This window comes from Pituophis catenifer, unplaced genomic scaffold (assembly GCF_029215685.1).
Source record: "Pituophis catenifer annectens isolate HBS135680 unplaced genomic scaffold, rPitCat1.0.hap2 SCAF_1, whole genome shotgun sequence".
Classification (NCBI taxonomy): domain Eukaryota; kingdom Metazoa; phylum Chordata; class Lepidosauria; order Squamata; family Colubridae; genus Pituophis; species Pituophis catenifer.
The window spans coordinates 338,819,192-338,949,223 of NW_027256881.1; the positions used below are offsets into that span (position 1 = coordinate 338,819,192).

At 44.2% G+C, this 130,032-nt stretch overlaps 2 protein-coding genes across 2 annotated transcripts; both read right to left on the reverse strand.

Moving 5' to 3' along the window:
- Positions 1 to 4,810: 4,810 nt before the first annotated feature.
- Positions 4,811 to 18,486, reverse strand: LOC139308333 (serine protease 57-like). The gene is given in 7 exon segments (XM_070931843.1): positions 4,811 to 4,963; positions 6,685 to 6,945; positions 12,049 to 12,072; positions 12,074 to 12,097; positions 12,099 to 12,195; positions 15,875 to 16,046; positions 18,423 to 18,486. Coding segments are annotated over 7 exon segments (795 nt in total).
- A 20,561-nt stretch (positions 18,487 to 39,047) lies between these two features.
- PIP5K1C (phosphatidylinositol-4-phosphate 5-kinase type 1 gamma) lies at positions 39,048 to 117,481 on the reverse strand. Its single transcript, XM_070931850.1, has 18 exons — positions 117,364 to 117,481; positions 90,645 to 90,676; positions 81,740 to 81,832; positions 79,737 to 79,867; positions 79,097 to 79,214; positions 77,994 to 78,146; positions 76,633 to 76,932; positions 74,759 to 74,964; positions 69,312 to 69,395; positions 64,890 to 64,938; positions 62,867 to 62,951; positions 59,292 to 59,453; positions 56,713 to 56,851; positions 55,123 to 55,155; positions 53,082 to 53,186; positions 49,799 to 49,934; positions 41,212 to 41,295; positions 39,048 to 39,458 (listed from the first exon to the last, which is right to left on the reverse strand). The coding sequence occupies exons 1-18, from the start codon at positions 117,479 to 117,481 to the stop codon at positions 39,456 to 39,458; spliced, it is 2,031 nt and encodes a 676-aa protein (XP_070787951.1). The 3' UTR covers positions 39,048 to 39,455.
- Between the last annotated feature and the right edge of the window lie 12,551 nt (positions 117,482 to 130,032).

The following is a 130,032-nucleotide window of genomic DNA, read 5'->3' on the forward strand; positions in this document are numbered from 1 at the left end:
ACTTTTCTGCTTAAGGCGGGACTAGAACTCATGGTCACCTGGTTTCTAGGCCAACACTTAGACAAATTGGTTCCAGTTACCAAAAGCATTCCTTATATATTTATCCATAGATCCATGAAACAATCAAAGGGACAGTTTATATCCTCAATGAGTGTTTCACAACCTTAGCAATTCTAAGATGCATGGACTTCAACACCCAGAGGAGAACTAGGAGGAAGTTGGTCATGCAATTAATACTACGTTTCTCAACCTTGGCAACTTTAATACATGTGGACTTCAACTCCCAGAGAATGACTGTCTGAGCCAGCTTTCATGCCAATGGCATGAAATAGGTCAAGCTATTTTCCAAAGCAACAGAAGGCAAGACTAGAAAGAACGGATGAAAACTAATCAAGGAGAGAAGCAACTTAGAACAAAAGAGAAATTTCCTGACAGTGAGAACAATTAACCAGTGAAACAACTTGCCTCCAGAAGTTGTGGATGCTCCAACACTGGAGGTTTTTAAGAAGAAATTGGACAACCATTTGTCTGAAATGGTATAGGGTTTCCTGTCTGACGAGGGGGTTCAACTAGAAGACCTCCAAAGTCCCTTCCAACTCTGTCATTCTGTTATTTCTCCCAACTCCATCTTTGCAGCATTCTCTTATGCATAAATTTTAGAAATAAATAAATAAACTGATTGAAGCATAAGATGAAACTATTTCTAACTTATGTTCCTGCTTTCAAATACACTCAGAATAACAGAGAGGATAGTAATTTATACTCTCTGGCATATGTTTTAGCCCATTTATTCATAATTAAAATTGCATCTTAACTCCCTGCATGTTTTCATTAATTCTACACCACAAGATTACACTATCTTCAGTGAGACTTATAATATCCTTCGCCCTTTTCTTAGTTCCCCAGACACAGTATTTATCTATTTTTGTTTAGAGGTAACCCTTCACTTATGACCACAATTGGAGTCAGAATTTCCGTTGTTAAGCAAGGCATCTGTAAAGTGAGTCGCATCCAATTTTACAACGTTTTTTTGCCACACTTGTTAAGTGAATCACTGCAGTTGTTAAGCAAAATCTGGCTTCTCCCACTGAGTTTGCTTGCTTTGAAGCCAGTTGGGAAGGTCTCAAATGGTGATCCCATGACCCCAGGATGCTGCAACGGTCCAAATGCATACCAGTTGCCAAGTGCCCAAATTTTGATTATGTGACTGTGAGGATGCTGCAATTGTTGTAAGTGCAAGGACCGGTCTTAAGTCACTTTTTTTAGTGCTATTGTAATTTCAAAGTGTTGTTTAAATGAATTATTTTAAATCAAAGAGTGCCTGTAATTTAATTCCTCATTTTTAGCATTTGTTGCTCCAGTTTTCCAAGTAGCAATCTTCCATCACCACATGGTCCATAGATCCTGACATCCATCCCAGCTTTGGTCAATCCAAGTTTTCACATACAGGTAGTCCTCGACTCAGAACAGTTCATTTTTTTTTTAATTAAATTTATATACCGCCCTACTCCCGAAGGACTCAGGGCGGTGAACAGCCAAGAGATAAAATACACATAGTGCAAACGTTAAAAAACCATTTAAAATACATTAAATAAATTAAATACATTTAGGGACTGTTCAAAGTTACAACGGCACTGAAACAGGAGACTTATGACCGTTTTTCACACTTACAACCGTTGCAGCATCCCCATGGTCACATGATCAAAATTCAGATGCTTGACAACTCATTCGAATTTATGATGGTTGCACTGTCCCAGGGTCATGTGATCAGCTTTTGCGACCTTCTGACAAGCAAAATCAATGGGAAATCCAGATTCACGTAACAATCATGTTACTAACTTGACAAACACAATGATTCACTTAACAACTGTGGCAAGAAAAGTCGTAAAATGGGGCCAACTCACTTGCCTTCTAAAGAGCAGTCAGGATTGATCTCCTCTAGGACTGACCGGTTTGATCGCCTTGCAGTCCAAGAGACTCGCAGGAGTCTTCTCCAGCACCATCCTTCAAAGGCCTCAATTCTTTGGCGCTCAGCCTTTCTTATGGTCCAACTTTCACAACCATACATTGCAACTGGGAAAACCATAGCCTTGACTTTAAAATATCACAATACTAAAAAAAATGGAAACCATCTCTGAATACATATCGATAATATTTTTCCCCCCTAGGAATAATACAAGTAGTCACCGACTTACAACATTTCATTTACATTGAAAAAAAGTGACTGATGACATTTTTCACACTTACGACTATTGTAGCTTCTCCCTGGTTACTTGATCAAAATTCAGAGGCTTGGCAACCGACTCATATTTATAACGGTTGCAGTGGCTCGGGATCATGTGATCACCTTTGCAACCTTCTGGCAAGCAAAGTCAATGGGGAAAGCCAAATTCACTTTACAACCGTGTTAGTAGTAACTTAAAACAATGGCAATGATTCACTTAACGACTGGGGCAAAACAGATTGTACAATGCAACCTTTTAAGTGCGAAACTCACTTAACAAATGTCTCAGTTAGCAACATAAATGTGGGTCTCAATTGTGGCTGTAAGCCGTGGACGCTAGCAAGTTATGGGAGGAGAAAACCTCACTGTCAATTGGCATGGAAGGGCACCAATACCTGCCCAACCATCTATTTTTAAAAGGGAAAAGTTTATGAATAATCAACCTGAACCACAGTGAAGAAGCTACTCGAAATATGAGAATCTCCATACAGCCAAGCCAACTTTTATAGGAATATGAAAGGAAAACAGTACAATGTTGTTATCGCCTGAATGCAGACCCACACTGGATTTTTATTTTTAAGAGGCATTAGGTGCAGATGTTGAGTTTTAAGCAAAGACACGATAGCAATCTTCAAATATCTGAAAGGCTTTCATATGGAAAGCAGATTTGTCCTGTGTTGTTCAGTGGGGCAAGACTCGGGCTGGGTGAAGAAAATTGCGTGCTAAATGCCATTTTTGGTTAAACTTTAGAACTTAATTTCCTAATATGGCATTTGCAAAACCTGAGGGCCCAATCGGCCTCTATGCCCCCAGCCTGTTCCAATTGCCTCTGAATACTGATTTTTTTTTAATACCACAGAAGGAAGTGTTATAAATGCATGAGGAATCATCATACTAAGATGTTTAATATAACTTTTAATGAAATGTACATTTAAATTAAGTCAAAAGTAGCAAAATTCTTGTGTAGGCTAACTTTTTTATTACTGTCACATTGATTATGTAATGAAGACTCCTTAGAAAATCAGGTCATTTAATTTTTTTTTTAGCCTATTTTGTGTTTCTGGGGAATTTTGGTTTTCAGATGAAAAGAAGACATTCCTTGTTAATATGCGCCCACAAAGACATGAAATTGTGCCATGATTTCCCTCCATCCCACAGAGTGAGAATACAAGGACATGAGGGAAAGGCCTGTGAAAAAGGGATGTGGTAATGCAGGAAGAGATGTGAAAGCTGCTGGATGTCGGGATAATCAGATCCAGATCTGCAAGGATTTTTAATTGTTTGGTGATTGCGATAGCAAGATGACTGCTCCCCACCCTCAACTCCAAGGTGGGAGGATTTGGTGGAAAATTCCAAGTTCTACAGCTGGAATGGAGAAAGCATGAGGTCAGCAGGCCAGGAATTAGGCAGGGAAAGACTTGAACTTTACTCAATTGTTCCAAGATTCCTAACTGATTCATTACTGATTGTAAGTGGGTGAGTTGTTTGTAGTACACTCCAGGGAGGAGGAGGAGGAGGAGGAGGAGGAGGAGGAGGAGGAGGAGGAGGAGAAGAAGAAGAAGAAGAAGAAGAAGAAGAAGAAGAAGAAGAAGAAGAAGAAGAAGAAGAAGAAGAAGAAGAAGAAGAAGAAGAAGAAGAAGAAGAAGAAGAAGAAAGCATTCTATAGATGTACAATATATTGTGCCCTTGATAAAATACATTTAATTATTCTATGGAAGCGGTCTTTAAAAAAAATCTATCCAATTGTCAGTGTAGCATCGACCTTCTATTTTTCCAGATGTGTGATGAATCCCGTGTTTCCTCGAAAATAAGCCCTCCCCCCAGTGGTGGGATTCAGCCAGTTCACACCTATTCGGGAGAACCAGTTGTTAACTTTCTAAGCAATTCAGAGAGCCAGTTGTTGGAAGAAATCTCCTTTTGTTTTTTTCCACTTTACAGGGCTAATCCTGTAAGGAAGGCAGGAAGGAAACATTCTGGTGGTGTTTCTAGCCTAATCTTTATTGCCCTCCTTACAGAAACTGCCTCTCAGGTTAACCCTTATTACATTGTAACAGCTAAGGCGAAGCACCCATTGACGTGAGTGATGTTGAGTTGGCCACGCCCACACGGTCACATGACCACCAAGCCATGCCTACCCAGCTGGTCATTAGGGCAGAGAACCGGTTGTTAAATTATTTCAATCCCACCACTGCCTCCCCCCCACAAATAAGCCCTCCCCCGAAAATATTTAAATGCATGCGCAGCTATTTCCTCTGGTTAGGGTTAGGGAGACAGAGCTGGAAATCAGGTAAGATGGCAAGAGGATCCCCGTCTCGCTCCATGCACCCCAAAATAATGAGACTCCGGCAAAAATAAGGCCAAATGCTTATTTCAGGGTTAAAAAAATATATAAGACAGGGTCTTATTTTCGGGGAAAATACGGTACATCATCCAGAAAGTCCCATCAATATGACTGTGTATGGCTTGGAAATTTTGGGAGTTGTAGACCTGGACAAAACTGAGTAAAAACTGTTTCTCCTCTCCCACCAAACAGGTCAGCTTTTTTAGAGAAACACCCCCCCCCCTGCAGCCTTCCATGACCACCAATCAAAAGGTCTGCAGCACAAAACGGATCCAGGGGATGTAGTTGGCAATGCGGGTGAAGACATCCGGAAAAAAACGATCGCCACATCTCTTTCCATTGAAGGAGACGATGCCATGAACCTTTTTCCCGCACACTAAGGGGCCGCCTGAGTCACCCTACAAAAGAGGGAAGAGAGAGGTCAAGTATAGGGTCTCAGTAATGGCCCTTGGGCAGATGGGTTCAAGCAACATCATCATTCCCCCCACCTTGCAATAACATGGCATTAAATATCAAATAATAATATTAATAAGGACAGAAATGTCAAATCCAGTCTACACATCTGGCTGTGTGACCAACCATAATAGTAGATTTGGTAATATCCAAGGACAATAGAATCAAGTGAAAATATTTTTTTAAAAAATAGTAGAGAGGTAATCAATGTGGGTAGATTAGATCTTGTGAAGTTCTTCCTATATTCATCCAGCCAGCCAGCCAGCCAGCTGGCCATCTATTCATCATATTTATACAGGTAGTTCTCGACTTACAACAGTTCATTTAGAGACTGTTCGAAGTTACAATGGCTCGGAAAAAAGTGACATGACCGTTTTTCACACTTACGACCTTTGCAACGTCCCCATGATCACATGATCTAAATTCAGCCGCTCGACAACTGACTCCTATTTATGACGGTTGCAGTGTCCCGGGGTCATGTGATCCCCTTTTGCGACCTTCTGATGAGCAAAGTCAATGGGGAAATCCAGATTCACTGAACAACCGTACTACTAACTTAACTTCTGCAGGGCTTCACTTAACAACTGTGGCAAGCAAAGTCGAAAAGTGGGGCAAAACTCATTTAACAAATGTTTCGCTTAGCAACAGAAATGTTGGGCTCAATTCTGATCGTAAGTTGAGGACTACCTGTATTATTTTTGGTTTGTTTTCATACTTTGTTGTACATTGTGCATAGGGATGGTTAATAAATTGAGTGAATTAATTGTCAGCGTTCCAAGACATTAATCAGTTTAAATCAGGGGTGTTAAACTCGATTTCATTGAGGGCCACATCAGGGTTGTGTTTGACCTCAGGAGGGCCGGGGGGATGTGGCCAGGGTGGGTGTGGCCAGCTCGATGTCACTTGTGTCGGGGACGCCTGTGGTGGCCCGAGCATTCTGCCAGCAAAAATGGTTCCCGAGCTCCATTTCTATCTGCAACGGCCTCCTGCAACCTTCTGCCAGCAAAAACGGAGCTTAGGAGGGCCACATGCAGAGGCACCGTGGGCTGGTCCCCTGTTTCCAGGGTGGCCCCATAGGCCAGATCTAAACATCCTGCAGGCTGGATGTGATCCACAGGCCTTGAGTTTGGCACAGGGGTGAAATCCAGCAGGTTCTAACAGGTTCTGGAGAACCGGTAGCGGAAATTTTGAGTAGTTTGGAGAAGCGGCAAATACCACCTCTGGCTGGCCCCAGAGTGGGGTGGGAATGGAGATTTTGCAATATCCTTCCCCCAGGAGGGGAAGGAATGGAGATTTTGCAGTATTCTTCCCTCGGAGTGGGGTGTAATGGAGATTTTGCAGTATTCTTCCCTCGGAGTGGGGTGTAATGGAGATTTTACAGTATCCTTCCCCTGGAGTGGGGTGGAATGGAGATTTTACAGTATCCTTCCCCTACCATGCCCACCAAAACCAGTTTTTGGATTTCACCCCTGGTTTGACACCCCTGGTTTAAATCCATCAACTTTTGTATAATGGGCTGATGGATGACAGCTTTAGCCTTTTGTCAAGCACTGTCTGATCTTCACAATTTCACCCTTGCAGTGTTCAGTCTCTGACCAAACATGGCATTAAAAAAAACTCCTTAGCATGCTGAGTTTCTATTTTGAAAAAGCCACTCCAGGCTCACCGAGCAGAAACCACGCAGGACGGCACTGGTGCTGGCTGCGCAGACCATACTCTTGGTGACATGTCCTTGCCACGATGCGTTGCAAGCCTTCCTGTCCACGATGGTTATGTTGGCCTCCATGAGTTCGGTGGGGATGGTCGCATAATTTGAGATGTCTCCCCAGCCAATAATACGGCACGTGAGTCCAGGGCAAAGATCGGTGTTGGCATGAGGTAATTTGATCTTCCGGACATTCTTGTTGAAAATGGCGGATCTGTTCAACTGCAGACAGAGAGAAAAGAAGAGATGGGCTGCTAAGGCCAGGATTGCATTTTCAGCAATGATTCATCTGCAAAGCATGAGTCACAAAGAGGAGGTGGGGTCAACCTGTTCTCCAAGGCACCTGAAGGCAGGACAGGAAGCAACGGATGAAAACTAATCAAGGAGAGAAGCAGGGGTGAAATGCTCCTGGTTCAGACCGGATCGCCCGATCTGGTAGCGATGGTGGCAGGTGGTTCGGAGAACCGGTAGCAAAAATCCCTGCACCCCCCCCCCAATGCCCAACTGAGCTGCGTGATCATCAGAGGCTTTTTTTTTATTTTTAAAAGCATTTTTTTCTACAACCTCTTTGGCCGAAAAAATGCTTTTAAAAGTAAAAAAAAAGCCTCTGATGATTGCGCGGCTCAGTTGGGATCATCAGAGGCTTTTAAAAGCATTTTTTCTATAACCTCTTTGGCCGAAGAGGCTGTAGAAAAAAAAAAAAGCCCTTTAAAGCCTCTGGCGATCCCAGCTGAGTTGCCTGATCGTCAGAGGCTTTTAAAAGCATTTTTTTCTGCAATCTCTTAAGGTTGTAGAAAAAATGCTTTAAAAAAAAAAAAGTTGGCCACGCCCACCGAACCGGTAGTAACAAATTTTACATTTCAACCCTGAAGAGAAACAACCTAGAACTAAAAAGTAATTTCCAGACAGTGAGAACAATTAATCAGTGGAATGACTTGCCTCCAGGAATTGGGGATGCTCCAGTGCTGGAAGTTTTCAAGAAGAGATTGGACAACCATTTGTCTAATATGGTACAGAGTTGAAATAATAAAAAAAAAAAAATACTTGTAACTCAGGTTTTAGATTTTGGCAGTGGTTTGCTCTTATTTATAAGCTAAAGAGGAATAGGACAAGAAAATCCTATTGATGATGTTACCTAGTCTGGTAACGAAACATTCAGAAACTAAATTGAAACAATCTTGGAGAGCAAGCTACTACCAAAATGGTATAGACTTTCCTGCTTGAGAAGGGGATCGGGCTAGAAGACCTCCAAGGTCCCTTCTAACTCTGTTATTCTGTTATTCAGCCTTGTGCACAGGAGGCATGTCAAAATATCAAGATGGGGACCACTATTGTGTGAATGAAGCCCAGCCTAGTTTTACCTGTAGGTGCCACCATCTGGACTTTTTTTAATCCCATGTCCAGGTGTTGTCAACCCTGGAAACCATCTTTTACTTTGGATCTTCAGGGCTGCCACATTTAGTGCTGTGGGAAACCGGGAGGGGGGATTGTATGGAGTTGGAGAGATATCTAGCCATAATAACATTCTTTTCTTTGAGAGTCAAGGACATCTTGCCCTGCACCTGGAGTGGTATGACTGAGATGCCTCCCAGTTGGGACGGTGCATTGATTGGACCACGTGATGGGCATGTGGGTGCTGGGGCAGGGACTTGGACTTTCTTTAGGGTGGGGAAAACCTGGAAACTTTCAGATTCGGGTTTTCCCAGATGTGCCAATATGACATTTCTAATAAAATGGAACTTTGAGGAACTTCTGGCCTCGGAATCTTCTTTTGTTGGGGGTGTTACCTGGAATCCTGACAGGTGTGTCCATAGGTATGGTCCAAAGATCCTAAGTCATACAGGTAGTCCTCGACTTACAGCCACAACTGAGCCCAACATTTCTGTTGCTAGGCAAGACCGGTGTTTAAGTGAGTTTTGCTCTATTTTAGAACCTTTCTTGTCACAATTGTTAGGTGAGTCACTCCAGTTGTTAAGTTAGTAACATGGTTATTAAGTGAATCTGGCTTCCCCGTTCAGGAGGTCGCAAAAGGGGATCACGTGATCCTGGGACAATGCAACTGTCAGTTGCCAAGTGCCCCAATTTTGATCATGTGATCATGGGGAGGCTGCACCTGTCATAAGTATGAAAACCTTGTCAAAGTCCCTTTTTTCAGGACTGTTGTAATTTTGAAGGGTCACCAAATGAATGGTTGTAAGTCGAGGACTACCTGTATGGATTCATCTATGTAGTCCCACCGATTCAAACGCCTTCCTCACCAAGTTGCTTTAGTAGACCCTAAACCCATGATGGCAAACCTATGGCATGCATGTCGCAGGTGGCACGCAGCACCGTCTCTGTGGGCATGCAAACCGTCGCCCCAGTTCAGTTTTGTCACGCGTGCGCACATGCCTCCCACCAGCCAGCTGGTCATCGGGTCTCTGCTGAGCATGTGGAGGGGGTGTGGGGTATGTGGGGGGGCACGCACGCATGTGGGACACCCCAGGGGGAGGGCCTTCTCTGTGGGAGCCCCAGCCCTGTGGAACGAACTGCCCCCAGAAATTCGTAAGATCTCCGACCTCCGGGTGTTTCGCTGCGCACTGAAGATCCTGTTGTTCCGCCAGGCCGGACTATCAAGACAATAGTTTTAAATTGGGGTATTTAAATTTTTTGGGGTTTTAAATCTGAGCCATTTTATTTAATTATTTTAAATTTTACATTGTTGTTCTGTCTGTGTTTTTAAATAGGCTGTACACCGCCCTGAGTCCTTCGGGAGAAGGGCGGTATAGAAATAAAATTATTATTATTATTATTATTATTATTATTATTATTATTATTATTATTATTATTATTATGTACATGTATGGGGGCGGGGGCACATGCACAGGGCCCACATGTGCATTGCATTTTGGGGGTTCGGGCGCGCTTGTGCATTCTCGTGCGTGCACGCGCGCTTGGGCACTCGGTCTGGAAAAGGTTAGCCATCACTGCCCTAAACCATCGGAGCACAGTTTTCTGCATTATTCTTTAATTATTCTTTTCCCGCAAAGTTACATAAGTTTTATTTGCAGTATTTTATGGCCAACAGTTTGTTCATGCAAAGTGATCCAAAAGGATTGGGAGGTCCAGAGAGAAATGTTGAGGGGGAGCATTTTCAGAAGCTGTTCAAAACAACCGAATGTCGTGCCACACCATCCAGATGTTGGCCATCTGACTGTCCTGATCTGTGAAGCCATTAGCCATTTCCACCCTGCTGGAACTTAACTATATCACACATTTTGCCTCCAATCATTTCTTCCTTGCGGAAGTCAGGATCGCCACCTAGTGTTTAATATTGAATACACAGAACAATGGAAATCAGACCCCAGGTATTGATTAATTATTTGGGGTCATGATAGTCTGTTAAGAATGGTGTTGTGAGGGTTTGGAAATTGACAGACAGAAAATATATCTTGCATTGATCAACAACTAGAATTTCAGTCCCCGGTTGTCTGAAATCTGAAGAATTTTTCCCAATCAAGCTTAGAAGACAACAGAATGTAGATAGATTAGTTGGCTGATTTGGTTCAAGGTCGCTTCTTTGATGCTTTTTAAAATTTGCCATTTATTCTGATTCCATTAAGTAACTGGAATCTTACTTTATTTTGCAGCAGTGAATAAACAGTTCAGCAAAAGAGAACTTTTTTTTATTAGTGCAAATGGCCTTCAGCGTGAGTCATTGTTTCTCAACCATTTGGTTTAAACCTTTTAAAAGCATCACTTTTGCAGATGAAAAGCAAGATTTGTAACTAATCTGGCTGAATAGGTTGTGCAAAACCCTCCCTAAATTTAAAACAGGAGGCAAGAAAAGGAAAGGAAAGGAAAGGGAGGGGAGGGAAAGGAAAGGAAAGGAAAGGAAAGAAAAGGAAAGGAAAGGGGAGGGGAGGGGAGGGGAGGGGGAGAGGAGGGGAGGGGAGGGGAGGGGAGGGGAGGGGAGGGGAAGGAAAGGAAAGGGAGGGAGGGGAGGGGAGGAAAGGAAAGGAAAGGAAAGGGAGGGGAGGGGAGGGAAAGGAAAGGAAGGGGAGGGGAGGGAAAAGAAAGAAAGGAAAGGAAAGGAAAGGGAGGGGGGGGAAAGGAAAGGAAAGGAAAGGAAGGGGAGGGAAGGGAAGGGAAGGGAAAGGAAAGGAAAAGAAAAGAAAAGAAGGGGAGGGGAGGGGAGGGGAGGGAAAGGAAAGGAAAGGAAAGGGAGGGGAGGGGAGGGGGAGGGAAAGGGAAAGGAAGGGGAGGGGAGGGAAAGGAAAGGAAAGGAAAGGGAGGGGAGGGGAAAGGAAAGGAAAGGAAAGGAAAGGAAAGGAAAGGAAAGGAAAGGAAAGGAAAGGGAGGGGAGGGGAGGGGGAGGGGAGGGGAGGGGAGGGGGAGGGAAAGGAAAGGAAAAGAAAAGAAAAGAAAGGAAGGGGAGGGGAGGGAAAGGAAAGGAAAGGAAGGGGAGGGGAGGGGAGGGGAGGGAAGGGAAGGGAAAGGAAAGGAAAAGAAAAGAAAAGAAAAGAAAGGAAGGGGAGGGGGAGGGAAAGGAAAGGAAAGGAAAGGAAAGGAAAGGAAAGGAAAGGAAAGGAAAGGGAGGGGAGGGGAGGGAAGGGAAGGGAAGGGAAGGGAAAGGAAAGGAAAGGGAGGGGAGGGGAGGGAAAGGAAAGGAAAGGAAGGGAAGGGGAGGGAAGGGAAGGGAAGGGAAGGAAAGGGAGGGGAGGGGAGGGAAAGGAAAGGAAGGGGAGGGAAGGGAAGAGAAGGGAAGGAAGGGAAGGAAAGGAAAGGAAAAGAAGGGAGGGGAGGGACAGGGAAAGGGAAGAGGAAAAGAATGAAAGGAGGGAGGGAGGGAGGGAGGGAGGGAGAGAAGAAAGCAAGCAAGCAAGCAACCAACCAATTGCAATAGCAATAGCAATAGCACATATATACTGTTTTAACAATGCTTTTACAGCCCTCTCTAAGCGGTTTTACAGAGTCAGCTATTGTCCCCCAACAATCTGGTCCTCCTTTTACTGACCTCAGAAGGAGGTGAAAGCTGAGCCAACCTTGAGCCGGGCAGGATGACTGAACAGCTGGCAGCTGGCAGAATTATCTTGCAATACTGCATTCTAACCCCTGCACCACCACAGCTCTTCCTTCCAAGGAAGGAAGGAAGGAAGGGAGGGAGGGAGGGAGGGAGGGAGGGCCGGGCTTTAGGATCTTGCACAAAAGATGAATATCCTTTAACTGAGACCTTTATCAGAAAACATGTTCCTTTGCAACATGAGGTGGCAAAATAATATAATGCTATTCTTCTTCCCCCATTGTATAGACAGAGGGATGCCCGCTTCTCTCCCACACACTTACTTTGAGTAAGCGGATGTCATTTTTACACTGTCACAGCACTGAACAGCGGGGTGAGCAATGGAGTTCTGGATTCCAAAGATTTGCTGAGAGGCCTCCCGAGTCTTGAGCGAATGGGCGCCGAGGATGACACGAAACTGTGCGGACCGCCTGCCAGGATAAATCGGGAAAAGTTAGAAGTGGCAATATTGCATAAGACAATTTCCACTAGAAAAAGAAACATAACCTTTCTTCAGGAGAAACTTAGCTTTCAGGAAATACGGCAACGCAGGTAGTCCTCGAATTATGACAATTGGGCCCAGAATTTCTGTTATTAAGTGAGGCATTTGTTACGTGATTTTTGCCCCATTTTACGACCTTTCTTGCTACAGTTGTCGAGTGAATCACTGCAGTTGATAAGTTAGTAACTTATGTTAAGTCAATCTGGCTTCCCGGCTGGACTATTGTAATGCTCTCTACATGGGGCTCCCCTTGAAGAGCACCCGGAGGCTCCAACTGGTCCAGAATGCGGCCGCGCGGGTGGTTATGGGCGCAACTCGTTGTGCCCGTGTGACACCCCTCCTGCGCGAGCTGCACTGGCTCCCAGTGGTCTTCCGGGTGCGATTCAAGGTGTTGGTTACCACCTTTAAAGCGCTCCATGGCATAGGACCCGGGTACCTTCGAGACCGTCTTCTGCCACCAATAGCCTCCCACCAACCAGTCCGTTCCCACAGAGAGGGTCTCCTCAGGGTGCCATCGGCCAAGTTATGTCAGCTGGCGACACCCAGGGGGAGGGCCTTCTCTGTGGGAGCCCCAGCCCTGTGGAATGAACTGCCCCTGGAAATACGTAAGATCTCCGACCTCCGGGTGTTTCGCTGCGCACTGAAGACCCTGTTGTTCCGCCAGGCCGGACTATCAATATAATAATTTTAAATTGGGGTATTTTAATTTTTGGGGTTTTAAATCGGCCAAATTTATTTAATTATTTTAATTTTTAATCATTGTTGTGTCCTGTGCTTTTAAATTGGCTGTACACCGCCCTGAGTCCTTCGGGAGAAGGGTGGTATAGAAATAAAATTATTATTATTATTATTATTATTATTATTATTATTATTATTATTATTATTATTATTCCCCATTTGACTTTGCTTGTGAGAAGGTCGCAAAAGGGGATGACATGATCTTGGGACACAGCACTGGTCATAAATATGAGACAGTTGCCGAGCGTCTGAATTTTGATCACATGATCTTGAGGATGCTGCAAAGGTCGTAACTGTGAAAAATGGTCATAAGTCACGTTTTTCACTGCCGCTGTAACTTTGAACGGTCACTAAACGAATTGTTGTAAGACGAGGATTACTTGTATATATGCATACACTGGTTTTAATGATTGTTTGATTGTTAATGCTCCTCTACATGTTTACGTTTTTCATATTATAATGAGTTTTGCAAGTTACTAAAGTTAAAGATCATTAAAGGAAGAACTACTGTAGAACTAAGGAAAAACTTCCTGAGAGTGAGAACAACTAATCAGTGAAAACAACTAAGAGCCTGAGTGGCGCAGCAGACTAATGCTACTGTTAAAGGTAGTATTTAGCTTCCAGCTGCCTGCAATTACTGCGAGTTCAAATCTCACCAGGCTCAAGGTTGACTCAGCCTTCCATCCTTTCTAAGGTAGGTAAAATGAGGACCCAGTTTGTGGGGGCAATAAGCTGACTTTGTATAAAATATACAAAAGTATGAAGGCTATTGCTTAACACCTTGTAAGCCGCCCTGAGTCTCCGGAGAAGGGCGGCATATAAATCAAAATTAAAAAAAAAAAAAATCAGAGGAATGGCTTGCCTATAGGATCTCCGTCTTGAACAGAAGGTTAGTCTAGAAGATCTCCAAGGTCCCCACTATTCTATGTTCTAAGTCTATGTATAATAAAAGAGAATCTTTGTCCTTGGCAAGTTTGAACCAGTTCTCTTATCAGGCTATACATAGCTTTCTTTGTTTCTTCAAGAACAAAGAACGAAACTCCTCCTTACTAAAAACATTAATCAAAGAAGCATCCCTTTGCTGCCGCCATCAGTCTGTACCTCAGTCATTGTATTAAGTTATGCAAACATTTAGGCAAACCCATCACATGAGCAACATTGTACAAATGCAGAAAAAGATTTAGAAGTGTTTCTCAACTTTGAACATTTTTAGATGTGTAGATTTCAATCCCCAGAATTCCTCAGCTATTATTCTAGATCAGGGGTGGGTTCTAAATTTTTTTACTACAGGTTCTGTGGGCATGGCTTATTTTGTCGGCGTGGCTTGGCAGCGGGGTAATATGACTGGGGGGCGTGGCCAACTTTTTTTTTTTGTTTTACTTTTAAAAGGATTTTTTTCTACAACTTTAAGAGGTTGCAGGAAAAAATGCTTTTAAAAGCCTCTGACGATCAGGCAACTCAGCTGGGATCGTCAGAGGCTTTTGAAGACATTTTTTTTCCTACAGTCTCTTCGGCCAAAAAAAGTTGTAGAAAAAATGCTTTTAAAAGCCTCTGACGATCCCAGCTGAGCCGCACGATCATCAGAGGCTTTTTTTTTTTTTTACTTTTAAAAACATTTTTTCGGCCGAAGAGGTTGTAGAAAAAATGCTTTTAAAAGTAAAAAAAAAAAAAAAAAAAAAGCCTCTGATGAGGTGGGTGGGGTAAGCGAGCGGCGACTGAGCTGGGGACTGGTTCGTGGGCGTGGCCAGCCAATGTATTACCGGTTCTCCAAACTACTACAAATTTTTACTACTGGTTCTTGTGAACCGGTGCGAACCGGGAGCAACCTACCACTGTTCTAGATGCTCTCAAGCTATCTGGTACAAATTGGAACCCCATATCCAGCTGACTTTGCGTGCAGGCTTCCTGGAGAACAATTTCCTTGAGAGGGAATAATTTGATCTGTTTATCATCTAGTTGCAACACATCACACTGGCTGTTACTTATTTATTTATTTATTTATTATCAAATTTATAGACCACCCTTCTCCCGAAGGACTCAGGGCGGTGCACAGCCAAAGTAAAAAACATAGATACAAACATTAAAAACATTTTTTTTTAATTTGATTTATATGCCGCCCTTCCCCGGAGACTCAGGGCGGCTTACAATGCGTTAAGCAATAGCCTTCATACTTTTGTAAATTTTATACAAAGTCAGCTTATTGCCCCCACAAACTGGGCCCTCAATTTACCTACCTTAGAAAGGATGGAAGGCTGAGTCGACCTTGAGCCTGGGGAGATTCGAACTGGTGTAATTGCAGACAGCTGGATGTTAATTACGGTGCTTTAGTCTGCAGAGCTAAACCAGGCTAAATTTAAAAAGATATATATAAATTTGACCCCAAAGTTAAAAAACAGTAACAAAACATATTAAAAACATTTAAAAAACATTAAGCCAGCCCGGCTTGCTGAAAAAGGAAGGTCTTCAGGGCACGGCAGAAGGCACCGAGGTCTTGAATTCTTCGTATCTCTGGGGGCAGTTGATTCCAGAGAGCAGGTGCCCCCACAGAGAAGGCCCTCCCCCTGGGGGCCACCAGTCTACATTGCTTAGCCGATGGCACCCTGAGGAGGCCTTCTCTGTGGGAGCGCACCGGTCGGTGGGAGGTCGTTGGTGGCAGCAGACGGTCTCGAAGGTATCCAGGTCCTATGCCATGGAGCGCTTTAATGGTGATAACCAACACTTTATCAATAGAAGACAATATTTGTAGCTCTGGGTTGAGTTGTGGGTCCTTGGTGCTCTCTCAGCTTGGTTGTTGGCCTGCAGCTGTTTCATGACCCAACTAGGTAACACCATCAGTGCTAGAGTGGGGAATGGGGTAAGTTCTTACTTACTTGGGAATCTGACAATGAGCTGCTGTCATCACCCATCTTTGTCTTACCAAGAACCCACCGCAGATGTGTCTGTTCTCATGTTGGATGGAGGCCATAAAGGGCCGAGAATGGGGTCTCACTTCCTTGCCTCCAATGACCCCCGTTCTCCGGATCCCAGCAGCAAAACAAATATCTGCACAAAGAAGCACAATGATTGACTAAGGATTAAGCTACTTAGTCCCCAAATAAAGGGATTAAAGAATTGTAAAAAGGAAAAAAAAATTACGTCCTGTCTAGAGCCGTGGTGGCACAGTGGTTAGAATGCAGTATTGTAGGCTAATTCTGCCGACTGTCAGCAGTTCGGCAGTTTGTGTCTCACCAGCTCAAGGTTTCTATCCTTTAGGTCGGTAAAATGAGGACCCAGATTGTTGGGGGCAATATGCTGACTCTGTAAACCGCTTAGAGAGGGCTGTAAAGCACTGTGAAGCGGTATATAAGTCTAAGTGCTATTGCTATTGCCATATGTAGTCTACATTGTTATGACCTGAATGTCCCAAGATTAGAAATACTGCTTCATTATACAAAGATTATTTCTGTGTCCTGTCTGAGTGGCATGGTGGCCTAGAGGTGAAGATGCTCACTTCCCACGAGGAATGTTGAGAGGTCAATCCTAGGCAGCGACAGATGTTTCTCTATCAGGGCCCAAAGAGAAAATATCTGCTGTGAACTTGATGTAGGCGCCAGAAAGGGAATCCGGCCAGTAAATGCTCAGCTCCATTCAACTGATCCAATCCCATCCCGAATAAAGGGATTAAAGGGTTGTAAAAAGGAAAATAAATGTCCTGTCTAGGATTTATGGCTTTTTTCCTCAGTGATCGCACTCTCTCTCTCTCTCTCTCTCTCTCTCTGTGTGTGTGTGTGTGTGTGTGTGTGTGTGTGTGTGTGTGTGTGAAAAGTCACAATGGTAGCCATGACTGCACAGTCAAAGCCTTCCAGTTTTTCAAGAAAAATCTTCTTGATTTTTCACACACATACACCCACCCACACCCACATCCTGAATACCCCTAGCATAAACATTCAAAGCTAGCAGAAATTCAACAACTATCCAGATGCGTCTGCAGAGTACAGCAAAAAAGTCAAGAAGGTGGCTGCATCACCCATAAAAACCAGGCGGAGCTTCCATTGTACCATTATAGGCGCCATCTTGATTTTTTGGGGCCATTTCTTACCAGCAGCCTCCAAGTATCTCTCCCCCTTTGTCAGGAAGACTATGATAACCATATATTAAAAAACAAAACATTGCCCCAAATTTGCTATTTCAATCATCTATTTTTTTTTAAATTTGATTTATATGCCTCCCTTCTCCGGAGACTCAGGGCGGCTTACAATGCATTAAGCAATAGCCTTCATACTTTTGTATATTTATACAAAGTCAGCTTATTGCCCCCACAATCCGGGTCCTCATTTTACCTACCTTAGAAAGGATGGAAGGCTGAGTTAACCTTGAGCCTGGTGAGATTTGAACTTGCAGTAATTGCAGGCAGATGATGTTAATAACAGTGCTTTAGTCTGCTGCGCCACCAGGGCTCTGGTGACAATTGACTTTGAATAAGGATTGTGCTGACTCAAATGTATAGTTGATATAGCAAATCACTGCAGTTGTTAAGTGAATTGTGTGGTCGTTAAGCGAATCTGGCTCCCCCCATTGACTTTGCTTGTCGGGAGCCAACTGGGAAGGTCACAAATGAGGATCACATGACCCCAGGATAGTGCAACTGTCATAGATACATGCCAGTTGCCAAGCACCTGAATTTTGATCCCTTGACCATGGGGATGCTACAACGATTGTATGAGTTAAAACTGGTGACAAGTCACTTTTTTTCAATGCCTTTGTAATTTTAAACAGTCACTAAACGAATTGTTGTAAGTTGAGGACCACCTGTACAAAATCCTCCAGATAAGCCCTCAATATTTTGGCATAGAACAAAATGGATGTCTCCTCACAATCAAAATGTTTACAACCCATCTATTTGGGCAATCTAAGATTAGTTTTTTAAGCAATGGCATCAGGTTGCTTCCTCACAGTCAAATTTGTGATTTGTGGTGAAACTTAAATTGTTTTTTTTAATGTATTACTAAAGCAGAATCTTCTATGCAGTGTGTCTCAACTAGCCCAGTTTAAGATATGTGGATTTCAACTTACAAAATTTCCCAGCCAACCCCATGAAAGAACCTATCAGGTTCTTTGCTAACATTTCATTTTTTAAAAAATGAAATGTTAGCAATAAAACTCAGATAACATAATACAGTTTGGTTAAGGCAAGAAAGCAGGAGACCTTGAGTTCCAAGTCCTGCCTTAGTCATGAAAGCTAGCTGGGTGACTTTGGGCCAAGTCTTCTCTCTCAGCCCAAACCCACCTCACAGGGTTGTTGTGAGGAAAAATAGGAGGAGGAAGGTATATCGGATATGTTCATTGCCTGGAGATATTTGTTATAAGAATAAAGACGGGATACAAATAAAATAAAATAAATGATATTCTGAATCTAATGAAAAGAAATGTTAGCTTTACCTGCCTGGAGGAGGACCCAAAGTACCAGCCAGGTCCTCAGGAGCTGTAAACCTGCTCTCCCCATCTTTTGAGATCTGGAGAAAAAAAAAATCTGCAGACCTCTTCAGCCTTAAAGAAGTGGCCTGTTGCCCAATGAAGAAATGAAATAAAGGAAGCTGCCTTCAATTTTTGGAACACGCTTATAGCAGCAAATCCGTGGAGGGGGGCTTGAGTATGTCATGCGATGGGTGATTGGTAACCTGCCTGGGTCTGTTTCAACTGCCCAATAGAGTTACTCAAACAGTTAGCCGGTGTGGTTTCTTTGGGTAACCCCTTCCCTAAAAGGCTTGGGGTAAAGAGGAAGAAGCAACTACCCCCATGTTGGGTTTACAATTTTGATCAAGGAAGGATCGGGGTAGATAAGCCACCTCTACTTCTGCATCCATGACGCAAGGACTTTGATCTCGATAGCCGTGTGGCAGACGTAGGAATTTAGCCAACTGGTCTTACGATATCGGAAAGACTCTTAGACTTTTTCAAAATCTATAGACTTTTTTCAAAACAAAGAGCCTGTAGTACAGTGGAGTAAAGCACACTGTTATTAACATCTGCTGCTTGCAATTACTGCAAGTTCAAATCTCACCAGGCTCAAGGTTGACTCAGCCTTCCATCCTTTCAAAGGTAGGTGAAATGAGGACCCAGATTGTGGGGGCAATAAGCTGACTTTGTATAAAATATACAAAAGTATGAAGGGTATTGCTTAACACATTGTAAGCCGCCCTGAGTCTCCGGAGAAGGGTGGCATATAAATTAAAGCAAAAAAAAATAATAAAAAAAATAGGATGAGTCATTTCGGCTGCATTGGAAGGACATCTGAGATGCTGTTCAAACTTGCCCAAGCATCCTATTGACCAAGATTTGCCACATGAGAAACTAAGGCAGGTCTAGTTCTCTCAGTATTGGATGAATATTGCATCCAGTTTTGGTTGCCACAATATAAAAAAGATGCAGAGACCCTAGAAAGAGTGCAGAGAAGAACAATAAAGATGACATTTCAAGACAGGAGGCTAAAACATATGAGGAACGGTCGCAGGAATTGGATATGTGTCTACTTTAATGAAAAGAAGGACTAGGAGTTGACATGATAGCTGCGTTCTAATATTTGAGGGACTGTCACAAAAAAAGAAGGGGTCAAGCTATTCTCCAAAGCACCAGAAGGCAGGATAAGAAGCAATGGATGGAAACTAATCAAGGAGAGATCCATTTCTCCAACTAAGGAGAAATTTCCTCACAGTGAGAACAATTATTCAGTGGAACAACTTGCCTCCAGAAGTTGTGAGTGCTCCAACATTGGAAGGATTTTAAGAAAAGATTGGACAACCATTTGTTTGAAATGGTATAGGGTTTCCTGCCTGAGGAGTGGGTTGGATTAGATGACCTCCAAGATCCCTTCCAACTCTGTTAGTCTCTTACTCTGGTGCTGCATTTTCCCTCCTGAATTTCATAGTACTTCAGGCTTCGTTATGGTCGTAAATTGAGGACTGCCTGAATACAGGCCGACCCAAGTATCCTTTTTTGGGGTTTTTTTTGCAGTTTTTCCACTGCAGTATTTGTTGACGATGCCAAGAAAATAAAACATTGAGGGTGTTCTCCTTCCCCCCATACGTCCTCCTTTCCAGTTGCCCATGTCCTCCTTTGCCTGTTCAGATATCTGATAACCTTAGATGAAAAGTGAGCAACCTGTTCCAGGTAACACTGCCATGATTTCCATTTGCTCCTTAAACAGGAGCTAAGAGTCCAGGAAGAATTACCCCTTTTTCTCCCAAGTGTGCTTTTTCAGGAGGCAACTGGACTTTCTTGTTTTTCTTTGACGATGTTTCGCTTCTCATCCAAGAAGCTTCCTCAGCTCTGACTGGATGGTGGGGAATGGAAGGATTTATACTCCTTGCAGACAGCTGGTCATTTGCATTCTTTTAGAGGGTCGTTGAAGCACTTGGAGGTTTCTCTGTGTCCTCAGGATCAGTGGTGGGTTCCTCCTGATTCGGCCCGGTTCTCTCGAGCTGGTAGCGGTGACGATATGACGTCACCGAACCGGTTCTGCAACTGGACTCAGGTGACCCTGAGGACACAGATAAACCTCCAAGGGCTTCACCGACCCTCTAAAAGGATGCAAATGACCAGCTGTCTGCAAGGAACATAAATCCTTCCATTCCCCATAATCCAGTCAGAGCTGAAGAAGTTTCTTGGATGAGAAATGAAACGTCTTCAAAAGAAAAAAACCAGAAAGTCCAGTTGCTTCCTGAAAAAGCACTTTTGGAACAACCATGACCTGGATGACTGAGAATTTCTACAGACGTCCCCTCTTCTCTTTTTTGGGGGAGGAGCAGACCCCCATCAAGAATCGAAGGAGATCCAAGATGGTTGACCCCATGGAATTTTCTTTGGAGCTTTGATCACACTGTGGTGGCTCCAGTAAGGGTTTTGGAACCTTTCCTGTCGAGGTGGGCTGGTGAACGAAAGGCAAGGAAACATTGGCTGCAAGGACTGTCCTTGACATACGATCATTCGTTTAGTGACTGTTCAAAGTTACAACGGCACTGAAAAAGTGATATGGCCATTTTTCACGCTTACTGTTGTGGCTCCGTTACTGGAGCCTGTGTCATCGTCAGGAGAAGACTCCGAGAGTGAAGGGGAGGAGTTGGCAAGGCCTCCCTCTCCAGGACCCTCCTCTCTGGCAATGCCTTCAGTGTCCGCCGAAGGGCAAGAGATAGGGCCAGGGTCAAGCACGTCCACGCAGCCACAGATGGACAATGATGAGGGTAATGAGTCTTGGCTGGACCCACGCCAGCGTCGCAGAGATAAGCGCGCGCAACAGAACAAAGGGCGTGCCCGAGATTAGGCTGAGTCACTGGACCACACCCCACAGGATATAAAAGGGAGCGTGGTGGCCAGTCAAACCTTGTGACGAACAAAGCTGAAAGCTTCCACGCCATTCTGCATTGCCGGACTTTTGCTTTAAGACATTGCTGGAGTATCTCTGGACTTGATTAGTTCCGTAATTATTGAGCTGCTTTCCTTTGATGTATCAGAAGTGGGGAGAAGTTATCTCTCCTCTTTGTAAATAATAAACTCCTGGCAGGCAGCCACTAGGTTGTTGCCAAGTTCCGTTATCATAAAGAAAAGGATTTTGCCGGCTGGTTTGGTCTTTAACTCCTGAACATCTGTTGGTGTGTGTGCGTGGGGTTGGGGACAGAACACTTACCATCCTTGCAGTATCACCATGGGAACATGATCAAAATTTAGTTGTATTGTTGTATTTCATAATTGTCTCTGGGCTGAAAAATATCAAAGGTCACTTTTAGTATACAGCATATGTGGGTTATGTATTTTTTTCTCAGTTTTTTTAACTTTTCCCTTTTATCCCTTATTTATTTATTTATTTATTTATTTATTTATTTATTTATTTATTTATTTATTTATTTATTTATTTATTTATTTATTTATTTATTTATTGGTTCGATTTATAGGCCGCCCTTCTCCGGAGACTCAGGGCGGCTTACAATGCTTTTAAGCAATAGCCTTCATACTTTTGTATATACCTGCTTAGTAGGGCTTTTGGCCCCCTCAAGCGGTGTTCTTTATTATACAAAGTCAGCTTATTGCCCCCACAATCCGGGTCCTCATTTTACCTACCTCGGAAGGATGGAAGGCTGAGTCAACCTTGAGCCTGGTGAGATTTGAACTCGCAGTAATTGCAGGCAGCTGGCAGCTAAGTGCTACTTAACAGCGCTTAGTCCACTGCACCACCAAGACTCCTTTTATCCCTTCCCTTCCCCCCCTTTATATTAACTTGTATTTATTCTTTTTCTGAACACAGACACACACACACCCTTATACATATACCTACATACATACATACATACATACATACATACATACATATGTGTGTGTATGTATATATGCATATACCATTTCCCTGCAAATAAGACACAACCGGAAAATAAGCCCTAGCATGATTTTTCCGGATGCTTGTAACTACCCCACCCCAAAATAAGCCCTACTCCCAAAATAAGCCCCAGTTAAGATTGTCAGCCAGACGGACGCATTTACCTCCCCAAAAATATGACCTAACTGGAAAATAAGCTGTAATGCATTTTTTGGAGCAAAAATTAATATAAGACCTGGCCTTATTTTCAGAGAAACACATATATATATGTCCATATATGTGTGCCCGTGTTATACACACACTTCAGAGGTGGGTTTCAGCAGGTTCTGACCAGTTCTGGAGAACCGGTAGCGGAAATTTTGAGTAGTTCGGAGAAGTGGTAGTAAAAATTCTGACTGGCCCTGCTCCCATTTATTCTCTGCCTCCCAAGTCCCAGCTGATCAGGAGGAAATGAGGATTTTGCAGTAACTTTCCCCTGGATTGGAGAGGGAATGGAGATTTGACAGTATCCTTCCCATGAATTGTGAGCTGCCCTGAGTCTTCGGAAGGGGCGGCATATAAATTGAATTAATTAAATTATTAAATTAAATTAAATGCCACGCCCACCAAGCCACACCCACAGAACCGGTAGTAAAAAAATTTGAAACCCACTCCTGACACACTCATATATATATATATATATATATATATATATATATACACATACAGATATGTCCTGCCACACCTTCTAATCTCTTTGGGCTGAGAAAAGAGGAATGAAATTAAAGTGACATCAAATTTCAATACATTAGTTTTTAGGTTTTTTTTAGTTTAGTTTTATTTGATTTGTATACCGCCCTACTCCCAAAGGACTCAGGGCGGTGAACAGCCACAGGATAAAAAACATAAATACAAAATTTAAAACTGAATAAAATTGAATTAAACAATTTGGCCGAAGACAGATTTAAAACACCCCAATAAATTAAAAACGAATTAAAATTTACATTTTAAAAAGGGAAAAAAGGGAAACAGTTAGGCCAGGCCAGCCTGATGGAATAAAAAGCGCGGTGGAAGGTGCCTGAACTCATTTTAGTTCCCCCTTTGGGTGCCCCAGCCATGTACAACATCTCAGTTTTCAAAAGCTCAAGGACACCCAGCCCCCCAAAAAGGAAAAAAACCTGGCAGAGTGAACTAAAAAAGGAAGATATAAACCAGCAGTTGAAACTGAAGACCTGGTGGGGGAGGGCAGTTTTGCATAAGGACCATCTCCGAGAGTGGATGAGACTAATGGACTAGGTCTGCTTCCTATCTATCTCATGGTTTGATCTCTTCCTTATTCTGCTGTAGCTTGAGGAAATATCTCCTGCCTGGAGATTCGAGACATCTGGAGTGCAGCCCGTTGAGATGAGCAACCGCTATCTTCATTTCATTCTCCGGAGCATTTCCTGCACCGTTGAAAGCCATGTAGGTGGGTTTTTCTTATCATTGTATTCTTTGCACGAAAGGGATGTCGTAACCTCCAACATGTCCAGCAATATGTCCAACACCTGGGATGGAACCAGTTTTGAAGTTGCTTGTGTTTGAACCTCCACGGTGAAGGATCACCCTGGGGCATCTCTCCAGTTTATCTTCACATTAACCTTGAGGAGACTCAGTTTTAATCAGGTGGCTTAAACTCGCTAATACTAACTAATATACTAACCAGATCTTCCCAGGAAAAATTAAACATGCTAAAAGGTAAAGGTAAAGTTTCCCCTCGCACATATGTGCTAGCCGTTCCTGACTCTAGGGGGCGGTGCTCATCTCCGTTTCAAAGCCGAGGAGCCAGCGCTGTCCGAAGACGTCTCCGTGGTCATGTGGCCGGCATGACTCAACACCAAAGGCGTATGGAACGTTGTTACCTTCCCACCAAAGGTGGTCCCTGTTTTTCTACTTGCATTTTTATGTGCTTTCGAACTGCTAGGTTGGCAGAAGCTGGGACAAGTAATGGGAGCTCACCCCATTATGCGGCACTAGGGATTCGAACTGCTGAACCGCCGACCTTTTGATCGACATGCTCAGCGACTTAGCCACTGAGCCACCGCTCAGTTAAACTTAAACATTTAAATTCAATTTAATTTAATAAATTTAATTCAGTTAAAGTTGAACATGGTTAAACATGCTAACCATGGCCAAAACAGTCAACCCTAAAGTAAATAAACCCTGATTGTCCTTTGGAAGGACAGGTGCCTGAAGCTGAACCTCAAATAATTTGGTCACCAAATGAGAAGAGAGGACTCATTGAAAAAGACCCCAATGTTCAGAAAAATTGAAGACAAAAGGAGAAGGGAATGGCAGGGGAGGAGATGGTTAGATAGAATTAACATGAATTTGGGGAAACTCTGAGACAGTGAAAGACTGGGGGCCTGGTGTGCTATAGTCCATGGGGTCGCGAAGAGTCAGACACAATTTAACAACTGAACAACAACAACAACTAACCATGGCTAGTTCCTAGTACCCCAAACAGACCCTGTGCATAATCTGGGAGTTCTCCTGGACTAGTGACTCCTGCTCAAAGAATAGATGGCGGTCGTGGCCAGGAGGGCCTTTGCGCAACTGTGGGTTGTGCACCAGTTAGGCCCTTTCCTGGACCGACAATCCCTACTCATGGTCACTCATGCCCTAGTCACTTCCCATCTTGACTATTGCAACGTGTTCTATAATCATGCAGGCTGCATGATTTTGTGCAGCCCTTTGTGTGCACATGTATCACCTCTCCTGCGGGAGATGCATCGGTTGCTGATTTGCTTCTGGGTGCAATTCAAGGTGCTGGTTGTCACCTTTAAAGCCCTTCATGGCTTGAGACCAGGTTATCTGAGGGACTGTCTCTTGCCGGTCACATCTACCCAACCCACCAGAGCTGGGAGGCAGGGAATGTTGCAGGTCCCATCCCCGATGGAGATACACCTGGTGGGACCCAGAAGAAGGCCTTCTCCGTGGTGGCTCCCTCTCTCTGGAACATCATTCCGCCAGAGATTAGAACAGCCCCCACTCTAACACTCTTCCGGAAGGCGCTGAAGACCTGGTTCTGTCAGCGGGCCTGGGGAACCCAGAGCAGGTTGGAGCCCATTCAATGGCTCGTGTGATGTGTTGTCGCCAGGGCAGGGGGCTGAGGGGTTATTTTATTACATTTATTATGTAATAATAAAATTATTACACTACCCATCTCCTTCCACATATGACTGTATGACTGTAACTTTGTTGCTTGTATCCTTACAGTTTATATTGATATTGTTCCTGATTGCTTATTTGTACCCTATGACTATCATTAAGTGTTGTACCTTATGATTCTTGATGAACATATCTTTTATGTACACTGAGAGCATATGCACCAAGACAAATTCCTTGTGTGTCCAATCACACTTGGCCAATAAAAAATTCTATTCTATTCTATTAATTTATTATATGAGTCTCTCTTTGATTAGTTTTATTGTTTTTTATATGAGGTTTTTATATTCCCGTAAACCGCCTTGCATCGCTGTATGCGAATAGGCAGCAATATAAATTTCCTAAATAAAATAAATCTTTCTTTCAAGATTTCAGGGCAGCATAACTTATTACTCTGTCATTTGATATTTGACACACCAACCTTACAATGTAGGATTGTTTACTAACTATTGCATCCTCCCCACAAAGGTTGGTTTGTTTGCTTATTCATGTCAGAAGCATCACAATTAAAATAAAGCATTCTATATGATATAAAGAAAGAAGGTCATGTTGAATTAAACCAGGGGTGGGCTTCAAAAATTTTAGCAAGGGGTTCTCTGCCCAGTTGCTGGGTGGGCATTGGCCATGGTGGGCGTGGCCTAGCCAGCCTCCTGCACCATGGCGGGGGTAGGGGGCGGGCTTTTTGCCCTCCCTGGGTTCCAGAGGTTTTTCTCGAGCCTCCGGGAGGGTGAAAATGGCCACCCCAGGCTCCAGAAGCCCTCTGGAGGCCGGAAACAGGCCCGTTTCCGGCCTTCCCGAATTTCCGGTAGGCCCGTTTTTTGCCCTCCCTGAGTCTCCGTCCGTGCCCTGCACTTCCCTGCATCTAAAACGGGCTGCGTGAGGACTCAAGGGCAGGGCAGGGCAGGGCAGGGCAGGGCAGGGTGGGCAGGGTCAGCCAGGAGTGGGATTTGGGGGTTCTCCGAACTGCACAGAATCTTAGCTAGAGGTTCTCCCAAGCAAACCCCCAGCAGCCCACCCCTGAATTAAACCTTTTGTGGCCAAAGAAGTTTTGTTTGTAATCTTTGAAAAACAAGAACCTTTCTGACCAGGAATTTAATTTTTAATTCCCAGTTTTGGTGTCTTTTGATGCAAGCCTCATTTCTAAATAGACATGCCTGAGATTAGACCAGTACAATTTAACTAAAAGAAATATAATTTAACCAACACATTTTTTTTTAATTAAAGCAAGACTGCATGCAATAAGAGCCAATTTTAACTGGCAGATTTTATCTATTCTTCCTGAGTTTAAAAAAAAAACAAAACATACTCAATGAAACATTTTTTGAATGAGTATGCAAAGAATTGCATCAGTCCAGTTTCCTGCTTGTTCAGCTCAAAATGTTCTAGTGGCTGATCGCCTAAAAATAAGAGCTTCATTAAAAATACTAACAAAAGACCTAAAAAATAGATTTTATCATCCTCTTTTATTATGTCCCCAAAATAAAAGGAAATGGATGTGAAAAGTAGAATATGTCATATAAGAATACAGGTAGTCTACTTAAGACAATAGGAATTAGAAAATTTGTTGTTAAGTGAATAATAGAATAAAAGAGTTGGAACTTGGAAGGGACCTTGGAGGTCTTCTAGTCCAACCCCGTTAAAGCGATGTTGTTAAGCAACACATCGCATGACCACGACTTGTGACCTTACTTGCCAACTTCCCCACTGACTTTGTTGGAAGCTGGCTTGGTCACAAATGGTGACCACTTGATCGCTGGACACTGTAACCATTATAAAGGCACAATGGTTGCCAAGCACCCAATCGTGATCACATGCAGAGATGTTGCAATGCAGGGGTGAAATCCAGCAGGTTCTGACAGGTTCTGGAGAACCGGTAGTGGAAAGTTTGGAGAATCAGCAAATACCACCTCTGGCTGGCCCCAGAGTGGGGTGGGAATGGAGATTTTGCAGTATCCTTCCCCTGGAGTGGGGAGGGAATGGAGATTTTGCAGTATCCTTCCCCTGCCACGCTCACCAAGCCACACCACTCCCACCAAGCCACGCCCACAGAACCGGTAGTAAAAAAAATTGAATTTCACCACTGTTGCAATAATTATAAGTGTGAGGACCAATCATAAATCCCCTTTTTCAGTGCAAGTTGTAACTTCAAATGTTAATTGGTTGTAAGTTGAGGACTACAGGTAGATCCTCAACTTGTGACCACAACTGAGCGCCAAATTTCTGTTGCTAAGTAGGACAATCGTTAAGTGTGAATTCCACCCCATTTTACGACCTTTCTTGCCACAGTTGCACAATCAGTGCAGCTGTTAAGTTAGTAACGCAGTTGTTTAGCGAATCTGGCTTCCCCATTAACTTTGCTTGTCTGGATGTCACAAAAGGAGATTGCTTGTCTGGATGTTGCAAAAGGAGATCCTGGGACATCGCAACCGTCATAAATACATGCCAGCTGCCCAGCATCTGAATTTTGATCACGTGACCATCAGGATGCTGCAATGGTCTTAAGTGTGAAAACCGGTCCTAAGTCACTTTTTTTCAGTGCTGTTGTAACTTAGTCAACTAAATGAACGGTTGTTGAGGACTATCTGTACCTGTACACTGGGGTTTGCCATCAAAGTCTTTTTCTCTATAATGGAGACAAGGCTAGTTTGTGGAGATCTCTCCCTCTCATGCCAATGGCGAGGCTAAGAATAGCTACAAGGTCTCGTACCTTGAGCAAGGGGCTGGACTAGAAGACCTCCAAGGCCCCTTCCAGCCCTACAATTCTATGTTCTAAGTTCTCAAAGTTGGCTGCTATGGCAGAGGACAGCTCCCTTTTCTAGTTCCAGAATGACAATCCAGAAAATGAAAATGAAATAAAAAGTTGAGATTGGAGACACATTGTGGACTCCATCCAAGTTGTCAAAATTGATGGGGGCGCTGAAAATTATGCCGGCGGGCTGGAATTAAGATATTCTTCCCCTGATGTAGAAAAGGGATGGTAAAATCATGGTCAAATTGAATGTTTGGGGTTTGTTTGTTTTTGTTCTGCCCCAGCTCCGGATTTCCGAGGATATTGACACACACCAACGGTCCTTATCAAATTTATTAAGTAGCAAGAATAAACAAGACCGGCAAAGGTTGGCAACCAGCCCCGAAAGCAAGATACGATAAGACTTTTCCAAAAATGCTCTGATGATAATTACGAGTTGTTTCTAGCAAGAAACTTACTAACAGCGCATGACTTAAATAGGCTAAGGGAGTGGCCAATTATCCTCAAGCCCTACTCTCAAGTAGACCTCCTCCTCCTGAGTAGCCACTCCTGCCTTTTGGCAACCCTGCGTGCCCGAGCATTGAGGAGAGGCTCCTCCACTTCGCTCTCTCCACTGGAAGGAGCCTCTGGAGGTTCTGAAGGCCCTGGCTGAGTCTCTGCCTCTGGCATCACATCCTCTTCGGCCTCCTCGCTGTCCGACGCGAGCGCCGGCTGTGCAGGCTGCTGACGCGACACCACACCAGCCTCCTCGTCGTCGGGATCAGCCACGATCCGCGCAGGTCGCTGGCGGGCCACAACAGTTTTTTCACGGCATCCTGAGTCGAAATTTACTGAGCTCTCCCTGAGGTGAGGTCCTATGATCCGAGGGAGATCTTAACTTGATCCCTGCTAAGGACCGTTTTCTGGGGCACTGAAGGATGCTTCAGCCAAAATCTAATATTTAAAAAGGAAGATACGGAGAAGCACATGGCGTGGCATGGCTGTGAGATGTTTCCCGGGGATGATGAGTGTATCTGTGCTTCGAACGGAGACGGCGTGACTCATAAACCCTGCAAAGTAAATTTATTTTAGTCTCACAGATTAGCTTGATTCAAGCCTTGATCCACTTTTAAGATTAGGGCTGGGGAGGATCTGCGGCCCAGATGGGAGTTATCCTCACCACCAAAAAAAAAAAATCACTAGGAAACAATGTGAGATCATAAATTCCTCTGTTCTGCTCTGGTACATCTTGAATTCTCGTCTAATATCCTGTTAGGCCGGGTCTTTGTTAACGTTGCTTCCTTGCCTGGGCAAAAAACCAAATTCACCTCAGTTGTGAAAGTTGAATCTAGATGTTGAGTGACAAATGACCGGCTGGATAGTACAGAACTCCTTCTGGTCAGGAAGCTTAGCTGTTTCTTCTGTGGTGGACCCATATTTCTTTACCTCATTTATCAGAAACAGGGCGGTTAAGAAATCACCCAGAGACAATTCAGGCAAGAGTTTCAATGGGAATGACTTTGCAAAAAAGGATCACGTGATCTTGGGACACCGCAACCGTCATAAATACATGCCAGTTGCCAAGCATCTGAATTTTGATCACGTGACCATCGGGATGCTGCAATGGTTGTAAGTGTGGAAACCGGTCCTAAGTCACTTTTTTCAGGGCTGTTGTAACTTAGATTGGTCACTAAACGAACGGTTGTTGAAGGCTATCTCTACCCATACACTGGGATTTACCATCAAAGTCTTTTTCTCTATAGTGGAGACAATCTCCTGTCTTTATTATTTTAATATCTCAAGGTGGCAAAAATACCTGATACTCAGGGGTGGGCTTCAAAAATTTTAGCAAGGGGTTCTCTGCCTGGTTGCTGGGTGGGCTTGGCCATGGTGGACGTGGCCTAGTCACCCTCCTGCACCATGGCAGGCCGGGGCGTTTTTGCCCTCCCCGGGCTCTGGAGGCTTCCCTTGAGCCTCTGGGAGGGCAAAAACAGCCTCCTCAGGCTCCAGAGGCCCTCTGGAGGCTGGAAATGGCCGTTTCTGGCCTTCCTGAACTTCAGGTAGGCCTGATTTTCACCCTCCCTGAGCCTCCATGCGAGCCCTGCACTTATCTACATCCAAAATGGGCTGCATGGGGACTCCTTGGAGGGGCGAGTTGGGGTGGGCAGGGCCAGCCAATAGTGGGATTTGGGGGTTCTCCCCACAGAGGTCACCCGACTGGCTTTCATGCCTAAGGCAGGACTAGAACTCATCATCTGCTGGTGATTGCCACTGTCACCCAGCTGGTTTTTGTGCTGAAGGCAAGGCTAGAACTTATGTCTCCTGGTGTCTAGCCTGGTGCGTTAATCACTGGATTAAACTCACCCCATTCCCATTGATACTGGTGGGTAACTGAGGGTATTAGTAGAGAAGACCCTGTATGAATCAATTCATGTGAGTAGAGGACAACGCAGGTTCATCGCTCTCCAATGCTAGGAAGAAATTTCTTGATAGCTAGAACCATAAATCAGTGGAATGACTTGCTTTCTGTTCTGGGTGCTCCATCACTGGAGACTTAGAAGAGGCCTGACAGCCATTTGTCTGAAATAATCTAGGGCAGGGGTCTCCAACCTTGGCAACTTTAAGACTTGTGGACTTCAACTCCCAGCAAAGCTGGCTGAGGAACTCTGGAAGTTGAAGTCCACAAGTCTTAAAGCTGCCAAGGTTGGAGACTCCTGGTCTAGGGTTTCCTGCTTGAGTAAGAGGTTGGACTAGAAGACCTCCAAGGTCCCTTCCAACTCTCTTAGGGACACCCCCGATTACTGCTTCCCTCTCTTAATGGAAGCCTTAATGGTCACAACTTCTGAATACCATTCCAGAAAATCTACCCTATCGTGGGCTCTTGCATCTAAATTCCTTGAACTAAAGCAGATTGTCCTCCATGCTGAGCCTGGCTTCTATAGGGAGTTGGATATACAAGGACCACACACCTTGCCTTTAGTTTGTGTTGGTCGTCATCTAAGGGAGGACATTGTCAACCCTGAAGCCATTTTCTTTTAGCACCTTCAGGGCTGCCACAGCAGAGCTGGGTAGAGCTGTGGGAATGGGAGCTGGGAAGTAGAGATAGCTGGGGATCTGTAGCCAAAACAAATTCTTTTCTCTGGGAACCAAGGACTTTCTCACCAGGTGTTAGAAAGGTGGAGAATGGGACTAATTTACACTTGGACTGTGACCTGTTTGGACCATGTGATGGACTCATGGGTGTGTGTGTGGAAAGAAAAACTTTACTTTTAACATGGGGAAAAACTGTGGGAGTTATAGTCGGGTTTTCGCCAGGTGTGCCAATATGACATGTTTAATAAATCCCATGCTTCGAGTCAGGTGATCATGTAGCCCTTAAAATTAGGGAGGATCATAAGAACAAGACCATTGAGCTGAAGGACTGATAGGAGTAGCTGCTGATCACCTTCCTCTCGTTTGACAGGAAGGTCAGGCCTCAGATATGGCAAAACAGTGCTGGCTGAAAGATATTGAGGATATTGAGAAACTCAAGTCTTTCACAGTCTGGGTGTCCTCCTCTTGCTTTATCAATGGAGGTTGGATTGATAGAAGAGAGTATTTGTAACTCAGGATTGAACTGTGGAATAATTGGTAGTCTCTTGAGTTTTCTTGCATTTTATTACCAAATTAGGTAATGCAAATTCTACTCCCTTCAGCACTGATGCTGTTAGCTATTTTGGTAATGAAATGTCTGTAAGAAAACCACCAAATTCAGAGAGCACCAAGGACCCTGGAGATTGGATCAGAAGGCATCCTTTGGAACAGGGGTGTCAAACTCACGGCCCGGATTGCGCAGGCCACACCCACCTGTTTAGCGAAGGGGGAAAAAAAATCATGATATCTCACGTGACGACGTGAACACCATGAGTTTGGCACCCCTGCTTGGTTAGCTACAAATATTAGCATCAGGTTTTTTTGACTTAGTTTGGGATTTGGATGCCTTGTAATTAAAACTTTAGAGCAATATCCGGTAGACCTCTTGAAATTCAGCGAAGTCAAGGTCTATGGAAATTCTCTCTCATTCAGGTCACGCTTATGCCAAAGCTGCTTTTCCAAAAGGCAACTGGACTTCCTTGGGTTTTCTTTTTTTCTCCTTGAAAACATTTCGCCTCTCATCCAAGAAGCTTCTAACTTCAGTTAAGAACCGGAGAAACTTCTTGGATGAGAAACAAAATGTTTTGAAGGAAAAAAATATATGAGAAAGTCGAGTTGCCTTTTTGAAATGCACCTTTGGGACAAGCAAAGCCAAGGCATTTACAGTGGATCTCAGGAGATAATTTACCACCCATTGGGAAGTGTTGCTGCTGTGGTTTATTTATTCAATTTATATTTATTTATTCAATTTATATGCTTCCCCTCTCCAAAGACCCAGGGCGGCTCACAATACACTCAAAAAATCACTATAAAAACACTTAAAAATTAAAAACATTAAAGACATTAAAACCCATTCACACCATTCATGGCCGGATCTCGTCAGATCGCATAGCGATATCAACGTGAAGCCAGGTCTTCACCGCTTTCCGGAAGGCCAATGGGGTGGGGATGGTCCGGACCTAAGGAGGTAATTGGTTCCAGAGAGCTGGGGCAGCCATAGAGAAGGCCCTCCCCCGCGGGCCCGCCAGCCGACATTGTTTAGCTGACGGGACCCGGAGACCAACTCTGTGGGATTTTACCGGTCGCTGGGAGCTATGCGGTAGAAGGCAGTCTCGAAGATAACCTGGCCCTGAGCCATGTAGGGCTTTAAAGGTAATAACCAACACCTTGAATTGTGACCGGAGACCAATAGGGAGCTAGTGCAGCTCGCAGAGAATTGGTGTAATGTGGGTGTACCTAGGTGCACCCACAGCTCGTGCGGCTGCATTCTGGACCCACTGTAGTCTCCGAACACTTTTCAAGGGTAGTCCCATGTAAAGCGTGTTGCAATAATCTAACTGTGAGGTGACCAGGGCATGAGTGACTGTGAGGAGAGCCTCCTGATCCAAGTAGGGTCGCAATTGGTGCACCAGGCAAACCTGTGCAAAGGCCCCCCTAGCCACAGCTGTCAGATGTTGCTCTAATCTTAGCTGTGAGTCTAGGAGGACACCCAAATTGCGAGCCTCCATTTCCTGATCCCTGGAGGTTTGGGGGTGTCCAAATTCAATGTTGCCATAACGGCACCCACTGGGATACAGGAGAGCGCCAACCTTTGAGTGGGTGGGTATACTTTGGGTCTTACACTTTCCTGATTACAGGTAGTCCTCAACTTACAACTACAATTGAGGCCAACACTTCTGTTGCTAAGTGAAACATTTGTTAAGTGAATTTTACCTCATTTTATGACCTTTCTGGCCAGAGTTGTTAAGTAAATCACTGCAGTTGCTAAGTTAGTAACACAGTTGTTAAGTGAATCTGGCTTCCCCACTGATTTTGCTTGTCAGGTCACAAAAGGTGATCACATGACCCTGGGCCATTGCAACTGTCATAAATAGGGAGTCAGTTGCCAAGCGTCCTAATTTTGAACATGTGACTATGGGGATGCTGCAACAGTTAAGTGTGTAACAACGCAATAGAGCACTGTTACACCAGAACTAGACACAAGGACAGTTCTTTCCCCCGAATGCCATCACTCTGCTAAATAAATAATTCCCTCAACACTGTCAAACTATTCACTAAGTCTGCATTACTATTACTATTAAACTTCTCATAGTTCCTATCACCCATCTCCTCCCACTTATGACTGTAACTTGTTGCTGTATCCTTACGATTATATTGTTTCCTAATATGATTCGATTGCTTATTTGTACCCTAGGACTATCATTAAGTGTTGTATCTTATGATTCTTGACAAATGTATCTTTTCTTTTTATTGTACACTGAGACCATATGCACCAAAGGCAAATTCCTTGTGTGTCTAATTACACTTGGCCAATAAAGAATTCTAATCTAATCTGTAAAATGGTCTTCAGTCACTTTTGTCAGCGCCATTGCAACTTTGGTCACTAAATGAACCGTTGTAAGTCGAGGACTACCTGTAGCGGGGAAAAACCTGCCTCCTGGACAGTCTGGTGGGCCACAGGTTCAGCCTGCTTGCTGGCCTTCCTTCTCATTTTATGGGCCTGAAGGGAGAAGGCCTTAAAGAGGGGAGGGGTGGGGATCTCTACAAAGGCAGCCTGGCCCTTGCTCTCTGGCCAAGGGAGGAATCTCAGCAGAGAAGCCATCTTTATTTATTTATTTATGAACAGAAAATGTCACCCTTGTATAGACCGAGCGCTTTACAAAATAGAAACATCAACAGAAAACATCAAAACAAACCCCCTGATCCGTTATCTCCCTCCCGTCCCCAATTAAAATTACATTAAAACAACTCTAAATGGCTGCCCTGCCACCATCGGAAGAACGAGCAGATGCCTGCATTTTGAGGGTGGAAGAAGCCATCTTAGCACCTTTTAAAAAAAAAAAAATTAAAAAAAAACCCAACTAGGAGCCCCTCTTCCTCCTTGCTCCTCTCCCCCCTGCCCCCCGTACTTCATCCCGACAGAAGATTCTTGAGATGCAACATCTTCTGGTTCCTCCTAGAAAAGTGGGTCAGGGGTGGGATGTGGGGCTGTAGTTGTGACCAGTGAGGTGCCCACAGATCTCTGAGGAACTGGAAGGCTCCTGGCCTTTAAAGGAAACCATTGTGACTTGATGGGAGTGTGAATGGGGTCTGAATGGAGCCACTGGAGTGAGAAAGAGATCAGCTTCAGAATGGCCTAGATCAGGGGTCTCCAACCTTGGCAACTTTAAGGCTTGTGGACTTCAACTCCCAGAGTTCCTCAGCCATCTTTGCTGGCTGAGGAACTCTGGGGGTTGAAGTCCACAAGTCTTAAAGTTGCCAAGGTTGGAGACCCCCGGCCTAGATTCACCATAGGATAATGGCTATTCTCTCTGCCTCTGCCTAATTCTGTATTTGGACAGACACCCCACGAGTCCCACTTCCTGCAAGAGAAAATGAAGGCCGACAAGAGAGAAATCTCAATTTTAAAGGATTCTCCCCTTCTTACAGCCTGGCAAGAGAAATTTTAAAACACTGACATTTCTTTAAATGAAGAATGCGGTTCACTGTATAAACCAGGGGTGTCCCACCTCGGCAACTTTGGCTGGGGAATTCTGGGAGTTGAAGTTCACAAGTCTTAAAATTGCACAGGTTGGACAGGTATAAATAATGGTGAGATTAGTGACAAATACCACTCAATAAACAAGAAAAAAAAAGGAGGCAGTTTTTGACCAGTTTGCTTGCACTTGGGTCACTAAAAGAATAAAGGTAGCCAGGAAAGTTTATCACTGGAGAAAAATGTGGCATGGCCGATTTGGGAGAAACGGGACCCCAAATTTGAGCAAAATACGCATTCTTAAGGAGCTTAGGATCAAGAGATCAAGAGATGGAAAGAAAACATCAGCAAGGGAATATAGTCAGATTTTTTTTTCTTTTAAAAATAGCAATTAAGACACCCACCTGCCCCTTTTAATGTCCTTATGAAAGGAATAGATTGATGGCATCCATCTAGACCAGGGTTTCTCAACTTTGGGCCTTTTTAGGATGTGTGGACTTCAACTCCCAGAATTCCCCAGTCAGCATGGCTGGCTGCGAATTCTGGGAGTTATAGTCCACAACTCATATAGTTGCCAGGTTTGAGAAACAAACCACTTTTGGCCCCTTCCTGATGTATCACTCACTTGAAAAACTATTGATGAGAGCCGGGGAGAGAGGGAAGAGAGATTTCTGCTTTGTGTATGTGCATGAGGGAAATTGTGCCTTGTTTCACATTAAAAAAAAAAAAAAAAAAACACGCCATTTCAGCTGCACCACTTTGTAATATGCAACAATTTACATTTTGAAGGCCAAGATTCTTCCCCCAACAAAGAAGTATTTTGTGACCCAAGGAATACACCTTTCTTTGCAAAAAAAAAAAAAAAGAAAAGAAAAAGAAAACATCACTCAACTGTTCTCTTTCCCACCCACCCCTGAACACAATCCTTAAATCCTATACATTCTGTGTATAAAGCATGTAACATGGAGATGTTCTTTTAAAAAAATACTTTTTCAAAAAAAAAAAAAAAAAAGGAAAAAGAAAAAAAACATATGTAAGTATATATATATATGTATATATATATACATATATAGCATATATGCACACTCAGGAAGTCTAATGTAGACATCGACAAAAGTCATTCAGAATAGTATCTGGTGGTCCGAACGCTGATTTTTCTCTCCATTGAAGAAACCGAGAGGAGGAAGAAGAGGATGGAAGCTGTCAGCCGGCCTTTCTTGCTGGGGTCAGGGCGAGGAAGACGTGGACAAGATGCTTCCCAAGGATGGCGTTTTGGTCACCTTGGCTGAAAACCACAGCTGACACACTTATACGAAGGGAACCTCATCCATGGCCGAGTTCAGCAGAGGGTGGCCATCTCTCTTGCTCTGCCTACCTTTAGGCTACCAGCCAATCACAGAAGACGAAGCCAACTGTTTGATATCCCCAAGTCAAAGGAATCAATGCACGTCAAGGAATCTTGCAAGCATCGTCAATAACTGGCCAATCAACGGGTCAAATGCCATTGCCATCCTTCAACCATAAGAGCAACCAACTCCAAAATGACCGTCCCTGACCAGGATGCTCCAGATTTGATGCCATCTTCGAAACCCACAAGAACGGGCCTCTTGATTGTGCCTTGTGCCAGGTAGGGGAAAGGAAAAGCTGCCGTTTTTCTCTCTGCTTTGCTGACAGATGGATCAGCCCACCTCCTCCAAAGATGGAAGACACTGTGGCTTGGTCTGCAAAGGAGGACTAAAGCTTGGCCCGCAGCTTGCCCTGAGTCCATAGCCTGCACGGGGAGCAAGTTCAAGCAGGGGAGGAATGAGGGCCGTGCCACCTCAGCCTGAAAAGAAAGGTGTCATCCTGACAACTGGCACCTTGAGAGGGGAGAAGATATTACGGTGGTTGGAAATGGAATCCAGGAGAGAAAATAAGAAGGTTGAGGAGGAGGCAAGCCACTTTGGGCACTCGAAGAGAACCAGAACCAGAGGTCCACTGGGCAACGTTGAGAGAGAAACCATTCTACCTGTAGCTGCCTAAAGAAACTTTCTCAAAATCTGCCCTAAAACTATAGTGTCACTTTAAAGAACGTCGTTTCCAGTTGCGTTCTGGAATGTTTAATAAGAGGTCGAGAAGTTCCAGCACGGGGACACCCCCAAAACTTAGACGGAAAGCAAGGATCTCCCCAGTTTCCTCACAGTCATGGAATGAGAACCTAACACACACTGGATAGCACTTAGCCATTATCTTGCTTGCCCAAGACCTTCTTAAACCTGCTCCTTTCTTCTCCCCTTTTATAGGGAGAAAATTTCAACCGATGAGAAGACGGCACTTCAAGGAGGTGCTTGGTTTGGACTTCCAGGAGGTGAAGGGATAACCTGCACATCACAGGAATTTCAGGTTTCTCACCTCGCAGTAGGATTACCAGGAAGATGGAAGCTGCCTTCGGATCTCTCTTCCGTTTTACAAGAGGAGGGCCTTTACAGAGGCACCGACTTAAATTTGAATACTCCCCACCCCCCACAAAAAGCAGCTTTGGGGCCTCTCATCAGCTGGAGCGGACAGAGTGACTTGGCTGGCCTTGAATACTGCACTCATGAGATTATCTTGCATCTCCAAAGGCTGCTATTTAAGAGACGTCCCACCCACCCACAAACCAGAGACCATTTTGTGCCATCCAAAAAAGAAAATACTGTTACAGCTGTGGAAGTCCTCCAGCAGCTGCGGGTCTGGAAGACGCCATTTTTCCCCCCAGCCGCTTCCCCAAAAGGAAACAGCTTATTCCGCATGGAATAGATGTTTCTCTGCTGCCTTTTCTGGGTACAACCGAGTTCATTTTTGTCCTCTCCGTATTGAGAACAGCGACATGCACGACGACAGTGCGATCCTGAGGGGCTGTAAGCAAGTCCTCTGATGCTTTTCTCCTCAGTGAGAGCTGCTTCGTGGCCCTTAGAACAGAGCCCAGTTTCTTAAAAAGCTGCCAAGGCCTCCTAAACGGGCCTTCACCGTGCTTTTTATCCCCTGCCAGCCTTCCCAGGGAGCTTCTCTCCAATCTTGAGGACCTCGCAGCTTGGCGCCTCTTATGGCTTAAATCAACCCAGCTTCTCCATTGGGCGCAGCAGGGAGAGAAGCCAGGAAGAAGCCTCCAATGTGAGGTTTCCAGAAATCCAGTACTCTGCCCAAAGGAGGCTGCCGTAAAATTAACCTGAAGACGCTGCTAAGCATAGCTTCGCATGGAACAGAGCTGGGTTCGGCCACCTTCTCCAACAAAGATGGCAGGCGTGAGGGACGATGCACATTCAACTGGGAGGAAAACCCCCACTCCAATAGATACCAAGGAAGCTTCGGGCAGGTTCCAAGTTTCAAATCTTCGTGAGCCAGCTGGGATTGAAGCCATTTTTTCTTGCTAACAAACTGAAGTGGGGGCCACCGAGTGATCAACCCAAAATGGCATTTGATAGACGCTCTTATAATCAGCTCCACAGATCTGCCAGCCTCTCCTGCCCGGCTGCCCCTTCTGTTCAAAGGCTGCTTCTTTCTTCTAATCTCCATCACCAAAGGCCATCAACATCTGTAACAAGGCCTTCTCCCCTAACACCCTAAAAGTGCAATAAAACTATTTTTGAAAAAAAACCCAAAACAAAAGCACAAGCGTGCTGTTTGTGCAAAGAGAAACAAAATAAATACATGATTTTTTTTAAAAAAAATGTTCACAGTATCACATACAGATAAGAGAGCTACAGTAGTGCACTTTGGGAATAAATAGAGAGAGAGAGAGAGAGAGAAAGAGAGAGAGGTGGCGACCCAGGATCGAATTCCTTCCGACCTCTGATGTCTCTGGGGCCAAGATCAGTTTGTAGGTAACTGCTTGGAGAGGTATTAATATACACGTTTTGGAGAAAGGTTGGTGGGAGGAAGGAGATGGGACTCGGGGGCGGTTTCACTTTGTCTTTCCGGGTAACGCTGGGATGCTGAAGCACAGCCGACGTTGATGCACGACATTCTTCCACGCCTTTCCCTCCGAAAAGCTGCAAGGGACATCAAAAGGGAATGCCGCAAACGGCGTCAGGAGGAACGTTTCTCTCGAGGAGTTTTGCATAGAAGTTACTGTAGGGGGGTGGGGGGGGGAAGAGAAGGGAGACAAAAGGAAGAGAGGACAGCATTAAGAGGAACGTTCCAATCCAAAGGGGTGGCTTTTAATCTCTCGGGATTTATGCTGAGAATTGGAAAATATAAACAGATAATGAGCAATTATAGACATGGTTTAGGTCAGGGGTCTCCAACCTCGGCAACTTTAAGACTTGTGGAAGGAAGTGGGACTCGTGGGGTATCTGTCCAAATATAGAATTAGGCAGAGGCAGGGAGAACAGCCATTATCCTATGGTGGATCTAGGCCAGGGGTCTCCAACTTTGGCAACTTTTAAGACTTGTGGACTTCAACTCCCAGAGTTCCTCAACCAGCAAAGCTGGCTGAGCAATTCTGGAGGTTGAAGTTCACAAGTCTTAAAAGTTGCCAAGGTTGGAGACCCCTGGTTTAGGTGGCAACTGAAAATCTAGTCTCTCTCTGAACCTTTAATTAATTTAATAATTTAATTTAATTTAATTTAATTTAATTTAATTTAATTTAATTTAATTTAATTTAATTTAATAATTTAATTTAATAATTTAATTTAATAATTTAATTTAATTCAATTCAATTTAATTCAATTTAATTCAATTAATTCAATTTATATGCGGCCCCTCTCTGAAGACTCTGGAATTGGCTTGCACACGGGAAGACCCCAGGAGATGACTCAGCCAGCATACTGTAATAATTTACTGCAGATGTGGAGAAAGCTAATTTCCCCCACAACAACCATGTTGTGAGGTGGGTTGGGCTGAGAGACAGGCACTGGCTTAAAGTCACTTTCATGTGCCTAAGAACTAGAACTCACCGTCTCCTGGTAATTGGTCAAAAGTCACCCGGTTGGCTTTCCTGCCTAAGGCGGAACTAGAACTCACTGTCTCCTGGTTTCTAGCTTGGTGCCTTAACCACTAGACCGCGGTGGCTCTCACTTATTCTGTTTCTGCCCCAGAATTTAAAGGAGTCTTTTTTTTTCTTCCCAAGTGAGCAGGCACCGGGCCGTTCTCTTCAAGATGGTATGAAGGAAGCTGGGATCTGCTGACATCATGGTTCTGGTTAATCCGAGAACGGCTTTCTTGAGACACCAGCCTCGTTTCTCCACCAGTCTAGATATATTAGCACAGATGGGGATCTACTGGATAGTCAACGTGGGGTTGGCCTCAAGATGTCCACAGTATGAAGACGTCCTGACAGAACTGGCCTTTTAAAACTCCTGAAAGAACCAGGGTGCCCTAGGGTAGTGTTGCTCAATCTTGGCAACGTTAAGATGTGTTGACTTCAACTCCCAGAATCCCCAGCCACTATGTCTGCCAGGGGAATTCTGAGGGTTGACGCCCACACATCTTAAAAGTGACCAAGTTTGAGAAATACTGCCCTAGGGTATAGAGGGTGCCCTCAGAAAGCCCCCTGCTCTGCCCTCTGTTTTATTATTCAGAACTACAAAAAATGGGTTGTCTGGACAACTGTGACATTGAAGTCTCTACAGCTGCTTTATGTCAAGTCACGTTCCAATTCCTTTCTGAGTGAGTCTAGGAGGAAATGCAGACTTGTGGAAACCAGGACGCTGTTTTTTTGAGGCGCATACACTTGCAGATGCAGGAAGCTTCCCAAGATCGCTCAGGATTAACTGGCAGTGCAACTTTCTGACAGGGATGGGCCACGCAACAACTGTGCTCCCTTCTTAAAAACGAAACAAAACGGAAAAAAAAAAACGAACAGGCATGAACACCAACTTACTGTATCACTCTCTTCGTCAGAGACTGACTGGATTTGAGTGTTATAGTGGAGAGGAGAATAGACCCAGCTCCTCTCGTCTGTCGGCTGGCGGACAGCAAAGCAGAGAGCAAAAGAAAGCAGCAGAGGGCGGAGAGGAGAGAAAAATAAAAAGAGGAAAGGGGGGGAAAAAAGGGAAAGAGAGAAAAAGAGAGAGATGAAAGCTACAACACCAACGAGAAAAACTACATGATTGGAGAGAGAAAAAAGAAACACAAGGACGGAGCTCAGCTTTCACGCAGAAGTCGATGCTTTCCCACCCCCACTTACCTATCAAAGCACCCATCAAGGTCAGCTCAGGTGAGAATCATTGTGTTGAAGGAGTTTGGTTCCCTTAAAACTTAGCTTCTCAATAGCAATGCACTTACGACTTACACAGGTAGCCCTCGACTTAACAACAGTTCATTTAGGGACCGTTCAAAGTTACGATGTCATTGAAAAAAAGTGACCTGCAACCCAGTCTTCGCAATATGACAGTCGCAACAACCCCATGCATAAACAGAGGGATAGAATCAAGATCACATGAAGTGTTAATACCACTTTATAATGCCTTGGTAAGGCCACACTTGGAATACTGCATCCAGTTTTGGTAGCCACGATGTAAAAAAGATGTTGAGACTCTAGAAAGAGTGCAGAGAAGAGCAACAAAGATGATTAGGGGACTGGAGGCCAAAAAGATATGAAGAACGGTTGCAGGAACTGGGTATGTCTAGTTTAATAAAAAGAAGGACTAGGGGAGACATAATAGCAGTCTTCCAATATTGAAGGACTGCCATAAAGAAGAGGGGGATCAACCAATTCTCCAAGGCACCTCAGGGCAGGGCAGGAAGCAATAGATGGAAACTAATCAAGGAGAGAAGCAACCTAGAACTAAGAAGAAATTTCCTGACAGTTAAAACAATTAACTAGTTTTAACTGGTTAAACAACTGGAGGAACAACTTGCCTCCAGAAGTTGTAAATGTTCCAACACTGGAAGTTTTTAAGAGATTGGATAACCATTTGTCTGAAATGGTGAAGGGTTTCCTGCCTAAGTAGGGGGTTGGACTAGATGACCTCCAAGTTACCTTCCAACTCTGCTATTCTATTCTATTCTATTCTATTCTATTCTATTCTATTCTATTCTATTCTATTCTATTCTATTCTATTCTATTCTATTCTATTCTATTCTATTCCATTCCATTCCATTCCATTCCATTCCATTCCCATGGTCACATGATCAAAACTGGGAACTCGCAGTTCCTTGATTAGGGTATTGTTTTGCACCTGAGAAAATTTTGGCTTACGTGGATTAATCAATGCTGCAAAGGTCTTGCCTGGAAAATGTAGAATTCTATAAAGTGTTGAATTTTTTAAACACTTTTAAATAAACAAATTGTAAGTACCTCAAATTCTTGAAAATCACCCATTTGCATTATTGTAAGGTGGGGGCTGCTATGGAGAAGAGCCAGAAGGTAAAGCAGGTACAAAAGACAGTGTAAAGATTACACTGTCCTAATCCTAATCCTAGCCTGAATGCTTCCACGCCAAAAACTAATTATTAAAGCTTTTTATGGCACAGCACTGGGATCTATCATAGTCAGCTGTGAAGATCCAGTGATCTTTCAGGGAGCCTGATGGCCAACTTTCCTTCCTTCCCTCTCCCGAAATTAAAATTGAAAGCAAACTTCAATGCTGGTGGCTCAGCAGACTAATTAACATCCACTTACATCTGCTGCCTGCAATTACTGCAAGTTCAAATCTCACCAGGCTCAAGGTTGACTCAGCCTTCCATCCTTTCTAAGGTAGGTAAATTGAGGACCCAGATTATGGGGGCAATAAGATGACTTTGTATAAATATACAAAAGGATGAAGGCTATTGCTTAACACATTGTAAGCCGCCCTGAGTCTCCGGAGAAGGGTGGCATATAAATCGAAATTTAAAAATAAAAAATAAAAAAATGACATTTCAACTAGGTTTAGAATTTAGCTTAATTCTTTGTTTAACAACCCAGGATTCACTGAACAATTGCAGTGATTTGCTTAACAACCCTAGCAAAAAGGTCGTAAAACGAGGCACAACACACTTAACAGCTGCCTTGCTTAGCAACAGAAATTTTGGGTCTAATTGTGGTCGTAAGTCGAGGACCACCTCTATTGTCCTAAGATCAATCCAATGAAGTTGTGCAAGAAAAGTGCCTATCTCTCCTTTGTTTATCTAAGAGATGAATGGGGTAGGACGTCACACAGAGATACAGCTGATAGCCCCCTCGCCTGAGAGGGGAAAATTCTGCCCTGTGCCTGGTTGGCAAGATACTGCAGGATCCTGTCTTGTGCCACACTGAAAAATAATAAAACAACAGAGCTGGAAGAGAACTTGGAGGTCTCCTAGTCCAACCCCAAGATCAGGCAGGAAACTCTATACCATTTCAGACAAATGGCTGTCCAATCTCTTCTTGAAAACCTCCAGTGTTAGAGAACCTACAACTTATGGAGGCAAGTTGTTCCACTAATTTATTGTTCTAACTGTCAGGACATTTCTCCTTCGTTCTAGGTTGCTTCTCTCCTTGATCAGTTACCGCCCATTGCTCCTTGTCCTGCCCTCAGGTGCTTTGGAGAACAGATTGACCCCCTCTTCTTTATGGCAATCTATTAAAATATTGGAACAATGCTATCATGTCTCCTCTAGTCCTTCTTTTCACTAGACTAGACGTATCAAATCCGTGCAACCGTTCTTCATTATGTTTTAGCCTCCAATCCCCTAATCATCTTTGTTGCTCTTCTCTGCACGCTTTCCAGAGTCTCCACATATTTTTTTATTCGTGGCGACCAAAACTGGATGCAGGATTCCAGCCAGAAATGTCTAATTTTTGAAGGAGGGCCGTTAAACCCTGGCATCGAAAGGAAGTCGAAAATGCAAAGGCTGCTTTGGGGAACTCCAAGAATGCTGGGAAGGAAAAACCCAGGCCATGGCTAGTGAATGGCCACGGTCCCTGCCCATACCTTGTTTGCGCAGCATGTCCTACCTCAACGGAACAACCGAGGAGGCCTAGCAGGCAAGCCAGGGGGAACACAGAGCTTCTTCTACCTACAACACCACAATGGAGGAGAGAGAACTTTGAATTGCCAAAGGGGGAGGTATAAAATCAAATCTTTCCTCGTCCTCTTTTTAAAAAGCCACCCTCCTCTAATAGCAATAGCACAGTGCTTGAACAGCCCTCTCTAAGCGGTTTACAGAGTCAGCATAATTGCCGCCAACAATCTGGGTCCCCATTTTACCCACCTCAGAAGGATGGAAGGCTGAGTCAACCTTGAGCCGGTCAGAATCAAACTGCTGGCAGTCAGCAAAATTAGCCTGCAGTACTGCATTCTAACCACTGTGCTACCATGACTCTAACACTGAAGGCTATTTTTTTTTTACATACTATTCAAGATTTCTCTTCTTGCCAGCAGGGTGTATTACATTTGTATCAGGCTTGCTGACATTTGGGCCCTGAAAATTAACACACCTGGAAGGAGAAAAAACCCAGGTTAGCAAAGGTGGCTTGATACCTGTGTAAGGTAACACCGAAGACCCAACCTTGGTTATGTTAAGAGCAAGGAAGATCAGTGGCACTGAAAGAGTAAGTTATGGATTAGGAATGGCTGTTGCCATCCTTGCTGGCTGTGAATTTAATATCTATTTATTTAAACTGTTTCCAGATTGGAAAAAAAATCCTAGTGCAGAGCAGAATAACCCCTAAATCATGCCGTTATTAAGAAAGCTCAAATGTGTCTCATGAAAACAGGAAAGCTGGGGGCCTCAAAGCAATTTCCTTTTTTTAAAGCAGAGGAAGAGCCTAAGATTCTTCTTCTGCTCAGCTGACAGTGGCCTGTGCCAAGTGAGCCTAGCACAATGATGGCGAACCCACAACAACTGTGTCAAAAGTGACACGCCACAACGTTTTAGTGTGGCGATGTTACATTGGCCAGGAGACTACAGTGCGAATGCGGAGTAGGACTTGGGCTGCCTAAGAAGGTTTTGTAACACACCAGTCTTCAACAATACCTGGCAACAGCTGTTCTTGAGAGCACATTCTGCCCTCCCGTGATTTTTGGAGGTCGTGCAAGAACGGGGTGTGTTCTTGCGCAGCCTGTGAAAATCATGCAAGAACGAGGTGTGTTTTTACCGGCTGCGGAGGCAGTGGAAGAGCATTCTCTCATGCTGCTTCAAGAACACAAGCCTTGTGCGACCCAGAGCAGCCTCCTATAGGCCACAAGGGCCTGTGAACAGAAAGAGGACATGGCCTGAAGGTAGACGGTACACAGCGGAATTTGGGGACCGCTGGGCTGCAGAGGTAACCACACCATTCCCCAAGTCTTGTACATCCTGGGGAACGCTGCAAGGCAGACTTTTTGAGTGGCAGCTGTGGCACTAAGGGCTGAAGTTGCAGCCCAGGCTTCTCCTCCAGGCCCAGTCTTGGTGCTGTCACTGAGTGCCACTGTTCGGGGTAGCTTAGATAGGTGGGGAGATAAAGATTTGCTTCTCTTTTGTTCAGAGGTAGGGGGGGGTGATACACCAGCAAAGTCAAGTTAGACATTTTCCAAATATTTGACACGCCGAGTCAAAAAGGTTCGCCATCACCGGCACGGCAGGAGCCCAGATGCCTCGCCCCCAAGCTGGCATTTCAAAATTGGGATGGAGCCGCCTTTTCTACTAGCAAAATCACTTACGTCCCCAGAGGAAACCGAGGCGGTTCGGAGCCTGCGCAGGCGGGGAGAGAAAATCCAGTACCTTCCTTCTGTGAACTAGACAGGGCACATCCAAAGGCGAATGAGAAGGGAAGGAGGCGGGCGGAAGAAAGAAAAAGGAAGGAGAGGAGAAAGGATGAACCAAAGATAAGAAATGACCATGTCGGTGGAAAAGGTAAGCGTGCACAAGCATGGGGGGTGGGGGGGGGACCCAGTGAAGAAAACATGCTTTGAAAGAGATGGGTGTTGTGAGAACTCGGCTGCCATGGAAGAAAATAATATGTTTCTGCTGCCACGGGCTTCCTCGGGCTTTCTTTCCATGGATACAAACAGAGGGCCAAAATACTATGCATTCTGCAAGCTTTTCTAAGGTCTGGGTGAAGTCATGCTATTAATCATTTGCAAAGGACTTTCTGGTCCTGCTATGTTGAGTTCTGTCTTCCCAGGGACAAAGAAACAATGGTCCAGTGGGGGCAGAACCAGAGAACGGAAATAAGCAAGCTCCGACTCGCTTGATTGACACAGCAAATCCATGACCGCTAGGCGCAAACAAGGGGAGACGTGCACATGCGAAAAGTGGACAATTATTCACTGCCTACAGTTATTAATATTTACCATGCTTCACTTCTGCTCTGGCCTTTGAAATATCAACGTATAACCTAATTTTAACAGGTTGGTGCGTGAAACCGAAGCGTGAACTTGCGTAGCCACTGCTCCAAAACTGAATACTGTACAAGTAGTCCTCGACGTACGACCATAATTGGGACCAAAATTTCTGTTGCTGAGCAAGTTGTTCAGAGAGTTGTGCCCAATTTTACATTCTGTTTTGCCACGGTTGTTAAACTGTTAAGTGAATTCATTAATTCGTTAAGCAAATCCAGCTATTCTCCCATTGACTCTGCTCACCAGAAGCCAGCTGGGTAAGTCATGAATGGTGATCACATGATTCCAGGATGCTGCAACCATCATAAATACATGCCAGTTGCCAAGCACCCAAATTATTGATCATGTGACTGACCATGGGAATGCTATGATGGTCATTAAACGCAAAGACCGGCCATTAAGTCCCTTTTTTTCGGTGCTCTTATAACTTTGAATAGTCACTAAATGAACAGTTGTAAGTCAAGGATTAAATGTAAGGCAGGGCTATCAAACTCGCGGCCCGTGGGCAGATGCGTTACATGCTGGCCATGCCCCCGCCCGGTTTAGCAAAGGGGGGAAAAGTCCCGATATGTCTCGTGACGCTGCCGTGACAATGTGAGTTTGGCACTCCTGATGTAAGGCATTCAGTTATAATAATCAGTTCAGACAGGGGGTTGCCTTCTCAGGATTAACAGAGTCGGTAATGCAAACGTAACACATTAGGTTAGGCTACTTAAATCAGCCTTGTGTCTACCTTCGGGTTAAATCAGCCTTGTTTGCATTTGGTTACAGATTTTGCCTTTTAAAGCACATATGGGAAACTCCGCATGTAAGAAATCAAAACGCTCAGTCAGATCTGGGAAGAGAGAATGAGAGAACTAACACGCCTCAAAGAAAGTCAAATGCAAAGCTTCTTCACGTGCATTTCCAATTCACATGCACTTGAAACGCAACGCAAACCATCCTTCACAAGGCAATTCTTCCTGCAGGCTGGTGGGAGAAGTGGAGAAGTGACAAAAAAAGGGAGGAAGTCAAGCGGGAAGAGGCAGAGAGGGATCTTTATCCAGAATTAAGGCAAAAGGTTGAGGGTCTGTTTAAGGAAGATGGTGGGTGGGTGCTGCAGCCCCTGTGGCCCCCTTACGATGGCTTTAACCATAATGGGGCCCCGTTATTTGAAGGACTGTCTTTTCCCCCTTATATCTATCTGATCTACCAGAGCGGAGAGACAGGGTATGTTATGAGTCACCTCTCCTAAGGAGAACCATTTGGGCAGGAGTAGACAAAATACGGCCCCTTTACAACCAGTGGGCTTCAACTCCCAGAATTCTAGGAGTTGAAGTCCACAGACTGTAAGGGGGGGGCATAGTTGCCCATTCCTGATCTTGTGAGACCAAGAAGGGCCTTTCTCCGTGGTGGCTCCCTCCCTGTGGAACATCATCCCTATGGAGGTAAGATTAGCTCCCACCTTGACACACTTTCAAAAAGCCCTGAATACATGGTTTCGCCAGAGGGCCTGGAGACTCCAGGGTGATATGGAGCCCGTCAAGTGGCTTGATGATTGTTGCGGGGGGAAGGGTTTATTGGGTTTCGTATCGGGACTTATTTCTGTAAAGCTGCTCAGAGTCACTGTGAGTGAGTTGGGCAGCCATATAAATTTTTTGACTAAAATGAAATCATAGAAAGAGCAACTCTATAGGAATGCTGAGGACAGACTGCAGCTGATGGCAGCAAAGATGTTTCTGCGTCTCTGTGTGACCCTCTAGAGGTCATCCGGATTTATGCCTGAATTGTGGGGAAAAGAGGCAACTTCACTCTGCAACATCTTTAAAGGGATGCTACACAGGACAACGTTTCTCAAGAAACTTGAGAGCTTTAATTTATGTGGACTTCAACTCCCAGCAACCCCCATGCTGGCTGAGGAATTCTGGGAATTGAAGTCCGCACAAGTTAAAGCTCTCAAGGTTGAGAAACACTGATATTTACAAGGCAAAAACGACTGGCTGTTTGCTGGTTCAGGGTGCAGGAAAGAAGGTTTATGGAAGAGAGACTGCAGGAGGACAGTAGAAGAATATTCTGTTAAAAAGAGCAGTTGTGGAAGAGATGGACTCCTCCTTCCAAGTTGTCTTCGAGCAGCTGGACACAGCTACGTCTTGGGGATACAGGTAGTCCTTGACTTACAACTATTCATTTAGTGGCTGTTCAAAGTTACAACAGCACTGAAAACAGTGACTTATGACCGGTTTTCACATGACCGTCGCAGCATCTCCATGGTGATGTAATCAAAATTTGGATGCTTGGAAACTGACATGTATTTATGACAATTACGCTATCCCAGGGTCATGTGATCACCATTTGTAACCTTCCCAAGCTGGCTTCTGTCAAGCAAAGTCAATATGTTGGGGGGGGGGGGGGAGGAAGAGCCAGATTCGACTAACAACCGCATGATTTACTTAACAACTGCAGTGATTAGCTTAACTCTAGCAAAGCAGCTCATAAGATGGAGCAAAACTCACTTAACAACTCTCTTGCTTAACAGCAGAAATGTTAGGCTCAATTGTGGTCGTAAGTTGAGGACTACCTGTACACTGGCTTCAATCAAAGGTTAGACGAGTTTGTGTTAAGAAAAACGTTCCTGCTGAAATCCACCACATTTTCTTTTAGCCAAGAGACTCACGCTTGACTTCAAAGGAGACTTAACAAACATTGGATTCTGGGAAAGATGGAGATCTTCTTGACACAATTTTGAGGTTTTTGCACACAGAAGCTAGCACAGCATGGTTGTGCACACACACACACTCCTTGGCTCACTTACTCCCTGCTCTGCCTCCCTAGATTTCCTCCTCTGAACATGTTCCTGCCTGCAGGGAAAGGAAAGACGACCATTCACATATGCGCCTGGAAGCCGTGGAGAAGCCCAGCGGGACACATTTCTACTTATTTCAAGGGAATCTCGAGATTTTCTGACAAGAGACTTTCCCAGTTGGTTTCTCTGACAACCTGGCAGAAAAAGAGCGTGAATGCAAAGGGGTAAATGTGCATCAGGGTGACAAGACAAGACGGTACCTTGGTGCGGGTGTGTTGGTTTGCTTTAAGTCTTCAGAAGGGAAGGGTGGAGCAAGTGAAGCGGAAAAGCAGCGGAAGGAAGGAGAGAAGAGCCAAACCAACCGCAGCTTTGTGCACAAAAACGAAAAGGGGGCTTACAAAATAGATATCTGGGATCGGGAGCTCCTCTTCATCCGACGCTTGGCTGGCAGGTTCGGAGGCCTGGCTTGCTGTCTCGACCTCCGCCGCCGCTGCCGCCGACAGCATGGTGGCGCACGCTAAGGACGCTGCCTCTCTGCAAAGAAGATAGATGGGTGAAGATGGAGGCTGTGGCAGTTCGGACTTTGTGCTCGGCACTCCTGCCGAGTATCTTCAGACAACCCTCAAAAAAGCATAAGATCCCACCTCGGAAGGAGCCAAGACCACTTGTCTGAATTGGCTCTGGGTCAACCCTGAAGCTGACCTAACCGAAGCCATTGTGAGGCCTCAGTGTTGCCACACTGGAGCAGAGGGTTAGGGAGGGGGGAATAGAGATAGCTGGGTTTTTTTGTAGCCAAAACAAAATACTTTCCCTTGGGAACCAAGGACATTCTCACACCTGGTCAGAGAGAGGAGGTGTGATGTTACCCGGCAACCGGACGGCACCTCAACTGGAGCATGTGACTGATCGTTTGGGGAAGGGGAACAACTTTAACTTTTAATCAGGTGAAAACTGTGGGAACCTTCAGAGTCGATTTTCACCAGAACTGTGCCAATATGATATATCCAATAAAGCTATTCTTTGAGGAATCTACCCGCCTCAGAGTTTTGTTCGCTATGGGTGTATTACTTGGAACCCTGACACTCTGATCACTGGCTGAACAGCAACACTATAATTGGACTACTGCAATGCCCTCTACATGGGGCAGCCCTTGAAGAGCATCTGGAAGCTTCAATTCGTAGCAGGGGTTGTTAATGGTGCTGGTCATTTGGCATGTGTAATGCCACCACTCAGGGAGCTACAGTGGTTGCCAGCATGCTTCCGGTTGCAATTCAAGGTGCTCACTGTCATTTTGAAAGGCCTTCATGGCTTGGGACTAGGTATCCCCTTGAGGGACTGTTTCTCTCGGTTGTTTCTATCCATCCAATCTGGGCAGGCAAGATGGACATGCTTTGGTTCCTATCGACTGAGGAATGCTGGTTGGTGGAGACTTACAGACGTGCTGTCAGTGTTCCAAGTAATACACCCTTTTCAATCATCGTACCCTCCCTATGGAACATTCTCCCTCTGGAGATCAGGATGAGCCCAATCCTGCTGGACTTTTGCAAAGCCCGTAAAGAACTGGCTCTGGGCTTGTGCTCCAAGCGTGTGCAGACATCAATATATTTTTTTTGTACTAGTGATTATGGGATATTTTCCCATAATCACGGAGGCTTCAGCTGGTGCAGAATGCGGCTGCGCGGGTAGTGATGGGAGTGTCCCGACACTCTCATGTTACACCCCTCCTGTGGGACCTGCATTGGCTACCAGTTGCCCTCCGGGTGAGATTCAAGGTGCTGGTTATCACCTATAAAGCCCTACATGGCTTAGACCCGGGGTATTTGGCGGACCATCTGCGGCCAGCGACAGCTCCCCATCGCCCGGTGCGTTCCCACAGGGAGGGCCTTCTTGGGGTGCCGTCGGCCAGACAATGTTGGCTGGCGACCCCTAGGGAACAGGCCTTCTCTGTGGGCGCACCTATCCTGTGGAATCAGCTCCCCCTGGGGCTCCGGGTGGCCCCTGACCTTCGCTCTTTCCACCGTGGCCTTAAAACATGGCTATTTCGCCTGGCCGGCTTGGACTGAAGGGGTTTTAGAGGGGATTTTAATGGTCTTTATAGTTTTATTGGGTATTTTTTTAAAAATTGAACTTTGTGTGTTTTATTGTTGTGAGCCGCCTTGAGTCCTTTCGGAGATAGGGCGGCATATAAGTCCAAATAATAAATAAATAAATAAATAATAATATTTTATTTATTTATTTAGCATATACAGCCTTTATTGTTATAAACTACTCAAGGTGGCAAACATATCTAATACTCCTTCCTCCTCCCATCTTTCCCACAACTACAATCCTGCAGTAGGTTGGGCTGAAAGAAAGTAATTGGCCCAAAGTCTCCTAGCTGGCTTTCATGGCCAAGGTGGGACTAGAACTCACTGTCTCCTGGTTTCTAGCCTGGTGCCTTAACCAGTAGACCAAACTGGCTCTCTTATGCATTTTAAATTTTGTATTCTTGCAATTGTTTTTACTTTTAATTTTGTTTGCCACCCAGAGTCCTTGTTCAGATGCATGGCCCTACAATTTGAATTAATCAATAAATATGTGTAACATTTCTACTTTATGTTTGAACCTTCAGGGAACTGAGAGCTATTGACTGATCATCCCTTTGAAAAGGAGATGGAATTCACGCACTACAGTGTTCTGGTTTGATTAACTATATTTTGCTGAAGGGACCACAACAGGCTGAATCCTTAAGTGCATCCAGCCATCCATTGTGATTTACAACTGCAATGGCTGATCTCACACAATGTGTACTAAGCCAAAACTAAACAAACTGTATGACAGCTGAGCAGAAGGGTGAAACACGCCTGTATGAACTGGGCGTGTGAGTGTCAAATTGAATTATATGTTGTCTTAATAGCGCAAGACTGTTTATCATCCAATTTTTGGCAAGTCGGCTCACAGCAGATGTTAAAGAAATGCCATCCTCCATCCAGACTTGGTTTCTATGTGTAGTGGATACAGAATTGAAAGAAGTACAGGTAGTCCTCGATTTACGACCACAATTCAGCCCAAAATTTCCATTGCTAGGTGAGACATTGAGTTTTGCCCCACTGAACGACTTTTTTTTTGCCACAGTTTGTTAAATGAATCACTGCAGTGGTTAATCTAGTAACATGGTTGTTAAGTGAATCTGGCTTTCCACTGATTTTGCTTGTCAAAAGGTTGCAAAAGGAGATCACGTGACCCCCCCCCCCAGGACCCCTGCGACTGTCATAAACACGAGTCATTTGCCAAGCGTCAGGATGCTGCAGTGGTTCTAAGTGCGAAAAACGACCGTAAGTCACTTTTTTCAGTACCATTGTAACTTTGAACAGTCACTAAATTAACCGTTGTAAAATGAGGACTACCTGCATCACATCATCCTTGTATTATATAAAGGAAGTGACGCTATTTTTAAATTAAATCACAAAAGTGGGTTTGGAACCAATTGTTTGCATTTTATGTGTTTCCTCTGCCACAGGGGAAAAAGCTCGCAATTCGGGAATTATTTCTTGAAATAGTGAGGAGAATAGTGAGCTGGTTTCCCATCTACTATAGAAAGACGCCTCCCTGAGTAATGTTTGGAGATTGCATGCATTAAATAGGAGCATGAAGACACGCACGGCTGAAAACGCCTGATTTGTAACAGAAATAGGCTCTAACCCTGCAGCAGCCACATCGGGCACCACAATCTCGATATCACACTTCGGCTTGAGCTCCACAGTGATCTGCTGGAGGTCATCTTCCGCTCGGGTCTGTTCGCGAGTCCTGCGGAAAAGAAAAGGAAAAAAATCCCACTTCAGAAATCTAGTGCAGGCAGTCCTTGATTTACGATCGGTTGCTCAGTGACCATTCGAAGCTCCAACAGACACCCCTCCCCTCCCAAAGCTACTTACAACCAGATTCAAACCTCCAACGGCTGTGCCCACCCCGGAATGGGACAACTTGCCACAACAACTCACTCTGACCACCTTACCATGGCCAACTCACTGCGGGGCAACTTGCTGCAGGACAATTTATCAATCCAATTTAACTATTTAAAACAAATAAAAATCATTTTAATTGTTGTCATTCAGATTTCACTTTGTCTCTCTTTTTGCATCCTTTCTTTAATGATTCTATTCCATCATTTCTTTGATAACAGTGTAATGCTTGTCCTCCAGGGAGCTTTTCCCGCAGAGTGTTGGCCAAGGCAAGTTGGCCGTGGCGACTTGGTCGCAGCAAATTGTCATGGACCAGTGATGGCTAACCTTTTTGCCATCGCATGCCAGGAGGGGGGAGCTGGGGGGGTGCGCCTACATGCCTACACCCATAATTCTATGCGCCCCACCCCTGTGCATACGTGCGCAACCCCCCCTGCTCCCCCCCGCTCCTGGCACATGATGGCCCGGTAGATCCATTTTTCTCTCTCACTTGGCTCCAGAACCTTTCTAGGAGTCTGGGGAGGGTGAAAATGGCCTCCCCCCCCCCCGAGGCCAAAAAGGGCCCATTTGCCAACTTCCTAGAGAGGCTCTGGAGGCTGGGGACAGCAAAAAATGGGCCTTCCCCACAACCCCGAGACCTTCCGGAGACAGGAAACAGCCTGTTTCACGCCAGAGCTGAACTTGTGTGCCCACTGATATGGCCATGTGGCACGGGTGTCATAGGTTCGCCATCACGGTCATAGACCCTGTCCACCCAATCTCCCCCACCCCCACAATGGTCCCATGACCACACTTTGGCACTTGGAACCAACTAGCATTTGCAGTTGTTTGCAGCACCCATGGTCACATGACTACAATTTACGATGGAAATCAGCATTTACTTTGATGGTTGGCTGGGGAATTCTGGGAGGTGAAGTCCACACTCCTTACAGCTGCCATGGTTAAGAAACAACTGTTCTAGGATATTGCTCTGTTTTTTTCAGCATCCCCTGCTAAAAAGTCTTTTCACTGAAGATAACTTTCTAGCTAAAAGTTAGAAAGTCTGCCAGTCAGTAATGACCCCCCTCCTTAACCAACAACCCTGAGGGAGATGGGCGGTTCAAAACTGTGAAAAATAAAGAAATACAGGTAGTCCTCGACTTACGACCACAATTGAACCCAAAGTTTCTATTGTTAAGCCACACATTGGTGGGGTGAGTCTTCCTCCGTTTTACGACCTTTCTTGCCACAGTTGCACTGCAACTGATTAGTTAGTAACCTGGTTGTTAAGTAAATCTGGCTTCCCCATTGACTTTGCCTGTCAGAAGGTTACAAAAGGTGATCACGTGACCTTGGGACACTGCAACTGTCATAAACATGAGCCAAGCATCTGAATTTTGATCACATGAGCATGGGGATGCTGCAAAGGTTGTAACTGTGAAAAATGGTCATAAATCGCTTTTTTCAGTGCCGTTATAACTTTGAATGGTCACTTAAACAAAACTGTTGTAAGTCGAGGACTGCCTGTAAAATAACAAGCCAACTTAGCTTAGAGAAGAGACTCTAAACAGTCGTATGTCAAAGGCTATCTGTACTAGGGAAGATCAGTTATGACATTGCATTCATATAAAGTATGGAGATAGTAAAGCATTAGAAATCTACAGGCCTAGTAATATAAGAATGTTAGCTTATGAGGCCTTGCACATAGGAGAGTTAAAAAGAATAAAACATTGCTTGGACTTGCAATGACACCGAGGGATTCCTAGAGAGGCCGCCAAGATGTGCAAAAGTTTCCAGCTCACCTTCCTTCGTGTCCTGAGGACTGTGTGCGCCGCCTGTGAAGGGACACCATGCAAAAAACACACTTCATGAGAATGACTAAAAAGGTAGCCAAGTAGCTTTCTCTCTCTGCCTCATCCAATGTAAATCCCTGAGGTGCTTTTTCAAGAGGCAACTGAAGACACGAAACGTCTTCAAAGAAAGTCCAGCTGCCTCTTGAAAAAGCACCTTTGGGACAACCGTGACCTGGATGACTGAGAATCTCCAAAGACATCCAATGTAAGGGCTCCCCTTCTATGAAGTAAGGATGCGTCACCTCCACTTATGGCATTCTCAAGAGCCTTTCTGGAACTGAGTGGCATATACATGACAGGTAAAAGTTTTCCCTGTCCATTTGTGTCCATCTCTAGAGGGCAGTGTGTCAGCGTTCCAGAACAACCCAACTCCAATTAATATGGTTAATATGGATTCCAAAGCTGACACAGTGCTCATTTCCATTTTTAGCCGAGAGAGCCAGCGTTGTCCGAAAGACACTTCCATGGTCATGTGGCTAGCATAACTACATGCCGAGGCGCACAAAACACTGTTACCTTCCCACCAAAATGGTACCTATTTATCTACTCACATTTGCGTGCTTTCGAACTGCTAGGTGGGCAGGAACTGGGACAAGTAACAGGAGCTCACCCAGTCAAGCAGTGCTCGGGTCTCGAACCCAGGCTGTCAGTTTTCCAACTGCTTCCCCCCAAATAAGACATCCCCTGATAATAAGCCCAATCGCGCTTTTGAGCGCATGGCAATAAGGCCAAGCGCTTATTTCAGGGTTCAAAAAAATATAAGGCAGGGTCTTATTTTGGGGGAAACACGGTATATATTTGTCTTTTAATGACCCCGTAATCCCTCACACCGGGGTAGAGTCGGGCCAACTGAATGGAGCTAGGTGTTTACTGGCCGGATGCCCTTCCTGCCGCCAATGAAGAGTTTGCAGCAGATAATTACTCATTGTGCCCGGAGAGAGAAATATCAGCCACTACCTAGAATCGAACTCACAGCTTCCTGATCGTGAGGCGAGAGCTCCACCTCTAGGCCACTGCACCACTCTTATAAAAGGCAGAGATAAAGAAATAAAGCAAATTTAAGTGGTAAACACCTAGCTCAGGCACTGGAATTAGATTGTGCTATTATAGTGACTTATATTGTTCTCTTATTTCTGCTATTGTTATAATGACATTTTTATTATGCGCCTATTTGTAAGCACCCACAGCCTAACCCAGTGTTTCTCAACCTTGGTCACCTGAAGATGCGTGGACTTCAACTCCCAGAATCCCCCAGCCAGCAGAGCTGGCTGGGGAATTCTGGGTGTTGAAATCTATGCATCTTCAGGTGGCCAAGGTTGAGAAACACTGGCCTAACCAGATAAATTCCACCGAATAAATAAATAAATCCATCCCCTCCAAGCTGATACTCTTATTGCAAATTGTTCCAATGGAAGGGGATCGGAGAAGGAACCTGTTTGTTTTCTGGATCTCTGAAACAACTTTCAGATTGCTTAAATTCTTGGGGGTCCTGGCTAAACAGGGGGAAAGTAGGGCGAGAGGGATTTAATCAGGGCTCACCTGTATCTGGGCTGCTCGGAGGATTCGGAAGGAGATCTTTCCGGCACGGAAAGAGATGTGGAAGAGAGTGTGGTTGCTATAGAGGCGGTGGTTGCTTCTTCGAAAGAGGGAGGGGTGCAGGGAAGAAGATCAGGCCGGCCTGTATTGCCCATGATGAAGAAAAAGAACAAAAAGAAAGAATACTGAGGCTGCGTAAAAAAAAAACATGCTGTAATCTTCTGGACCATGGCAAATGATCCTTGTATAACTGAACAGTCCTGATCATGTTATAGAACAATGAGTGTAACTGATTCATAATTTCAATTTTTTTTAAAAAAAAATGAAGCCGTCTGAGGTCCTCCTTTGTGGCAGACAAAACAGAGAAACATGAAAGTCTATTTCTGCTCGGGAACAGGAGTTGAGATTTTACATGCCACCTGTTTCCCAATGAATCTTGCCCTCTCTTTAGAGATTTTCAGGAGTGGAGAGCATCAATAAGAAATATTTAACTAGCATTCTAAAATGCCCAAGATAAGATAGGAAATTCTTCTGGTTCTACTCCCGTTTCTTTTCGTGCTTCAACACTGCCAACTTCTAAATCCTCCCTCAAAATTCATTTCTATAAATTATCTGTTATACATGCAAATGCAAGCACAACTCCCAAGAGCAAAATACATCCAATTTAGAGAGAAAGAGAGAGAGAGGGAGGGAGAGAGAGAGAGAGAGTGTTAGAAGAGGAATTTGCATAAGATTAGAGCCCTGCGGTAGAACCTCAATGTAGAAATTCTTTCTTTCAATTGGTGCTGCTAAGAATTAATTGCTCTTTCTCTCTTCTGTGCTGAGTAAGGTTGTCCTTACTCATTTCTCCTATTTTTTTACCCCCCCAAACACTGTCTTGAATAATATACAAGTAATCCTCATTTTAAGACCATAACTGAGCCTGGAATTACAGTCATAAATTGTTGTGGTCATAAATCAAGGCATCCTATCACCAGATTTGATTTTTTAAAAACATTTTTGGGGTAGTCATTAAGCCAACATGGTGGTTGTGAAGTGAAGTGAAGCTATTTCCCCCAATGGGCATTTTTTTGCTGGAAACTGAAAGTTAAATGCCACATTATGACAAAAACATTTGCAAATCATGGTCACATGACCACAGGATGGTGCAAACAGCCATAAAGGTGATCCAGTTGCTAAAAACCCAAAATGTGATTAATGACCATGGGAGTGGCGGGAGGACGGAGTGTGCGTGCAGTAACTTCCAAAACAACTTGTAAATAGCTTGGGGGAGGGAGGTTGTTCAAATTGGCCATTCGGACCCAATGCCACTAAAATGCCTTGAAAACTTAACTCCCAGAATTCCAAGCCAGAATCATTTTGGCCTGCTGATCTGAAGGGCCTTAGATTGGGGAAGAATGCCTTAGATCAAGGGTCTCTAACCATGACAACTTTAAGACTTGCGGACTTCAATTCTTAAAATTCTTCCAGAATTCCCTCACCAGCCATGCTGGCTAGGGAATTCTGGGAGTTGAAGTCCACAAATCTTAAAATTGCCAAGGTTGTGGAGACCCCCACTTTAAGTCATACAGCCTTCTGATGCAGGAAGGATTTTTCTTTTAAAGGTACCATCTTTGGCCCATTTTGCATGTATGCTCCCAATGGGACAAGCACAATTAAGCAGCAATTGGAACAATCGCTCCCAGTTGGCTTTTCCTGCTGGTAGAAATAGCTGCAATCAGGGAGAAATATGCAATTTGGCCACCCTCCAGATGCCTTGAATGTCCCAGCTTTGGTCACCAAGACCGAGAGGAACCGAAAGCTCCAGATTAAAGACACCAGGTACAAACTCTGGTTTATGATTCTGCCTTGTGAGGAAAGGGAGCTCAGAGCAGATCATAGGCTTAGTGCATAAATGAGTGAGGGCCCTTGGTGCTCTGAGCTGGTTTTCTGGGTGACATTTCATTACCCAAACTAGGTAACATCACCAGTGCTAGTGAGAAGTGGGGTTTGCTCTCAGTTTATATTCTAATGGCTGGAAATTGACTGGAATTGGAAATTGACTGGAATTAACAAATGATTTGAAATTTCTCTGAAGCTTTTCTTGGTCTGGCAGGCAGGAGATGCCAACTGGGAGGGATTAAGCAGCTTGCTTGATCATAAACCGTCTTGGCTTGCTTCCACTCCTCAAGCGGAATGACCTGAAGCCCACCATCTCTTAAAAGTTCTACTTTCTACCAACTAACAGAGGGACAAATGAGTGCTCTTACCTTCCCCCCTGTCGTGGTTAACTTTAGCACCTGCAAAAGCATAGCAAGAAGTTGAAGGAATGGTAATGGGATGGTGGGACCTACTGGCACTACGGGGAAAGGGGACGGGATGGGTTGAGCTGAGCTGCTAAGGCAACTTTCCCCAACCTGGCATCCTCTAGGGTGTCGGGACTACAATTCCCAGAATTCCCCAGCCAGTTAACTTTGCTAGGAATCCAGGGAATGGCAGGACCAACCCACTTAAAAGGAGATCAGGATGGGGAAAAGCTTGTACTGGGCCTTAGGAGCAGCTCCAGGGGAATCAGAAGCAAGGCCCTGAGTGACCCACAATACCTTCGTCATCTAAGGTGGGGTAACTCCTGGCTCCCCGGAGGTCATACTGCACTTCGTCCTTCTCCGAAGGAATCTGGCTGGCAGAGAACGCAGCCATTGGGCCGGATGGCTTAACGGCTAACAAGGCACTCCGTCCTTTCTTTGAGGGAGATGCTTTCAGGGCTGCAGAGAAGAGCGAGGGGTTTAGAGCAATGACAAGTGTCGCAGAAGAGGTCAAAGAGAAAAAAAAAAAAAAAGCAAGGAGGTTCTGTTAGAAGAGAAAGCCCACTCACCGCTCCCCTGAAAATAACCGGCATCTTTTCCCCTGAGAAATTTAAGAGCCTTGGGACCAAATTAGTAGGCCACCTACTAATTATCACCTGTTTGGCAACTAAGTCTCTTTTTTGTATTGAAAGCTTTATACCTGGAGAAGCGTTTCTCAACCTTGGCAACTTTGTGATGTGTGGACTTCAATTCCCAGAATTCCCCAGCCAAGGTTGAGAAAAACCAACTTGGAGAAGAGATTTATAGACTCTTGTTTTAAAAGATAATCATTTTTCTGCTAAAATGAGAAAATTCATTTTTTCCCCTTCACTGCAGTTTATGTATGTCTCTAGGTATGGTAATTTTTTGTATAAAATGTCTCAGGTTCGGGCTCCTGACGTATTCCTAGAACGGCCTCGTGTAATTCACTGTTAAATTCTGGAGAGAGTTCGAAATTTAATACCTGAGGGCAGGACAAGAAGCAATGGGTGGAAACTAATCAAGGAGAGAAGCAACTTAGAACTAAGGAGAAATTTCCTGACAGTTAGAACAATTAATCAGTGGAACGACTTGCCTCCAGAAGTTGTGAATGCTCCAACACTGGAAGTTTTTAAGAAGATGTTGGATAACCATTTGTCTGAAGTTGTGCAGGGTTTCCTGCCTAAGCAGGGGGTTGGATTAGAAGACCTCCAAGGTCCCTTCTAACTCTGTTATTCTATTCTATTCTATTCTATTCTATTCTATTCTATTCTATTCTATTCTATTCTATTCTATTCTATTCTACTCTATTCTACTCTACTCTACTCTACTCTACTCTACTCTACTCTACTCTATTCTATTCTATTCTATTCTAATAAATGCCGCGAAAAGCTCTTTATGCCAAAAAACCCACTGCGAGCCAGAGGAAAACAGCGTGGAAGAAATGAACAAATTCTTGGGCCTGACAGAAAGACGCTCCCTATATTCTTGTTAGCAGAAGGGTACCCATAAAATAAGGATAGGCAACAGGTGGATGGTAGGTAGGCCAGGAACCAAAATTTTATCGCCCTTGATAATTCAATGGGTGGATCTCAAATCTGGGCAAAGAATGGATCAGAAAAATCCAGAAGTTAATTAGATCAGGGGTCTCCAACCTTGGCAACTTTAAGACCTGTGGACTTCAACTCCCAACTCAGGCTGGCTGAGGAATTCTGGGAGTTGAAGTCCACAGGTCTTAAAAGTTGCCAAGGTTGGAGACCCCTGAATTAGATCACTGGAATCAAATTGTTGCTGACCCTTTCTATCTTGCTAGTCTAATTTTCTAGCTAGTCAGCCACTCTGCGGTTGTGGCAAAGAACGAACACAACATGAGGAGGAGGGAAGAATAATTGTGCTATGTTTGTGCTGCTTCAAAGGGGGACGATGTAGGTACAACAGGTCGTCCTCATTTAGTGACCACAATTTAATGACCCATTATTTGGTCATTAAGCAAAGCACTGAGTGCAACTGTGCTTATCTTGCTTCAACTTTCCTTTGCTTTGTAGACATAATAAAGATTTGTAAATGTGAGTATTCGTTGTAAAGTTAATTTTTTTTCATAATTGTTGTTAAGTGCAAATAGTTACTAAATGAGGCACTTGCTAAAAGTGGATGACATGTAACAGATTTAGAAAGGGGATGAGGGAGACATTCCAGTCCCCCAAAAGACAAGCAGGAAATTGCCTGATCTTTATATGGTACTGTCAACCCTACAAGGTAAGCAAGATAAAGAAACCAACTTCACAGAAAGACTATACAGATTGTCTTCAACTTACAACCATTCCTTTAGTGAACATTTGAAGTTACAACAGCATGGAAAAAAATGACTTATGACAATTTTTCACACTCACAACCAGGGGTAGGATTGAAAAATTTCAGCAACCACTTCCCTGCCCGGTTGCTGGGTGGGTGTGGCCATGGGGGTGTGGCCTACTCGGCCTCCTGCACCACGGCCGGGGGGGGGGGGGTGGCTTTTCACCCTCCCCAGGCTCTGTAGGCTTTCCTAGAGCCTGCAGAAGGGCGAAAACTGGGCTCCGGAGGCTGGAAATAGGCCTGTTTCCGGACTTCTGGTAGGCCTGTTTTTTGCCCTCCCAGAGCCTCCACAAGCACCCTGCACTTACCTGTCATCCAAAACGGGCTGTGTGGAGACTCTTGGGAGGGGCGGGGCAGGGTGGGCGGGGTCAGCCAGTCCTTGGAAGAACTGGTTCCGCGAACCAAATTAAAATTAACATCTGGTTCGCCTGAACTGATCCAAACTGGCTGAATCCCACCCCTGCTCACAACCGTTGCAGCATCCCAATGGCCACGTGATCAAAATTCGGGCGCTTGGCGACTGGCACATATTTATGATAGTTGCACTGTCCCATGGTCATGTGATCACCATCTGTAACCTTCTCAATTGGCTTCTGACAAGCAAAATTGATGGGGGAAGCCAGATTTGATAAATGGCATGACTCACTTAAGAACTGTAGCAAAAATGTAAAATGAGGCAAAACTCACTTAAACACCTGCCATGCTTAGCAAGGAAAACTTTGGTTTCTGAAATTGTGGTTGTAAACTGAGGACTATCTGTAGCGATACTATATAGGTAGTCCTCGACTTATGTCCACAATTGAGCCAAACAGTTCTGTTGCTAAGCGAGACATTTGTTAAATGAATTTTGCTCCATTTTACTATCTTTCTTGCCACAGTTAAGGGAATCACTGCTGTTGTGAAGTAAGTAACACAGTTGTTAGTGAATCTGGCTTCCCCACTGATTTTACTCATCAGAAGGTCGCAAAATGGGATCACATAACCCCAGGACAACTGCAACCGTCATAAATAGGAACCAGTGGCCAGACCAAATTTTGATCACGTGACCATAAGCATGCTGCCACGTGCAACGGTCATAAGTGTGAAAAATGGTCAGAAGTCATTTTTTGTGTGCCGTTGTAACTTTGAATGGCCACTAAACAAATAGTTGTAAGTCAAGGATTACTTGTATATATGCACACACTGATTTTAAGTGGCGTTTGGCCCTTTAGTGAACTCACAGTTGCTATACGTTAGCCATAAATGTTGGCAGATCATATAGTTTACTGAGACAGGATCTTGCCAGGGAGTCAGGGAGAATCTATCTGAGCCTCTTTTTAATGCTTTCCCTCCTTCATGGGGTCAAGGCCCACTTCTACATCTGCTGTTATCTTAACCCCTTCTGGGTAGTTCCTCCAAGGTTGTTCTCTCCATAGCTGCCTACAGGTGCTCTTTTAACCAGCAAGCACCTTCGACCCCCAATAACATTGTTAATGTCTCCAATGAAAGCAGTCGACACTTACAAGAGCTTTTCCTGAACACCGTATTGGTCATAAATTTGAAGAACCTTTCTGCATAGAAGCTGGGCCTGTGGACTGACACCGTGTCCTAGGAAAACAGGAAAGGGGAAAAAAAGGTTTTTGTAAAAATGTCATGCGTTACAAAACCATGGCTCTGAAAAAAAAAAAAAAATCAGACTGCAGGATTCATTAAAAAAATGGTATCAGTATACTAGAATATAAATGTGGACTATGGATGTTTTGAAAATTATTCCAAGCAAACACTGCACATTTCTGCTGCTCATTAAAGTAGCCATGTTTAAGCCCCTCCTAAGGGAGATCCACCTTTTCCCAAGTGCAACCAGAAGCTAGAAGAAAAAGGCTTTAAGGCAGGGGTGTCAAACTAGATTTCATTGAAGGCTGCATCAGGGTTGTGTTTGACCTGGAGGGTGGTGTGGCCGGGGTGGGCATGGCTCGTCACTCGTGTTGGGAGCACCTGTGGTGCCCCAAGCGCTCTGCCAGCAAAAACGGGCTCCCGAGCTCTGTTTTTTTGCCTGTGACGGCCTCCTGCAACCTTCTGCCAGCAAAAACAGAGTTCGGGATGGCCGCCTGCAGCCCTCCTGAGCTCCGTTTTTGCTGGCAGAGGCACCATGGGCCGTTTCTTTGCTGTTTCCAGGGCAGCCCCATGGACGAGATCTAAGCACCCCGCGGGCCATATCCGGCCCCCGGGCCTTGAGTTTGACACCCCTGCTTTCAGGAATAGCCAAGAGCACAAATCTAATTTCTATAAGGAGACAAGAAGGTCTCTGCAGTTGTGCGCAGAGACATTCTGCAACCCACACAATAAGCTTAAACCAAATGGAATGTACACAAGTGGAACAGTCTGTATGCAGAGGGTATAGATTCTCCAACTGTGGAGGTAATTAAAAAGAGCACGGAGAGCTAATTTTCAACGGTAGTTTAATTGCCTTTCCTGCCTATGGCTGGACTAGATGATCTTTGGGATCACTTCCAACTCCAGGATTCTATACATTTGAATTGAACGTTTGCAGAGAGTTGGACTAGATGATCCTTATGGTCCCTGCTACGATTCTGAGTCTATGAAACCTTGAATAGCTGTTTCCTAGCTGTACGGCTTAAGACAGCTTTCAATCAATAAGCCATGATTATGGACTGATATGTTGTCTGAACGTATCGTCTGTTACGGTACACTGAGAATTACAAAACACAAGTGCCCCATAACTGTTTACACCAGTGGTTCTCAACCTGTGGTCCGCAGACCCCTGGGGGCCACAATGTCCTCACAAGGGTTCTCCGAAGGCTTGAAGAAATGTGATTTAAATCTTGAATTATCATACTTTTTGGAGTATAAGACACACTTTCCCCCCCCTAAAAGAGGGTGGAAATGTTGGTGCGTCTTATACACCGAATACAGCCACTTTTGGCCTCCCAAAACTCCGCCCCACAAGTCCCAGTTTTGCCAAAAACAGGCCACTTTTTGCAAAATCGGGGCACACAGAGGGTTTGGGAGGCCTGCAGAGTGCTCCTGGGGGCTGGGCAGGCCTCCCAAAACAGACTGCATGCCCCGTTTTTGTGAAAAACGGGCCTGTTTTTGGCCTCCCAACCCCCCCTCCCGCATCGGGTTTTTGCTCTCCCCAACCCCTAGGAGTACTCTGCAGCCCTCCCAAACCCTCTGCACATCCCGTTTTTCCCAAAAACAGGGAGCACAGAGGGTTTGGGAGGCCTGCAGAGTGCTCCTGGGGGCCGGGGAGGGCAAAAACGTTTTCCTCCCCTTGTTTACCTCTTCGAAATCTTGGTGCATTTTATACTCCGGTGCGTCTTATAGTCCGAAAAATACGGTAAGTCTTGGGACCACGAAAGGTATTTAAAGGGAGTCCGTGGTAAACAAAAGGGTGAGAATCACTGGTTTACATCTTCTTTATTATGGGTAGATTAATTTCCTCTGCTAGTTCCCTTTGGGGGGGCAGCAGAATTGAGGACAAGGTGGAACCATCATCTGCTACCATTCAGTTGGGTTCAAACTTACCCCATCATGGACGAGAGCTTTCCACGTATGCTCCAGTTTCTTGATTAATCTGGAAGGAACAGACAAGCAAAGGATTGAGAGGGGGAATGGAAGAACCAAATAAAAACAGGGCCAAACGCCAATCATTGCTCTGGGTGCACTCAGAGTGTGGTCAAAAAAGTCAAGGTGACAGCCATAATGACGCAATCTAAGTTCCACTCACTTGTGTGTGTTGCGCATATAAAATGGGAAGGATTTCAACTGCACTTTTAACTGGACTTCACACCTCTCTGCTCTCCACCAGGGAAGTCAGAGAGAGAAGGATAAAGTTGAGCAGGATTAGGGGAAATCATCCTTTCTAAGGTAGGTAAATTGAGGACCCAGTTGTGGGGGCAATAAGCTGACTTTGTATAAATATACAAAAATATGAAGGCTATTGCTTAACGCCTTGTAAGCCGCCCTGAGTCTCCGGAGAAGGGCGGCATATAAATCAAATTAAAAAAAAAAAAAAAGTCTGTGGACTACCAAGATCCATATACAGGTGGTCCTTGACTTACAGCAGTCCATTTAGTGACTGTTCGAAATTACGACATCACTGAAAAAAAAGTGACTTGTGACCATTTTTCACACTTAAGACCGTTGCAGCATCCCTGTGGTCACGTGATTTACATGAAGATGCTTGACAACTGACTCATATTTATGACGGTTGCAGTGTCCCGGAGTCACGTGATCCTCCTTTTGCAACCTTCTGACAAGCAATGGGGAAACCAGATTCACTTAACAACCGTGATGCTACCTTAACAGCTACAGTGATTCACTTAACAAATTGTGTCAAGAAAAGTCGTAAAATGGGTCAAAACTCATTTTACAAATTTTCTCACTTAGCAACATAATTTTTGGGGGCTCAACTGTGATCGTAAGTTGAGGACTACCTGTATTTCGACAACCCTATGGAAAAGGCTCGGATGTCGGGAAAGATGGAAGTCAAAAGAAGGGGACGGCAGAGGATGAGATGGTTAGGGAGGGACATCGACACAATGAACATGAATTTGGGCAGACTCAAACAGTGGAGAACAGAGGGGCCAAATTCATGTTCATTGTGTCGATGACCCGCTCTAACCATCTCATCCTCTGCCGCCCCATTCTTTTGGATAGGAGGATATAACCAGGCTCAAGGTTGACTCAGCCTTCCATCCTTCCGAGGTAGGTAAAATGAGGACCCAGATTGTGGGGGGCAATAAGCTGACTTTGTATAAAAAGAACACCGCTTATGGGGGGCCAAAAGTCCTACTAAGCAGGTATATACAAAAGTATGAAGGCTATTGCTTAACGCATTGTTGGCCGCCCTAAGTCTCCGGAGAAGGGCGGCATATAAATCGAACTAATAAATAAAATAATAAATAAATAAATAACAGTGGGAGATAACATGGCTATGTTATGGACCATGAAGAGTCAAACACAACTTGGAGAGTGGACAACATCAACAACAACCATGGACTACCATGAGAGGAAATATAGAAAGAAATACAGAGCTTAGTCAAACTTTCCATATTTTGAGTGGAATCCGGCTCTTACTGGTAGTCCTTGACTTACAACCAGTTCTGGAGTACCAATGGCTGCACATCCCCTGAAGTCACATGACCGCATTTCAACTTGGCAACTGGCTCAACTTAATGGCCGGTCGCAGTGTTCCGCAGTCATGTAACCATGATTTATGACCTTTTTCTGCTGATTTACGCCTTTTTGGCCCACTTCCGCCAAAAAGCACCCATAGAAATACATTGATGATGATGATGATGATGATTACTTCTACTATTATTATTTATTTTCTATACCGCCCTTCTCCCAAAGGACTCGGGGTGGTGAACAGCCAGCAGATAAAATACAGAAAATACAAAAATTAAAACAATATTAAAAACCAATTAAATTAATTTGGCCCACTGTTAAAACACCCCCCATATTAAAAAACCCATAATTTAGCAATTTAAAATTAAAACAACTTAAAAAATATGGTCAGGTCAGCCCAGCTTGATGAAACAAAAACATCTTTAAGGCACGGCGGAAAGTGCGCAGATCCGGGATCCGCCGTATCTCCGGGGGCAGCTCGTTCCAGAGGGTCGGTGCCCCCACAGAGAAGGCTCTCCCCCTGGGGGCCGCCAGCCGACATTGTTTGGCCGACGGAACCCTGAGGAGCCCCTCTCTGTGGGAGCGTACTGCTCGATGGGAGGCTACTGGCGGCAATAAAGAGATTCAATTAACAACCATGGTGCTCCCTTAACGGCCACTGTGTTCATTGAACGACTGCTGCAAGAAAGTCATAAAATTGGACACAGTCATGTGGGTGCTTTGATTTTACAACTATCATGAGTTAACGATGCAAATTCCAGCCTCTATTATGATTAACTGGTGCTAGATGACTAATGATTGACTGGAAAAGAATGGCCGGCAGTTTTGCAAACATGACTAATGAAAAGTCACGGCAAGAACATTCCCTTCCAGACGAGTGACTTTGCATCAAAGGCTAATCATAGAATAGCTAAGAGGATGTTGGAAAGGAGACCCAGTGATCAAAAACCCCAAAGGCTCCTTTTGATGGATGATGGCATTAAGGAAAACGATGCAACGTTCCAGACATCAGAAGAAAACAATTTGTCCCTCAAGCCTCCCTTCCAAACAGGGAACAAAATTGTAATAATGTCTGGGTTTGGATAAATTGGAAATTGCTTGATGGAATGCAATACGTTATTCTATTGTGTAAAAGGAAAGAAAAAGAGCTAGTTCACTCAACAGGGTCTCTTACAATGTGCCTGATAGAAAAGAATAAAGAGACTCAAAAGATTCAAAAAGACTCTAGATGGTCCTTGACTGACGACCACAGTTGAGCTCAACATTCCTGTTGCTAAGCGAGGCAGTTGTTAAGTGAGCCTTGCCCCATTTTACAACCTTTCTTGCCACAGATTAACTGAATCGCTGCAGTTGTGAAGTTAGTAACACGGTTGTAAAGTGAATCTGACTTCCCCATCACAGAAGGTGATCACATGATCCCGGGATATTGCAACTGTCATAAATACATGCCAACTGCCAAATTCTGATCCCAGGGCCGGCCATGGGATGGATGCTGCAATGGTTTTAAGAATGAAAAACGGTCATAAGACACTTTTTTCACTATCGCTGTAATTTTGAATGGGCACTAAATGAATGGTTGCAAGTCAAGGACTACCTGTGATAAACAAAAGCTAAAGAGTTTCTACCTTGATTTTTCAAATTCTCTCTTCTTCGGATTCTGTATTTAAACATCTATTTTTTGGCATTAAAACTCATTGCAGAAAGAAAGCCTGTGTGAATCGTATGTCAGCTAGGAAAGCTGCCAAAGGTGACCACATGACCCTAGGACACTGCCGCCATCATAAAGACATGCCAGTTAGAGGGCCCGAATTTTGATCATGTGACCATGGGGATGCTGCAACGCTTGTAAGGATGAGGACGGGATGTCATTTTTTTCCAGAGCCACTGAAACTTTAAACAATCACTAAACGAACCATTATTAGTCAAGGACCACCTCTAATAAGGTTGACTCAGCCTTCCATCCTTTCGAGGTAAGTAAAATGAGGACCCGGATTGTGGGGGCAATAAACTGACTTTGTATAAAAAAGAACACCGCTGAGGGGGCGGGGGGCAAAAGCCCTACTAAGCAGGTATATACAAAAGTATGAAGGCTATTGCTTAACGTATTGTAAGCCGCCCTGAGTCTCTGGAGAAAGGGCGGCATATAAATCGAATCAATCAATCAATCAATCAATCAATCAATCAATCAATCAATCAATAAATAAATGTTCTTGTTCAAATAGATATTTCAACTGTTTATAAAATAAATAGTCAGAAACTCAGAAAGTTACACATCTCATGAGACTTACTAAGGTCAGCAAGATGGACGGCATATAAAAAGGAAGGAAGGAAGGAAGGAAGGAAGGAAGGAAGGAAGGAAGGAAGGAAGGAAGGAAGGAAGGAAGGAAAGAGAAGGAGGGAGGGAGGGAGGAAGGAAAGAAAGGAAGGAAGGAGGGAGTGAGGGAGTAAGGAAAGAAAGAAAGGAAGAAAGGAAGGAAGAAAAGGAAGGAAGGAAGGAAAGAGGAAGGAGGGAGGGAGGGAGGGAGGAAAGAAAGAAAGAAAGAAAGAAAGAAAGAAAGAAAGAAAGAAAGAAAGAAAGAAAGAAAGAAAGGGAAGGAAGGAAGAAAGAGAAGGAAGGAGGGAGGGAGGGAGGGAGGAAAGAGAAGGAAGGAAGGAAGGAAGGAAGGAAGGAAGGAAGGAAGGAAAGAAGGAAAGAAAGAAAGAAAGAAAGAAAGAAAGAAAGAAAGAAAGAAAGAAAGAAAGAAAGAAAGAAAGAAAGAAAGAAAGAAAGAAAGAAAATGTCCTGAGCTCTCAAAGTGGAACAGGGATAGCGCCAACCTGTAGGACTGGAGGATATCGATGATCCCAACATGCAGTAGCAGACGCTCTCCTTTGCCATTCACTGCTGGAATTCCCCCCATTCTGAAAGCACAAAGGAGAGAGAGTTAATATCTACTTGCTTAGTTAAAGTAAGAGCCACTTTGGTCTAGTTGTCAAGACTAGAAAGCGGGAGACGTGAATTCTAGCCATGAAAGCCGGCTGGGGTGACTTTGGGCCAATCACCAGGAGATGGTGAGTTCCAGTCCTGCCTAAGGACTTTTGTGGGGGAAATGTGTATTGAAGGAGGAAGGTGTGTTGGCTGTGTTTGCCACCTTGAGTTATTAATTAATCAGTGGAACAACTTGCCTCCAGAAGTTGTGAGTGCTCCAACACTGGAAGTTTTTAAGAAGAGGTTGGATAACCATTTATCTGAAATGGTGTAGGATTTCCTGCCTAAGCAGGGGGTTGGACTATGAAGACCTCCAAGGTCCCTTCCAACTCTGTTATTCTATTCTATTCTATTTGTAAAAATAACAAAGGCAGGTTACAAATAAATGGTAATGGGTGCAATGCAGGGGTGAAATCCGACCGGTTCGGACTGGTCTGGGTGAATCGCTAGGGATTATTGGCATTGGTTCGCCGAACCGGTAGTAATCACCCCTCGTTGGCCCCACCCACTTCCGGCCAGTCGCCGTCCACCTCTTCCGGCCGCTTGATATTCCGCAGAATTCAACGTTAAATGCAGCAGAGAGAATGCTGACTTTTCTCCCTCCACTCAGAGCGGAGCTATTGCAGCCTGTCCCTTTAAGTAGTCACCAGGAGGGAGAGGGACGGGGGGAGCAGCTGGAATGGAGCCGTTTTTCGTGAAAGGCAGGAAAATGGGGAAGGGGATTTTCTTGCCTGTCGTCCATTTCTCAATCTCAGCACAGACTGAGGGAAGGATGGTAGGCAGGAATATTCCCCTTCCCATTTTCCTGCCATTCGTGACAAGAAGTGGCTGGGAGGGGAGGGGCCGGTGAGGAGCCCCTTGATGTGAGTGACGCTGAGTTGGCCATGCCCACCCAGTCACATGACCTCCCAACAAGCCACGCCCACAGAACCGGTGGCAAAAAATTTTAGATTTCACCACTGGTGCAATGCCGTTCCTACTCCTCTAAACACAATGGGTTTCTAAGGCATGCTTAAAATGGTCTCCCAACTGTGTGAATTGCCTCAAGAGGCACATACACTCTTACTTTCTTCTCCTCACTCTCCCACACACGATCAAGTATAATTAAATCCAAGGGAGCAATTATTACAAAAATCTACACAGACCAGTCCATCCATGGAATAATGCAAGGGCACATTTTTGATCTGCATGTGTGACACGCAGAGACATTTTGTAATTGCGTGTATCAATAAATAAGAGTAAGAGAGTGTTTATAAATCAGTTCTGAATCATTTTCTTTGCTTTAAAAAAAAATCCCACTGAATGTACTAAGAAATTGTTGTGATGATGAAACTATGCACGAACAATTCTGCCAGGACAGACCGTATTCTGTTTTGTAATTGCTGGTTTTCAACTTTGCATGCTGCCCAGAGTCACTGTTGTGAGAGGGGTAATTCTGGACTTACAATCACAATTGGGACTTGAATGTCTGCCACTAAGCGATGCGGTTGTTAATTGAGTCATCATGTGACCGTGACCGATTTTTGCCACAGTTGTTAAGCCGAACGCAGCTTCGTTCATTCACTTTGATCGTTGGAAGCCAACTGGGATGGTCACAAATGGAGATCCCTTGTTCCCAAGATGCTGCAACCACTATAAATGACAGTCTTCTCTGCCATTGCCCTCACCCTGTGGAATAATCTCCACCCCCCCACAATGAGCCCCCCCCCATTCCTGGCCTTCCAAAAAGGAGTCAAAACATGGCTATTTCTCTTTCCCTCTTATCACCGTATATTTCCCCCCACCCACCCACTCTTCCTGAATTTCTCTTTGTATTTTATATTTTGATAAACCAATAAAAGTTACTAATGGCAAAGAAAACCCCATGGCTACGTGGCCTCTTGTGGAGAGCCTAGCCCTAGAGCAATGATGGCGAATCTTTTCAGCACCAAGTGCCCAAACCGGAACGTGCATGCATGTGTGCGCGTTGAACCACCGGAAATCTGAAGAGTAGCTGGCTGGCACACACATGCCTGTTTTTTGGCTGTTTTTCGGGCCCGAAACAGCCTGAAAAACAACCTGAAAAACGGCCTCTTTTTGGCCTTTTTTGGGCGTGTTTTCAGGCCATTTTCCGGTGCTCTGGCGCCCGTGAAGACCAGCTGGCCGGCTCACACATCCATGCCGGAAACCAGAAGAGCAGCTGGCGATGGCACGCGTGCCCACAGATAGGGGTCTGTGTGCCATCTCTGGCACGTGTGCCATACGTTTGCCATCATTGATGCCCTAAAAGCCTTCCTTCCTACTTTCAATTAATTTTAACAGTGTTAAATCATCCTTGCCTCTTTTACATTTTTCACTTTAATATACTGTTTTTATATTTGAATATTTTATTATATACAGGTAGTCCTTGATTTACAACAATTCAGCTAACGGCCGTTCGAAGTTACAATGGCACTGAAAAAAGTGACGTAGGACCATTTTTCACACTTATGACCGTTACAGCATCCCTGTGGTCACGTGATCAAAATTCAGACGTTTGGCAACTGGCTTGTATTTATGACGTTTGCAGTGTCATGGGGTTGCATGTGATCCCCCTTTTTCAACCTTCTGACAAGCAATGCCAACGGAAAAACCAGATTCACTTAACAACCGTGCTACTAATTTAGCAACTAGAGTGATTCACTTAACATATGCGGCAAGAAAAGTTGTAAAATGGGGCAAAATTCACTTAACAAATTTCTCATGTAGCAACATAAATTTTGGGCTCAACTGTGGTCATACGCTGAGGACTGTTGTACCGCCCAGAGCCCCTGCATGAGGGAGATGGGCAGTTTAAAAATATGAAAAATAAAATTAAATAAATAAATATATGCCAGTTGCCAAGCATCCAAATCAAATGATTTGCTTAACGACCGGGGTGATTTGCTTAACGACTGCAGCAAAAGACATTGTAACATTGGGCACAACTCACTTAATGACCGCATTGCTCAGCAATTGTCACGTGGTCATAAGTCGAGGACTACCTATGGTCTTACAACTCCCATCATCCCCAGGCATTGCAGTCCCTGGGGAGGAAGATCACACTATGCATCCCCGATTTGGACTCGCGCTCATTTACCGAGGGTGTAATATGTTAGGCTAATTCTTTACAGAGACAGATTTAGCTGCGACTGGGGATCTGAGCGACACCTAAATCTGTCACTGCAAAGAATTGGCTGAATCACTGCGAAGAATTAAATGCTGATGAGCATTCAACACAATGGCCTCTCATTTACGGCAATGGGAGCTGGCAATTTTCCAGTGGTTTCAGCTGTTCCAAATTGCATTCTCCAATATGCCTCATGTTCTGAAATCTCTCTTTAGCATTTGAGTTGGGAGACGATCCTCTCTCTCTCCAGGCACCCCGAAAAAGCTCCGAGAGGGAGAAAAGGGAAGTCAAGGAAGGGCATTTAAACACAATCGTACCCCCCTCCCCTCCCAAAAAAGAGATTTAGATGCCAGGCTTTGAGCATGGCTGAAGATTTCTCCCCTCCTCCCCCTAGAAGCTGGCAAAAGCATAAAGAGATGACCGTATAAATACTATGTTAGCCCTCCATCACTGTTATACATTCACACATTCCTCTGTCTACAGGGAATTAACATCTTTTTATTAGAAACACCTAGCTCAGGGGTGTCAAACTCAAGGCCCACAGGCCGGATTCAGCCCACAGGGTGGCTTAAATCTGGCCTGCGGGGCCGATCTAGAAATCGCAAAGCACCAGCCCGCGGTGCCTCTGGCAGGCAAAACGGGGCACAGGGGGGCCGCGCGTGGCCCCCTGTTTTTGGCCTGGGCGGTCACCTGCAGTACTCTGCCAGCCAAAAAGGGGTAATAGTGGGGTATATGACCCCCCCCACTCCATTTTGGTCAGCAGGATGCTGCTGGAGGCATCCACTCTGAAAACGGGGTGCGGGGGGACCGTGTGAGGCCCTCCTGTGCCCCGTTTTGGCCGGCAGGGTGTTGCAGGAGGTGTCCATCCCGTGACCACCCTCCCCCGGCTAGCCCACAAAGGAGAACTACAATGCTGATCCATCCCTCAAAGAAATCCAGTTTGACACCCCTGACCTAGCCCATCTGGAGGGCCCAACTGTTCCCAGAAGGGCAGAAAAGAAGCAGAATAAGCTATTGGCAGAAGAATCAGTTTGACGTAGTGTTTAAAAGCACGGGGTTTAGAAACTGGGTGACTATGAGTTCTAGTTCCATCTTAGGCACCCAGTCAACTTGCTTTCCACCCTAGGGTGGAGGTGACAATGGCAAACCACTTCCGAAAATGGTGCCAAGAAAACTGGAGGAGCTTGTCCGGGCAATTACCAGGAATCAAGACCAATTTAAGATATATATATATAAAGCCTTACCAATCCAAGGAACCATCTTTTCAGCCTGAGGCAAAAAAGACATTAGCCTGGGACAGTGATCTGCATTCTCAATTTCGGGGGTTTCCACAGGTTATAGAGAGTCATGATGGTGGATGGGATGGTGTGGCAAAAGCTCTGTTTTTTTATATACCGTACATAAAACATAAAAAACCAAGTGGAGCTTCAACTGCAGGATTTATTTGTTTATTTATTTATTGGTTCGATTTATATGCCGCCCTTCTCCGGAGACTCAGGGCGGTTTACAATGCGTTAAGCAATAGCCTTCCTACTTTTGTATATACCTGCTTAGTAGGGCTTTTTGGGCCCCCCTGAGTGGTGTTCTTTTTTATACAAAGTCAGCTTATTGCCCCCACAATCCGGGTCCTCATTTTACCTACCTCGAAAGGATGGAAGGCTGAGTCAACCTTGAACCTGGTGAGATTTGAACTTGCAGTAATTGCAGGCAGCTGGTGCTACTTAACAGCACTTTAGTCTGCTGCGCCACCAAGGCTCTGGATTGTGGTCACCATCCTGTCATTTTTGATCATACCCTCCTTGGCTACAAATTTTCCCCTAGTGAGGGGATTTGCCCCATTTTATGACTTTTCTTGCCCCATTTGTTAAGTGAATCACTGCAGTTGTAGTAACACAGTTAAGTGAAATCTGGTTTCCTCGTTGATTTTGCTTGTCAGAAGGTCGCAAAAAGGGGATCACATGACTCCGGGACACTGCCGCCGTCATAAATGCGAGTCAGTTATCAAGCATTCAAATGTAAATCATGTGACCAGGGGGATGCTGAAATGATCAAGTGTGAAAAGTTGTCGTAAGTCACTTTTTCCAGTGCCGTTGTAGCTTCGAATGATCACTAAATGAACAGTTGTAAGTGGAGGACTACCTCTTACTCAAAACCGCCTGTGTGACTTACGTGTCATCCGTGTCAATGGGTTCCCCTCGAGCAGCCCCGCCCTGGATCGACTCCATGGCGGTGGAATAGAGAGCCTTCTGTCCCACGGGGCGTTTTTCATCAGACATGCTTTGGGCACCGTCAACCTGTCGTTCCCGTTCCAGCTGGTCTATGTTGTGCACCCCAAGGAGCAGGCTGTAGTCCATGATTTTGAAACTCTCCAGCACCTGAAGGTTATGGGAGAAAAAGGAGAAGCTACATTAAAAGCCAGGGAGGGGCTAACACTTGCTAGGTGAACAGCTCTTAGAACTTAAGACTTAGAATAACTTTATTGTCACTTTGAATGTACACTAATCGGCGTACATTAAAATGAAATTGCGTTGCATACAGCTCTCAAAGAGTCACCATTACATAAACATAAATAAATACAAAATTAGGCATATACCTGTTCTGTAGGTACACACAGAACAGTGGTGAAATGTAAAATTTGTTGCTACCTGTTCTGTGGGTGTGGCTTGGTGGGGGGTAATGTGACTGGGTAGGCGTGGCCAACTTTTTTTTTTTTTTTTTACTTTTAAAAGCATTTTTTCTACAACCTCTTCAGCTGAAGAGGTTTTAGAAAAAATGCTTTTAAAAGTTTTAAAAAAAGCCTCTGATGATCGTGCAGCTCAGCTGGGCATGAGGGGGGGAGGGATTTTTGCTACAGTTCTCCGAACCATCCGCCGCCATGGCTACCGGATCGGGCAATCCGGTCCGAACCGGGAGCATTTCACCCGACACAGAAACAACACAGTCTAATTCAGATGTATGTCACAGAAGTGAGTACACCCCCTCACATTTTGTAAATATTTAAGTATATCTTTTCATGTGACAAAACTGAAAAACTTTTCATGTGACAAAAACTGAAGAAATGACACTTGGCTACGATATAGTGATTATACAGCTTGTATAACAGTGTAAATGTGCAGTCCTCTCAAAATAACGCAACACACAGCCATTAATGTCTAAACTGCTGGCAACAAAAGTGAGCAGTTTAGACGTTAATGGCTGTGTGTTGCGTTATTTTGAGGGACGCACATTTACACTGTTATACAAGCTGTATACTCTCTACTTTACATTGTAAAGTAATGTCATTTCTTCAGTGTTGTCACATGAAAAGATGTACTTAAATATTTACAAAATGTGAGGGGGTGTACTCACTTCTGTGACAGACTGTCTATATGGCGAAAAAAAAGAATCCTATGAGTTCACCAGGGAACCTAGGGAACAAAGCTGTTACAGAATCTGGTAGTCCTGCTAGAAATACTTCAAAACCTCCTCCCAGAGGGGAGCAACAGAAACAGTCTGTGAAGGGGGTGTGTGGGGTCTCTAACAACGTTTCGAGCTCTAAGCATATAGTGCTTATAAGCAGTATCCTGAATAATGGGAAGTGAGTTTCCAACGTACGACCACAATTGACCCCAGATTTCTGTTGTTAAGTGAGACATTTGTTAAATAAGTCTTGCTCCAATTACAACCTTTCTTGCCACATTTAAGTAAATCACTGCAGTTATCAGGCTAGTAACGAGGTTGTTAAGTGAATCTTATTTCCCCATTGACTTTGCTTGTCAGAAGGTCGCAAAAGGAGATCCCATGACCCTGGGAAATTGCAAATGTCATAAATATAAACTAGTAGCCAAGTGTCTGAATTTTGATCAGATGACCATGCAGATGCTGCAACAGTCATAAGTGTGACAAACGGTCATAAGTCGCTTTTTCCAGTGGCGTAACTTCAAACAGTCACTAAATGAACTGCTGTAAGTCAAGGACTACCTGTGTTTCTCTCTCCTCCTTGCTGGGTTGTTAACAATAGATTACTCTGAGCTCAGGATAGCCGGTCACCTCTTTGGACTTACCAAACAGTCCCTCTGCAGTGTCTTCACCAGAGCGCTGAACGTGTCTATGTCCAGCATGATGCCCTCGGGCATATCCTGCATGAAGTCCAAATCTTTGTAGGTGGGGCTTGACTTTTCTTTCTCTTTCTTGGACGCCCGGCGTTTGTAGGTGGAGCCTTTGAGGTCGTATTTCAGGTGCATCTTCACCACCCGGGGCAGGATGTTATTCATCACCACCACACGGATGTTTTTGCCCCCGGATTGGACGCAGTAGAGACCGTAGAACTTTGGCAGCAACGTCCGTGGATTCTGGTTCAGGTTCTGGGGGGAGATTTTAAAAGGGACATAGAATATGCTGGGCATTAAGACCTGATCTGTATGCCTTCGAGCATCCGACTTTGCACTTGAGGTAATTAGGGCTCCTCCTGGAAAAGAAACTACATCCTTCAACATCTTCCACCCCTATTTATAGGTCTTCTGAGGTTCCCTTTTTATTAGATATTTATCCTACTTTTATTATTACAAGTAACTCAGGGCAGCAAACATACCTAATATTCCTTCCTTCTCCTATTTTCCCCACAACAACTCTTGTGAGGTGGGCTGGGAAAGAGGATCTGGTCCAAAGTCACCCAGCCGTCTTTCATGCCTAAAGCGGGACTAGAACTCACAGTCTCCTGGTTTCTAGTCTAACACCTTAATTTACTAGATCAAACTGGCTCCTATTCATTTGTCTACGGACATTCTCAGTCATCCAGGTCATGGTTGTCCCAAAGGTGCTTTTTCAAGAGGCATCTGGACTTTCTGGTTTCGCTTCTCATCCAAGAAACTTCTTCATCTCTTCTCAGTGCTGAAGAAGCTTCTTGGATGAGAAATGCAATGTCTTCAAAGAAAAACCAGAAAATCCAGTTGCCTCTTGAAAAAGCAGTTTTGGGACTCCTATTTATTTATTAAATTTATATGCCGCCCATCTCATTATTAACTGACTCTGGCTAGGCTGAAAGTCCTGTTTCTAGGAAAAGCACCTCACAGTTGCAGTACATTGCCTGGTTTCACGATCAGCATACACCAAATTTAGTTACTGACATGCATGTGTTTGCTGCCTATTCATACAACTCCAGGGCCAGAACATCCTAGAACATTTAATTCACATTCTGGGCCAGGCCAATTCATACATCTGTTCCTGGAATGATCTGGAGGTTTTCTGAATGTTTATTCTTCTGGTTTGGGATTAAATTCTGGAAAACTGGTTTCATCTTCATCAACCGGGCCTAATGGGGGAAACGGCAGTTCTACCCATGGTGGGCTTTGCCCGTTCTTCCTTTTCATGGAGATACATTTCCCAAACTTTTAAAAGCCAACAAGGAACAGGGTCGGATACACACCATATAATAACCCGGAAGAAGTTTCTGGAGGAATTCTGCCTCTTTGTGCATCACAGTCTTGATGATGAATTCATCGTCGCTGGTGACATAGAAGAGGGAGCCACTGGCCCCAGGATTGGAGAGTTCGATCAGCGGCTCGTTGCACAAGGAATACTGAGAAGGCAAGAAGATTTCAACCACAGGTGGGAAACAAAGTCAGTAGGCTTCTCCCCACGTGCCCATCCCATCTGAAAGGCCCTGACCCATGCACTCCATAGGTCAGGGGTCCCCAACTTGTGGGCCTCGGCCCACTACCGGGCTGTGGCCTAATCCCCACCGGGCCACGTGAGTGGCCGGCCTGAGCATGGCCCCACTCGTGCAAGTCTCATCAGGGGCATCTGCGGCCCCACTCACGCGAGCCTCGTTGCGAGTACTTGTGGCCCCACTTGTGTGAGCATCGCCATGGACATTGTGGGCGCTCGCACACATGCGCCTGCTCCTCCCACAAAATCATCCCCTCTCCCCTTACCCCCTCCCCCAACCTGGAAAGGTTGGGGAACTCTGCCATAGGTTACTGGGCAATGCATCCTAACCCCAATTCAGGTAGTCCTTAACTTACAACCATTGGTTAGTGACCATTGAAAGTTACAACTGCACTGAAAAAAGTGACTTCGGACCAATTTTCACACTTACGGCTGTTTCAGCATCCCCCCAGTTCACACGATCAAAATTTGGGTGCTGGGCAACTGACATGTATTTATGACAGTTACACTATCATGGGGTAGTGCGATCATGATTTATAACCTGCCCAGCTGGTTTCTGATAGGCAAAGTCAAAGGGGGGAGCCAGATTCGCTTAACGACCACATGATTCACTAAACAAGTGCAGAAATTCACTTAACTGTAGTAAAAAATATTTTAAAATGGGGTGCAATTCACTTAACAACTGCCTTGCTTAGCAATAAAAATTTTGGGCTCAATTGTGGTCATAAGTCGAGGACTACTTGTGTTTTTTTATTTGTAAAGGATGAGAAAGACAAGCAGATGGGCTCAATTGTGGTCGTAAGTTGAGGACTACTTGTGCTTTTTTATTTGCAAAGGATGAGAAAGACGAGCAGATCTTACCAAATAATCATCTGGACGAATGCCAAAAAGTTCTCGAAAATAGCGGAAAGCGACGGGTGCATATGTTTTGAACCTGAAGTCAGGATAATGGTGCGCTGGAGTGAGATTACTGCCTTCGCTAAATTTGGGGAAGACAGAAACAGATGCTTGCACTATTGAACAAGACACATACTTTCATTTCTGCTTTTTCTACAATTGATAATGAAATGCATCACTTTTACCACTGGTAAGATAAAGATCTTCCATTTTGGCTATTTGTTGTTTTTTGGGGGGAGGGTGTAACTCGAGCTTACCTAAGGAACTGTTTGTTTCCCCCCTCCCCCCCATTATTGGCCTGCCCCACTTGCACCGATAGAAGGGACATGCTGTGGACCCCATCAGTCAAGGAATTCTGGCATGCAGGGTCCAGACAAAGGGTGGGCATGATTCCCACCCTTTAGAACAGGGGTCTCCAATCTTGGCAACTTTAAGACTTGTGGACTTCAACTCCCAGAATTCCTGCCAGCCAGCCAGCCAGCTTGATGGGGAGATGGGTGGCGTATTACATTTAATAAATAAATAAGTAAAATGAACTTTCTCTTGGCCAACTTCAGTTCCCTTTTCATGTAGCCCAGTCTCCCTTCCCATAGCAGGATATTACCTGGGAAAGAAAATGCTCTCCACTACGTAGAAATCTTGCATCAAAACATCCCTCTCAGGCTTGGAGCTCAGGTTTCCCACCGTATAGCCAATCCCCAGCTGGATTGCCCCCTTCAGCGTGGTTGACGTGGTCTGTGGCAGCCAACAAAGAATAGGTTGAGTTGAGTAAACTTAAGATGTCTACAGAGATTCTAATTCATCCAGGTCATGGTTGTCTCAAAGGTGCTTTTTCCAAAAGGCAACTGGACTTTCTTGGTTTTTCCTTTGAAAATGTTCACATCCAAGAACGTATTTAGTTCTAACTGAAGTTAGAATTGAAGAAGCTTCTTGGATGAGAAGTGCTCTTCAATATCTTCATAAATGATTTAGCTGAGGAAATAGAAGGGGAACTCGTCAAATTTGCAGATGACACTAAGCTGGCAGGAATAGCCAATACCCCAGAAGACTAACTCGGTATCCAAATGGATCTTGATAGACTGAGCAATGGGCCCTATCCAACGAACGAAATTTAAGGTGGAGAAAAGCAAGGTTTTACACTTAGGCAAAAAACAACCAAAGGTACAAGTAGAGATTAGGCAAAACCTGCCTCAAAAACAGTAACTGTGAGAGGGACCTTGAAGTCCTAGTGGACGATCACTTAGATATGAGCCAGCAGTGTGCGGTGCCGGCCAAAAAAAGCTAATACTATCTTTGGTTGCATAAACAGTGGCATAGAATCAAAATCACATGAACTATTAGTACAGCTCTACAATACCTTAGTAAGACCACACCTGGAATACTGCATCCAGTTTTCGTCACATTACAAAAAAGATGTTGAAGCTTTGGAAAAAGTGCAGAGAAGAGCAATTAAGATGATTAAAGGCCTGGAGACTAAAACATATGAAGAACAGTTGCAGGAATTGAGTATGGCTAGTCTAGAGAAAAGAAGGACTAGGGGGTCCTTCTGTTCTCTAGACTACAAAGAAGAGGAGGTCGACTTATTTTCCAAAGCACCAGAGGGCAAGGCAAGAAGCAATGGATGGAAACTGATCAAGGGGAGAAGCAACCTGGAGTTAAGGAGAAACTTTCTAACAGTGAGGACAATTAACCAGTGGAGCAGCTTGTCTTCAGAAATTGTGGGAGCTTCATCACTGGAGGTCTTTTAAGAAGAGACTGGACAGCTGCTTGCCTGAACTCGTATAGGATATCCTGCTTGAGCAGGAGGTTGGACTAGAAGACCTCCAAGGTCTCTTCCAGCTCTATTTTTTTTTTTTTTTAATTTGATTTATATGCCGCCCTTCTCCGGAGACTCAGGGCGGCTTACAATGTGCTCAGCAATAGCCTTCATACTTTTGTATATTTTATACAAAGTCAGCTTATTGCCCCCACAAACTGGGTCCTCATTTAACCTACCTTAGAAAGGATGGAAGGCTGAGTCAACCCTGAGCCTTGGAGAGATTCGAACCAGCAGTAAATTGCAGGCAGCTGTGTTAATAACAGGGTGCTTTAAACCACTGTAGTACCAAGGCTATTCTGATTGATTGAGAAGCAAAACGTTTTCATAGAAAAAACCAAGGAAGTCCAGTTGCCTTTTGGAAAAAGCACCTTTGGGACAAATTTATTTTATTATTTTATTAATTAAATTTTATTTACATACAGATTAAATTAACATACAGATCAGCCACTCTTCACTGGTTAGGAGCAACACTTCATAAACAGTCAATATGGTGTTGAGATGAAGTTGTTGGGCCAGAAAAAGGGAGACCCAGGTTTTAGTTCTAATATAAGGCTTTTCCTTCAGTTTTCATGTCTCCTGCCTCCAACTGTAGTCAGAGGGGATTTTAAAGGCCTCAGGAAAGTAGCCTTGGGCTTAATCACACAGCCCTCCTCCATCTTATACCAAGACTCTCCAGAAGCAGGGATAGTTAATTTTTGGATAAAGCAGAGTCTGGAGGAGCCTGAGTCAGTTCCAACTTTTTCCTTCTTATTTCCCCATCAGAACATCCACCCTCCAGGAGATCAGACCTTCTTGTACGTCGTTTCCCCTGATGCGTCAACTCCTCGGTGGCCTATCTTTTTTCCCTGGCTGGCTCCCGGCTGCCCTGTCAGCGATGGTGGCTGGAGAAGGAAGGAGATCAAAGCAAGCAGAGAAAAAGTGCAGAATATTAATTGTCGGTACAGAAGGAACGTTGAAAAGCTCTGTTAGATTAGGCCAAGTTTCATCTTAGTTCTAAGATCTCATTTCTCACAGGAGTCAAGCTGATCCCTTTCAGTGCTTACAAAGAGGAGTCTAAGGCCAAGCCTTCTGCCACCATTGTTCCTCTGCACTGCCGCAGTATGGAGAAAACACGGATTCTTTAAAGCTGAAAACCTTTTGTAGACCTGTTCTTTATGCCATCTATGTTAGCGACCACCACGTCATCTTGTAGTTACAAATCCCACAAGCTAATCTGTGCTGTGTGAGGAACTGTTTTCTTCTACCCTAAATCTCCTGATCAGCTTCCATTTATTTAGAAAGAAAAATTTATCCTGGTTCTCTATGGAGATTCTCAGTCATCCAGGTCATGGTTGTCCCAAAGGTGCTTTTTTTCAAGAGGCAACTGGACTTTGTTTTTCCTTGAAGACGTTTCGCTTCTCATCCAAGAAGCTAACTGGAAGGTAGGGAATGGAAGGATTTAGATTTCTTGCAGAACTGCTTGGTCATTTGCATTCTTTTAAAGAGTCACTGAGTAAATGACCAGCTGTCTGCAAGGAGTATAAATCCTTCCATTCCCCACCATCCAGTCAGAGCTGAAGAAGCTTCTTGGATGAGAAGCGAAATGTCTTCAAAGAAAAATCAGAAAGTCCAGTTGCCTCTTGAAAAAAAACATCTTCGGGATATGCTGGTTCTCCTTCTCCATACCAGGCAAGACTAATAAACCATGTTCCTATGACAGGTGAAAGGACAACGGGAAGCCTGAGGGTCCAATGAGCCATTCTTCCTCCAAGGAAAAAGCCTAAGGTCCTCGGTAACCTACTGCAACAGGAAAATGCTGGATGCTTCTCTTCAGTTGGATTTCATGGTATTTCCAAACTCTGCATCCAGCAGGCTGGCCTTATAATAGTCTTAAAGCAGCTGGCAATCTTTAAAAGCCATTTAATCAATCGTTTAATAAAGCCACCACACTCCAAGTGGGGAAATAAGAAATGGCTTGGCTGGAAAAGGCAGCTTCAGCACTTTCTATAGGAGTGCTGCTCTTGCTGCTTCCTAAATAACGGTGAGTACTTCTTGTTATAATTATCTGCTATGGAGCCAGGAGCAAAGTGCGTCTAGGGGTTCATCAGGCAGAAGGCTTTGCATTCAGTAGCACAGAGAGCAAGACTGATGCCATCCTTGTGAGGCAGAGCAGATTAAGAAACGACTCCAGAGGAAAGCCCTAACTTTACTCTCCTGAAATAGACTATAGCAGGAGTCTCTAAACTTTAAGACCCGTGGACTTCAACTCCCAGAATTTCTCAGCCAATCCTAACTCAACGATCTGGTTGATCTCACATTAAAACAATGAGTCTATGGCTGGGTTCATATTAGGCTAAATCATGGATTATTAAATCCAACTCCACAAAGCCTTAGTCTTAAATTATGGCTTCAAAATCATAATGACTGGGTTCCTATAAACTGCTAAATTAGAACATAATTTGCCCCAAGTGCCATATCTAGTGTGCCCTGCTCCAGAAGTAGCTGGGATCAAGGTTTCTTTTTGGGGATGGCTGGGAAATTAAGGAATGAAATAGCCTTGCACAGGTTTCAGGCATCCCTTTTGTTACTTAATCCCAAATTCTTCAAGTCCCCCCACCTCCCTATCTCCCCTCCCCATCTCTCCCTTTTGGGTACCCCTGCATACTGCCACCACTACCTATCCCTGCCGCCCCCTCCCGTTCCCAGAGGACCTCTGGCCCTTTGCAAGGCCTCTGCAACACCTCTTGAGGCCTCTGTAAGGCAGGGAGGGAGAGCAGGGCAGCCAAAGGGGCAGAGAGGAGGGGGAGATAAACGGGTGGGGGGCATGTGAAGTGCACATTGCAGTCATAAATATGGGTGGGCTGCCAAGCACCCAAATTTTGATTATGTGACCAGAGGTACTGCAACAGTTATTACTTGGAGGACAGGTGACAACTACCATTCATTCAGCACTATCACCACTCACAGTTGCTCAAACAATGAATGGTTGTTCGTTGGGAGTTTGCACCTCCCAGAAGTTGCAGGTGCTTCATCACTGGAGGTCTTAAAGAAGAGACTGGACAGCCACTTGCCTGAAATAGTGTAGGGCAGTGATGGGAAACCTTTTCGGCTTTTCGAGTCCCCAAACTGGAATGCGTGTGTGTGTGTGCATGAGCGCGGGCTGGAGCGCCGGAAACCTGGAGACCAGCTGGCTGGTGTGCATGCATGTGCCAGTCACCTGGTCTTCAGGTTTCCGGCATGCTCATGCGCGGCAGCCACCTGGTCCTTGGGTTTCTGGCGATCCGCCATGTCCGAAGACCAGCTGGCCAGAGCACATGTGTGCGCCCGAAACCAGAAGAGCAGCTGGCGATGGTGTGCGTGCCCACAGAGAGGGCTCTGCGTGCCACCTCTGGCACGCATGCCGTAGGTTTGCCATCATGGGTGTAGGTCTCCTGCTTGAGCAGAGGGTTGGGCTAGAAGACCTCCAAGGTCCCTTCCAGCTCTATTCCGAATCTGAATTTGTTAAGCAAGCACTAGTTGTAGCAGGAAAAGATCTCTGTCTGTTTAAGAATAAATTACAATGCAAAGCTGCCATAAGCCTTAGAGAAAAAGAGGCTGGGCCTAAGACAAATGACTTTTAAGTTTTCTTTTTAAAAGTTAAGATAATTCTTCCAAATCCTCTTGTTATAAAAATCAAACATTTCCCTAGTCTGGGGACACTAATGTGACAGATTCCCGCTCTCTGGTTTTCATCTCAGGAACTCTTCTACAACCTTTCCCCTTTTGTCATACCGGGGTGGAAAGACAAACTTTCCAGGGCACCAATCACTATTTATCATCTGTTACCTATTTGGAAGAGTTGCCTCATAGCCCTGTCATCTTTATGCAGCTCTACTCTAGGGCACCTGACCCTTTCCCCAAGTCCGTTTCTCAGCAAATAGCTCGGTTAGCTGTCAAAGCTTATTGCTGATGACAAGCCTGGAACAATGATAAATCCAGCAAATAATAGAACTGCTTATGCACTGAAGTGAAAAGAGACAGCATACGCGTTTCTCTCTGACTCCAGGCAGTTAGGAACTCAGCCAGCGTAGCAGGCAGCCCTGCTTACGAAAATCCCTTTGTATAATAGAGCAGTTCTGACTCCAGACCTGTCCTTGTGCTCTATGCATACAGGCAGATATCTGAACGCAAGGCCATCCCTTGCAAACCCTTCCTCTACCCATTACTTGCTTATTTATTCTTATCATTTATCATTCTATGTGTGAACAGGTAGTCCTTGACTTATGACCACAGTTGAGTCCAAGATTTATGTTGCTACACGAGACATGCCTTGTGAGTTATGCCCCTTTTCTTGACAGCACTAGCAATATGGACAGCACTTAAAGAGTTACAATAATGGCCAAAATTGTGGAAACCTTTTGGGAAAAGTGTATTTTTGAGGTTTGATGGCCAATAACACCATTTATTTATTTATTTGGATTTTCAAGATAATCCTATTCCACTGCTGGAATGGCCTGGGAATAGCCCAGACCTTCTTAACCCAATTGAAAATCTATGGCACCAACTAAAGAGCAAAGGAAACGAAGGAGACGAAGGAAACACAGGCAGAAACGAGGCTGCAGAACTGGACTGCGTGTAAGGTTAGGAAAAAATCCTCACAAGCCTGCACTGCCAAATCTTTTTGTTTCAAATGTTAGATCTCTCTCTAATAAGATTGAGGAGCTGGAACTTACTATCTCTCTGCAGAAAAACATTCGGGATTGCTGTGTTATGGCTTGACCCTACCATTCCAGGAGAGGCTATTGAATTGCAAGGACGCTCAGATAGAACCATGGTCTCTGGGAAGAGCAACTGGAGCACAAATGTTAAAATAATGATCACTCACTGTTCTCCTGATTTGGAATACTTGGCAGTGAAATGCCGCCCCTTTTATCTGCCTCGTGAGTTTAACATTGTAATAACAACTGCAGTATATATACCTCCCGATGCTAACACGACCACAGCCATGAGTCACCTGTTAACTGCTATTAGCAAACAGCAACAGGCCTACCCAGATGGAGTGCTGGTGGTTGCAGGTGATTTCAATCAAGCCAACTTTGATCTGCTCCAGAGCCAAGAGGATTGAGGGAGGTGAGTGCGACAGGCAGGAGACAATTGGGAGAACCGCCGGCACCATTGTTACTATGACGGTCATGGCCGTGGTCGATTCCATCGAGACCGTGGCTAGCCTTGTTATGGACCTCAAACCCCCCTGGAGCTTGCTGGAATTTACGGCTGATACCATCGAGGCCAGGCTCCTCTCCCCTTTTGAGGAGTTTGGAGCTTAACTTAACTCAGACAAGACCGAGTGGCTGTGGGTATTGCCTCCCAAGGACCATGTCGATTATCCATCCTTAGCCCTGGGGGGGGGGAGAAACTGTCCCCCTCAGAACGGGCTCACAATTTGGGTGTCCTTGACCCACAGCTGAGATTAGAGGAACACCTGGCAGCTGTGGCTAAGGGGACCTTTGTAAAGGTTCACCTTGTACACCAATTGTGACCCTACCTGGATTGGGAGGCTCTTCTCACGGTCACTCATGCCCTTGTCACCTCACGGTTGGATTACTGCAACGCGCTCTACATGGGACTACCCCTGAAAAGTGTTCGGAGACTACAGTTGGTCCAGAATGCAGCCGCTCGAGCGGTCGTGGGTGCACCTAGGTACTCCCACATTACACCAATCCTCTGTGAGCTGCACTGGCTTCCTATCGGTCTCCGGTCACAATTCAAGGTGTTGGTTATTTCCTTTAAAGCCCTATATGGTTTAGGGCCAGGCTATCTTCGAGATCGTCTTCTACCGCATAGCTCCCAATGACTGGTAAGATCCCACAGAGTTGGCCTCCTCCGGGTCCCGTCACCTAAACAATGTCGTCTGGCGGGTCCGCGGGGGAGGGCCTTCTCTGTGGCTGCCCCGGCTTTCTGGAATCAGCTACCTCCTGAGGCCCGGACCGCTCCCACCCTACTGGTGTTCCGGAAAATGGTGAAAACCTGGCTTTTCCGGCAGGCTTGGGGCCGTTGATCTCGCCACTGCAATCTTGCGAGATCCAGCCATGAGCGGTGTGTATGGGTTTTTTTAACGTCTTTTATTGTATATTGTTTATACTGTCTTTGTTGTAAGCCGCCCAGAGTCCTCGGAGAATTGGACGGCATAGAAATACGAAAAAGAAAGAAAGGAAGGAAGGAAGGAAGGAAGGAAGGAAGGAAGGAAGGAAGGAAGAAAGAAAGAAAGAAAGAAAGAAAGAAAGAAAGAAAGAAAGAAAGAAAGAAAGAAAGAAAGAAAGAAAGAAAGAAAGAAAGAAAGAAAGAAAGTTGTTAGTCAGAAGTGACCCAGCAATAAAACCCAGTTAATAGAAGCAATCATTCAATCTTGGTTTCACATTATAACAGCTCCAGAACTAAAAGACTTGGTTCCGTAATTCATACTAAAGGTTACCCAACTATTAATTGACATGGTGATAATTTTTATCTCTCATTTTTTCTATGGTGATTATTTTTGTATATCTCATTTTTTCTACGTGTTTTACTTTTCTTCTTTATACTGTAACTGTTATTCTAATAGCAAATCCTTCATAAAAGTTATTGCATTACATTCTTGATTAAATTATCTTTCCATTGATATATAATTTTATGGTACTACTCCAAAAAAAAGTAGTGTTATTAGCTAGTTTTAGAAAATACACTTTTCCCAAAAGGTTTCCACAATTTTGGCCACTACTGTATACACCACTTCACAGTGCTTTACAGCCCTAAGCGGTTTACAGGGCCAGCTTCTTGCCCCCAACAATCTGGGGTCTTCATTTTACCAACCTTGGAAGGATGGAAGGCTGAGTCAACCTTGAACCGATCAGGATTGAACTGCTAGCAGTCGGCAGAATTAGCCTGCAATACTGCATTCTAACCACTGCGCCACCACTTCAGTTGTTAAGTGAATCTGGTTTGCCCATTGACTTTGCTTGTCAGAAAGTCACAAAGGGTAATCCCAGGGCACTGCAGACATCATAAATGTGAGTCAGTTGCCAATTGTCTGAATTTTGATCACGTGACTATGGGGATGCTATGGTTACAAGTGTGAAAAATGGTCATAATTCACTTTTTTCAGTGACCGTTGAACTGTCGCTAAATGAACTGTTGTAAAGTCGAGGACTACCTGTATCACCAAATAAGCCAAGTCAACCCACAGCAACCTAATTAAACCATGCAGCCAAGTAAAACAGGGTGAGCGTTATTAAAACTGAAATAACAGAAATTATTATTGTTGTTGTTCCTAGGTACTGGCTTACAATGACATTATTGCAAAATATACCTGGTCTAAAGGCAGTGATGTTTGTTGGATGGTTAGCCAATAATAACAATGGGAAAACTAAAACACAAGGCAAAGATGGAACCCAATAACATAATTAAAATGAAGTTTTCCATCCTAAACAATTTTTGGAATGTTAAGAGGGAGGGAGGGAGTCTTAATTCCAGGAGAAAACTATTCTGTAAGGCTGGATCAGATCCTGGCCTCTATTTTCCTTTGCTCATGAAAGTGGGATAATGAAAGAAGGGTAGTTAGTCCCACACCCTTTTGGGTCTGATGTCAAGGTTACAAATAATGTTAAAATACACAGAGGTGACATCACAGGGTAAGTATGCAAAACAAGGCATTCCAGATGGAAGGTGTATAGCAAAAAAGCCACTCGTGGGCTGAACTGAAGCTGTTTGCTGCACTAACAATGTGCATTTGTGAATAATTCACTTGCACACAAATACACTTCTCCTCCCCTTCCGGCTCTTTCAATAGTCTTGTGTTAAATTTCTCAACTGGAATGATGAGTCATGCTTTTAAGTCATGGTTGTTTTAATTATGCTTTGCTAATTTAGTCAAAAAGATTTGCACAAAATCTTCATCATCTCAGCCCAAACTATACCTGTGATTCTGGGTGAACCCAGGTTCAGCATGCTAAGCGGATCACGTGAACTAAATCAAATTTTGCTGAAATAGGTTTAATTTATCATTTTTATCTGTTCTTATCACGATCTCGGTACTGATCAGATAAGTTGAATTATTTTCATCATGTAAAATGAGCTGTCCTTCAAGCTGGAACATCCAGGCAAGTGTAAAATGCTGCAGGAATTATGATGGGCACCCAAGTGTCTTTACGAAAGACTTACAATGTGATCTGAACTCCTTGCTCCCTTGTAGTTGTTGTCAGTAAACCTTGCTCTTTAACAAAGCAGAAATGCCTCCCCTCTCCTTTGGGGCAGCAAAGTGGGTCAAGATTGGAACAAGGGGGTGAGCTTGTAGTTATGGGAGTGAAAGGAAGGGCTACCCTGTTTCCCTGAAAATAAGACATCCCCTGATAATAAGCCCAATCGGGCTTTTGAGCATATGCACTAAAATAAGCCTCTCCCTGAAAATATTTAGACGCAGAGCTGGAAATCAGATAAGACTGCAAGAGGAGCCCCATCTTGCTCCACGTGCCCCAAAATAATAAGACCTCCCCAAAAATAAGGCCAAGCGCTTATTTCGGAGTTCAAAAAAATATAAGACAGGGTCTTATTTTCAGGGAAACACAGTATTTCAGAGCCAGCTTAGTCTTGTAGCATCATGCTACAAAGTAGGAGACAGTGAGTTCTAGTTTTGCTTTAACCAGGAAAGTCAGCTAGGTGACTTTAGGCCGATCATCATGAGACAGTGATTTCTAGTCCTGACTTAGTCATGAAAACTAGCTGGGTGATAAAATGGTGGTGAAATATAATACAGGTAGTCCTCAACTTACAACCACAAGTGAGCCCAAAATTTATGTCGTTGAATGAGAAAATTTGTTAAGTGAGTTTTGCCCCATTTTGCAACTTTTCTTACAACATTTGTTAAGTGCAGTTGTTAAATTAGTAATACAGTTATTAAGTGAGTCTGGTTTCCCCATTCTTTGCTTGTCAGAGGGTCTCAAAAGGTGATCACATGACTACATGCCACTGCAACTGTCATAAATGTGAGTCAGTTTGTCAAGCATCCAAATGTAAATCACATGACCATGAGGATGCTACAATGATCATAAGTGGGGAAAAACAGCCATAAGTCACTTTTTTTAGTGATGTAACTTTGAACGGTGACTAAATAAATTGTCGTAAGTCAAGCATTACCTGTATTATATCATATATCAATAGCACTTAAACTTACATATCGCTTCATAGTGCTTTACAGCACAAAGCGGTTTACAGAGTCTACATACATACATACATACATACATACATACATACATACAGTAGAACCTCTGGTCATGACCATAAATCATTCCATAACTTTGGTCACAACCCGATTTGGTCGTGACCCGAATCTAATTTTGGAAATTTGGCTCTTACAAAAAAAAAGTGGTGCGGAAGGGGAAATCTGCTGTGGAAAAAAAAATTGTGAATTTTTTGGTCAGAACCAGATTTGCTTGTGGTCAGAAGTGTTTGTGACCAGAGGTTCTATTGTACATACATATTCATTCATTCATTCACTCATTCATCCATTGACACTCCTGTGGAGGAAGTCGCTTGCCTAAAGAACCTCGGAGAACCTGGTGCTCAAATTCTTTAGCATCTTTACTAAATACACTGGTTAATGTGCTCTACCAGAAATCACTTGCTTTATTTAAAAAACAAAACAAAATCTTCCCATGGGCATATAAAATCAAAAAACACAACAGGCCAATAAATGCAAATGTTTACCTCTGTTAGAACAGTCTTCTTCAAAGCCAGCCCTGAAAAAAGAAGAACATGGTGAGGAGGTGAACACAGAAACAGGCTGTTTTTACAATCCCATTCCTAACCTAGGTAGATGCTGCCAGAAAACATGGTTTCCCTCTGTCCAAATCTGCAATCAAACTTTCCTGTTAAAAATTCATCTTGTCCAACTCAAAGTGATCAGGCTGTGTTTTTTTTCCCCCTTTCAACTATTCCCTTCTCTCCATCTTCCTAAAGGTGAGGCTCAGAGGTGGGTTTCAGCAGGTTCTGACCAGTTCTGGAGAACCGGTAGCGGAAATTTTGAGTAGTTCGGAGAACCAGTAAATACCACCTCTGGCTGGCCCCATCTACTCTCTGCCTCCCGAGTCCCAGCTGATCAAGAGGAAATGGGGATTTTGCAGTATCCTTCCCCTGGAGTGGGGAGGGAATGGAGATTTTGCAGTATCCTTCCCCTGCCACGCCCACCAAGCCAAGCCACGCCCACAGAACTGGTAATAAAAAAATTTGAATCCCACCACTGGTAAGGTGGTACATGCAAAATATTTCAACTCTAAACTATTTCAAATTCAAAATAGCCGATTCAAATTTGAAATTAACTGTTCCAACCTTGCTGGAATGTTCCAGCACTATTCTGATCAGAACAGTTACCGGTATGTTCCAAGCTGCTGTTCTGAAGTCGGAATATTTCCAGAGTAGTTATGTGAGCAATGAAACATTAAGCGCACCACGTTGTCTGCTTATAAACAGCCTCTATTAAAGGTAATGGGATTTTCTTCTCAATAAAACAGAGATGTGGGCTGGAAAATTTTATGGAGTAGAAATTTGCCTCCAAAAATTTTCCACTTCAGGCAAGTTTGGCAATTTCAAAGTTGGATAGAATTTGCTCCCAATAAAGGAGAACGTTTGTAGCTCAGGGTTGAAATGAGGGATTTTTGATGCTCTCTGAGCTTGCTTGTTTTCTTGCATATGTTTCATTACCCAAATTAGGTAACATCATCAGTGCACTGATGTTATCTAGTTTGGGTAATAAAACGTCTGCAAGAAAACAAGCAAGAGCGCCAAGGATCCCTCGCAAAATTTGCTTTTCTAGGTGACTGTTCTAAAAAAAAAAAAAAGTTTGAAACATGGCTGTCTCCCCCTCGCATCAAATAATATATTATAGCCCATGTCTTTGAACAGGCTATAGATACTGCAATGAATATGGTAATCAGAATTCTATTCATTTGCATAGGAAAAATGTTCCTATTCAATATTTTTCGGAACAGCCACATCCCTGTAAGTAAATGAACCAGATTACTTGGGAAGCTTTCTACCCATTGCCAAATTGTCACATTCAAGCAATCAAATTCCATCTCAATTGTTCCACCTACGTTTCAGTACGAACCTTAATAAGGCCAACTACAACTCTGAATAACAAAACTCATTTCTCCACCCAGAAAACTGGCATTCCCAAAAAGAATGTCTCATCTGTCCTTCATTCAACATTTATTTATTTATGCCAGATGCTTATATGATTACCCGTCTTATGTATCATAACTCTGGGAGGCTCACAGCACCATAATAAAATCAAAGGAAACAATTAAACCAACATCCCCAAATCCCAGTTTTCAAACAAAAGAAACTTAAGACTTGTGATTCCTCTCTGCCCAATACAGGTAGTCCTTGATTTAGAACTACAATTGGGATTAGAATTTCCATTGCTAAGCAAGGCAATTGTTTTTAACCTGGTTTTAAAACCTTTTTTTAACACGGTTGTTAACTGAATCACTGCAGTTGTTAAGTGAGTTATGTAGTTGTTAAGTGAATCTGGCTTCTCCCATTTTGCTTGTCAGAAGCCAGTTGAGAAGGTTGCAAATGGATCATGTGACCCCAGGACATTGCAAATGTCATAAATATATGCTTTTGCTAACTGCCCAAATTTTGTTTACGTAACCACAAGGAAGCTGTGATGGTCATAAGTGCAATGACCAGTCATAAATCCCTTTTTTCAGTGTCATTGTAAATTTGAATAGTTAAGGACTACATATAATACTTTCTGAAGTGGTATGGCTGAGACACAGATTTACAGCGTATCAGACTTCCATTTCGATTTCAAATCTTTATTGTCAGTGCACAACATATGTACAATGAAATTGGTTGAGCTCCCTCAGTGCACCCCTAACACAATACAATTCACAGTGAAGACAAAAAACCCCTAATCCAATAAATCATATTAACAAAACACCCAGTCCTATTGCACCAGTGTGAACATGTTACACATTGCGCCGGCCCTGCAGTCCATCATACTACATAGTTATGATGTTATTTCTCATTCAGGAGTCTGACAGCCCACAGATAAAAACTGTTCTTCTGCCTGTTTGTGTGGCTGGCTATACTTCTATATCTCCTTCCCGATGGTAGGAGGGTAAAGAAGTGATGACCAGGGTGAGAGACTTCAGAATTCCGGATTGTGTCATTTTAAAGTATGGTTTTGGGTTCCCCAGAATGAGTGTGTGGGGGGGAGGGGGGGGCTGGTTTGTGTTTTTTTTTTTAAAATCTTTTGGAGGATGAGGCAGTCAAGGGCAAAAACTGGTGAGCCTTGAATGTTTAAGGCACTGATTACAGTATGTGGTATTCCCTGAACCATTCCTTGTGAAAAAAAGCAGATGGATTTTCCCAGTGAAAAAACAGATGATGATGATGATGATGATGATGATGACGATGACGATAATAATAATAATAATAATAATAATAATAATAATAATAATAATAATAATAATAATAATAAATTTTATTTCTATACCGCCCTTCTCCAGAAGGACTCAGGGCGGTGTACAACCTATTAAAAGCACAAAGACAAACAAAAATTAAAATAATTTAAAATTATTAAATAATTTCGGCTCAATATTAAAACCCCCAAAAATTTAAAACAAAGATGTTTTTTCCCCGTTTCTGTTTGTTTAAAGGGCAAAATAAGTGCCTTAAGCCTCTGCAAGGTTTAAGATACCCATTTGCCCTTTTAAAAAAACTACACAAATAGGAACAGAGGCTTTCGGCTCTGCCCACTGCAGCAAGACTTTTGTGTTACCAGATACACACGCCTTCTCTCCAGGCAGGACACAAAAACAAAGTGCAGCTCCAAGGCCAAACAAACAACCACCCTAATTATTTTGAGAAATTATCCTTTTCTCAATCTTCTCTCTTAAGACTAAACTATCTGGTTCAGGAAGATCAACCTGGTTTCATCCACTGCACAGAAAAGCAGCAGCTGCAGAGATTTTTTTTTTTTTTTAAATTCATCCCTCTAAAAAAACCTTATTTAAAACTAGGGCTTGTAAAATAAGCTTTTTTTTTCTCTTTCACCCTCCTAATTGCTTTTTTTTTTTTTGTTATTTTGGATAGGAAGCTTACAGGCTGAGATTTGTTATTACACATTATCATCTACCTTGGAATCCTTCTCAGCTGAAGAGCAGGTGGCAATGCTTTAAATCAGAGGCTGCGAATGAATGGTGCTCGGATATTACATGTAGTCCTTGACTTAGAACAGTTCATTTAGTGACCATTCAAAGTTACAACGGCACTGGGGGAAAAAAGTGAATCATGACCATTTTTCACTTACAACTGCTACAGCATCCCCGTGGTCACATGATCAAAATTCAGACACTTGGCAACTGACTCATATTTATGACGGTTGCAGAGTGTTGAGGGTCATGTGTTCACTTTTTATGACCTTTTGACAAGCAAAGTCAGTGAGGAAGCCAGATTCATTTAGCAAGTGAGTTGCTAACTTAGCAGCTGCACTGATTCACTTATCAACCACGGCAAGAAAGATCATAAAATGGGGCAAAACTCAACTCATTTTTTTCTCACTTCAGCAATAAAAATGTTGGGCTCAGTTGTAAGTTGTAGTAAATTATCTGTGCTGGCCATTACTGGAAGAGGATGGCCAGCAACAACAATGATGGAAGATTTAAATGGCCAGGCTGGAAATAAAATATTCTGAAAAAGATCTAAGTCGGCGTGTGAGTGGCAGGCGCACACTCACAGCTCCATTGGTGCAAGTGGCAAGTACCTGCACCCTCCACTCATCCGAAGCCCCTTTCGTGTGAGTGGAAAATGCCTGAGCAGAGGGCTCTTGTGCTCGTGCACAAAGCTCCATTTGTGTGAGTGGAGCTTTGTGTGTGAGCACAAGTGCCGACTGCGTGCACGAGTGGAGTTTTGTACGCTTGCCCATTGTTCAATGATAGTGGGTCACGGCCCGGGGGTTGGGGACCCCTGATCTAAGTGATCACTAACAGTCCACAATGTCTTGAAGGCTCATAACTATCAACCAAACTTTGGAAGGTCATAGATTCCCCATTGGTGCCTAGCCATTGTCTGTTGTATAGTAAACTAATAATGCTCAACACACACACAAAATTCTACTGATAGTCCTCAACTCACAACCCCAATAGAGACTGAAAAATTGGTTGTTAAGTAGGGCAGTCATTTAGTGAGATATCATGTGACTGCACTTGATTTTGCAACCATTTTACTCTGGTCATTAAGTGAATCACCCATGGTTGTTAAGCAAGATATCACGTGATTGCAACTTGCAACCTCCTTCAGGCTTCCCCAGTGATTGGGGGAGCCAGCTGGGAAGGTTGCAAATGGTAATCACGTGATTGAAGCTGCACCTTTTTAATGCATCACACACACACACACACACACACACACACACACACACACACACAAACCCAAAGCCTCCATCACAACAGTCCTCCATCTTGCCAGTGTGCTCTAAGCCTTGATTTAAAATGGTGAACCACCTCACTGTACTTTAGACAGAAAAGTTGTGGATGCTAAAAATAGTCAATTAACAGATGACATTTCATCATCCCCTATGTTTATTTTGCTCCTCCTTCAGGATGTCTGCAGCCCATGCAAGTTATACAAGGCAAGCATTGTTATGCGCTATCTTTTCATTTAGTTTCCGCAATAAGAGAGTAACTTAGCCTGCCTCTGATTGACAAAAGCCCCTTGTTGACAATTCCATGGGGTCTTTAATTCCCAGCCAAGAATTCTATTTGATTTTTGCTGTAATGATCAAGGCAAGAAGGAAGTCATACAGGAAGCTGGATTTCACATGAGGCTAGTTTTTCCTGGCATACGAAGAAGAAGCAGCGCACAATAACACAGCCACAAGGAAACAAGAGAGTAGTCCTCAGCTGCAGGATATTCACAGCGGTACGTTGTGAAGATGAGAAACGTTTCAAGGGATAAGGGGCCTTCCTCCGTTGCTACAGGAAGGATCCAGGGGAAAATGTGCTAGCTAAGCTCTTTTCCTGTACCACTTCCAGAGCTGGGGATTAGTGGCAACATTGAGGCTAATTAACCCAAGCAGCTTAACTTGCAAAGTAATAAAGTTCCTGAGCCAAGCCTAGCCCATTGTAGGTGAGCACTAAAGCCCCAGAAGGGCCTAATCGGCTATTTTGGGAGGGAAAGAAAAAACAGCAACAAGAATTTCTGCATGCTTCTCTTTAAAGAGCGAAGACACCAGTCCAATCTGAAAGAACAAATTGTTATTTTTAAAAAAGTAAACTTCTCTATTGAGTATCTGCTGGGAGTTGCCAATGAACCTGGAGAAAGGGGTACTTATCTCCTTAAGAAGGTCACACATGGCCTAGTTTCAGGGAAGGGGGAGGAAAAAAAATGTATCCTAATTTTATGCCAGCCAGGCAATGCTGTACAGGTAGTCCTCGACTTACGACCACAGTTGAGCCCCAAATTTATATTGCTAAACGAGACATTTGTTACGTGAATTTTACCCCATTTTACGGCCTTTCTTGACACGCTCGTTAAATCACTGCAGTCGTTAAGTTAGTAACATCCTTGTTAAGTGAATCTGGTTTCCCCATTGACTTTACTCATCAGAAGGTCTCAAAAGATGATCACATGACCCCAGGACACCGCAACTGTCATAAATATGAGCCGGTTGCAAACTGTCTGAATGTTCATGTGACCATGGGAATATTGCATCGGTCGTTAAGTGTGAAAAGTGGTCATAAGTCACTATTTTCAGTGATGTTGTAATTTTGAACAGTCCCTAAACGAACTGTTATAACTTGAGGACCACCTGTAATTACCTCCAGGATGACATGGCCAAGTTTGGGCCCCAGGCCAATCAGCAGAGCCAGATTTCAAGGCCTTTAGGAAGGCCAAAAGGATGGGGGCAGATCTCACCTGGATGGGGGGGGGGCATGATGTTCCAGAGGTGGGGGGGTATAATGTTCCAGAGGAAGAGACAGAAGGTCAGCCGAAACATGGAACTCAACAGTTTCAGCAGCAGCTCTGGGGCACTCATTTCCATACCCCCTAGAGCAGTGGTTCTCAACCTGTGGGTCGGGACCCCTTTGGGGGTCAAACAACCCTTTCACAGGGGTCGCCTAAGACCATCTGAAAACACATATTTTCAATGGTTTTAGGAATAATTTTATGGCTGGGGGTCACCACAACATGAGGAACTGTATTAAAGGGTCACGGCATTAGGAAGGTTGAGACCCACTGCCCTAAAGACTCCCCCTTTATAGCCATGGCCCCTACTACAATGCATCCTCCTGTAACTTGGGGATGAGACAACACCCAGGATGAGAGTCCAGCATACCAGACAAGCTGGAAGAACAGTGGACGCTTCGGCAGAACTGGTTTGTTGCCTAATTTTGATTACATCCCGATTAATGCCTAGAGACTAGTTTCTTAATAGAGTATTTATTAATTTATGAATAATGAAATAGGACATGCAGAATGGTAAGAGTTTTTGGTGGACTGAAGTGCCCTCAACTGGACTTGAATTATAAACTAACGTCAAAGAAGATAAAACGCTGGCAATGTTAATGGCAGCACAAACAGAAGCCATCCACAAAAAGTTATTCACATTAGTAGACATTCCGATACTGGAGAAGTGAATGCATGAATAAGATGCCTTTCTCTCAAATTAAGACACTGAAGGCCTTGACGAACTGAAATCAATGCCAGGGCTGATTTAGGCTAACTTGTGTTTGGTGGAGTTATGTATTGCCCCAGGAAGGCTGACATCTTCCCACCGTTTATAGGTAGTCCCTGAGTTACAACAGTTCATTTAGTGAACATTCAAAGTTACAATGGCACAGAAAAAAGTGACTTATGACCATTTTCATACTTGTGACAACTGCAGCCAAGTGTCTAAATTTTGATCATATGACCATCACGGTCACGTGATCAAAATTCAGATGCTTGGCAACTGACTCATATTTATGACTGTTGCAGTGAGGTCCCCTTTTGCAACCTTCTGACAAGCAGTCAATAGGGAAGCCAGATTCCCCTAACAACCGGGTTATTAACTTAACAATTCATTTAACAACTGTGATTCATTTAACAACTGTGGCCAGAAAATTAGTAAAATGGGAGCAACTCACTTAACAAATGTCTCACTGAGCAATAGAAATTTTGAGCTCAAGTGTGGTTATAAGTCGAGGACTACCTGTACTTGGATAACTTTCAGTGGAAGGGGATAGAAAAGGGAGATCAAATAAATACATCTCCTACAAAACACACAGACACATTACTTCTAGAGAGCATGAGGATGGGGATCAGATCCAAATTACAATGCCAATAAGTCAGGTTTAAGAAAGCAATAACAGGGCATTCATAAAAGGCAAAAAAGGCAGGACAAATAAGATCTGTCCCGGAACAGGTTCAACCGAGCGTATGAAGATTCATTTTTCCCTGCATACCATGTCTAATTTGCTTTATGCTCAAAGAAACATGCAGAAGACAGATGATAATAAGGACCAATGACTGTTCTCCCTATATAGCCTGGACCGCTAAGGGCACAAACAGCATCATCGGGACATTAAGATATAGTTTTGGAACGATCTGTTCTGTAAACAACATTTTCTCTGCGCCGTTGTGTTGTGATCACAAATCCAGGCTGAGTCAAGACGAGAAGTTTAAACAAAGTGAGAGTGCTGGAAGAAGAAGGTATACAGAAAACCAATTCCTTAGAAAAAGTGTTACCAAGAAGCAGGCACAAGTAGCATAAAGGAAGGACTCCAAATACTGTTATCTGACAGTATTTCAATGTTTAAAATAAGAATGCATAACACGAAGCTTCTGAATACAGGAAATCTTTGATTTACAACAGTTCACTTAGTGACCATTCGCAATTACAACGGCACTGAAAAAAGTGACTTAAGGCCGTTTTTCACACTTACAACCATTGCAGCATTCCTATGGTCACACAATCAAAATTCAGATGCTTGGCAACTGGTTCATATTTATGATGATTACAGGGTCCCAGGGTCATGTGATCCCCTTTTGCGACCTTCTGACAAGCAAAGTCAATGGGGAAGCCAGATTCACTTAACAACCATGTTGACTTGACAACTGCACTCAACAACTGTGGCAAGAAAGATTGTAAAATGGGGGAAACGTCACTTAACAACTGTCTCACACAGCAACAGAAATTTTGGGCTCAATTGTGATTGTAAGTTGTTGTTAGTTGCGAAGTTGTGTCTGACCCATTGCGACCCCATGAACAACATTCCTCCAGGCCTTCCTGTCGTCTACCATCCTCTGGAGACCATTTAAGCTCACGCCGACTGCTTCAGTGATTTCATCCAGCCACCTCGTTCTCTGCCGTCCCCTTCTTCTTTTGCCCTCCATCTTTCCCAGCATTAGGCTCTCCTCCAGTGAGTCCTTCCTTCCCATTAGGTGGCCAAAGTATATGAGTTTCATCTTCAGGATCTGGCCTTCTAAAGAGCAGTCAGGGTTGATCTCCTCCAGGACTGACCGGTTGGATCGCCTTGCAGTCCAAGGGACTCGTAGGAGTCTTCTTCAGCACCAGAGTTCAAAGGCCTCGATTCTTTGTCGCTCAGCTTTTCTTATGGTCCAACTTTTCACAGCCATACATTGCAACTGGAAAAACCATAGCCGTGACTTTTGTTGGCAGGTTGATGTCTCTGCTTTTTAGTATGCTATCTAGATTTGCCATAGCTTTCCTCCCCAGGAGCAAACGTCTTTTAGTTTCTTGACTGCAGTCCCCATCTGTGGTGATCTTGGAGCCCAGGAAAATAAATCTGTCACTACCTCCATTTCTTCCCCATCTATTGCCAGGAATTGAGAGGGTCGGATGCCATGATCTTAGTTTTCTTAATACTGAGTCTCAAGCCAACTTGATTGTAAGTAGAGGACCACTTCTACTGAAGTATATGGCTCCTTAGAATCTAAAGTGTTTTTTCCAAGTTATAACAACTCATAACATTATTTAGAAACCTTCTTGAAATTGTCCTTGTAGTGTAGCCCTCTGAAAGGAACAAAGGGTGTAGATGGGTGATGGCGAACCTATGACACATGTCAAAGGTAGCACTCCACAACATTTTGGGTGACACGCCAGTGTTCACCAACACCCGACAAGAACTATTCTTGAAGACATGCCCCATTCTTGTTCAATTATCAGAGGCTGCGTGAGAATAAAGTCGACTATCATGCAGCCTCTGGACCCTCTGGAGGTCATGCTCTTGAATGGCCTCTAGACTCTCCGAAAATCGCACAAGGATGGGGTGTGCTTTTGCACAGTTTTCAGAAGCTGCAGAGGCCACCTTGGAGCGTTCTCCGGAGCCGCTTCAAAAATGAAGCTTTACACAACACGGAGCTGCCTCAGGTAGGCGGCGAGGGCCTGTCAGCAGAAAGGGAACACTGCCTGAAGGCAAGCATCGTGCGGCAGATCCTAGGGAATCACACACACAATTGGGCTGTATATTTAAACATTAATATGCAAAGAATTATCTTTTGTTCGGGGTGTGTCTGGTGTGTGACATGCCAACAAAGTTAAGTTAGGCATTTTCAGTGTATTTGATAGGCAAAGCCAAAGGGTTCATTATCGCTGGTGTAGATGGCAAAAATGAAGATGTTTTTGGTGAAGTCCAGGCTATGATAAACGTGGTGATATAAGAATACAGGTAGTCCTTGACTGATGATCACATTTCAGTCCAAAATTTCTGTTGCTAAGCGAGACATTTGCTAAGTGAGTTTTGCCCCATTTTACGACCTTTCTTGCCACATTTTTTTGAATGAATCGCTGCAGCTGTTAAGTTAGTGACCCGGTTGTTAAGTGTTCCCTATTGACTTTGCTTGTCAGAAGGGAATCACGTGACCCTGGGACCCTGCAACCGTCACAAATATGAATCAGTTGCCAAGCATCTGAATTTTGATCATGTGACCATGGGGGTGCTGCAACAGTCTTAAGTGTGAAAAATGGTCTTAAGTCACTTCTTTCAGTGCCGTTGTAACTTTAGAGTGGTCACTAAATGGACTGTTGTAAATTGAGGATTACCTCCATAAACATTGCAGCCTTTCCTCATAGAAAAGCTGCTGTAGTCCTTTTATAATCTTAGCTGCCGTCTACTGAACCTTCTCTATTTCCACTACAAGTAATCCTTGACTTATGATTGGCCACTTAGCGATTGGTTGATATTATGATTAACCTCCCTGGTAGTACAAGTAGTCCTCGATTTACAACAGTTCATTTAGTGACCATTCAAAGTTACAATGCCACTGAAAAAAGGGACTTATGATCATTTTTCACACTTACGACCTTTGTAGCATCCCCATGGTCATGTGATCAAAATTCAGATGCTTGGCAACTGGTTCATACTTATGACGGTTGCAGCATCCTGGGGTCATGTGATCCCCTTTCACGACCTTCTGACAAGCAAAGTTAATGGGAAAGCCAGATTCACTTAACCGTGTTACCAACTTATCAACTGCAGTGATTCACTTAACAACTGCAGCCAGAAAGATCGTAAACTGGGGCAAAACTCACTTAACAAATGTCTCATTTAACAACAAAAATGTTAGGCTCACAAATTGTGGTCGTAAGTCGAGGACTACCCGTACTTATAACCTGGTTCTGGAGTTCTGACAGCCAAGCCTTTCCCCAGTCATGTGACCGCATTTTTTTGCAGCATTTTTGCAGAAAACCAGCATCCAGTTTTTGGCAAAACTGGCCCATAGCGTATGGTTATTTCACTTAATGATCACTGCAAAAAAGTCATACAATCGAGTGGGTTACATCAGTGGTCCCCAACCCCCGGTCCGCGGACCGGTGCCGGGCCGTGGAGTACCTGGCACCGGGCCGCGCAGCGGCCGGGGGACATGAACGCTGCAGCGCAAAGGCTCCTGGGCCGTGCGCAAAAGCTCCTGGGCCGTGCGCAAAGGCTCCAGGGAAGAGAGCCCCGCGCAGGTACGCACGTGTGGCCCAAAGCCCCCACCCCTGCACGCGCTCAGCGGGCCACGGTAAAATTATCAAAGGCTGATTGGTCCGCGGCGATAAAAAGGTTGGGGACCACTGGGTTACATGGATGAGCCATTTTACGGTCGTAAGTCAAGGACTCCCTGTATATCTGTTCTGAGGTGCGACAATCAAAACAACACACAATTTTCCAGATATGGCTGCCCCATTGATTAATTAATGGCATTATGATATTGGCATCTCTATCTTCAATACTGTTTCTTATTACCCGTTGTTGGCCTTTTTTCTTTCTTTTTTTTTACGGAGGATGCACACAGTGTGGATACCTTTATTGAACTGTTTACCATTACTCCACAACCTTTGTCCTCATCAATCATCGCTAACTCTGATCCCATTAGATCCCACCCGCAATCTTCACTCAGCAGGCTATTCCTTATCCTGCTGGACAGCTCCCTAGCATTTAGCCGGAACAAGCTTGCTCTGCTTTTCTACACGTCTTGTCTGTTCAGTTTTCTGGAATGTTTGCTTTATGGTTTTAATGTATTTCATCTGGCAGATATTTTGGCTCATTCTGAGATGGTTGTTGAGACTGCCCTGATATCTTAAGATGAGAGGTTGACTTAAAGAGAGTTAACTTTCCAACCAAGATTGCATGACATACACTTATTTTACATTTGATTTCTAATTTCCAGTTAACCTCACGCAGGTCAGATAGGGACAGCCAAGGGCTGAATATGGCCCAAAGGCTGTATAACACCCAGGTCTATTGCAAAGCATTTCTTATATTTGGTTTCTTTAGAACAGGGGTGTCAAACTCGCAGTGTCACGTTGTCATCACGTGACGTATTGTGACTTTTTCCCCCCTTTGCTAAAACAGGGGTGGGCGTGGCCAGTGCGTGACACATCCAGCCCGCAAGTTTGACAGCCCTGTTTTAGAATATAGTAGGAAGATTGCCGATTTAATTCCTTCCTACTGATGTCAAAATTCCCTTCTCAGTCAAAGAACATTTAAGAAATCTTTGGAGGTTCTGGGTCAGTGGCAGGCTGAACAGTCCTCATGTGATAGTACAATAAGTCAGAGTCACTCTCTCGCAGCATTAATGAGTCATCTAATCCCATTTTAACATCCACTGCAGAAACCCTTTTACTGGAATAACCACCTTTGCTTCACAACATTTTAACCAGATCTTCCAAGCCCAAATCTGGTCAACCAGGTGAGAGGAAACCCAACCATTTCCAATGAACAGTGGCTGGCACTGACCCTGCGGGTCGTCAGAAAGGCTTGAAAAACCTGGTTTTTCTGGGGGGAAAAAATCCAGGTACTGGGGCTGACTGGAAATGCTGATGAAACAGCTGAAATAATAATTCCAGTCACTTTTTTTTTGTTGCTACTTTTAATTACAGATGCTTTTTGACTGAATGACCAAAATTGCAGATTAGGACTTTCATTGCTACGGTAAGCAAGGCGGCTGTTAAGTCGGCCACGCCCAATTTTACCTTTTTTTTTTAAAAAAAACCATGGTTGTTAAGCAAATCACTGCAGTTGTTAAGTGTATCTGGCTTCCCCCATTGACTTTGGTTGTCAGAAGCAGGTTGGGAAGATCACAAATAGCAATAGCACTTAGATTTATATACCACTTCATAGTGCTTTACAGCCCTCTCTTGGCGGTTTACAGAGTCAGCCTATTGCCCCCAGCAATCTGGGTCCTCATTTTAGCCACCTCGGAAGGATGGAGGCTGAGTCAACCTTGAGCCTGGTGAGATTCGATCTGCCAAACTGCTGGCAGCCGGTGATCAGCAGATGAAGCAGATGCAGCCTGCAGTACTACATTCTAACCACTGTGCCATGGTGATCATGTGACTCCTGGATGCTGCAAACGTCATAAATATGTGTTTCGTTGCCAAGCACCCAAATTTTGATCACTTGACTATGGGGATACTGAGATGGGTGTAAGTATAGAACTTATAAATTATAAGTCACTTTTTTGGAAATTACAGTGCTGCTGTAATTTCAAACAGTCTCTAAATGAATAATCATAAGTCGAGGACTAGCTATATATTGCTTTTTGTGGATTATCAATTGTATAAGAACCAGAGTGATGCAATGGTTAGAGTGCAGTACTGCGGGCTGACTCTGCTCACTGCCAGGAGTTCAATCCTGACCAGCTCAAGGTTGACTCAGCCTTCCATCCTTCCGAGGTGGGTAAAATGAGGACCCAGATTGTTGGGGACAATATGCTGACTCTGTAAACTGATTAGAGAGGTCTGTAAAATGGTATATAAGTCTAAGGGCTATTGCTATACCACCCAGAGTCACAAGTGTCTGAGTTGGGCAGTCATAGAAATGCAATCCATAAATAAAACTAAAAGAAAGGATGAGTAGGATCACCCATCATGTTATGCTAGGGGCCCCCAACCTTTTGGGTACCAGGGACCAGTTCCACAGAGGGTGTTTTTTCCAGGGACCGTGTGTGTGTGTGTGTGTGGTTTCGTGTGCTGCCTGGATTCCAAATATGTGCAGATGGGGTTTCATTCGCTTGCGCAGCCTGGGTCCTGAAGAGCCATAGACTGCTACTGGTCCACAGCCGGGGATTGGAGATCCCTGTATCATTCTTATTTTCTGCAGTTTATCGAATAAGCTCCAATTGGACAGTCTCACACAATACATTAAATGAAAACCAAACAAGTTCATATTATAGTTTAGGATAGTAGTGCATGGACACTACAGTGCTGATAAGCAGGAAGAAAAGTCTAGATCAGAGGAGTCCAGCCTTGGCAACTTTTAAAACTTGTGGACTTCAATTCCCAGAATTCCCCAGCCAGTAGTGTCCAAGTCTTAAAGGTGGGTCTAGACCCGTGATGGCGAACCTATGGCACGCGTGCCACAGGTGGCACGTGGAGCCATATTAGTGGGCACGCCAGCTCAGCTCTGGGGTGCATGCGCGCTCCGGCCAGCTGATTTTCAGGCCTTCTGGGCCCACCAGAAGTAGGGAAACAGGCTGTTTCCTGCCTCTGGAGGGCCGGGGGGGGGGGGGCGGGGAAGGCCCGTTTTTCTTTCTTACCTGGCTCCAGATCCTCTCTATTTATCTGGGAACAGCGAAAACAGCCTTTCCCACCCCCTTGGAGGCCCTACGGAGGCTGAAAGGGCCCATTTCCCAACTCCTGGTGGGACAGGAAGTGACGTTTTTTCCTGTCCCCAGCCTCCAGAGACTCCTAGAGAGGCTCCTACAGACTCCTAGAGAGGTTCTGGAGGCTAGGGACAGCAAAAATGTCACTTCCTGTCCCACTGAGAGTTGGGAAATGGGCCCTTTCAACCTCCATAGGGCCTCCAAGGGAGTGGGAAAGGCTGTTTTTGCCCTTCCTAGATACACAGAGAGGATCTGGTACCAGGTAAAAAAGAAAAACGGGCCTACCAGGCCATCATGTGCCAGGAGCGGGGGGGGGGAGGGGGAGGCAGTTGCACACGCATGCACGTGGGCACATGCGCGCGCGACCCTCCCCCGCCCCCCCCCTCTCCTGGCACGCGATGGCAAAAAGGTTAGCCATCACTGGTCTAGACTCTAGACAAACACCTGAATACTGAACCGAAGCACACAGTTAAACCTTGGAAGTTGCAGAGATCAGATGAGTAAATATTCCAGTTCACACATCCACTAAGCTCTCTGTGCCTGAGCAATCAATATTGTGCTTCCCAGGACAAAGCAAAGAAATAGCTGCTCAACATTTCACCATCTGTGCTTTTGCTGTCTGCCTACTAGGCAGTCTCTTTGTTGGTGGGCCTTAATTACACTCCCTACAGCTGGCACGCAGGGCAGTAAGTGGCAGTGAACATTCAAAACAAAATGGGTGGCATTCGAAGAGACCAAAGCGGAGCGCCACCTCCTCACCACAGGTGACAAACCGCCATCCCAAAGCCTCCATCCCACAACCACCATAACTCTGCTTTGGGGTTTAGGGGATATCTGTGTGGAGGAGGTATGATTGCTCAGTTGTTTACCTCACCTTCAGAGTTCTTTAAATATTGTTTTTTTCCCCCTTTTGTATCACTTTATTTTACTTTACTTTTATTGGACTTCTATACCGCCCTTCTCCCAAAGGACTCAGGGCAGTGTACAGCCATATTAAAACACATATAGATTTACAAAATTTAAAAACAATTTAAAATCGAATATATAAAAAATTTGGCCCACAAATTAAAAACTAACATACACCCATTATAAAATTCATATTAGGCCAGCCCGGCTTGTTGGAACAAAAGGGTCTTCAGGGCGCGGCGAAAGGTACACAGGCTGGGGATCATACGAACCTCTAGGGGCAGCTCATTCCAGAGGGCTGGTGCCCCCACAGAGAAGGCTCTCCCCCTGAGTGTCGCAAAAGCTGATCACATGATCCCGGGGCACTGCAACTGTCATAAACTGTCATATGAGCCAGTTGCCAAGCATCTGAATTTTTATCATGTGACCATGCTGCAACAGTTGTAAGGGTTGAAAAATGCCCAGGTCACTTTTTTCAGTGCCATTCCAACTTCGAATGGTCGCTAAATGAACTGTTGTATGTCGAGGATTACCTGAATGTTGTTCCTAACATCCTATCCTATGGGACCAGATGACATTCATTGGCAGTGACTCTTTATGGTCTAAAGGGAGAACCTTGCTTCTAACTCCCCACCCCAGCAGTCTGATTCAACATCTTATATTTGCAGCATCTAAGCAGGTTCGACACTGCTGGACTTACAACCTCGACTTACAACCACAACTGAGATCAGAACCTCTGTTGCTAAGCAAGGCAGTTGTTAAGTGAGTCACATCCAATTTTAAATCCTTTTTTTCTTTTTTACCATGGTTATTGCAGTTGTTAATCACAGTCACTAAGCGAATCCGGCCTCGCCTATTGACTTTGCCTGTCAGAAGCGGGCTGGGAAGGTTGCAAATGGCAGCCACACAGGGCCCTAGGATGCTAGAACCGTTTTAAATACGTACTGGTTGCCAAGTGCCTGGAGTTTGATAATGTACTATATTTTTCGCACTATAAGACGCACTTTCCCCCAAAAAAATAGTAGGTGACAATATCTTATAGAGGTGTCTTATAGAGTGAATATTGGGGCGAGGAGGCAGGGGAGTTGGTGTGGCGGCATTGTTCACCGCCGCCACCTGTCACCGCTGCCGCCACCTGTCACTTCTGCCACCACTCACTGCCGGGTAACACTGGAGCAGCTGATTGGCGATTGGATTGGCCTCCCGGATTATCGCCAATCAGCTGTTCTAGGTGGCAGGGATCACTGCTGCCACCACCAAGCACCACAAGCTGGGGCTGCAATAACGTGCTGAAGCTGACCAGGCTGTTTGCTGTTTGCTGCAAGGATGCTAGCCAGATGAATATCGGACGGATGCTGGGAAGCAGAGGCAGATTTTTTTTTTCTTGTTTTCTTTCTATAAAGCTAATGTGGGTCTTATAGTCCGGTGCGTCTTATAGTGTGAAAAATATAACTATGGGGATGCTCTTAAGTGCAGGGATCAGACATAAGTCACTTTTTTCAGTGCTGTTGTAACTTTGAACAATTATTAAAGGAATGGTGGGAAGGACTACCTGTTCAGGTAATCGAGTTACGACCACAATTGAGCCCAAAATTTATGTTGCTAAGTGAAACATTTGTTCAGTGAGTGCCCCCTTTTATGACTTTTCTTGCCACAATTAAGTGAAGCATGTCATTTGTTAATTTAGTAACATGGTTGTTAAGTGAGTCTGGCTTCCCCCTTGACTTTGCTTGTCACAAGATTGCAAAAGCGGATCACATGATCCCAGGACACTGCAACTGTCATAAATATGAACCAGTTGTCAAGCATTTGCATTTTGATCACGTGATCCCAGGGATGCTGCAAGTTGTAAGTGTGGAAAACGGTCATAACCTATAACTTTGAACGGTCCCTAAATGAGCGATTATAAGTTGAGGACTACCTGTACTGACTCCCTCCCTCCCAGGACAGAGTGGGTGAGAGACTAGTCCAAGGTCACCCAACTAGCCTCATGCCTAAGGCAAGACTTAAAACTCACAGACTCCTGGTTTCTAGCCTGATGCCTGAACTGCTACACCAAACTCTCTATAGCCTCACATTACACAGGATTTATTTAGCTTGCCTTGCAAACTTGGCCTAGGTCAAACCCAAATAAATCACATTATCATCTGGCATAATGTGACATACAAGCTTGCTGCCCCCTCCCCCCCTTAAGCCTTGATTTTTCTCTGAGATGCAGATACAGTGTCAGTTTGCATTATTCCTAATGCCTTCAAATCTTTCCTTAAAAGCTCATCATTTATGTGCTAAACCCTTCTACTGCATGGCTGCAGTAGAAGGGAAGCCCCAATATTGTGTGCATTTTAAGTGAGCAAACCCTCCTTTAGGGCTCTTTGAGAGATAGACGGCAACCTAGCCTTCTGTCGCCTTGTGCCACAGGGTTCATGCATGGCATTAAACCCATAATGTGTTGATTTTGTTTTGGCTCACCATAATGGGGAGATCCGGCCATTGTGGTTTGGAAATCAAAGTTTATGGTTTTATGTTATGTATGAATCAGGCTTCTGCGGCTTAATTCTCTCTGAATCACTGCTCAGTTCAGTCTGCACGCCAAGCTGCGATTTATATGAACTGGGATTTAGAAGTCAAAATATGTTTTGGAGTTTCCCTCCGGCTTTCACAGCTGCGTGTCTCATCTAGCACTCTTTGCTTGAAGCCAGAGCAAAAAGCAAACAAAAGGTTTACCGATTCTGACATCGCACCGAAGCAGAAGGAACTTAAATCGTGACCTGCAAGCTCACTTTAAATAACAGTATTATACAAGCTGTGCTTTGTGCTCGCTTCAGTTCAAACCTTTACGGCAGTGTTTCTCAACCTTGGTAGCTTGAAGATGGGTGGACTTCAACTCCCAGAATCTCCCAGCCAGCAGCGCTGGCTGGGGGATTCTGGGAGTTGAAGTCCACCCATCTTCAAGCTTCCAAGGTTGAGAAACACTGCTTTACAGTTTCTCAGTTCAAATTCCATTCCAAATAATAGTTTGCCTCTGTGATTTGATGTTGTACAGGTAGCCTTCGGCTTACAATTCATTTAGTGGCTATTCAAAGTTACAACAGCACTGAAAAAAGTGACATGACCGTTTTTTACACTTAACGAGTGTTGCAGCATCCCCATGGTCACATGATCAAAATTCACACGCTGACTCATATTTATGACAGCTGCAGTGCCCTGGGGTCGTGATCACCTTTTGCGACCTCCTGACAAGCAAAGTCAATGGGAAAGCCAGATTCACTTAACAACAGTGTTGTTAACTTAACAACTGCAGTGATTCACTTAATATCTTTGGCAAGAACGGCTGTAAAATAGAGGAAAACTCACTTAACATCTCACTTAACAACATAAACTTTGGGCTCCATTGTGGTTGTAAATCGAGGACTTCTTGTATTTGACGGGCTATGAACTACCACTCTGAACGAAACTACAGGTAGTCCTCGACTTACAATCACAATTGAGCCCAAAATCTATGTTGTTAAGTGAGACATCTGTTAAGTGAGCAATCATAAATATGAACCAGTTGCCATGTGTCTGAATTTTGGTCACGTGATGAGGATGCGGCTGCAAAAGTCATAACTGTGAAAAACGGTCGTCAGTCACATTTTTCAGTGCTGTTGTAACTTATGAACGGTCATTAAATGAACCGTTGTAGGTCGAGGAGTACCTGCATACAGTTTGACAACTTTGGCAGCAACAGTGAAATCCTGGCCACTTTTTCTATAAAGCCCCCACCCCAACTATTCCTCTATCACCCCCTTCTCCTCGCCCCACATTCCCCCCTCATTTCAGCCTACTTTACTCAGGATTGGGTGATTTCTACGCATATCCCCCAAACCTGCTTCACACCCCTGAGCCATACTGCAGCCAAAGCAAAGTGTGCTGTTCAACATGGCTATGTGCAGCTTTCTCTTTTTCTCTCCACAACACACACACACCCAACATTGCTTAAGCACCTTCCAGAAGAAAGGGAACAAAATCAGTCATTCTACATAACAGGCTTCCTCACAAAAAATGCTGAAGCAGCCCGATCACCAGATTAACAGAAGCCATAGCTACAAAGCTTGTGCTTGTTAGCTTTTTATATAACTATACAGTGGGGTGTTTTTTTTTTAATTAAATTCTTATGTAGGCAATCCAAATTATGCACGGAAAGAAAACCAAACAAAACCACCAACTGCCCCCACTCCCAATGACACAGAAATCAACATTTGTATGCACGGAGGCATCTCTCATTTCACATAATTATTCTCTATTTTTATAACATTCTGACTCTGTGAGGTTGGGGGAGAAAACAAAAACTGTGCAAGGTATGAGAGGCTAATTTAGTTTTCAGAAAATTGGGCAAGATTGGAGAATTTGGACCATCACCCAAATTTTACCAGGTATGGCCAATGCACTGCTAGGACTAACTTGGCAATCATACGGGACTAGAATCTTAATGTTTTAAGCAAACCAGGATTTTCAAGATTTTCAAGAAATGAAATTAGCCCTCAGATGAATTGTAGCCAGGATGAATTTAAATGAATTTAAATTAAATCACGATTTAAATCACTAGTAAAGAGGCTTTTTAAAGAGTTGCTGTGAAATTGTGTGAATGCATCAATGCCCATGTTATCTCAGTTTGCAGCTAGATTCATTGAACATTTACCAAAAACGTAAACATTGCAGAATATAGCCTCATGCTACATAACTAAGCTTTATTTCATGCTGAATGAACTAAATTATTAATGTATCTTAAATAGAAAACTATGTTTAGATAAATTTTTATTCCAAAAACATTTTATTAAAATAAATTTGATAAAAATAAAAAAAATCCAATTTAAATAAAAAGAATCCAGTTTAAATTTTAAAAATCTGATTTTTTTAAAAAAAAAAATTTAAATCATCGGTTTTTATTCACCCTGATTGTAGCCTTAATGGCCACTTATACAATCAGATGTTTACAAGAGCCAGGATCTTGTGGGTAACTGGAATATCAGGAAAGACTTGGTGATCAGTCCAGGTAGGTGCAAAACAAACTATATGTTGAAAATTAGACAAATCAAGCTCTCTGTTTCTTTCTAAGGAAGATTTGCAGGTAGTCCTCGATTTAGGACCACATTTTGAGCCCAAAATTTCTGTTACTAAGTGAAATAGTTACATGAATTTTGCCCCATTTTATGATCTTTCTTGCCAAAGTTAAGTGAATCACTCCAGATGTGAATCTGGCTTCCCCATTAACTCAACTTTGTCAGAAATTCCCAAAAGATGATCACCTCGTCTCAGGACACTGCAACCATCATAAATATGAATGAGTTGCCAAGCATCCAAATTTTGATCACATGACCATGGGAATGCTGCAATGATTGTAAGTATGAAAAACGGTCATCAGTCACTTTTTTCAGTGACGTTGTAACTTCGGATGGTCACTAAATGAGCTGTTTGTTAAGTCAAGGACTACCGGTATTTCCCACAAATTAATAGCTTGCAAAACATTTTACTCTCTAAAGCCTGAGGTATTTTTCAGGCTAGAAATGGAATGGGCTAGTAAAAGAGACACCGAATTATTGTTTTTCTCCTTTGCTGGTCGGTCCACTGCATTTCTGATGGGACTCTTTCTGCAACCAGGATAGGCTAGTAAAGGAGAAACCGTGTACCAAGATGAGGGAGGCTTTTTATCACATGGCACTTTAAAACCCTTGTACAATCCAGCCATAATAACACAGTTCAGCCAAGCTCTCATTCCTTTGCATACTGATGAGATTTTTAAAATCCCTTCTAGTAATGCACCTGCCACAAAGGATTTAAGAGACATCCTTCCATGACCACAGCCTCCTCCAGTACCCCCCCTCTTCAGGTTGTGACCAAGCCAACAGCAACCCACTTTGACCACTGCATGGGCTGGGAAGTGGCAAAACTGCTTTGTGTGAAAAGCAGAGCTTGTTAATTCTGTCTTGTACCTTACTTGGAATCCACATCAAGAGCAATCAATGATCGCTCTGATTCTTTAAACATCACTCCCAGCTGCATTAAATATACATGAGACAAATATGCAACATGCAACAAGCTTTACAGAATACAGTAAAAGACATCCGAGACAACTTAACACCATGCAGCAATTGTTGAGTCTGTTGGTAAACGTGCTTTAAAACCTGTTATTTACACACACACACACAAATCCATAATGCCCGATTTAATAATGACATTACAATTGTTAATATACCAATATCAGAGTTCATACTTCAGACTAAATCTGAAGTATAGTTAAGGTATTAGTCTACACTTTAAAGATTTAATTTCAAGATTGAAGTATGGTTAAGGCTGTGTTTCTCAATCTTGGCAACTTTAAAATGTATGGACTTCAACTCCAAGAATTCCCCGGCCAGCAATGCTGTTTCAGGAATGAGAAACACTGGGTTAAAAATACTAGTTAATATTTTTATTTATTAGTCTTGACAATGGAGCTTACTGGAAGACTGGATCAATCATTCTCTCTCAGCCTACCTCACCGGTCCGTGGCTGTAGGAAAAGACAAGAGGAGGAATATGTATGCCACCTTGAGATCCACAATTGAGACATAAATTTAAGAAGCTTGAGTTATTTATAAAAATAATAAAGACGGGGTTTGAAAAATGTAAAATAAACAACTAAGTAAACCAGAACAAAACAAACTACATTATGGCTTAGTATTCTGTGTGAACCCTAATCTATGACTAAGGATATCAAGCATAACCTACAGGTGCACAGACCATTACAAATTCTACCAACACAAGCAAAATATTCAGAGTCATGCCTCATTCCCATCATCCAAAATTCAATGCTGCCTGTAAGACTGTGAATTCAAATTTTGTCATGAATCTTTTAAGGTGAGAGTAATGAGGACATTCCTGAATGCAGACAGGAGTCTGGCAACGTATGCACAAATTAACCCATCTAGGATAAATTGCAACCCTTGGTACCTTATCATCAGGAACACATTGTGAATCCCAGCTTCACCCACACGCATGCATTGGAGGAGAGGAGGGGAAAACAACCTTGATTTATCCAGGCTCTTTATCACATGCTAGGGGCACAGCAAATGACTCATGTTTAAAAAAAGGAGGGTAGGTTTTAAATCTTTACACACTGTTTTAAATTGTGGGAGGGGGAGGTGCAATTTCCTGTACCATCACATAGTATTCTGAAGTAGATGCATTGCTGTAATAGAAAAATGATTAAAATGTACTTTCCCTTCTGACAAAAGACTCCCTTTTTAATATAGGAAGTTTAAAAAGTCACCGACTTTGGTTGAACTGAAGATGAAATCATCTGGAAAGCAAAAGATGGGACACATTTCAAATTCTCACCAGATTAGTTTTAACTAACTTGTATGCTGAAATAGGCACCGTATCTGAATTCTAGTATGGCGGCATGACAACATCCCCTGGGGGAGGGGAAAGAAAGAACAAGCTTTGTTCTCAATTTTAAAAAGAAAAGTCTAAAAAGATAAAGTGGGAGAAACTTCCTTGGGAGGATATGGTGAAAGATCCTATTTAAACCAAAGATTTTTCTGGAGGAGGGATGATGAATAAAGTTAATTAATACATGAGGGTCAGAGTGATGATAGGGGTCTGGATTATGTCCAGATTATGTCCATACTCTGCCATATTCCTTTCATGCTTCTAAGGGTCTCCTGTCCACCTTCCCACAAACAGTATTACTTGCAGCTGACCAATTTTCTCGCTTCTGCCTCCATCCTGATGACAAAGCTGTCCTCTTTTCAACTCAGAAAACTGCAGAATAAGCCTCTTTTCTAGCCCCCACTAGACTTTCACAACTCCTGCCTCCTCCTTCATCCCTCTTTCTCTAAAACTACCTCTCTCAACACCACCAAGATATAACCCCCCAAACTGTATTTCCTGCCTTTTGCCTGCTTCCAAGAGTTTTGTTCGCTGTCTCTGGACACCCATTATTTACTGTAAACCCCCAAATCATTTTTCCAGCCCCATACCCCTGCTTCACTTCTCTCTAATCCTCCCATGCCTGGTTTCTCCCCCCCTCTCTTTCAGCCTCTCCTTAAAATCCCCAATTTCTGCCAAACAATCTTAAATATTTCCTACCCGGCTTTCCCCCTGCAAATCTGTCTGCTGCATCCTATTTTAAATGTCCTTTTCCTCAATTTTTCATTCTTATACATCAGCAGCATTAACTCAAGTTACCCTCGGGTCTCCATTCTGACTTTTTTTCCATTCCACACCCAATTATCTCATCCTATGAATTTATGTACCATAAATCTGTATTATTCCTTTATGCTCTTCTCTGATTACTCTACAATGTACAATGTATCCGTAAACTATACAGGTAGTCCTCAACTTACTACATTTAATGATCATCCGAAGTTACAATGGTACTGAAAAAAGTGACTTATGACCATTTTTCACACTTACGACCTTTGCAGCATCCCCATGGTCACATGATCAAAATTTAGACACTTGGCAACTGACTCATATTTATGACAGTTGCAGTGTCCGGGGTCATGTGATCAGCTTCTGTGACCTTCTGACAACCAAGGTCAATGGGGAAGCCAGATTCAATTAACAACCAGGTTACAAACTTAACAATTGCAGTGATTCACTTAACTATAGCAAGAAAGGTAGTAAAAGAGGGCAAAACTCATTTAACAAATGTCTCACTTAGCAACAGAAATTTTGGGCTCAATTATGGTGGTTAAGTCAAGCACCACCTGTAATGCTAATTACACTGATGGTTATAATAAGTATGGTACTAATGTGCATAACCGAGCAACTTCCAGTCCCCCCCACATATCAAACTGTTTTCCTAATAACAGAAAACCTATACTTTTACCCCTTCCTGGTTTTGCCCCAAATCCCCAAATCCACACATTTCAATGTGCACTATCAACACCAAGTCGCTAAATTGTATACTGGAGGATCCCATGATCATTTTTCACCCTCCCAGCATAGATCTGCCAGCATGTCCTCTGAACAAGTATTTTACTGATTTTCAATGTTCTGATGTGAATTTTAACAGTATTAATACAGTTGACTAGATGGTTGAATTACTAAAAGCCAACCTGTAACCTTTATCAATAAATGTCATCGAATTACAGATAGCCCTTGACTTATGACCACAATTGAATCCAAAATTTCTGTTAAGTGAGACATTTGTTAGCTGAGTTTTGCCCCATTTTACCACATTTCTTCCTCAGTTGTTAAGTGAATCACTGCAATTGATCATTTAGTAATCCGGTTGTTAACTGAATCTGACTTCCCCATTGACTTTGCTTGAAAGGTCGCAGAAGGGGATTACATAATCTTGGGACACAGCAACAGTCATGAATATGAACCAGTAGTCAAGCATCTGAATTCTGAACACATTATCATGGAGATGCTACAAAGATCATAACTATGAAAAACGGTCATATGTCAGATTTTGCAGCGCCGTTGTAACTTTGGTCACTAAACAGTTTGTTATAAGTCGAGGACTATCTGTACTAACAGCTGACCAGTAACCTGTATCAATAAATGTCATTATATTATTAAATAAGCGTTAGATTATTACCGTTATTACCCCTCCCCAAGATTCTTGTATACATACATACATACATACATACATACATACATACATACATACATACATTCTAACATCAAGGCAAACAGGGCTACCTTTAAACCTTCACTTCCAATTCAAGTCCTACTACAGGTAGTCCTCGATTTACGATCATAATTGATCCCAACATTTATGCTGCCAAAAGTGAGACATTTGTTAAGTGCGTTTTGCCCCATTTTACGACTTTTCTTGCTACAGTTAAGTGAATCCTCGCAGTTGTTCAGTTAATATAGTATGAAAAGTATGAAATAAATAAAAGTATGAAAAATGGTCATAAGTTCCCTTTCTCCAATGACGCTGCGACTTCAAACTGTCGCTAAATGAGCTGCCGTAAATTGAGGATTCCCTGTATTTATCAGTTATCAATAACTCAGTCTCCCCCCACCCACCATCCTTTGGCAGATATTCATAATAAACCCAAATTGTGCAAAGGTCATAAAGTATGAAAAATGTTCATAAGTTCCCTTTCTCCAATGACGCTGCGACTTCAAACTGTCCCTAAATGAGCTGCCGTAAATCGAGGACTCCCTGTATTTATCAGTTATCAACAACCCAGTCCCCCACTATCATCCTTTGGCAGATATTCATAATAAACCCAAATTGTGCAAGGGTCATAAAGTATGAAAAATGTTCATAAGTTCCCTTTCTCCAATGGCGCTGCGACTTCAAACCGTCGCTAAAACGAGCTGCCGTAAATCGAGGACTACCTGTATTTATCAGTTATCAGTCTTTCCCCACCCACCATCCTTTGGCAGATATTCATAATAAACCCAAATTGTGCAAAGGTCATAAAGTATGAAAAATGTTCATAAGTTCCCTTTCTCCAATGATGCTGCGACTTCAAACTGTCGCTAAATGAGCTGCCGTAAATCGAGGACTCCCTGTATTTATCAGTTATCAACAACCCAGTCCCCCACTATCATCCTTTGGCAGATATTCATAATAAACCCAAATTGTGCAAGGGTCATGAAGTATGAAAAATGTTCATAAGTTCCCTTTCTCCAATGGCGCTGCGACTTCAAACTGTCCCTAAATGAGCTGCCGTAAATCGAGGACTACCTGTTAGTTATCAGTTATCAGTCTTTCCCCACCCACCATCCTTTGGCAGATCTTCATAATAAACCCAAATTGTGCAAGGGTCATAAAGTATGAAAAATGTTCATAAGTTCCCTTTCTCCAATGGCGCTGCGACTTCAAACCGTCGCTAAAACGAGCTGCCGTAAATCGAGGACTCCCTGTATTTATCCGTTATCAACAACCCAGTCCCACCCACCCACCCCACCCCACCATCCTTCGGCAGGTATTCATAATAAGCCTCTGCTGACAAAACAGCCCAAAATCCAGACCGTTCCCCCCCCCCCCCCCCACACACACACACAACCTCGACCTAGTCCCGGTCTCCTCCAGTGAACGGGAGCAAACAAACCAGGATTAGCCTCAAAGAGCCCCTTGATGATGATGATGATGATGCCTCCCCCCCTCCCCCATCCCAGACGCGGTTTTGCCCTCACGCTCAGGATGATAGCAACTGGGCAAATCACGGCGAGGAAATGACCGGCCTCCTTCCCTCCCTCTCACCCCACCTAGCCGCCCACCGAGGGCTCCTGAAGAGCCTTCGGCATCCTCGGAACCCCCATGAGGGGAAAAGCAGCCTCGGACCGAGAGGGCGACTAGGTGGGGCCGGAAAAGACGGTTTCCTAGGATGAAGGAGGAGGAGGAGCCCCCCCCCTCCCCTGCTGGCGCGAGGAGGAGACCCCGTGGCCTCCCGCCTCAGGACCCGGAGGGCGCCCTCATTCCCGCTCACCTCCTCCTGCCGCCGAGTCCGGCGGCGCCCCCCAACCGCCCGCTTCGGGGGTGACGGCTCCGGCTCCCGCCTCGGCTCCTCCAGTGGAGCCCGTCTCGTCGGACGCCTCCAGGTCCATAGCTGGCGGAGGCCCGCCCGCGCCCGCCTCGCCTCGCCTCGCCTCAGCCCGCGACTCGCCGCCGCCGCCGCCGCTTCGGCTAAGCAGAAGAAGAAGAGAGAGAAAGAGAGAGAGAGAGAGAGAGAGAGAGAGAGAGGGAGGGAGGGAGAGGGAGAGACCGGGCGGGAGACGACTCGGCAGCAGCGCGCAGGCGCTAACTCGGCGGCCGGACCGCGAGGTCGGAGGGCTAGAGCGCCCCGTCAAAGGAGCGGAAGAGGAGGCTGTTACTGTTCGGCCATCCCCTCCAACGATAGGTTCCGGCTTGGTTTTGGAACGTTTAGGAAGCTTAGGCTAGGAGCGGGACGCTCTGGGAAGCTGGTGCTTTTCTATTAAGCAAGTGGTGCAAAGTGGCTTGCTTTAAGGCAGAGGTCTTCAAACTTGGCAGCTTTAAGACTTGAAGGAGCCTTGGTAGTACGGTGGTTTAAAGCACCCTGTTATTAACACAGCTGCCTGCAATTACTGCAGGTTCGAATCTCACCAGGCTCAAGGTTGACTCAGCCTTCCATCCTTTCTAAGGTAGGTAAATTGAGGACCCAGTTTGTTGGGGGCAATAAGCTGACTTTGTATAAAAATATACAAAAAAGGATGAAGGCTATTGCTTAACGCATTGTAAGCCGCCCTGAGTCTCTGGAGAAGGGCGGCATATAAATCAAATTAAAAAAAAAAAAAAGACTTGTGGACTTCAACTCCCAGAATTCTCCAGCCACTACGAGTAGCCCTATGGTGAGATAGGCGGCAAATAAATTTCCTTGGAGTTCCAGTTCAGGGGTCTGCAACCTTAAACACAAGAGCCATTTGGACCCATTTCCCACAGAAAAAAAAAAACATCTGGAGCCACAAAACCTGGGTGGGTGTGGCCAACTCCACATCACTCACTCCCATGACCCCCCCCCCCCGCCTAGCCACGCCTACCTAGCTGGTCATTAGGGCAGAGAACCGGTTGTTAAAAAACACCAGAACCACAAAAGATAACCCTTTTCTCTCTTTGTCTCCACCTCCACCTCTCTCTCTCTCTCTCTCTCTCTGTATCTATGTCTCTTGCTCTCCCTCTCTCCCCCCCTCTCTCTGTATCTTGGATTTCCAAGGCCAGGCAAGGAGTGACTGGGAGGGGAGGGGAGGGCTGGGGGCGGGGCCAGGCAGTGATGGGACAGGGAGCTGCAGCAGAGGGCCCAAAGAGCCACATGCGGCTCTGGAGCCGCAGGTTGCTGACACCCGGTCTGGTCCAACCCCCTATACCAGTGATGGCTAACCTTTTTGCCATTGTGTGCCAAAAGCGGGGAGCGGGGGGGGGGGTGTTGCGTGTGTGCGTGCTCATACCCATAATTCAATGCCCCCTACGCTCCCCCTGCTTTTGGTACGCGATGGCAAAAAGGTTACCGATGGGCCCGGTAGGCCCATTTTTCGCCCTCCCCAGGCTCCAGAGGCATTCTTGGAGCCTGAGGAGGGTGAAAACGGCCTTTCGCAGGGCCATTTCTGGCCTCCGCAGGGCCAGAAATGGCCCATTTCCCGACTTCCAGTGGGCCCGGAAGGCCCAAAAATCAGCTGGCCGGTGCACACATGCATGCTGGAGCTGAGCTAGGGCAACGCTCGCGTGCCTACAGATATGGCTCCACGTGCCACCTGTGGCACACGTGCCATAGGTTCGCCATCATGGCCCTATACAATTTGAGACAAGTATCTGTCCAGTCTCTTCTTGAAAACCTCCGTTAATGATCCCTATTTGATCCCTATTTGATAGATAAACTTTTTTATTTTATTTTATTTTATTTTATTTATTTTATTTGATAGATAAACTATTTGATCCCTATTTGATAGATAAACTTTGTTTAACAAATAAAATAAATACATAATAAAGTGAAATGCTACATTAAAACCAGTAATAAAAGACTGTTGTGCCATGCCAAGAAAAGAACTCTTAGCCATGCATATAAATATACAGTTATTTACTGCAGAATAATTCTAAAGAATTGCCTCTTGAAAAAAGCACCTTTGGGGCAACCATGACCTAGATGATTGGGAATCTCCATAGCAGTGGTGAAATCCAAATTTTTTTACTACTGGCTTTGTGGGTGTGGCTTGATGGGCGTGGTGTGGCTTGGTGGGTGTGGCAGGGGAAGGATACTGCAAAATCTCCATTCCCACCCCACTCCAGGGGTAGGATATTGCAAAATCTCCATTCCCACCCACTCTCGAGCCAGCCAGAGGTGGTATTTGCCAATTCTCTGAACTACTCAAAATATCCGCTACCGGTTCTCCAAACTGCTCAAAATTTCCGCTACTGGTTCTCCAGAACCTGTCAGAACCTGCTGGATTTCACCCCTGCTCCATAGTCACCTTTGGGAGAATTTCCTTTAAGTTTAATTTCAATTAACATTGAAGACAATTCTATACTAGCAGTTTGAAAGTGCAAGTAGATTAATAGGTACCATTTTGGTGGGAAGGTAACAACATTCCGTGAGCCTTTGGCTTTCCATGACGATGGAAAATGTCTTTGGACAACACTGGATCCCTGGGTGGACACAACTGACAGGGAAGTCTTCACCTTTTTAATGATCAATATTGAGATATGAATAAAAGTATTACAGAACTTCCAAGGTATCTTAAATTGTTCCTTTTAGTCAGATTAAAAGCTACCACATTCCGTAACTACTACTGGAAATATTTACCGCGCCAGCTGTTTATGTATTTGAAGCTACTGCAGTAGTTTCCCATTTTACAGAAATATTAAGCTTTCCTCTGTACACCTTGAAAAGAGTGACATCTTCTGGTGGATATCGCTCTCTGTATCTTTTTATTATTATTATTATTATTATTATTATTTGTTTTTAAAGAGAGCTTTATTAGAGTTTTTAAGCTAGAAACATAAAAGCTATCAAAAAGGAACAGTTAAAAGAAAAAAGGAAAGAAAAAGAAAAGTCAAAGCAAAAAAAAAAGGAAGGAAAAAGAAATACAAAGAAATAACTCCCAACTTTCTTTTACAGTACAACAGATATAAGTACAGGTCCTCGACTTACAACAGTTCATTTAGTGATTGTTCAAAGTTACAATGGGACGGGGTGAAATCTACTTACCTTCCCTACCGGTTCTGAAGTGCATGTGCCGCGCACGCGTGCCCACATCACATGTGCCACGCGTACCCTCTGCACATGCTCAAACCCTTCTGCGCATGGACAGAGGGTAAAAAACAGGTTACTTCCTGGTTAAAACCAGGAAGTAATGACAACTGGGCGGGTAGGCGGAGCCTCACGCTGCCATCGCTACCAGTTCTCCAAACCACCCACCGCCATCGTTACCTGTTCAGTCGAACCGGTCCGAACCGGTAGCATTTCACCCCTGCAATGGGACTGAAAAAAGGGACCTATGACCGTTTTTCACACTTATGACAGATGCAGCATCCCTGTGGTCACACGATCAAAATTCAGATAGCAATAGCACTAACACTTAGATTTATATACCGCTTCATAGTGCGATACAGCTCTCACCAAGCGGTTTACACAGTCAACCTCTTGCCCCCAACAATCTTGGTCCTCATTTTACTGACCTGGAAAAGATGGAAGGCTGAGTCAACCTTGAGCTGTGAGAATCCTCCTGTGTTTTATTTTGTCAGCTTCAAGCATTTGTTTATTTATTTATTGGGCACACATGACTCAAATCCAGTAAGACTCTGCACAGCTTGCATTTAGTTTTTGCAATAATTAAACATTATCACCAAATTTAATAGCAACAATAGTAGGAAAAATTACCACAAGCAGTAAGTAACCAAACTTAACGCAGGGTAGTGCTTTTCTAATTTCTAGAAATATTGCACAACTGTTTGCAACAGCTGTGTTTGCATAACGACATTCATAATTTACTGAATTAAGTCACTGCTATGGTTTGCACACAGCACTGACTGTGCACACTGACTTATGCAAAAACAGTGGTTAGATGTCAACCCTGAAGTAGGGGTGAAATGCTCCCGGTTCGGACCGGATCAGCCGGTCCGGTAGCTATGGCGGCAGGTGGTTCAGAGAATTGGTAGCAAAAATCCCTGTCCCCCCCGCCCATGCCCACCCTGGTTACCCGCTTGCTGCTTCTTTTAAAAAATGCTTTTAAAAGGTAAAAAAAAGGCCCTGACGATCCCAGCTGAGCTGTGTGATCGTCAGAGCTTTTTTTTTTTTTTACTTTTAAAAGCATTTTTTTTACAACCTATTCGGCCGAATAGGTTGTAAAAAAATGCTTTTAAAAGTAAAAAAAAAAGATTGCTCGCCACAGCTGATCACCTCGCCGCGCACTGTTCCACTTACCCCATGCGTCCTTTTGGCGTGCACTGCGCACACGCACCTTGTATGTGGGAGTGGTGCATATTGCGCATGCCCGCGCAGCGCACATGCACAGCCAGCGAACCAGTAGTAAACCAGTTCAGAGTTCACCACTGCCCTGAAGTGAACATGGCTGAGGCCATCTTGGAGGCTTCTGGATTGCCACACACAACAGAGGGAGGGGGGAAATAGTTAGATGGGGTTTTGTAGCCAAAACAGTAAAGTTTTCCTGTGGGAACCAAGGTCATTCTCATAGGTAGCTGGCCCGAGGAGGAGTGAAGTAACCAAGCAACGGGCCAGCACCCGGATTGGACAACGTGACCAGTGACTTGAGGGAAAGGGGAAACTTTTAATTAGGTGAAAGCTGTGGGAACTTTTAGAGTTGGCTTTCACCAGTTGTGCCAATATGATGTATCCAATAAAACTGTTCTTTGAGGAATTTGCCTGCCTTGGAGTTCTATTTTCGATGGGTGCATTACGTGGAACCCTGACATATATATACTCTCTCACCAGGGGTGGGTTCTAAAATTTTTTACTACTGGTTCTGTGGGCGTGGCTTATTTTGTAGGCGTGGTTTGATGGTCATATGACAATTCTTTAGGATTTAGCAGAGGTACTGGACTACCAGGCTTTTAACTGCTTGCAGAGCTGTACCGGTCTACTCATTTGTTTTTGGAGGCACCGGTCTACCCATTTATATTTGGAGGCACTGGTCTACTCATTTGTTTTTGGAGGCACTGGTCTACTCATTTGTTTTTGGAGGCACCGGTCTACCCATTTATATTTGGAGGCACTGGTCTACTCATTTGTTTTTGGAGGCACTGGTCTACTCATTTGTTTTTGGAGGCACCAGTCTACTCATTTGTTTTTCGAGTGCACTGGTCTACCACCACACTGCCTTTTAACACTGATCAGCTGTAGGGCAGCCCTTTGAAGCCCCGTGGCAAGAGTTTAAACAGTTTTTTCCTTCTAGCCAATCAGCTGGGACTCAGGAAGCAGCAAATAGATTGCGGGTGGGGCCAAATAAAAGGTAAGAATAATGTGGGGGAGGGGCGGGAGGGCCCAGCTCCCGAACAAACAGAACTGGTTCGGTGATGTCATATTGTTACCGCTACCGGCTCGGCCGAACCAGGAGGAACCCACCACTGTCTCTCACACAACACAATGGCTGAAATTTCTCTCTTTCACTGTCCCTGAATTAAAGATAGTCCTTAACTTAGGACCGTAATTGAGCCCAGAATTACAGTCATACGTTGTAGTGGTAAGTGGAGGCATCATGTGACCAGACCCAATTTTTTGACATTTTTTGGTGGCGGTTTTTAAGTGGATGCAGTGGTTGCTAAATAGGTTGTTAAATACAGGTAGTCCTCGACTTACGACTACAATTGAGCCCAAAATTTATGTTGTTAAGCGAAACATTTGTTCAGTGAGTTTTGCTCATTTTACAACTTTTCTTGACACAGTTGTTAAATGAATCATTGCAGCTGATAAGTTAGTAACCCGGTTGTTAACTGAATCTGGCTTCCCCATTGACTTTGCTTGTCAGAAGGTCGCCAAAGGGGGATCACATGACCACGGGACACAGCAAAGGTCATAAATAAGTTTCCAAGAATTTTGATCACCATGGGGATGCTTCAAACGTCGTAACTGTGAAAAATGGTCATAGCTCACTTTTTTAGTGCCGTTGTAACTTCAAACAGTCCCTAAGTGAAGTGTTATAAGTCGAGGACTACCTGTATATCCGTTTTATCCATGAGCATTCTTTGCTGGGAATCAGCATTTGGGACCGGAACTTCCATCACTAAGCGATGTGGTCATTGAGTCAGTTGCATGCAATTTTACGACTGTGGTCATTACATGAATCCAACTCCCCTCAAGCTGTGGTCATTAAGTGAATCCAACTTTTTTTTTTATTTGATTTATATGCCGCCCTTCTCCTGAGACTCAGGGCGGCTTACAATGCGTTAAGCAATAGCCTTCATACTTTTGTATATTTATACAAAGTCAGCTTATTGCCCCCACAATCCGGGTCCTCATTTTACCTACCTTAGAAAGGATGGAAGGCTGAGTCAACCTTGAGCCTGGTGAGATTTGAACTTGCAGTAATTGCAGAGAGCTGGTGTTAATCACAATGCTTTTAGTCTGCTGAGCCACCAGGCCCTTCATTGACTTGATCAGAAGCCTCCTAGGAAAGCCACAAAGGGTGATCAGGTGACACTGGGATGCTGCAACCATCGTAAATACATGTCAGTTGCCAAGTGCCTGAATTTTGAGTGCATGACTGTGGGGATGCTATGCCAGTTGCAGATGCAAAGTCAAGTTTTAAGTCATTTTTTCCACCGTCATAACTTCAAACCTTTGTTAAATGAATGGTCGTAAGTGGAAAACTGACTCTATAAAGAATAAATCTACTCCTTCAATCCTGTGACATCCCTTTAAGGCAGGGGTGTCAAACTCGATTTCATTGAGGGCTGTAAGTAAGGATTTCCTGCTGGAAACACTATGATAAAAACACTTATTTTTTAAAAGGTCCAAAATTTCACAAGATCCCCAAAATTAATGAGGCTTCATTTAAAATCTCACAACTTTCTAAATTAGAATATTGAAATGTCATGCTATTTAGACTATTAGAGCCATGGTGGCCCAGCGGTTAGAATGCAGTATTGCAGGCTAACTCTGCTGGCTGCCAGCAGTTCGATTCTCACTGGCTCAAGGTTGACTCAGCTTTCCATCCTTCCGAGGTCGGTAAAATGTGATCCCAGATTGTTGGGGGTAAGTGTTGTGGCCCGTACGCGGCCTGTGCAGCTAATAGCTGATTCAGACAGCGAGGAGGCTGGTGTGGTGCTACACCAGCAGCCTGTGCAGCTGGCACTCGAGTCGGACAATGAGGAGGCTGGAGAAGATGTGGTGCCAGAGGCGGGGATTCAGCCAGGGCCTTCGGAAACTCCAGAAGCTCCCTTAAGTGAAGAGGACGAAGAGGAGGAGCCTCTTCTCGATGCATGGGCGTGCAGAGCTGCCAAAAGGCAGGAGTGGCTCCTCAGGAGGAGGTCTCCTCGGGAGTAAGGCTTGGGGCTAATTGGCCACTCCCGTAGCCTATTTAAGAAGGAACGCCGACTGAAGCAATTTGCAGGGAACAACTTAGTTCATATACCTTCGTGTCTTGTTTTGCTTATCAGCTTCCTGCAAATTGCTTCTGGGCATTCTGCCAACCATAGTAAGCTTTCAGTTATTATTCTTTGAATTCTTGGCGGCTGTTAATGCAATTAATTAACAGCCGTTGTTGTAAAAGACTGGTTTATTTAGTAAACTAAGGTTTGAACGGACTTTGTGTGTGCTCCGTTCTTTGTGGTCCGTAGCTGGGACAGAACAGGTAAGATGCTGACTCTGTAAACCGCTTAGAGAAGGCTGTAAAACACTGTGAAGTGGTACATAAGTCTATGTGCTATTGCTATATCCACCCAACCACCCACCCATCCATCCACTCATCCATCCACTCACCCACCCACCCACCCATCCATCCATCCACCCACCCATCCAATTTATATGGCTATCCATCTCACTTATGTGACTCTGGGGGGCTTAACGTCAAAGAGATAAACACTATAAACACATAGCAGTTTAATTTATTTGGGGGGCCAAATTAATTTAATTTGGAGGCTTTGCTTACATGGCGACCCTCAACAGCAATAAAGTGATCTCTGCAAAGGTTGGGAATTGTTAGTTAATAACTTTCATGGTGACTGTCATTCTCCAGAGTCTTTCCAGTTGGTTGGTTTTGCAGCTAGATGGTAGTATAACCTCATGCTATAAAATACACCACAACCACCTGAAATTGATGCACTACAGCATTACACATAGGCAGGATTGTCCTAGGGTAAATTGGAGGTGCCTGTGTTGCTACTTAGTGTACTGTGTACGCAACAGCCTCTTCCGATCAATAAAGCATGCGTGTAGATACAGTTGAATGGTAGCTTGCTTCTCCATGGTTTATTGAACAGGCCATAGTTGCCTGGGTTTCACAACTCAAAATCGGCTAAGGCACCAATCGGCTAAACTGCTGCCTAAGCCACACTTGGCTGGTTTTACCCAGCAGCTTTAACCGACACATTAAGCTTGGTCAGCTTGAACCTTGGTTAGTTTTAAGTATGTGTCCTCGTTTGGTGAATGTATGGTTCAGTGCATTGTGTAAATAAAAAAAAATGGGTTATTTAATAATCAGGGTATGGACTTGATATGGTTGGGGCCAGCGTGGTTGATTCTTAACCCATTTTAACAAGCCAGAACCGAACAGAATTAGAGAGTTGGAAGGGACCTTGGAGGTCTTCTAGTCCAACCCTCTGCTCAAGGAGGAGACCCTATACTATTTCAGACAAATGGCTGTCCAGTCTCTTCTTAAAAGCCTCCGGTGATGGGGCACCCACAACTTCTGAAAGCTTAATTGATTAATTGTTCTCACTGTTAGGGAATTTCTCCTTAATTCTAGGTTGCTTCTCTCCTCGATTAGTTTCCATCCATTGCTTTCTATCCTGCCTTCAGGTGCCTTGGAGAATAGCTGGACTCCCTCTTCTTTGTGGCAGCCCCTTAAATATTGGAACACTGCTATCATGTCATCCCTGGTCCTTTTTTAAACTACACAACCCAATTCCCGCAACTCTTCGTATGTTTTAGCCTCCAGCCCCCTAATCGTTTTTGTTGCTCTTCTCTGCACTCTTTTTAGAGTCTCAACATCTTTTTTATAATATGGTGACCATATTATAAGTCGCCCACGTGCGTGGCCACACCCATAATTCAATGCGCCCCGCCACTGCACACGCCCCCCGCTTTTAGCATGTGATGGCACAGTGGGCCCACTAGACCAGTTTTTCACCCTCCCCAGGCTCCAGAGGCTTTCTAGGAGCCTGGGGGGGACAAAATCGGCCTTCTACACCCCCCCCCCGAGGCCCTCTGGAGGCCGGAAACAGCCCATTTCCCAACTTCCGGTGAGATTGGAAGACCCAAAAATCAGCTGGCTGGTGCACGCATGCGCGCTGGAGCTGAGCTACAGCAACGCTTGCGTGTCCACTGATATGGCTCGGTGTGCCACCTGTGGCACCCGTGCCATAGGTTCGCCATCACGGGTATAGGGTCTCCTGCTCAAGCAGGGGATTGGATTAAAAGCCCTCTAAGGTCCCTTCCAACTCTATTCTGAATTAAATTGAAGAAAAGACGGAAACCCACCAACGACCCAGCAGATGGCCTTCAGAGGCAGTCCCACTGCCATCAAGGCTAAAAGCTCTTGGTGGATCTGAAATAAATATCAGATTTTTGGGAAAAGGTATTGATTGAAATGTCATGTGTTAGTCACTAAACAAAAATTTGAATTTTCTCCAAAGTTAGCTTTGCCACTTGTATTTGGTGGCCAGAAAAATCAATTGCAAACTGAAGAACTCATTACATTTTTACTTCTAGTAAAACTAGAAGTGACAAACAACAGAAAGGCCTAGCTCCGTGATGGCGAACCTATGGCACTTGTGCCACAGGTGGCACACATAACCATATCAATGGGCACGCAAGCTCAGCTCCCGATGGGACTGGAAGTTGTCAAACGGGCCATTTTTGGCCTCCAGAGTGCCTCCGGAGGGGTGGGGAAGGCTGTTTTCGCCCTCCCCAGATGCCTAGAGAGGTCCTGGAGCCAGGTGAGAAAGAAAAACGAGCCTACCGGGCCATTGCGTGCCGTGAGCGGGGGGTCGGTGGGCCGCATAGAATTATGGGTGTGGGCACGTGCGCACGTGACCCCCCCGCCCCTTCCTGGCACGCGATGGCAAAAAGGTTAGCCATCACTGGCCTAGCTATTCTTTTTAGATGGGATAAGCTGGTGGCACAGTGGTTAGACTGCAGTATTGCAGGCAAACTTTGCTCACAGTCTGGAGTTCGATCCTGATGGGGCTCAAGGTTGACTCAACTTTCCACCCTTCCAAGGTCAATAAAATGAGGACCCAGATTGTTGAGGGCAATAGTAACATTGTAAAACTCCCAGAGTATTATGGTGTGATCTATAAGCCTAAATAGTATTATTATTGCTATAGCTATGCTTGAAAAAGGTAAAATCCAGTCTATGACAAGCCAAAATAAATTTTGGGCATTTCATAATTTATATAACAGATAAGCATGCTCAAAGTTGCATGTATCCAAAATTATGGGCACATTAAAAGTTACCAATAGTGTGTATAGCATGTTTATAAATTCGGTAACTTAACAGCAAGATTCCCTCCAACCTCAAATATGGAACCTGGATTCATAAGCTACATTCAGTTTGTCACAGCCTGGCCTGTTGATTAAACCAGAATTAACTGAGGTCCAACATTAGAATTAAAACCATGACCTATAAACTGCAAAATGCATGTTATTTGTTCAGCATAATGCACAAATTAGACCAGGGCTCTCTAGCCTTGGCAACCTTAAGACTGGTGAGCTTCAACTCCCAGAATTCCTCAGCCAGCCATGGAATTCTGGGAGTTGAAGTCCACTAGTGTTAAAAGTTGCCACAGCTAAAGACCCCTGAATTAGGCCATTGTGTTAAGATGACATTTTAATTATTTGGAATTATTTAATTCCAAATAATTAAAATGTGGTCACCTGAGACAATTACATATAGAAGTTAACCCTTTAACTTCTTTATTGTTAACACTTAAGTTAACACTTTATTGTGGCCGAGTATTTACCGTATTTTTCGGAGTATAAAACGCACCTTAGTTTTTGGGGAGGAAAATAAAAAAAAAGCTGATTGGCAGGTGGATCAGCCTCCTGGAATACCCCCAATCAGCTGTTCCCAGAGGTGAATTTTAGCAACAGGTTGTTGGTTGTGAGCTCTGTACCTTGCTTTTTTTTCTGCCTCTGAAAGCCTCCAAAACAGCTTCAGAAAAAAAGCCTCTGAAACTAAGTTTCAGAGGCTTTTTTTCTGAAGCTTCTTTTCTGTGTTTTTTTTTTCTGAAGCTTCTTTTCTGAGGCTTTTTTTCTGAAGCTTCATTTCTGAGGCTTTTTTCAGCCTCTGAAACCTCAATTTGAGAGGCTGGGCGGGGCTACATTCGGAGTATAAGACGCACCCAGATTTTCACCCTCTTTTTTGGGGGAAAAAGGTGCATCTTATACTCTGAAAAATACGATAGGTTTGTTTTCTTCACTTAAGTACTTCACCTAGAACAGAAACCTAGACCACGCTGCTTGTTTGTTGGTGCCAAAATGCCAGCAACTTTTTCTGGGTAATTTTATTTCTCTCTTATTTTTTTAGCAGCCTTGAGTTGCCTTTTCTTGTCTCTGAAACATGCACAGCCTACATTAAATCATATCTCAGTGCAGTGGTGAAATCTAAAATTTGTTACTACTGGTTCTGTGGGCGTGGCTTGGTGGGTTGGGGGGTAATGTGACTGGGTGGGCGTGGCCAATTTTTTACAATTTTATTTTTAAAACCATTTTTTCTACAACCTCTTCAGCCAAGAGGTTGTAAAAAATGCTTTCAAAAGGCTCTGATGATCCCAGCTGAGTTGCCTGATCGTCAGAGGGTTTTTTAAAAAGCCTCTGCCGATCAGGCAACTCAGCTGGGATCGTCAGAGCTTCGATCGTCAAGAGACATTTAAAAGAAAAAAAGCCTCTGATAATCGCACGGTTCATCTGGGCATGGGGGGGCGGGCAGGGATTTTTGCTACCGGTTCTCCGAACCACCTGCCTCTATCGCTACCGGATCGGGCGATCCGGTCCGAACCGGGAGCATTTCACCCGTCTCAGTGTGTTTTGACAGCAGCACTGTAAACAAATAAGTCTGTTTTGCAAGACAAAGTGTCTTCTAACTGGGAAAATGGAAACTGAAATCCTGTTTGCCTGGATGAGACCCCAATGAGAAGCTACTATATAGAGACCACATAGATTTGCTTATGCTACATCAGTATTTCTCAACCTTGGCAGCTTTAAGCTGTGTGGACTTCAACTCGAGTTGATGTTCCCAGGTTGAAAAGCACAGCTGTGAAACACCCTGTATACTGCTAACACAGGTAGTCCTCGACTTACATGAGTTCATTTAGTGACCGTTCAAAGTTACAGCATTTAAAAAAATGTGACTTATGACCATTTTCCACACTCATGACCATTGCAGCATCCCCATGATCACATGATCAAAATTCAGCTGCTTGGGAACTGACTCATATTTATGACGGTTGCAGTGTCTCGGGGCCACGCAAT

Bases quoted from the DNA above. Each gene is read 5' to 3' on its own strand.
- PIP5K1C (XM_070931850.1), bottom strand. From the start codon at position 117,481: ATGGACCTGGAGGCGTCCGACGAGACGGGCTCCACTGGAGGAGCCGAG. The intron at 64,939-69,311 runs GTTGGCGCTATC...TGTTCCTTCCAG, and splicing joins GATATCCTCCAGTCCTACAG to ATTAATCAAGAAACTGGAGC. The intron at 41,296-49,798 runs GTAAGCCCCCTT...GCTGTCCGCCAG, and splicing joins CGATCCCAGATATCTATTTT to CCGACAGACGAGAGGAGCTG.